At 44.9% G+C, this 117,124-nt stretch overlaps 2 protein-coding genes across 3 annotated transcripts; both read left to right on the top strand.

Annotated features, from left to right (window-relative positions):
• Positions 1-6,967: 6,967 nt before the first annotated feature.
• Positions 6,968-11,281, top strand: OLFML1 (olfactomedin like 1). The gene is made up of 3 exons (XM_075283613.1): positions 6,968-7,391; positions 9,997-10,285; positions 10,476-11,281. Exons 1-3 carry the CDS (start codon positions 7,269-7,271, stop codon positions 11,261-11,263), a joined length of 1,200 nt encoding a protein of 399 aa, XP_075139714.1. The 5' UTR covers positions 6,968-7,268; the 3' UTR covers positions 11,264-11,281.
• Positions 11,282-16,784: 5,503 nt separating this feature from the next.
• Positions 16,785-116,838, top strand: PPFIBP2 (PPFIB scaffold protein 2). Of its 2 annotated transcripts, XM_075280899.1 has the most exons (31): positions 16,785-16,863; positions 34,440-34,515; positions 40,904-40,986; positions 45,880-46,094; positions 64,402-64,485; positions 68,328-68,441; positions 79,818-79,949; positions 82,767-82,949; positions 85,111-85,203; positions 85,952-86,063; positions 86,402-86,434; positions 87,784-87,845; positions 89,329-89,404; positions 90,445-90,551; positions 91,392-91,456; positions 93,195-93,263; positions 93,367-93,427; positions 95,633-95,689; positions 98,231-98,372; positions 98,896-98,928; positions 101,298-101,427; positions 101,835-101,963; positions 106,098-106,248; positions 106,401-106,512; positions 107,081-107,169; positions 109,012-109,134; positions 109,211-109,336; positions 110,058-110,246; positions 110,371-110,526; positions 114,800-114,865; positions 116,603-116,838. In XM_075280899.1, exons 3-31 carry the CDS (start codon positions 40,923-40,925, stop codon positions 116,669-116,671), a joined length of 3,042 nt encoding a protein of 1,013 aa, XP_075137000.1. In that variant the 5' UTR covers positions 16,785-16,863; positions 34,440-34,515; positions 40,904-40,922; the 3' UTR covers positions 116,672-116,838. The 2 variants fall into 2 exon arrangements, with proteins under 2 accessions (XP_075137000.1, XP_075137001.1); XM_075280900.1 differs by lacking the exons at positions 16,785-16,863; positions 95,633-95,689 and having other exon boundaries at positions 34,306-34,515.
• The last annotated feature ends 286 nt before the right edge of the window (positions 116,839-117,124 follow it).

The raw sequence follows: 117,124 nt of genomic DNA, 5'->3' as shown, positions 1-117,124 counted from the left end.
ATAGGAGATAGATAGATAGGAGATAGATAGATAGATAGATAGATAGATAGATAGATAGGAGATAGATAGATAGATAGATAGATAGATAGATAGATAGATAGATAGGAGATAGATAGATAGGAGATAGATAGATAGATAGATAGATAGATAGATAGGAGATAGATAGATAGATAGATAGATAGATAGATAGATAGATAGATAGATAGATAGATATTACACTAGGGTTGACTTCCCATGGACTCGTCCACTTTTGGCGCTCGCTGACTATTCTCCTATCAGACACGCCTCACAGATTCTCACTTACCAAGACATTGGATTTACTTTCCTTCCTTTCACATCATCTTTGCTTACAGATCTTGTTTGCCTGTTATTCTAAGTAGAGCAGAAAGGCCGCCATTTTCCGGGGACGTTATCATTGAGGCTTATTATCATCTTGACAAGTTAACCAGATGGAATAATGAAGTGGAAGTTTCTTTTCCTGCATGACGGCGCTTCCAGACAGCGAAGTTCTCCCAAGTATTTGTATTGTTCTCGGATGTCTCTGACTGATCTCCTTCCTCTATACGGCCGCTATAATGTGCACTGCTATCTGCCCATTCTATTGTAAACGGCGCAACTTATATAACTCATTATTAGACATGTGATGGGGATTATTCTCTATTGTCATTTCAGACTAAAGTAAAGGAGGAGACGGATCCATTAAGGCTGAGACCTCACATTGTGGAAGGGCAGCTGGTTTTGTTGCAAGTACTCAATTTCCCTACAGCACCCCCATAGGAGACATGAAGTATTACAATGTAAGTATTCTCTGGAGCAGGGTTACACAATTACTTTTAGTATAGGTCTACTTACCTGGTCTGCCCTTGGATAAAGCTGAATGTGTCCACTATTTACCTATAGTAAGACATTGCTGTAACCCCACCCAGACCTGTCTGTGCCCCATCTGACTCCATCTAGGTCCTTTGTCCCTCTATACAGTCTTGGAGCCATTCTCTGTGTAACATACAGTGATGAAGGCTCCTTACTGTACCCATAAATTATAATGCCTCCATGGTACAATGCCCAACTGGAGCCCACACAGTATAATGCCCCCTTCTGCCCACACAGTATAATGCCCCATAGTGTCCCAATACAGTATAATGCCCCATAGTGTCCCAATACAGTATAACGCCCCATATTGTCCCAATAAAGTATAATGCCCCATAGTGTCCCAATACAGTATAATGCCCCATAGTGTCCCAATACAGTATAATGTCCCATAGTGTCCCAATACAGTATAATGCCCCATAGTGTCCCAATACAGTATAATGCCCCATAGTGTCCCAATACAGTATAATACCCCATAGTGTCCCAATACAGTATAATGCGCCATAGTGTCCCAATACAGTATAATGCCCCATAGTGTCCCAATACAGTATAATACCCCATAGTGTCCCAATACATTATAATGCGCCATAGTGTCCCAATACAGTATAATGCCCCATAGTGTCCCAATACAGTATAATGCCCCATAGTGTCCCAATACAGTATAATGCCCCATAGTGTCCCAATACAGTATAATGCCGCATAGTGTCCCAATACAGTATAATACCCCATAGTGTCCCAATACAGTATAATACCCCATAGTGTCCCAATACAGTATAATGCGCCATAGTGTCCCAATACAGTATAATGCCCCATAGTGTCCCAATACAGTATAATACCCCATAGTGTCCCAATACATTATAATGCGCCATAGTGTCCCAATACAGTATAATGCCCCATAGTGTCCCAATACAGTATAATACCCCATAGTGTCCCAATACAGTATAATACCCCATAGTGTCCCAATACAGTATAATGCCCCATAGTGTCCCAATACAGTATAATGCCCCATAGTGTCCCAATACAGTATAATGCCCCATAGTGTCCCAATACAGTATAATGCCGCATAGTGTCCCAATACAGTATAATACCCCATAGTGTCCCAATACAGTATAATACCCCATAGTGTCCCAATACAGTATAATGCCCCATAGTGTCCCAATACAGTATAATGCACCATAGTGTCCCAATACATTATAATGCCCCATAGTGTCCCAATACAGTATAATGCCCCATAGTGTCCCAATACAGTATAATGCCCCATAGTGTCCCAATACAGTATAATACCCCATAGTGTCCCAATACAGTATAATACCTCATAGTGTCCCAATACAGTATCATACCCCATAGTGTCCCAATACAGTATAATGCCCCATAGTGTCCCAATACAGTATAATACCCCATAGTGTCCCAATACAGTATAATACCCCATAGTGTCCCAATACAGTATAATGCCCCATAGTGTCCCAATACAGTATAATGCCCCATAGTGTCCCAATACAGAATAATGTAATGCCCCATAGTGTCCCAATACAGTATAATGCCCCATAGTGTCCCAATACAGTATAATGCCCCATAGTGTCCCAATACAGTACAATGCCCCATAGTGTCCCAATAAAGTATAATGCCCCATAGTGTCCCAATACAGTATAATACCCCATAGTGTCCCAATACAGTATAATGCCCCATAGTGTCCCAATACAGTATAATACCCCATAGTGTCCCAATACAGTATAATGCCCCATAGTGTCCCAATACAGTATAATGCCCCATAGTGTCCCAATACAGAATAATGTAATGCCCCATAGTGTCCCAATACAGTATAATGCCCCATAGTGTCCCAATACAGTATAATGCCCCATAGTGTCCCAATACAGTATAATACCCCATAGTGTCCCAATACAGTATAATGCCCCATAGTGTCCCAATACAGTATAATGCCCCATAGTGTCCCAATACAGTATAATGCCCCATAGTGTCCCAATACAGTATAATGCCCCATAGTGTCCCAATACAGTATAATACCCCATAGTGTCCCAATACAGTATAATGCCCCATAGTGTCCCAATACAGTATAATACCCCATAGTGTCCCAATACATTATAATGCCCCATAGTGTCCCAATACAGTATAATACCCCATAGTGTCCCAATACATTATAATGCCCCATAGTGTCCCAATACAGTATAATGCCCCATAGTGTCCCAATACAGTATAATGCCCCATAGTGTCCCAATACAGTATAATGCCCCATAGTGTCCCAATACAGTATAATGCCCCATAGTGTCCCAATACAGTATAATGCCCCATAGTGTCCCAATACAGAATAATGTAATGCCCATAGTGTCCCAATACAGTATAATGCCCCATAGTGTCCCAATACAGTATAATACCCCATAGTGTCCCAATACAGTATAATGCCCCATAGTGTCCCAATACAGTATAATGCCCCATAGTGTCCCAATACAGAATAATGTAATGCCCATAGTGTCCCAATACAGTATAATGCCCCATAGTGTCCCAATACAGTATAATGCCCCATAGTGTCCCAATACAGTATAATACCCCATAGTGTCCCAATACAGTATAATGCCCCATAGTGTCCCAATACAGTATAATGCCCCATAGTGTCCCAATACAGTATAATACCCCATAGTGTCCCAATACAGTATAATACCCCATAGTGTCCCAATACAGTATAATGCCCCATAGTGTCCCAATACAGTATAATGCCCCATAGTGTCCCAATACAGTATAATACCCCATAGTGTCCCAATACAGTATAATACCCCATAGTGTCCCAATACAGTATAATGCCCCATAGTGTCCCAATACAGTATAATACCCCATAGTGTCCCAATACAGTATAATACCTCATAGTGTCCCAATACAGTATCATACCCCATAGTGTCCCAATACAGTATAATGCCCCATAGTGTCCCAATACAGTATAATGCCCCATAGTGTCCCAATACAGTATAATGCCCCATAGTGTCCCAATACAGTATAATGCCCCATAGTGTCCCAATACAGTATAATGCCCCATAGTGTCCCAATACAGTATAATACCCCATAGTGTCCCAATACAGTATAATGCCCCATAGTGTCCCAATACAGTATAATACCCCATAGTGTCCCAATACATTATAATGCCCCATAGTGTCCCAATACAGTATAATACCCCATAGTGTCCCAATACATTATAATGCCCCATAGTGTCCCAATACAGTATAATGCCCCATAGTGTCCCAATACAGTATAATGACCCATAGTGTCCCAATACAGTATAATGCCCCATAGTGTCCCAATACAGTATAATGCCCCATAGTGTCCCAATACAGTATAATACCCCATAGTGTCCCAATACAGTATAATACCTCATAGTGTCCCAATACAGTATCATACCCCATAGTGTCCCAATACAGTATAATGCCCCATAGTGTCCCAATACAGTATAATACCCCATAGTGTCCCAATACAGTATAATACCCCATAGTGTCCCAATACAGTATAATGCCCCATAGTGTCCCAATACAGTATAATGCCCCATAGTGTCCCAATACAGAATAATGTAATGCCCCATAGTGTCCCAATACAGTATAATGCCCCATAGTGTCCCAATACAGTATAATGCCCCATAGTGTCCCAATACAGTACAATGCCCCATAGTGTCCCAATAAAGTATAATGCCCCATAGTGTCCCAATACAGTATAATACCCCATAGTGTCCCAATACAGTATAATGCCCCATAGTGTCCCAATACAGTATAATACCCCATAGTGTCCCAATACAGTATAATGCCCCATAGTGTCCCAATACAGTATAATGCCCCATAGTGTCCCAATACAGAATAATGTAATGCCCCATAGTGTCCCAATACAGTATAATGCCCCATAGTGTCCCAATACAGTATAATGCCCCATAGTGTCCCAATACAGTATAATACCCCATAGTGTCCCAATACAGTATAATGCCCCATAGTGTCCCAATACAGTATAATGCCCCATAGTGTCCCAATACAGTATAATGCCCCATAGTGTCCCAATACAGTATAATGCCCCATAGTGTCCCAATACAGTATAATACCCCATAGTGTCCCAATACAGTATAATGCCCCATAGTGTCCCAATACAGTATAATACCCCATAGTGTCCCAATACATTATAATGCCCCATAGTGTCCCAATACAGTATAATACCCCATAGTGTCCCAATACATTATAATGCCCCATAGTGTCCCAATACAGTATAATGCCCCATAGTGTCCCAATACAGTATAATGCCCCATAGTGTCCCAATACAGTATAATGCCCCATAGTGTCCCAATACAGTATAATGCCCCATAGTGTCCCAATACAGTATAATGCCCCATAGTGTCCCAATACAGTATAATGCCCCATAGTGTCCCAATACAGAATAATGTAATGCCCATAGTGTCCCAATACAGTATAATGCCCCATAGTGTCCCAATACAGTATAATACCCCATAGTGTCCCAATACAGTATAATGCCCCATAGTGTCCCAATACAGTATAATGCCCCATAGTGTCCCAATACAGAATAATGTAATGCCCATAGTGTCCCAATACAGTATAATGCCCCATAGTGTCCCAATACAGTATAATGCCCCATAGTGTCCCAATACAGTATAATACCCCATAGTGTCCCAATACAGTATAATGCCCCATAGTGTCCCAATACAGTATAATACCCCATAGTGTCCCAATACAGTATAATACCCCATAGTGTCCCAATACAGTATAATGCCCCATAGTGTCCCAATACAGTATAATGCCCCATAGTGTCCCAATACAGTATAATACCCCATAGTGTCCCAATACAGTATAATACCCCATAGTGTCCCAATACAGTATAATGCCCCATAGTGTCCCAATACAGTATAATGCCCCATAGTGTCCCAATACAGTATAATACCAAATAGTGTCCCAATACAGTATAATACCCCATAGTGTCCCAATACAGTATAATACCCCATAGTGTCCCAATACAGTATAATACCCCATAGTGTCCCAATACAGTATAATGCCCCATAGTGTCCCAATACAGTATAATGCCCCATAGTGTCCCAATACAGTATAATACCCCATAGTGTCCCAATACAGTATAATACCCCATAGTGTCCCAATACAGTATAATACCCCATAGTGTCCCAATACAGTATAATGCCCCATAGTGTCCCAATACAGAATAATGCCCCATAGTGTCCCAATACAGTATAATACCCCATAGTGTCCCAATACAGTATAATGCCCCATAGTGTCCCAATACAGTATAATACCCCATAGTGTCCCAATACAGTATAATACCCCATAGTGTCCCAATACAGTATAATGCCCCATAGTGTCCCAATACAGAATAATGCCCCATAGTGTCCCAATACAGTATAATGCCCCATAGTGTCCCAAATACAGTATAATACCCCATAGTGTCCCAATACAGTATAATGCCCCATAGTGTCCCAATACAGTATAATACCCCATAGTGTCCCAATACAGTATAATGCCCCATAGTGTCCCAAATACAGTATAATACCCCATAGTGTCCCAATACAGTATAATACCCCATAGTGTCCCAATACAGTATAATACCTCCTTAGTGCCCCCGCGCAGTACTATGCTCCTACTATGAGGTGTAGGGCGCTATCGGACAACTCTCTCCTTGCTCTTGCACAATAGCACTGACAGCAGTCGGGAGGAGATTGCTCTTCCGACCATTGGCTGCTTTGTAATACAGTAGTGTCAGCGGGGACAGCAGTCATCCCTGTAACAGCAGCAAAGCCATATATATGCTACTCTGGAGGAGTCAGGGGTCCGGACAGCCACAGTCCAGGCTCAGACCATTGCCCCCCTACTCACCAGCATGAGATGCCCTTTGTAACCCCTCTCCGTTCTGGCACTATAAAGGTGTTGGTCCTATAGGGGTGCACCCCACCCCTACTAATAAAACTCAGAGAATGTGGGTGCTGAGACCCCTTTAATACTGAACCTCTGACCCTACGATCCAACTCAGCGTGCTAGAGATAAGCCCAGCTAACTCCATGAGCCTATCCCTAGTCTGGGCGCCGTCCAAGCGCTTCCGACTGTGTAATATAACGCCCTTTGTATACTTCTTCCTCTACTACCAATGGAACACAGAACAAATCTCTTGTACGTTGCAGATGTGAGAGATTTGACTCGGAACATATGGATTTGATCACAAGATTTGGCCGCCCCGAGCAGAAAGAATTTCTATCAGGCATTGTTACTATTAGTAAGGAGGCTGCAGGACGCTTTCGTGAATCCCGAAGCCCCTTGTAAAGAGTCCGCACGTGATCGAGCGCTCGCCTTCCTGCACATTATAGGATCCCCTGATTCCCCGACACCAGAGTCTTCAAGGACCCCAATATGGATGATTATTCCTTGCGCGTCGTGTCCCTGTTCCTGCTGATGGCTCTCACAATCCCTCCGTGCGCAGCCCAAGACGAATCAATGATACGATACATTGAGAAACGTATTTTAACTCTTGAGGTACGTGATACAATTATCTTCAGTGGGTCTTGTTTACCAGACCTAGCAGGGGTGTCTTAAGACTTACGTATCCAGATCTTGTATTCTTGTGAAGAATTTGGTGTTAAAGGGAAACTTTTCCTTTAATTAAAGGGGTTTTAGGGGTTGGCCTACTATAAAGAGGACCTGTCGCCAGGTCTGAAAAGCCCAATGACATCTATCATGTGATCGGTGCCGTCACCCTGAGCAATTTGGTGTTTAGTTTATCTAAATCTGTTCAGCTATTCCAAAGATATAAGCCCTGATAGTGGATACAAAGTTGCATATCCAAGTGGTTGGTAACACTGTGGTTTCTCTGGGGGTTTGGTCTGTGTATGTCATGCAGTGTTACCACCCACCTGGCTACTAAGACACTAAAAGGGCTTATAACTTTGAAATAGTGGAACAGATTTGGAGAAATAATACAACAAAATGTTCAGGGTGGGATTTTTCAGTCTTGGTGACAGGTTCCCTTTAAGGATAGGTTCTCAATATCAGATTGGTGCAGGTCTGACACCCAACACCCTCTCCACCATTCACACTATTGGGAGACAGCTGCAGTACCATTCCCGGCCACTATGTGGTGTAAACAGCTCTGGTGCCACCCCAAATAATAGAGGGTACCCGGACGTAGACGTTAGACTTGGTGTGTCTGACATTGCACCACGTCTTCCCTATTGCAAAGAGCACCAACCTGCAATTCCACACACAACCTGAGGACAGGTGTGGCGCAGTTTTTGGAAGAAGCAGCCATGCTTTTCTAATCATGTACAACCTTTTCTACGACTACCCAGGCATGCGAGCAATTGTTGAGACATGTTGTAGAAGATCCCATGACTCAAAGCGCTGAAAATCGTGACCGGGGCACCATCTGCATGTGATTTGCACCGTTTCCTACTACACAGCAGAACATATGGACGCCTATAAATCTGCCTCTAGTATGTGTTACCCTGACAATTGATGGCCATTAGAAGTGACGCCTGGTCGGGGCTGCAAATACGTAACCGCGCCATAAAGAATGGGAAACAAAACAATATTTACTCCGAAAACGTTACAAATCTATGTTGCGATTTTTTTTCCGGATTCATCTAAATGAAGGTTTTTCTCCAGTTCGTGTTGTTTTTCATGCTTAGCTGGTGCTGAGAATCTGCTGAAGACAGCTCGGTGCGGCGCCGAAGCCCCAGAGATTAATTAGACTCGCTTTTAGCGCTTTTTACGCTCTCCTTAAAGTGTTTCCATCAAATATTATGTATTAGCGACTAATAGAGAAGACGCGCGAGCCCGGGATGGGAGGAATTCATCGTAGTCATCAATTGTTACTGTGTTACATTTTATTCTTCTTATGTTTTATCTGATACATTCGGGAGGGGGCCGGGGGGGGGGGGGTATTTTGTCTCATTGTAGAGACCTAAAGAAGCAATCCAGTAAAGAATATTTTCTTACACTAGAAAATTAGTAAATACATAAGTGACATCTTTACTTATATGCTCCCATCTGGAGCACTGACCTCGTCTCTGCCCCTCTGATGCGCACAGTGTCCCAGACTTACTAATAAGGGTACGACTAGACATTGACGTAAACATCTTTGCACATCTAGTTTCGGCTAATATGTTTCGTCTGTGGATTTTCAGTAAGAGGGGGGCACTTAAAGGTTCCAGGCACTGTGATAAATCTGACAAGTTACATTGACTTACTATTAGTAAATCTGGGCCGGAGTTTCCAGTCTGAATAGGAAACAGTCAAACTCACAATGCAAGTCTAACTCTCATAGGCTTGCATCGTGAGTGTGATCTCCTGTTCATGCAGCAGAGCAGGTCAGTGCTCCAGAGGGGAGCATATAACTTCACAATGAAGCTATCGGTAAGTTATTTGGTAAAAATAATGTCAAAACATTGGGGGAAAAGTTATGAAAATTTGTATTTCTTACTGGAATATGGAAAACTGTCAACTATTGGAAGGTGGCAACTCTAAAATAAATGTCCAACTTACAAAGACGCCTTGTAGGATGACTTGGAATATAAAACAATGCCTAGGAATTCTCTTCCAAAAGACAGTGGTTTTAGGGGTTTTGTCATGGCAAAGACAGATAAACATTGTATCTGGTAAGAGGTCTTTGATGTGGGTCAGGAAAGATACTTTGTCTCATTGTTAAGCCCCAGCTCTTGACCCCACTCCATTAGTTTTACATCAACCAAACAATGGAAGAGTTCATTGGGAGATTAAAAGGGTTAATTTTGTGAGTCAAAATGGGCAACTGTTGGCCATTTTGGTCAACAATCGGTTCTAAGAATAATGCAAAAAAGTTAGCCTTGTTGAAACTTTTTGGCCATTGGTCCCCCTGGCTGATCATGACCCAGTTTGCCCAAACTCACTACTTTGGGGTATTGCGTTGGGTTTTTTTTTAACTAAATTGACCCTCACCCCCGAGTGTACGAGCGATCCCACTATGGCTCTAGTGGTCACATCAAGGCTTTATGGCCAGTTTTACTCGGGAAGAAAAAAAATTAAAAAATTTACAAAATGTTACAAATCTTTGGCACCTGCTGATCTGCAAACAATCAATAAACCATTTTCTTCCCCATTTCAGGACAGACTCTACAAATGCGAACAAGATATTCAGCAATACCTTCACGATTTCAAAGAATTGTCCCATAAACTGATGTCACGCCTGGATAACCTCAGCAACCACAAACACGAGGTCAAGAGCGAAATGGAGAGTCTATGGGCCAGACTGGAGAGGGCCGAGTGGGACATCGACTACCTGGAGAACTCCGTTTCCCCAAACACCCAGATAGAGGTGGACGAACGCTTGGTGGAGAAGCTGGTGGTGGAAAAAACCGAGGAGAAGAAAAAATTGCAGCTCAAACCGAGCTCAAGTAAGTGGGAGCTTCAGAGATGGAGATGTTTTTGGATTTTTTTGGTGTTAAAATGGAATTATAAGGAAACAAAGACCTGAGAAGTAGGGGCTTCATTGGTGGTCCTCAAGTATCAGAGGACCTTCCTAGTAGGAATGTTTTTGAGAGCAGACAAATCTTTAAGAACTCTTCTTATGTTTCGTTATTTCAGGCTGTACAACAATGTTGTCTCAAATCAAATCCCAGAAAACGGTGAAGAAGGCTGGAGGTGCGGTTGGCGCTTGGATGAAGAATACTGGAGACAATGTGGACAACATCTACTTCTTTGCCGAATCCACCAACAACGTTCTTCTAGAATTTGCCAACGCAGAAGAATTCACGAGCCGGGACTATCTGCAAAAAGCGAAAAATCTACAGTTACCGTTCTTCTGGCAAGGAACGGGTCTCCATGTCTACAACGACCACGTCTTTTTCCACAGAAACGGTACGGTCAATGAAATTATGAAATACAACGTCCTCACCAACGTGACGCAGTCGGTGACTATAGACGGGGCTGGAGACCTTCCACCTTACGAGCTCTCACCATACACAAAAATCGACCTGGCCATGGACGAACAAGGTCTCTGGGCCATTCACGCAGATTCGACCAATGGGGGGAACATTGGACTCACCAAGATAGACCACAACAAAATGGAGGTCAGAGACATGTGGAATACCACCTGCAGCAGGAACAATGCAGAAGGCGCCTTTGTTATCTGCGGGACCTTGTATGTCATGTATAATAGTCCGAGCGGGGGCCGATCCCACATCGACTGTATTTACGACACTTCGGATCTCATTGACGGTCACGAAATCCCAACGCTATATTTCCCAAAGAGATACAGCAGCCATTCCTCCGTCCATTACAACCCAAGAGACCAGAACCTCTATGCCTGGGACGACGGATACCAAATCGTCTATAAATTTGATTCGAAGAAGAAACTTGAACACATGTTTTGAGACGTTGATGGAAATTGTTGCAAAACGGTATCTCAGCTTTGCTACAAAAATTTGAGTAAGATTTACGTCAATTTTCATGAATATATTCAGCAGGTCAGACGAGTGCGCGGCCTTACGTTATCCAGATAAGATATAGAAGTAGCTCTAGATGGATCATTACAATAGACGACACCTGAGCCGACACAATATGGGGGTCTTCTGGATACCCTATTAGTGAATTGTGAGTCAATACAAGGGGGGTCCCGGAATGTAAACGGACACACCACTGATTCTACAGTGTAATGCTCTATTTGCCCTGTGGGGGCGCTGTAGAGGATTTAACATTGACCAGGGGACGGAGAGAGGAAGAAGGAAGTGATAAGTACAAAGAGATGGAAGATTTCACAGCAGAATCCTCATTGTTGTGCAAAAGTTTTAGGCAGGTGTGGGAAAATGCTGCAAAGTAAGAACGCTAAGAAACAAATGGGCTCCATTCCATGTTTTTGGACAGGACTCTTAGAAGGTGATCATTTGACGTGTTTGATTTCCGAGCTGACAGATGGAAATGCTTGCTTTAGTCAATAATGATAGGATATTACAATTCCCCTCTAATCCTTCCTGGAAATGTATGAATACACTTACACACTGTAGCAGAGTGAGTGTGGTGGGGGGAAATGGAAGTAACAGAGCTGAGTGTAGCAGTGGTGGAAGGTGAATGTAGCAGGGCTGAATGGGGAGGGGGCAATATGGATGTAGCAGGGCTGTGTGTGTTAGTGTTGGAATGTAAATGTAGCAGAGTTGTGTGTGATAATGTTGGAATGTGGATGTAGCAGAGCTGTGTGTGGTAGTGTTGGAAGGTTGATGTGGCAGAGCTGTGTGTGGTAGTGTTGGAATGTGCATGTAGCAGAGCTGTGTGTGGTAGTGTTGGAATGTGCATGTAGCAGAGCTGTGTGTGGTAGTGTTGGAATGTGCATGTAGCAGAGCTGTGTGTGGTAGTGTTGGAATGTGCATGTAGCAGAGCTGTGTGTGGTAGTGTTGGAATGTGCATGTAGCAGAGCTGTGTGTGGTAGTGTTGGAAGGTTGATGTAGTAGAGCGGAGTGTGGTAGTGTTGGAAGGTGGATGTAGCAGAGCTGTGTGTGGTAGTGTTGGAAGGTTGATGTGGCAGAGCTGTGTGTGGTAGTGTTGGAAGGTGGATGTAGCAGAACTGTGTGTGGTAGTGTTGGAATGTGCATGTAGCAGAGCTGTGTGTGGTAGTGTTGGAATGTGCATGTAGCAGAGCTGTGTGTGGTAGTGTTGGAATGTGCATGTAGCAGAGCTGTGTGTGGTAGTGTTGGAAGGTTGATGTAGTAGAGCAGAGTGTGGTAGTGTTGGAATGTGCATGTAGCAGAGCTGTGTGTGGTAGTGTTGGAAGGTTGATGTAGTAGAGCGGAGTGTGGTAGTGTTGGAAGGTGGATGTAGCAGAGCTGTGTGTGGTAGTGCTGGAAGGTTGATGTAGCAGAGCTGTGTGTGGTAGTGTTGGAATGTAAATGTAGCAGAGTTGTGTGTGATAATGTTGGAATGTGGATGTAGCAGAGCTGTGTGTGGTAGTGTTGGAAGGTTGATGTGGCAGAGCTGTGTGTGGTAGTGTTGGAATGTGCATGTAGCAGAGCTGTGTGTGGTAGTGTTGGAATGTGCATGTAGCAGAGCTGTGTGTGGTAGTGTTGGAATGTGCATGTAGCAGAGCTGTGTGTGGTAGTGTTGGAATGTGCATGTAGCAGAGCTGTGTGTGGTAGTGTTGGAATGTGCATGTAGCAGAGCTGTGTGTGGTAGTGTTGGAAGGTTGATGTAGTAGAGCGGAGTGTGGTAGTGTTGGAAGGTGGATGTAGCAGAGCTGTGTGTGGTAGTGTTGGAAGGTTGATGTGGCAGAGCTGTGTGTGGTAGTGTTGGAATGTGCATGTAGCAGAGCTGTGTGTGGTAGTGTTGGAATGTGCATGTAGCAGAGCTGTGTGTGGTAGTGTTGGAATGTGCATGTAGCAGAGCTGTGTGTGGTAGTGTTGGAATGTGCATGTAGCAGAGCTGTGTGTGGTAGTGTTGGAATGTGCATGTAGCAGAGCTGTGTGTGGTAGTGTTGGAATGTGCATGTAGCAGAGCTGTGTGTGGTAGTGTTGGAATGTGCATGTAGCAGAGCTGTGTGTGGTAGTGTTGGAATGTGCATGTAGCAGAGCTGTGTGTGGTAGTGTTGGAATGTGCATGTAGCAGAGCTGTGTGTGGTAGTGTTGGAAGGTTGATGTAGTAGAGCAGAGTGTGGTAGTGTTGGAATGTGCATGTAGCAGAGCTGTGTGTGGTAGTGTTGGAAGGTTGATGTAGTAGAGCGGAGTGTGGTAGTGTTGGAAGGTGGATGTAGCAGAGCTGTGTGTGGTAGTGCTGGAAGGTTGATGTAGCAGAGCTGTGTGTGGTAGTGTTGGAATGTAAATGTAGCAGAGTTGTGTGTGATAATGTTGGAATGTGGATGTAGCAGAGCTGTGTGTGGTAGTGTTGGAAGGTTGATGTAGCAGAGTGGAGTGTGAGAGGAGGTGATTGTAACAGAGTTGAGTGTTTGATGAAAGTTACATGTAGCAGGGCTGAGTGTGTGAGGGACATGAAGGCAGAGGAGCTGAGTGAATGGAGAAAGTAGGCTGTTTGCAGGGAGGAAACATGGAAGCACCAGAGGTTTGGGTGTAGGAGGGGAGGAGGCAGCAGAGCTGTGTGTGCCAGAAGGAACTCATGGAGGAACAATGCATTGGGTGAATTCTGTGACAACCCCACACACACGGTCAATGTGTTATTGTTATTGGAGTGATGTCAGTTCCTTAAAGGGGATGTGCAGAATTAGAAAAAAATGGCTGCATTCTTCTTCTCAGGAAGTGACATCACATCTGTTGGTCACATGGCCATTGAAATGAATGGAGCTGCGCTGCAGTGTGACCATGTGACCAAAGGACATAATGTCACTCCCTGAGAAGATGAACATCCCCTTTAAATACAGACTCTGTAAACTTTATTTGTAATTGTCACAATTCGGATGATTTCCTGTGAAATGATATTCAATACATTGTATCAGACACAGAATATCCACGTCTATAGGGAGTAGTTCAGACTAGGGCTGCAGTGTACGCTTTATTATGTCACTATGTAAAGGATCTGGAGGTCGCCATTCAGACACAATAAAACTGATCTATCAATAAGGTCCTTGGTCATTTGACTTTTTGGGATTTTTTACTGGTGGCCTATCCTTAGAGCAGCCCATCAATATATGACTGATAAGGGGTGTAATATAACTCCCCCTCCCCCCATTGGTTGACCCCTTCAGTTCCTGACACAGTGACATCTATATGCATGTGGCTATGTGCGGTACTGCAAGTCTGACCATACCGGTGAACTGACTAAGCTGCACTACCAGACACGGTCACGTATGTATGGAGGTCGCTGTGTCAGGTAATACAGTGAAGAGGCCAATGCTCCTTCTTTAGAATAATGGTGGGTGTCTTCATTTTACTAATGAGAAGATAACAGGTCTGGGGTCTTCGTTGTTCATATTAGAGGGGTAGACAGTAAGAGTTGCTCCTTATCCTTATGTTCTTCTTGTCCCCTCCTTCATAATGTCTATTATCAACCGAGACAAAGTGAACATTAAGATGTTTAGTTCATTTGTGCAACTTTTTGTCAAATGTAAAGACACTTCTAATAGAGACCACCAGGTGGCGCTAAAGACCAAACTAATCATTGCACCCCGCTGAGCAGTACAGCCAGCATCCAGACCATGAAGTGTATGGAGGAGAATAATGATATTACACTGTATATATACATATATACAGCCAGCATCCAGACCATGAAGTGTATGGAGGAGAATAATGATATTACACTGTATATATACATATATACAGCCAGCATCCAGACCATGAAGTGTATGGAGGAGAATAATGATGTTACAGTGCAAATACATAGTTGCAGAGTTGACTTCAATGGCTGATCTGTGCGGGGTCCAGGTATCAGAACCCATCAAATCTCATACAAACACTCATGGCCACCTCCCTTCACCTCCTTTGGGCCCCCACCTCACAGCGTCCGGTGCTCTCCTGGTGGTCATGCACCCCGAGTCACCGCTGAGGCCTATGATTGGTCCACCAGTGATCACACCTTAATTAGACTCTCTAATGTCAAGTGGGTGGTGTCAGGCAAGGGGGCGTGACTCTTATTGGTGCACTGGCACCACCCACTTGACATGAGAGCGTCTAGACAATCAGGCAACAAAACTACCAGCACCGATTGCTCAGGAACGTTGAGGGGTAGAGAAAAAATTCCACCTGTGCCAGAATTGATGGAGGAGCAAGTATTAAATGATACAAAGAAGTGGGGTTTGTGGAATTAGCATAAAGTCTTCTTTAATAAATCTGCCCCATAGGGCACCTTCTAAAAGAGACCAACCGGTACCTATCAGATAAAGGTGATCATTTCGGCTGGACCCATCCAATCGTCTATTGGTGGATTCTTTTTGAGATTTACTGTATCAGGCAGTAGTTTATTCCTCTTCCATGCAAGCTTGGTGTGCCAGGAGTGCATGTGTATGGGGAGTGCCAGGGCATAGCCGTGCACTGAGCTCTGGTGACTCCTTAAGACAGTCCTTTCCTTGCCTTGCATGCGGCTGCAGGTGACCTTGTAACAAGACCTGGCGCTGCCCGGGGTTACCTAAAACCAGATGACCTACTTAGGTGAGTGCATACCAAGGAGCCCGCACGAATTCTTCATTATTCAATTGCAGATCCCTGCTGTTAAAGTAATCGCCTTATAAAATCAGCAACTTTATGTGTGTGCAAAGCCCTACAGCCCAGCCTTCTGTCTTATACATTCCACAGGGCGACACATAACCTGCCCCCTCTGACACCACAGCAGGTAGGTACTTATCATCACTTATAGGGAGACCAGTATATGGACGGAGGGGTCCGACACCCAGGACCCCTGCTGATCAGCTATGTGAAGAGGCTCATAAGTGACACAATCACATCCTATTCTGATGTCACTTGCATCAGTCACATGGTATAGCAGCAGTTCAGTCCCATTCAAATGACTGGGGCTGAGTTGCAATACCAAGGACAGCCCCAGGTACGGGCAGAGGCAGCTGGATACGAACAAGCACATGTGTGGAGATCCACTGGAACATGTTCAGACATGAAGGATTCAGACCATTATACAATATATCCAAATGCACATGTGCAAAAAGCCATGCAACCTAAGGAGGTCCCTGGGACTTTGGTGCTAAAATCCACATTGTATGAACTGAACCCTAATTCTATAACTCATTTTAGCCCAAATCATGTGGAATTTCCAGGAGACCCCAGGTAATAATTCACTAAGAATAGAATAAAGTCAATTGTTAAAGTCACAGCGCCCCCACCGGCCGAGGAGCAGAGATGCAGCTCAATGTCAAGTGCCAAAATAAGAGTTTGTGCCAGGGAGAGGGGGAGGAGGCACAGGAGGGAGGTGAGGCATAGAGCAGGGGCCGGGCACGGACTGGGGGCTTCAGGGGCAGCTGTGCCTGCAGGGGGCGGCGACTCCGGGTGAGGGGCTCCAGTACCTGGCACCTGTGGAGCTGTGACGTCACGGGGTAAGTTGTCTGAACGTTCTATCCGGATGTCAGGTGATACATTGTAACGGATCTGCTGACTGTGCTGTGTGAGAGCCTCTATCCTATAAGGAGGGATCCCGCAGGAGGTTGTTGGTGACAGTTTAGACATGGCTGTTAGATTGTCGCACTTCTGATATCGCTTAGGTTTAGTCCAATTGTTGCAAAGTAAGTAACGTACCAATGTGAACAGACCCCAGAACACGTGGAAAACATAACAAAGATCTAAGGCTTTCTAAAGTTTGTGCACCCGCGACTGCCCGAGTAAAGAGCTTTGTAAATCCAGCAGGTGTTACTCTTACCAACAGGATTGTAACCCTTTACTATATACGGTACCGGCTACTTGTAATAGATTAGGGGTTTCTGGAGTTTTCTGTTGTTTTTTTTTAATTTAGTTTCTTTGTAAACAAGACTTTATTTGTATATAAAGAGATTCCTACAGAACGGAGCACTGTGCATGTAAAGGGAACCAAGATGGGTATAACTGACCCGACCACTAGGGAGCAGTATTGCTCTACCCTTAGAGGTGTTGCACCAGGGGTCAGCAACCTTTAGCACTCCGACCGCTGGGCAACTACAACTCCAAACTTGCTCCATTCACTTCCCTGGGAGTTCCAAGATCAGCAGAGCAATTATACATGCTGAGAGTTGTAGTGCCGAAGGATTTAGTACCCCCGGTCTACACTGAGTCCACAGCGCCCAGTCTCCTCTATAGAAGTCTACAGCAGCGCCGCTCCCTGGGGGTCCAGGTGGGGAGGGGGTCAGTTATTCCAATCTCCACTGTAATTTGCTGATATAGTAACATCCCATTAGCAAACTGTCATCTTGTGCAATGTACTGGACACCTGTTTATTATACCAACACAGTGATGATGTCACAGTGCAGAGATAATACACACAGTGATGTCACAGTACAGGGATAATACACACAGTGATGTCACAGTACAGGATAATACACACAGTGATGTCACAGTACAGAGATAATACACACAGTGATGTCACAGTACAGAGATAATACACACAGTGATGTCACAGTACAGAGATAATACACACAGTGATGTCACAGTACAGGGATAATACACACAGCGATGTCACAGTACAGAGATAATACACACAGTGATGTCACAGTACAGAGATAATACACACAGTGATGTCACAGTACAGAGATAATACACACAGTGATGTCACAGTACAGGATAATACACACAGTGATGTCACAGTACAGAGATAATACACACAGTGATGTCACAGTACAGGGATAATACACACAGTGATGTCACAGTACAGAGATAATACACACAGTGATGTCACAGTACAGAGATAATACACACAGTGATGTCACAGTACAGGATAATACACACAGTGATGTCACAGTACAGGGATAATACACACAGTGATGTCACAGTACAGGGATAATACACACAGTGATGTCACAGTACAGGGATAATACACACAGTGATGTCACAGTACAGAGATAATACACACAGTGATGTCACAGTACAGAGATAATACACACAGTGATGTCACAGTACAGAGATAATACACACAGTGATGTCACAGTACAGAGATAATACACACAGTGATGTCACAGTACAGGATAATACACACAGTGATGTCACAGTACAGGAATAATACACACAGTGATGTCACAGTACAGGGATAATACACACAGTGATGTCACAGTACAGAGATAATACACACAGTGATGTCACAGTACAGAGATAATACACACAGTGATGTCACAGTACAGAGATAATACACACAGTGATGTCACAGTACAGAGATAATACACACAGTGATGTCACAGTACAGAGATAATACACACAGTGATGTCACAGTACAGGATAATACACGCAGTGATGTCACAGTACAGAGATAATACACACAGTGATGTCACAGTACAGGGATAATACACACAGTGATGTCACAGTACAGAGATAATACACACGGTGATGTCACAGTACAGGATAATACACACAGTGATGTCACAGTACAGAGATAATACACACAGTGATGTCACAGTACAGAGATAATACACACAGTGATGTCACAGTACAGAGATAATACACGCAGTGATGTCACAGTACAGGATAATACACGCAGTGATGTCACAGTACAGAGATAATACACACAGTGATGTCACAGTACAGGATAATACACACAGTGATGTCACAGTACAGGATAATACACACAGTGATGTCACAGTACAGGATAATACACACAGTGATGTCACAGTACAGGGATAATACACACAGTGATGTCACAGTACAGGATAATACACACAGTGATGTCACAGTACAGGATAATACACACAGTGATGTCACAGTACAGGATAATACACACAGTGATGTCACAGTACAGGATAATACACACAGTGATGTCACAGTACAGAGATAATACACACAGTGATGTCACAGTACAGGATAATACACACAGTGATGTCACAGTACAGGGATAATACACACAGTGATGTCACAGTACAGGATAATACACACAGTGATGTCACAGTACAGGATAATACACACAGTGATGTCACAGTACAGAGATAATACACACAGTGATGTCACAGTACAGGATAATACACACAGTGATGTCACAGTACAGGGATAATACACACAGTGATGTCACAGTACAGGATAATACACACAGTGATGTCACAGTACAGGATAATACACACAGTGACATCACAGTATTATTGGGGTTCTGTAGAGTCTCTGGGCACACGTCTGCTGTCCCCCTGTAGTTGGGGTATAAATAATCCCTGGGTGTCACATGAGACTGCAGCGAGCGCTCACGGCCGGACTGAGAGAGACTCTGACAACATGGTGGCGCTGACAGACACTTGCAGGTAATAACAGATCATAGACCTGCAGTGATGGCGGCGAGCGCTCCAGTATCACAGGGACATGCAGGGACAGGGCAGCGCTCGGTGGGACAGGCTGCCATCTAGTTATTGTGATATCTCAGCCCATGTGAAAGAATTCCCTGCCATCTGTTGTAATCCAATGCTGCGGCCTTGTCACAATACTCTGGATGGAGATAAGAGGAGTCTTGTAGTAGCTGACGAGTGACAGGCCGCGCAGACCGTGCCGAGGATACGCTATATCTCCCCCTCCTACTGCGATAGTTATGGAATGTCTCCGAGCGACCAGTTTGAGTCAGTTTATGTGATGAGATTGATGTTTTTGCTTCATGAATAGAATACCAACATCTCAGTAAAGACTGACACAAAGTTAGGCTAGGTGTAAAGTCATCCTGTATCTTTGTGTATAGTCTAGATTTTTATGCCGGAAAGATGGGCACTGTAACGGCACCTTATTCAGAAGTCCTTGGCATTTGGTAATGCCCATAGTGGTGCCCAGACATCAGATAATCGTGTGACCCCGGCCCCGGGTGGGCTGCCAGCATAGTACTGATGAATGACAAGTGAAATGTTAGACACACAGATGGCAAGGGACGTTTCTTTTTCTGTCCGGGCTCCATGGTTGCCAACTATCAAGGATTAGTCGTAGGTAATAATTATCATCAACAGCTATGCTAATGGAGGCAAGAGCGCTGACGCAAATAGAAGGCTAAGGTTCCAGCTCCGAGGCCCGTAAGGGGGGCCGGCTATGTCCATGTACAACATTAAGGCCTCAGGACTCCCATCTATTAGCAAACATCACTGGAGGACTCAAAGTCAATGGGCCACATGAAATACCAGGTCTCTCCAGTAGTGGCCGCTGGTGGAGAAATGTATAGTTGCTTTGTGTCGATCAGCTGCAGATCATTAGTGATCAACTGATTGCTGATGGGCCTCATCTGAGAAGAGGTTGATCTCATGGACAATTGCTTTCAAATACAACGACAAATGTATAATAACGTTCCATAAATGAATACAAGGGGGGCGGGGGTAGACGAAACTCTTTAATATATCATATTAAAGATTATAAAATAATATAGTCTATGGTGGCTGGAAGGGATGGCTACACTCTGCGAGGGAGGGAAACACTGCTGTGTCTCAAGATAAGACACAGAATGGGGTAAGAAATCACATAACAGCCTCCCCCTCCCCTCTCCATAGACTCCTATGTGTAACCTGGACACACTCTATGTAAACACATAGACTGAGTGAGGATAAGGAGGAGGAGAGCAGCCTAAGAAGTGGAGAAGGAAACAGATCTCCTTAATAAGAGATATTACAAAGCTTCTTATATTCACCTGTGACAAGTGGCTTTATAGTTGGAGGTCCACTTTAAAGCATGTCGTCAATTCTAAAACAGGTTTTTATAAATTAATAGTAAGAAACTTAGTAATATATCTTATTCAATAAATTTGTTTTGTTCTCTGTATCCATCTCGGTACCCAATTTGCAGATAAAAGTCTATGGAGAGGGGAGGGGGAGGAGGAGACTGATCATTTCGAGCCTCATTCTGTGCAGTAATAGAGTCTTATCTTGAAGATACAGCAGTGTCACAAGTGTTCTCTCTTCCTCACAATATAGCAGCAGTTATTTGTGTGTCTCTTCCAGCAGCTTCTTCTCTCCGTAGACATCTATGTAAAAGGTAACAGTCTGATAAGTGGTGAAGGAAACAGATTTCTTTATTAAGATATATTACAAAGTTTCTTCTATTCACTTGTACTAGTCATTTCTGGAAAGTTATTTTATATATACTTCAAGTACTGAACTATAGGGGGGATACAATGTCCCATCTTGTGCCTATTCTTGAGGTCAGTTTGGTTCCCAGCTGTCGGACCCCCAACATGGGTCTGATATGTATGCAGAAAAAAATCCTTAAAATGTATATAAAACAAGTCAGTAGAGCAAGGGTTAATCCCGCAGAGGAAACCGGCTCTATCTCGTACTTCCATCTACCTCGTTACGGTGCCAGTTATAGGTCATGCGCGGCCCTAAGGGCAGGGATTATACCAGGGCCAAGTATTGCCAGTTTATAACAATAGAGTCATGAATTAAAGATGTCATTGTGATAAATTAGCGCAACGCGCGGCATTACCGCCGTAATCCTTTAAAGGGCACTGCCTAGTGAAGACTGCGGCCAAGAAACCTGCTGCCATGTACATATGGGGAGTCCTGACAGTCCCAGAGACCTGACCTTCTGCTCCGGTGCCCGGTGTCATGTTTCCAGCCTCTGTCTGTGTCAGCAAATGTCTCAAATCAGTCCCCGCCCCCAGTGCACTTTAAGGCTGATTTGCATATGCATAAAAAGATGATCTGCATTGCTTCATGGGTTTATGACCTAGATGTGCTGAGACAGCACTGCCACTACAAACAGCTGATCTGTTGTGGTCCAACGGGGTTATCAATGGGAGTGAACGGCATCTGATCTCTGATCTGCAGTAAGTTGGTCTGACCACACACACATACAGTATATATATATATATATAGCGCCATCTCCAGGCACATAAATCTGTCCACAAGTAACCGTATCACTAGGGGTGAGGATCTTGTATATGTGACAGCGGACGGAACGTTGTGCGAGACACCTGATGCTCATTAAATACACGGCAGGAGGAATTCACGGAAAGGAAACTCGTTGGGGCTTTGGCAAAACTTCTGCTCAGTCAACAATTCCCGAGAAGCAAATAAAGCAGAGAAAGGAGCGAAAGGAACCTCTAATAATAACCCCGGGGGCAACGGCCGACTGGGGCAGAATCCAGACAGGAATATAAGGGCTTTCCCCAGAAATATAGCCAGAGCGATAGGGTAATACTAAAGGGGGGGGGGGGGTGTCACCAGAGCCAGCCCTGCAGATAGATAGGTTACTGTCACCAGAACCAGCATATCACCCCAGCCCTGCAGATAGATAGGTTAGTGTCACCAGAACCAGCATATCACCCCAGCCCTGCAGATAGATAGGTTACTGTCACCAGAACCAGCATATCACCCCAGCCCTGCAGATAGATAGGTTACTGTCACCAGAACCAGCATATCACCCCAGCCCTGCAGATAGATAGGTTACTGTCACCAGACCCCAGCATATCACCCCAGCCCTGCAGATAGATAGGTTACTGTCACCAGAACCAGCATATCACCCCAGCCCTGCAGATAGATAGGTTACTGTCACCAGAACCAGCGTATCACCCCAGCCCTGCAGATAGATAGGTTACTGTCACCAGTACCAGCATATTACCCCAGCCCTGCAGATAGATAGGTTACTGTCACCAGAACCAGCATATCACCCCAGCCCTGCAGATAGATAGGTTACTGTCACCAGAACCAGCATATCACCCCAGCCCTGCAGATAGATAGGTTACTGTCACCAGAACCAGCATATCACCCCAGCCCTGCAGATAGATAGGTTACTGTCACCAGAACCAGCATATCACCCCAGCCCTGCAGATAGATAGGTTACTGTCACCAGACCCCAGCATATCACCCCAGCCCTGCAGATAGATAGGTTACTGTCACCAGAACCAGCATATCACCACAGCCCTGCAGATAGATAGGTTACTGTCACCAGAACCAGCATATCAGCCCAGCCCTGCAGATAGATAGGTTACTGTCACCAGAACCAGCATATCACCCCCCAGCCCTGCAGATAGATAGGTTACTATTACCAGAGCCAGCATATCACCCCATCCCTGCAGATAGATAGGTTACTGTCACCAGTACCAGCATATCACCCCAGCCTGCAGATAGATAGGTTAGTGTCACCAGAACCAGCATATCACCCCAGCCCTGCAGATAGATAGGTTACTGTCACCAGAACCAGCATATCACCCCAGCCCTGCAGATAGATAGGTTACTGTCACCAGAACCAGCATATCACCCCAGCCTGCAGATAGATAGGTTACTGTCACCAGAACCAGCATATCACCCCAGTCCTGCAGATAGATAGGTTACTGTCACCAGAACCAGCATATCACCCCAGCCTGCAGATAGATAGGTTACTGTCACCAGAACCAGCATATCACCCCAGCCCTGCAAATAGATAGGTTACTGTCACCAGAACCAGCATATCACCCCAGCCCTGCAAATAGATAGGTTACTGTCACCAGAACCAGCATATCACACCAGGCCTGCAGATATAACATATGTAACCTATCCTCGGGGTCTTTGTTGTGAGCTCTGGGAGTCCACTTTAATTATTAATAATGTATTCACATGCCAAAACAGCAGAAAAGTTACAGCTGTATTACAGATCCCTCCATTGTTGTGTTTCACTCCACGGTGACATTTAGTCTCTAAAAATAAACCAGTAACTGTAATCCCGCTCTACTGGTGTGGACAGGGGCCAGAGCCATACCGCACTACTGTTACTAATGAGCTGCGCACACTGTATATGTATACTATGTATATAATGTGCATATACTATGTATATAATGTGCGTATACTATGTATATAATGTGCATATACTATGTATATAATGTGCATATACTATGTATATAATGTGCATATACTATGTATATAATGTGCGTATACTTTGTATATAATGTGCATATACAATGTATTAACCAGACGACCAATCTTGGCCATTTCAGCTGATGATTGTGTAAAGTAACTCCACAAGTGTCAGCAATGTTGGAAATTTTCAGCCATCGTTCAGCCAAACCCTGACCATTTGTATGGATTGACCGTCATACTGTTCTCATGGGGTCACTACAGTCAGTATGAGCAGTTAGTATACAGAGTACAGGCTGTCCGCCAGCAGTATACACGAGTATCTACCGTACATAGTGATCCTCCTCTGGCCGTCTTACAGCCTTACAGCTATCGCTGCGTCTTCCAGGTGTCAATGCTATTAATACGTCCTCTGATCCGGAATGATCCAGGGTGTAAAGTGAAGACGCCGGGAGGAAGTAACACCTTAAGAGTCATACATGAATATACATATGGCGGCTCACAGTGTACTATAGTGTCAGCAGACGTAGCCAGAAGTCCTATCTGGGAATGGGAAGACTATGTCATAGTTGTATATATGAAGACGATATAGGTGATACTGTATGTGGGATGGACATGGGCCTGACCCTCTGATTTGGATGGGACTGGCTGGCTTTGGGGCACTTTAGATATCAATTTTGACAAATTGTATCTAAAACATATAAATATTGCAAAGTCTAATAAAGTTCTGACCCAATGTTATGTCTCATATACCAGTCACCTGGCACCTCTGGGGTGCAGGATTTGGAACTACTACTAATGGAGGGTTCCTGAGAGCCAAATGTGGCTCCAAAGCTACTGATTTGGTTGGATATCCTGCCTAGTTTTTGTTGTGTTTGTATCTGTTTGTGCCAAGCTGTAAAATGTAGAGAAACTTGACAATAGGTGTTCAGTTTCTCTACAGCTCCTCCGCAGGACATATGGAGAATTACACCATTTCCGTTTGATGACACCTTGACACCGGCCAAGAGTGGGGTGCAGCTGATGCTCTCTGATATTAAAATTACCATAGACCATCCCAGTATTCTTTCAAGGTTGACCCCGGCTAGTCTACTGATAACCAGGCCTTGTTCATAGTCACACAGTTCCCCAATTTTCCCACTCAAATGTAGAGTCAATGATTCAAAACTTGATTTTTTGGGGGGTGCTATGTGGTCACATGTCTCATGTCCATACAGTGGAGGACCGATAACGGGTCTCTAATAAAGTGGCCATTCCTTATAAACCCTGCTATACCGTAATGTGACTTCCTTCCAAGCCTGTTTTCAGAAACTGGGTGCCAGCTTAGGTCTTGGCCACTCAATGTAAGGAAACTGGCCCGGCATATTATATCATTAGCCAATGACCAGACTGTAAAACGAACATTCTGCTACTTCAGTGGCTTTTATCTACACATAGGATTGACAATTAGACTTAATGCAGCGGTAAGTGGCTTATTAGATCTAAGAGGAGGCGCAAGGACGAAATATCTAATTATACTGGGAAATATTCCTACTGGTAATGAAATCGTGAAGGCCCCAACCCAGAAACCTCAGGACATCTTAGTAGAACTCAAGGTTATGTTATAGCTACTGAAGACGGCTTCAGGTGAGATGGAAATAACCTATGACAGACCCCAGCATATCAGTCCTGCAGATAGATAGGTTACTGTCACCAGTACCCGCATATCACCCCAGCCCTGCAGATAGATAGGTTAGTATCACCAGAGCCAGCATATCACCCCAGCCCTGCAGATAGATAGGTTACTGTCACCAGATTCAGCATATCACCCCAGCCCTGCAGATAGATAGGTTACTGTCACCAGAACCAGCATATCACCCCAGCCCTGCAGATAGATAGGTTACTGTCACCAGAACCAGCATATCACCCCAGCCCTGCAGATAGATAGGTTACTGTCACCAGTACCCGCATATCACTCCAGCCCTGCAGATAGATAGGTTACTGTCACCAGAACCAGCATATCACCCCAGCCAGCAGATAGATAGGTTACTGTCACCAGACCCAGCATATCACCCCAGCCCTGCAGATAGATAGGTTACTGTCACCAGACCGTAGCATATCACCCCAGCCCTGCAGATAGATAGGTTACTGTCACCAGTCCCAGCATATCACCCCAGCCCTGCAGATAGATAGGTTACTGTCACCAGACCCAGCATATCACCCCAGCCCTGCAGATAGATAGGTTACTGTCACCAGAACCAGCATATCACCCCAGCCCTGCAGATAGATAGGTTACTGTCACCAGAACCAGCATATCACCCCAGCCCTGCAGATAGATAGGTTACTGTCACCAGACCCAGTATATCACCCCAGCCCTGCAGATAGATAGGTTACCTTCACCAGAACCAGCATATCACCCCAGCCCTGCAGATAGATAGGTTAGTGTCACCAGACCCAGCATATCACCCCAGCCCTGCAGATAGATAGGTTACTGTCACCAGACCGTAGCATATCACCCCAGCCCTGCAGATAGATAGGTTACTGTCACCAGTCCCAGCATATCACCCCAGCCCTGCAGATAGATAGGTTACTGTCACCAGACCCAGCATATCACCCCAGCCCTGCAGATAGATAGGTTACTGTCACCAGAACCAGCATATCACCCCAGCCCTGCAGATAGATAGGTTACTGTCACCAGACCCAGTATATCACCCCAGCCCTGCAGATAGATAGATTACTGTCACCAGAACCAGCATATCACCCCAGCCCTGCAGATAGATAGGTTACTATCACCAGAACCAGCATATCACCCCAGCCCTGCAGATAGATAGGTTACTGTCACCAGAACCAGCATATCACCCGAGCCCTGCAGATAGATAGGTTACTGTCACCAGAACCAGCATATCACCCCAGCCCTGCAGATAGATAGGTTACTGTCACCAGAACCAGCATATCACCCCAGCCCTGCAGATAGATAGGTTAGTGTCACCAGAACCAGCATATCACCCCAGCCAGCAGGTAGATAGGTTACTGTCACCAGAACCAGCATATCACCCCAGCCCTGCAGATAGATAGGTTACTGTCACCAGACCGTAGCATATCACCCCAGCCCTGCAGATAGATAGGTTACTGTCACCAGTCCCAGCATATCACCCCAGCCCTGCAGATAGATAGGTTACTGTCACCAGAACCAGCATATCACCCCAGCCCTGCAGATAGATAGGTTACTGTCACCAGACCCAGTATATCACCCCAGCCCTGCAGATAGATAGGTTACCGTCACCAGAACCAGCATATCACCCCAGCCCTGCAGATAGATAGGTTAGTGTCACCAGAACCAGCATATCACCCCAGTCCTGCAGATAGATAGGTTACTGTCACCAGAACCAGCATATCACCCCAGCCCTGCAGATAGATAGGTTACTGTCACCAGAACCAGCATATCACCCCAGCCCTGCAGATAGATAGGTTACTATCACCAGACCCAGCATATCACCCCAGCCCTGCAGATAGATAGGTTACTGTCACCAGAACCAGCATATCACCCCAGCCCTGCAGATAGATAGGTTACTGTCACCAGAACCAGCATATCACCCCAGCCCTGCAGATAGATAGGTTACTGTCACCAGAACCAGCATATCACTCCAGCCATGCAAATAGATAGGTTAGTGTCACCAGAACCAGCATATCACCCCAGCCAGCAGATAGATAGGTTACTGTCACCAGAACCAGCATGTCACCCCAGCCCTGCAGATAGATAGGTTATGAGATATGAGATTGTATTTTTAGAGTCGATGAGCTGAATGGACTGTCCTCTCCCTGCTGTGTGTGAATCACAACCTAAAGACATTGTCAGCAAAGAATAGCAGACATCTGTTCTACAGATACACAAAGCTGCTGAGGTGTATACCTGGACATAATGAGGACTATAATCGCCCATTACAGCACAGACAACAATTACAGGAGAGCATCTTGTAGCATTTTATGGAATACCATTGAATAGACAAGGCATCTTAGAAGTCAGGACAAAGCTACGTCTTGGCCAAGCAGTCAGACTCGAATCCATTATCTGTTAAATTGTACAGGACGTGATCTGCAGCGTCTCCCCAGACAGGAGATTTATAACATGTGACATGGCGGCTGGATCTCGTAAATTATCTACAACCACTATGTCAGCTGCCTCCATTTTCTGCTTATGAAGCCGTAATAGCAGAATAATGGAGACCATGCTCTGAGCTACAATATTTCCAGGGATGTCCTATGGAGTTCCTCTAATCCGCCATTCGATAATCCGGATAATCTGGAGGACTCAAGTCTGTTCTGTATGTTTCTTTCCAGTGTTGTGGGATGATTTCCGCTTCCTTGGAGATGTTATTTCTGGTCTTCTTGGTCCATCCACCACATGTTAGTTATAGGCTGTCCTCCAGCAGACTTCTCCAGTTTCTTTGCACCTCTCATAAATATCTTTTCGCTCCACCTTGTATACAGAGAGCGATATCAGCCATGTGGAAGAATGTGTTTCCGTCCCTCTAAATAAACATATGAAGGAGTCACATTGCTCCTGGAGAACTGATCTCCATCCTGTTGTACGAGGAGACAGATTTCTCCCGGCTGCGGAACCTTCTAACATTTCCGAGCAGAAATCTGGGATTATTTTAAGCTCCTCTTTGGACTCTCGCAACGGTAGCGGCCGTACCCTAAATCCACCCTGCTTAGGTAGCCAAACATCTTCTAAGAAGTCTTAGGTACACATCAGAAAATCACCTTGGTGGCTGGCTATAGGTCTTAGGTTAATGTGGGCGAATCCACCAATATCTAATGTATATAGGGGTCTAGTAGCTCCCCCAAACTGGAGGTGACTGATGGATTTCTACATGGCCAATTCTTTCTTCCCCAAATACCATTGTAGATGTTTTCCTAAATTTGGCCCACGGAATAGTTATAGGTCCCCATAGTGCAAATATAATGCAGACTACATAATACCGCAATATAGTGCCAAGGTAATACGTTCCATTCCTTCCATACAGATCTGAGGAATAAAACCAACATAATACCACCATTCTGTGCCATATATAATACCTCCATAATGCCTAGATAAATAACAGTAATATCACACTATAGTACCAATACCACTATACAGTGCAAGATAATACAGCTAATATACTACGCTACAGAGCTTAAAGAATAAAACCCACATAATAACACCACTGACTGCCAAGATAATACACCCATATATAATAACTCCATAAATATCAAGATAATACAGCTTACATAATACCGCACTATAGTACCAAGGTAATTCGTCCTATATATAATACCACTATACAGTGCAAGATAATACAACTGATATAATACCACCACTGAGTACCAAGATAATACACCCATATATATAGTACCTCCATATAATGCCAAGATAATACAGATTTCATAACATCACACTATAGTACCAAGGTGATTTGCTCTATATATAATACCAGTATACAGTGCAAAATAATACAACTGACATAATACTCCCATACAAAACTGACATAATACCACCAAGATAATACAACCATATATAATACCTTCATATAATGCCAAGATAATACAGCTTGCATAATACTGCACTATAGTACCAAGGTGATACATTCTATATATAATACCACTATATAGTGCAAGATAATACAACTGATATAATACCACCACTGAGTACCAAGATAATACACCCATATATAATACCTCCATATAATGCCAAGATAATACAGATTGCATAACACCACACTATAGTACCAAGGTGATTTGTTCTATATATAATACCAGTATACAGTGCAAAATAATACAACTGACATAATACCACCAAGATAATACACCCATATATAATACCTTCATATAATGCCAAGATAATACAGCTTGCATAATACTGCACTATAGTACCAAGGTGATACATTCTATATATAATACCAGTATATGGTCAGAGATAATACTATATACAAAACTAACATAATACCACCAAGTGCCAGGATGGTACAACCATATAAAGTACATCCATATAGTGCCAAGATACTGCAGCTCACAACATATCAAAATATAGTACCACAGTAATACATCCCATATATAATACCACTATACAGTGGCAAGATAATACAACTAACATACAGAGCTGAAAGTATAAAACCCGCATAATACCACCATTGAGTGCCAAGATAATCCACCTCTATATAACACCTCCATGTAGTGCCAAGATAATACAGCTTGCATAATACTGCACTATAGTACCAAGGTAATACATTCTATATATAATACCACTATATAGTGCAAGATAATACACCCCACATTCTATGTAAATAAGAACGCGCCAAACAGTCTTGTGTGATTCTAGTTTGTCCTTGGGGCCCCTGGTCATTGAGAGCCCGGGGCAGTTGCCCACTTTGCCACCCCATTTGGTTGGTTATTTTTAGTAAAAACTTGTCAATATCACAACACAAACCTCATGGAAAATATTTTTATGCTTTGTAGACATTGAGTCTGTTGAACGTCGACTTCCGAAGTTGAAAGGAAATCATCGGAGCATTCAGAGAAGTGTTTGTAACCGTTTCAGTAGAGAAGTAACAAGGATTAGGGGTGACGGCCGATTCTTGTCGGTTCTGGGCCCCAGATACTGAACGTCAGTCACTATACAAGTTGTAGACTCGCTGTTTGTGTCTCCAGGTTGTGGTCACAAGGAGAGGATTGTCCTTCTTGTATCTCTTCTATGAATGTTACCTTTGTCCACCGATCATCGACCAGGACTCTGGGACTCGACACATTGTATCAACCCATATAGGAGGGAAAGCACCAGTTTGCGATCAGTGCCGATCCAGCCTCTTAAAGGGATATTTCTCAGTATGTCTGCGGTCTTTACTGCAATTTGGGAATTCTCATTATGAACCAGGAGGATCAGGATGAGCACATGACAGGAGAAAAATTTCCCAATCCAGAGAAATGTGTCTGAATCATCAATGGCGCAGATCAGATAAAAAGCCGGATCCTGTATAAACCCACAGACTTTTTATTATGGCTTTAAACATTGCGGAGGAATGTGCTGATATATACACAGAGTAAGGTCAGGTCATGGAGCTGACCACGAGATCAGGATGAAAGTCGTGGCACAAAACCCCATCAATTTGGGGGATTATTTGGGGGGTGATTTATTTTCCTCTTTTACATACAGGACATGATGTTGTTGTTTTGGGGTCTCCTGTTGTCATCGGGGTTCACCTATGATACTTGCCAACTCTTCTGGAACATCGGGGAGACTCAAGAAAAAGGGGCGACATAAAGTAATATTCCGCCCCCTATACCCCCTCACATTGAGTGTTTCCTATATATAGTGCATGTGCAGGGACGTGACTTCATGTACAGTCTGTGATCCCCCCTCCTCACAGCAGAGGACCCCCATTGTGGTGGGATTGTTTACCCCAGTTTATCAGCGGCCTCCTAACAATGTCATTGCCTCTTTGCTAGGGCTGATAAGGGCTTTGTTTGCCTTTTGTGACACTGTCCAGTGCACATTCCAGGACTAACCTCACTGACTTTGATAGTCCTCCAGCTTGGGGGCATCTATGGAATCTTAGGTTTGACAAGAGCGAGAATCTCATTTCTTTCCCTATTTGGATCTTCGACCTCCAGAAACTGCTCCATAGATGCAGATTATTGCACCTAAATTGACGTTCTGCAGGTTTTCACCGCGTAGTGCAAACCAATTAACCATCTCCTGGTTGAACTTGATGGCCGTGTCTTTAGTAACTATGTAACCAAGTAATTAACCAATTATTTCTGCCCCATTCTGATTGGTTTTTACCGACGATTTCAGGATCCGCCAAATTCCTACAATGGCAAATCAATAGCAGACGTATAGACTATAGATCAGGGGTAGGGAAGGGAACCTTGGCTCGTCAGCTGCTGTGAAACTACAACTCCCAGCATGCTCCATTCACTTCCATTGGAGATCCAAGAACAGCAGAGCAAGTAGGCATGCTGGGAGTTGAAGTTTTGCAACAGCTGGAGAGTCGAAGGTTCCCTACTCCTACTGTAGATGGTGGGGATACTGTATACTCTAGATGGTGGGTGGACACTCAGGATCATGTCCAAGGAACCTCAGTGTGAAGGTGCTTAGATACCAGTTTCATGGGTTACAAGAAAATGGAGTCATATTACGTCCTCTATACAAATCCAATAGATATTGGCTGGTTGGTGCAGACCCTTGGGTAAAATAGTAGCAGAGTCTTATGATCCATGACACCCACCTATGCCATGGTGGTGGAGAATACAGGGACCTCTGAATTGTTGGAGATGCATGTCTCTTTGAGAACCAGTGGTGAAAGTATCTAGACAATAGGACTTATGTGGCATGTACTTCCACCACCCTATAATCTAGTCCAGAGGTTCCCAAACTTTTTTTTTCTCGTAGACCACCTTCAAAATTTGACTGGTTTCGGTGGATCCGCTGCTGCTACATTTCTACCATATTCCCAAAACTCATTAAAAAAATGTGAAGATTAGATGTAACGAGTCTCTCGTCAAGTCCCCCTGAGGGTCCTCCATCACCACTTTGGGAATCGCTGGACTAGTCCTACCTGGACCCCCTCCTAAATTCAACATGGACTCACCAAAGAGTCCGTCCTATCTGAAGCATCCATCAAACTAGCTCCACGGTGGTCATAAGGATACCCTTTGGGTGCATAAGGATACATTTGGCATAGGTGGCTCTATAGGTCCAAGGTAAACCTAGAACATCAGAGTCCGAGACAGATTAGGAAACGGAGCGCCCTCTCTGTGGCCACAGTCTGACCTCCAGGGGCATGTGGTGGTCCCAAGCTCTGGTTCCCCCATGACCCTGATATACTGCAGTGAATAAGCCCTTCTTGAGCCCTGTACATTCTGTTTGGATGTCTGCAGCAATTTTCTTGCCTTATTTTGCCTTCTTCATGTCCAATGATGTGTCAGCCTGGCCAAACATCAAATGTGCACGGAGGAAATAATTGTTGGCGCTCACCTAATGAACCTTATTAGAGACAATTACGGATACTTACCGCGGCATTATTATAGCTCAGCTTAGGTGAAGCATCCTTCAGGACGTAACGACCAAGCTTTTATGTAGTTATGTTCTAAATCTGACAAGATGAAGTTTTTTCAAGAGCTACAGGAGAGGAGACAGAATTCGGGGAAACTCGGTATAATAATAGGTAGATATTCTCAATGGCCGCCAAAAACATTGAGCGCTGATGACATTAATCCAAGGTCACAGGTATCCGCACTCTTGGTGATGTCTGTATCTTTCTGGAGGCTGAAGCCCCACGTTGCGGAAACGCAGCTTTTTTTTGTTGCAGATTAGCGGCGTTTACCCTGGCCTTAAAGGAATTATACCATCTCAGATATTTGTGCCGATTACTACAGAGAAGTGGTGCTTTCTCCATTCACCTCTATGGGAATTTCAATCCTTTGTCTGTTATTAGGCTTAGTGGCCAGACAGAAAATTGCAGCGTATAGCATTTTGGGGAGGGAGGGATTTTGTGATGCAGAATATTAAAAATAAAATCATCAACCATTCTGAAAAAAATTATGTTTAACGTAAAAACTTGTTTTAAAAAATAGGTCATTGTTCCCTTTAAGAAACCCAAAAAAGCTGCCTGGGAAATACAATACATCATCTCGCCACGCAGAGAGCAGCAACATGAGGTGACTGCTGCAAAGAAACCCCCGACAGAATTGGCAAGTGTCAAGTCTATGATCAGTGGCCAGTCTGGGATTGGTGGGCAGAGTGAAAATTGCAGGATTTAGTACTTTTTATATGGAGAGATATTGACATGAAATATTAAAAATAAAATCATCAAAAAAAATTGAAAACATGTTTAACCTAAAAAAAAGTGGTTGAAAAAATAGGTAATTTTTTTTTTGTTGATACCTCACCTTTAAGGAACCCAAACAATCATATATCAGAGAAAAACAGCGCGGCCCCTTTAAAATAACTCTTTGAACTTGGGATTGTTGAAGATGGAGCAGAGCACAGTAGTGAAGCGTGCAGGAGATGTCTGGGTGCACTTCCTTGTTAGTCAGCAGGAGAAGAGGCTGAACTTGAAGATTTGTAGTAATCAAATTGTAGATGTTCTTGTTTTTCTTGGGCAGTGTTCGCATTATTGCCAGCATGTGCCTTTGGTGTGCTGTTCCCTCTTGCAAGGCTTGTCATTAGCTTCAAAGTAAGCAGTGTGATGTGATTACAGGGACGACTTTCACAGATTAAAGAGCCGAGGGGAAAGATCTGGAGCTGTCGGGATACAGAAGGAGCGCAGACATAAGGTAGGTCGTCTGGATCACCTAATCTAAGAACGTCGCAGAGATGAATTTGTCGCTTGTTTGTGTAAAGGAATACGCTTTTCTAAGTTCTATCTCTCCGCACTACTCCAAATGACACCTTCAGCTCTGCTACATTGGTGTTATAGTCGGGATTTCTCTTATAGACAATCACATACCATTAGTTCTAGACAGTAGTGTCTGTTTTATATACTGTAATTGCTACAAAGTATCCAACTCGTGTTTGTGATTCATGGACTTGGCAACATTGTAGCCAGAAGTTACTAGTAAAGGTTTTATTGTGCAGAGCAGGGGCAACGCTATAGGGGGTGCAAAGGTCCTGGAACCTGAAGGGGCCCTGGAGGTTCCTCTGCCATGCAAAATATACCGCTTTTCTAAATGGCACATAGTATTTCGGGGCCCCAGATTCTGCTTTAGGGCCCAGAAGCTTTAAGTTCAGAGGTGAAGAGGTATAAGAGTAGGAAGGGGTATAATGAGGGTAGGAAGGGGTATAATGAGGATAGGAAGGGGTATATCAGGGTAGGAAGGGGTATAATGAGGGTAGGAAGGGGTATAATGAGGGTAAGAAGGGGTATATCAGGGTAGGAAGGGGTATATGAGGGCAGGAAGGGGTATATTAGGGTAGGAAGGGGTAAATGAGGGTAGGAGGGAGTATATGAGGGTAGGAAGGGGTATATGAGGGTAGGAAGGGGTAATGAGGATAGGAAGGGGTATATAAGTGTAGGAAGGGGTATAATGAGGGTAAGAAGGGGTATAATGAGGGTAAGAAGGGGTATATCAGGGTAGGAAGGGGTATATGAGGGCAGGAAGGGGTATATTAGAGTAGGAAGGGGTATATGAGGGTAGGAGGGGGTATATGAGGGTAGGAAGGGGTATATGAGGGTAGGAAGGGGTATATGAGGGTAGGAAGGGGTATATGAGGGTAGGAAGGGGTATATGAGGGTAGGAAGGGGTATATGAGGGTAGGAAGGGGTATATGAGGGTAGGAAGGGGTATATCGGCGTAGGAAGGGGTATATGAGGGTAGGAGGGGGTATATGAGGGTAGGAAGGGGTATATGAGGGTAGGAAGGGGTATATGAGGGTAGGAAGGGGTATATCGGCGTAGGAAGGGGTATATGAGGGCAGGAAGGGGTGTATCAGGGTAGGAAGGGGTATATCAGGGTAGGAAGGGGTGTATCAGGGTAGGAAGGCGTATATCAGGGTAGGAAGGGGTATATGAGGGTAGGAAGGGGTATATGAGGGCAGGAAGGGGTATATGAGGGTAGGAAGGGGTGTATCAGGGTAGGAAGGCGTATATCAGGGTAGGAAGGGGTATATGAGGGCAGGAAGGGTATATGAGGGCAGGAAGGGGTGTATCAGGGTAGGAAGGGGTGTATCAGGGTAGGAAGGCGTATATCAGGGTAGGAAGGGGTATATGAGGGCAGGAAGGGGTATATGAGGGTAGGAAGGGGTATATCGGCGTAGGAAGGGGTATATGAGGGCAGGAAGGGGTGTATCAGGGTAGGAAGGGGTATATCAGGGTAGGAAGGGGTGTATCAGGGTAGGAAGGCGTATATCAGGGTAGGAAGGGGTGTATCAGGGTAGGAAGGGGTATATCAGGGTAGGAAGGGGTGTATCAGGGTAGGAAGGCGTATATCAGGGTAGGAAGGGGTATATGAGGGTAGGAAGGGGTATATGAGGGCAGGAAGGGGTATATGAGGGTAGGAAGGGGTGTATCAGGGTAGGAAGGCGTATATCAGGGTAGGAAGGGGTATATGAGGGCAGGAAGGGTATATGAGGGCAGGAAGGGGTGTATCAGGGTAGGAAGGGGTATATCAGGGTAGGAAGGGGTGTATCAGGGTAGGAAGGCGTATATCAGGGTAGGAAGGGGTATATGAGGGCAGGAAGGGGTATATTAGGGCAGGAAGGGGTATATGAGGGTAGGAAGGGGTATATGAGGGTAGGAAGGGGCATATGAGAGTAGTAAGGGGTATATGAGGGTAGGGAGGGGTATATGAGGGTAGGGAGGGTATATCAAGATAGCAAGGGGTATATGAGGACAGGAAGGGGGTCATTGTATTTCTAATGTATTATAGAGACCATGTGAACTGTGTTTTATCCATGTTTAAGAAGTGTTTGCAAAATAGTAAGGTGTGTGTAAGAACTCGGCAAGGTTAAAACCGACCGGACTGGTAGGACAAGGTGAGGAGTCGGGCCGGTACCATGTCTTGTATGAACACAGTCTTATACACCCATTCTGTGCACGGTGAATCACGTCTTCATTACTCCTGTGCAAGGTTGATATGGATTCATTAGCTGGAGGCATTATGTGACGATGAAAGCTCGGCTTATGGTGGCAGAATATTTTCCACTATGGATTAGAGTCATAAGAGCGAGTGGTATTGTCTGCCCAATCTCCATGTGACATTAGTTATGGGAACTAAATCTGTCATTGTGGTTGGGTGTGAAGAAGACTGAAGCGCCCCCTGCAGTAGCAGTCTGACTGTGTAGTCTGGAGCGCCCCCTACAGTAGCAGTCTGACTGTGTAGTCTGGAGCGCCCCCTACAGTAGCAGTCTGACTGTGTAGTCTGGAGCGCCCCCTACAGTAGCAGTCTGACTGAGTGGCCTGGAGCTTTACTAATAGTGGCATTGTGGTCAGTAGTCCAGCATGTTCTCTGTGTAGTCTGGAGTGCCCTCTACGAAAGCAGTCTGACTGTGTGGTCTGGAGTGACCCCCTACAATAGTAGTCTGACTGTGTAGTCTAGAGCGCCCCCTACAATAGCAGTCTGACTGAGTGGCCTGGAGCTTCACTATTAGTGGCATTGTGGTCAATAGTCTAGCATGTTCTCTATGTTGTCTGGAGCGCCCCTTGCAGTAGCAGTTAGTTTTCTGGTTTTGTTGGAGCGCCCCCTACGATAGCAGTCAGACTGTGTAGTCTGGAGCGCCCCCTATAAGAGCAGTTTGAGTGTGTAGTCTGGAGCGCCCCCTGCAGTAGCAGTTAGTTTTCTGGTTTTGTTGGAGCGCCCCCACTTTGTTGTCTTTCGATCCTCGCCGCAATTTGTTGGCATAATTGTCAGTCCAACCGTTTTGCCTGCAGCGCCACCTACAAAAACAATATGAAGAAGTTGATTTAATACATTGTAGTTGGTTTGGAATCCTGCAGCAGTTTGCTCTGGGGATTCTTCATTATGCTGTATACATTGTATCTAATCCCCATGTAGGCTCAAGTTCACATATTGCAAGAAACTAGAAGGCCTGTGATGACATCACCCTTAATAGTGACAGCTTTGGCTGCCCGATGAGTAGTCGCAGATTATTGTGCCACTCTGACAACTTTACATAGCATTGATAATTGTAAGAGGGTGGATCCTGTGAAAATAATGTCCTATGTGTATGTAAAGGAGGTGAATGAAAATAATCCAGCAATGGAAATAACCCTGCAGGCCCCATCCGGCCCGATGACTGCAGACGCTCCTGTAGTTACATGCTCGTCCTCGGTATCATATCTCTAATAACAAGGAGCTAATATTATCCGAGATGTTTCCAGGATCACATTAGTAGCTGGGCTTGTTAACATACTAAAGAAGTTTTCCATCCTGCAGATTCTGTGCCGCTGAATTCTCCTGAAGGTAGATCTAGATCTAGACCACTGGAGTGAGATTGCAACCATTTCTGGAGTAGGCGACTGACACCTACTTCTCACAAGTGTAGGGAGCGGGGCAAAAATTTAAAAAAGTTGAAACATTTTTGCAAAAAAGTTGCAGATCTCTTCATTTGCAACGTTTTTGATGCCAGAATTCTAGAGCACAGCGCAGATGGGACCAGGAGGGTCCTGGTATTCCTTGGAACAGGATTGGTGTGGGATGGTTAGGATGGGATGGTTAAAACTTCTATAAGGTCTAACATTATAGAAGGGGACGTACCCTGATTTATCGAAGTACTGCTGAAAGATCAGCAGCACCACCACAATTCTATGGCATCTCATTCCTTTGAATGGACAACTTGTAATACCACAATCTTCCTATAGTGGTCGCTATGTGAAATGTGAGGCCCCCTTGCAACAGTAACAACTGGTTATGGGGGGTCTCAGATGCTTGTGGCAATCAGTTGATGGCCAGGGAGTCTTCATCAGCTGTCGGCTTTTGTATTGCACATAGGCTTAGTCTTTACCACTGATGTCCTTGGTTCAAATCCAGCCAGGTCTACATGAAGTTTGCATGTCCTCCTTGTGTGGACCCTGATTTGTGTCTGGGATAGATATCTTTCATTTAATTTTGAGCCCCATTATTGACAGACTGATATGGCCGATAATATTCTCTGTATATGTGGGCGCAATATTAGAAATGTAGGCAGGATTTCAGACCAAATGCAGGACGCCTGGTTCCCTTTATGTTGGGGAACTGATAAGATGTCCTCATACACCAGTATTCCATTGCGTTGGATCTAGAACATCTTACTAAAGGGGGCTTCTAATTACTGATGGTAGTCCGTCCCTTATAATGATATACCTTACGTAACACATTGCCACCTGAATCCTCTTCATCGCTAAGAGCTAATTGTGTAAATGAGCCGTGTTTTGTCTCTTTCATGCTTACAATTACAAGTCCATCTGCTTTGTGCTATTTGTAGAGCAGGTTCATGTAAGGATCTAATCATTTGGGGGACAGGACTGCTAAGCTGGCGGCCTAGTCATGATCCGACGGCCTTTCGCTGAACGCGGCCCTGTTACCATCACAGGTTCATTGTTGCAGTATTGTAGCTTTAGTGTCATCGTCTTCGCTCTTAATTAACTTTGACGCCGACCTCGGATGTTCAACCCCGTGCACACGTTGTACAACCAAAAATCTGAGACTTCAGGTGACAGTAACTCCAATAGATGAGGGACTTCTATCTACGAGTGTATACTTTTACACCAGTCGTCCTCACTTTGTGCATTGGTGCAGGATGATCTTGGTGCAGGACAGGGACGTTCCATTGGGACGCCAGTAAATCTGACAGTCTGAAGTGTCCCTGACCTGTCTAGATTCCTACCCCGTTCTGTCCAGTAAAATTGGCAATGTGAGCATAAAGTGGGAAAAGTCAATTTTTTTTGCAAAAACCCAAACACATGCAACAAACATTGCAACTTCTCATGGCTTATAAGCCAGAAAACAAGGCAAGATATATCGGCCACTCCATCTTTTCCTCTGCTGCTCTGTTTGAAGTCTTTGCTACTGGAGGCTTCAGGGAGCTGCAGGTGCAATGTAAGTGATGCCATAACATTGTGCTCACAATTCTCGGGGAGGAATGGTGAAGCAGGGTGAGCAGACGGTTCCTGCTTCACCATTGCATTCAACCCATCTGTGTCCTCTGGACATATGTCCCGCCAACAGGGCAGCGGTACAAGACCCTGAATCTAGGACAGTTGGAGGTTATGTTTAAGTATCACCATATATTTTATGTTATAGCAATGGCGATACAGGTCTCTTACTTTCTTCAGTAAAGGAGGGTTACGGTGGGATTTTGGTTATGTCCCAATTCAAAAGGTTGAGATTGATCTAGGCATGCTCTGTGACCTGTGTAGAGGTCGTTGTGCAGGGAGGTGGTGCTGTGACCATTACCTGCTGTGCATAAACAGGAATTGTCAGCATATTATTATGCTTGGTGGCCAAAGTGAAAACTGCAGAATTTAATGTTTTTTTTTTTTTGCTTGTTTTAAAAATAGATATTACTTGAAAAATTTAAATAAACCACCCAAAATTCTTAAATTAAATTTTCTGGTAACACGATCCCTTTAAGAGCAAACCAATTCCAAGTCATGCCTTCCCCATGTGCTGGTGTGTTTGTAGAGATGATCGTGATGTTTGAGCTGGCGCCCCGCTGTGAGGACCCGGACACGACATCCTGTGATAACATTAGTAAGATGGAAAGGCAGTTAAAAATAACATGTTGCCCGGAGTTTCCCTTTAACAGGAGAACACAGTAATAATAACCTGGAAACACATGTCAGTCCTGCTTATCTTCTACATAGCAGGGAGAGTCCGGGGTGACATAATCAGGTTAGGAAATCATATCTCTTGGCTTATGGGCTTAGGGCTGACAAGTAGATGGATGGGAATCGCTAGTACTCAAGATCCCTTCAATTCTTAGGAGTTCAAGGGTTGTCATCCTGTGTATGAGGCCTCCAAAGACAGTGGTCTCCAACCCTTGGTTCTCCAGTTCTTGCAGTTTTCAACCCTTGTCTTCCTATCATCGTACCCTCCACCACGCCCATGCGCTTGCGCTGAGTCCTGCACCAGGTCATAGCGGTGACATTACTGGATCTCACCACCCATGAACACTGATGTCACTCATTGCAATAGAGGACTAGAAAGATCTAAAAACATTGACCAAGTTTTCTTTTCCATTTTGCAGGTGACCATCTACATCCAAGATGGCGTCGGATGCCAGTCATATGCTTGAGGCGGCCTTGGAGCAGATGGATGACATCATAGCAGGTATACGAGCACTGCAGACTCTACTAGTTGTAGTTCACAGTATTTATTCCAATGTACATGTCCCAAGGTCGGACTGGCCCATCAGATGACCAGAGAATCCACCATGGACATAGACTATGACACAATAATGAGCCCCAAAGGTCCAGCAGAAGACAACCCATTTGCAGGCGAATTTGGAGCCAATTGCTTATTTTGCAAAAAAAAGAGAACCATTTATTAATGAAATTATTAAGACGGAATTGATCATCTGTGACATCATCTATTGTCAATAGTGTAATGATGGGTCAGTGGTGTTATCTATAGAGGTATTACCTTCTATTGTAATACTGTGTGTGGTGTAAATGAAGTGACTGCTGCAAAGAAAAGCCCTACAGAATTGGTCTATTATTATGTTTAGTAGCCAGAGTGAAAATTGGAGGAGTTAGAACTTTTTTTTAAATATAGAGATAGCTCCATCGCATCACAATCCTATTATGTCTATGTGGTCAGTGCAACGTAATAATACAGCGGGGAGCAGAATGATGATTATAAAGGTGATTTTATAGTGTTTTGCTACTATTCCGATACTAGACGCAAAGGTGCAGCCAGAGCAGCTGATCGGTGCAGGGTCCGGTGTTGGATCCCCACTGATCAGATAATGATGGCTAATAGATGGGAGATAATGGGGGATTCTGCTTATCAATATGCCCTAATAGGACTTAGTATCCTAGAGATCAGTAGTGTCACTTCAATCATCAACGTGACAATGTTGGAAAACCCCTCGAAATATTTTGGAGCTACAAGATTTTGCACGACGTAAATGTTAAGACATGTTTGGTTTTCTTGCAATCCCCTACAAGCCGGTGATAACTTGCCGCTTGACATATGAGGTCCTGTTTCTTTTGAGACCTGCAGCTTCACTGACTGTGGAATTTTACAGGGCGCTCGGCGCGGTGCGTTACATGAAGGCAACCACTTGTAACTAGAAGCTCCATAGGTGGCTCCAACACACATTAACCCAAGCTGCAAAATCAGCAGAGTCTGACACAGGTCTGGAAAAGACACTTAAAAATTAACCAGTAATTATTTGTTTCTGTAACCTTCACATACCCCGTGCCCCATGCCTGCTCCCTCTACAAACATTGACTCTGCTGTGTGCAAACAAGGTAGTGAAAGGGTAAAGAAAGTACATTCACTTTTATCTGGTCCCGATCCTGGTGTCATCTGACAATACAAAACCCATTCTAGGAGCAAAAAATAGCTTAATACGGGAAGGGATCGGTTAAAGGGGTTAGTAATGGATGACCTTTAGGTCAGCAGGGGTCTAACATCAAGGAACCCCAGGGATCAGCTGCTAGAAGGGATTTTTCCAGGGATATTAATTGATGGCCTATCTGTAGGATGTCAGCATTTGCAAATTGGCAGGGGTCTGGCATCCAGGACCCCTGAGGATCAGCTGCTGGAAGTGCTCTCTCTAAGGCTTATTAGTTGATGACCTATCTGTAGGATAAATGATCAATTGCAGAATGGCAAAGGTCTGATATCCAGGACCAACGGGGATCAGCTGCTGGAAGAGCTCTTTCCAAGACTGATCGGCAGGGGTCTAACATCCAGGACCCCCAGGGATCATCTGCTAGAAGGGATTTTTCCAGGGATATTAATTGATGTCTTATCTGTAGGATAAGTCAGCATTTGCAAATTGGCAGGGGTCTGACATCCAGGACTCTCCAAGGCTTATTAGTTGATGACCTATCTGTAGGATAAGTTATCAAGTGCAGGTCGGCAGGGGTCTGACATCCAAGATCTCCGAGGAGAAGTTGCTGGAAGGGCTCTTTCCAAGACTGACCGGCAGGGGTCTAACATCCAGGACCCTCAGGGATCAGCTGTTTGAAGCATCACTGAATGCAGCTTCCATTTCATAGACTATGTGGTATCACTTTCAGCAGTCACATGGCCTGTTTGCAGCTCAGTGAACTGAACTGCGATACCAACCAAATCCACTATACAAATATATGGCACTGAGCTTGGTAAGTAGTGAGGATATCACACGGCTCACCTGAATGCTGCAGCCTCTTCTAACAGCTGATCAGCATGGGTCCCTGGGGTTGGACTCCTGACAAATGTCAATTGATCACCTATCTTAAGGGTAGGTCATCACTTAGTAAACCCCTTTAAGGGTTGTGTTAGACCAATACTTATAAATGAATACTGATAAGTGTTTGGTTGTCACCAGTCGTGCACGTGCATTGTCACTTATAGGGATTTTCCAGAACCGTACAGATCAGCTGCAACAGCAGCCTTCGGGTGCCAGGACCTGCTAGTGGATGGGAAGTGTGTGTAGGGTCAGTCTTATACAAGTTCCCAATTCTGCATTTGCATTTTGCATATTGCTATTTTACAAAAATAACCTATTAACCCTTTGTTGTCTGACCGCTTTCTCACTTTGCAATTTTCGGCATCTCCAGGACCAGCCCTCATACAGTGTATTTGATATTTCAGCAGGGATTCCCCATTATTACAAACAGACAACAATCTCCTACATTTCAGGGTCTTCAGATCAGTCGGACAAATCTTTGCCCGTTCGCGTTACTTCTCCACGTTCCGTTTACTTCGGTTCCTTCAAGTCAAGACGTATAATCAAAATAATTTGACTCGTGTGCAGAAGCTGAGTGGATATGACAGGCCTGGCGTGGCCCGCAGCGCCTTCTCTGCTACTGTTCGAGGCTCTTGCATCGCCCATTAGTCAGAGTGGAGGTGCCGGCCCTCGGTCAGACCTCGGCCGTGTTAATTATCACAGGACGGTATTTTAATAAGTTGCTTTTTGGCACATTTACATTTTTCGCTCGCCAGGACCAGCCAAAATATTCCTTTGATCATAAGTATGTGACTTGCTTCTGTTGACGCTGCTTCCAGCCCTTCCTCCAGGACTGGGGTCCATTGCGCCCATCACCATTGACCCTTAAAGGACCACGCTCTGTCCTATGTATATCTGGGGCTATGTCTACATTGTTAGGACCAGTGCAGGTGCTGGGATGTCCTGTCTTATGATTGATGGGAAGTATATAACTGAATCTAATATTAACCCTTATCTGCCCAACATTCAAAGACAGCTACTGCTGCCACAACTATCCTGTGTGTCCTGTACGTGAATCAGTCGAGCGCTGCACATTGGCATTACTATTACTATCAATACTGTCTATAGCGTCAGATGTGTAGGGACTTGCAGGCAATGCAGCCAAGATATGCACACAGCTTTGCTGTGCTGTCTCACAGTCCCTACAAATACGATGCTATGAACAGTAGGGCCAGTACAATGAGTCCTCCATGTCCAGGACACACAGGATAGTTGTAATCCAAGACCTCACATGGCACAAGGAAATGGATAGCAAATCACAAGCAGGGGGGCACCTAATGGCCAGCGCATTGGGTCAATTTTTTAGCAATTGAAGTGACTTTTGTGATCATCATTGGAGACCAAGGTACTGAGACCCACAGGGCCACTTGGGATTGGTTAGGGATTGGTAAAACTTGACTCAGTTTGCTATTGCAAACCATTCTAAGCTTTTTATAAATGCAAGGAGCTCGACATTCCCTTAAGCATTGAAGTCTTAAAAAGCCAACATGACTTCTGCAGTAGTTCTCTGGAGTTTGTGGCTCATGGGTGGAAAATCTGTCTCTTTACACATCCTAAGACTATGTATCACTGTACAGATGGATACATTGTTGTTTGGAAGTGTGTAAATGTTACACACAAACCATATTTGTGTATGAAACATAAGTTATGGTTGGTCGATACACTCTAAGCACTTCTCAGGCACCGCCCCCGAGGATCATGGCCATTCCTCTATTCTGGACACTCAAGGATATAGATTAGGGATTGTGTCCAGATGATACGCTTTGTTTATAGGACACGTAATACACTGTGTATACCACAACAGTGTATGAATACATTAAATACCCTTCACAACACCCCAAACCATGTCAGCAATTTTTTATTAATGACTATAGATCCTATATTCTAGATTTTTTTGTATTCCAAGTATTTTGATATGATATTTTTGTGTTCTTAGTGTCCACAGTGACATCTCATCCTGATCAGATGTAGCAGAGGCGTCGTCGTCATTGTCACTCCGCGCTTTGTACATATTTGTACTTTTTATTTGCCGAATATCTGTCCGATGTTGTGGGGACACCCAGTGGTGGAGAGCGAAACTAGGAATTCCTTGTAAAAAATGTCGGATTATGCAAGGAAATCACGGAACAGGGAAGATCGACGGATACATGTTTCTATGGCTGACCCAGTCCCTTTCATATTGTCATTGAGCTTTTACAAAGCGATTTCGAAAAAGTGATCAACTTTAACCCTTAGACCTCTCTTGCACAGCACGGGACAGGACTCACATAATGTTTCAGTTTAACTATTGCAACAATGTAATCAATGAGATCTAACAAGTTATAGGTGGATCATCCCATGAGAAATAGACCCTATGGACAAGTGGTAGGTTCCAAGGTCACCTCCAAATGGGGTTGTCTTCTGCTGGTGCCTGGGATGTGTTATTGAGTCCATTCATGGTTACAGTGTTGGACTGAGGTTCTTTGGGCCCACCATTCTGGGGGCCTAACCTCCAATGACCCATGGAAATAGACCACAGTCTTCTACTGGACCATTATTGTGTTAGAGCCTTGGCCACTAGAGGATCCTTGGGCACTCTGATGGGTCAGTCTGACCCTCTATTAGTTTTTGTGCACCCTCTACATGATCAGGTATTTACATGGTTAATAGGCTTCCATGTTCATTCTATTGCCTATGAGAATAAAATAATCTGCCCTGAAATATTCTCGTGGTTTTGTTTGCAGCGTATTATAAATGCACAAAAGGTCCAGTGTGTAATTCTGCTTCTCTTTTGGTATTAGGCACAAAGGCCGTCACAGAATTCGCCAATGGAGTCTTTGAAGTGGGATCGCCAGTCCCATCGGAATATTACGGAACTATAACCATTTTGCATCTAATAGAAGAATTAAAAATATCCCTGGAATTGGTGGAAAACCCTGAGGAACGAGAAGCTTTACGGAATCAGATCCCCAACGCGACGGCGACCTACGTCATGACATGGCTAGAGAGTAACCTGGTGAGTGATTCTGTAGAAGTGTCCTATACTGGTGCTCAATATGAGTAGTGGGCTTCTTATTACAGGGGATGATGTTGGGTATTGGTGAACCTAATGGGGTGTTTTGGTTTGGTAGATGTTACCACCTTTCCCAAGGATAAATGGTAACTTGCTGTTCATTGGAGGTTCATTTACTATGACTCCCATTAGTCATGAGAATTGGAGCACTTGCACCCCAGTGTGAATGGAGTGGCAGATTGGAAATGTATGCTCCATTCATTTCACTGGGAACCAACATACAGGGCTTAGGAATCTACAATGGTTTCCAATGGCGTGAATGGAGTGGCGGCGCGCATTTCCAATCTACCGCTCCTTTCAAACTAGGGTCCACAACGCCAGGGTTCTTGCGAATGGTGGAGGCCCCTTTAGGTCCACCAAAGCAAAAACTACTACCACTGGCTCTGCTCACGCTCATAGATAGGGTTCGTGAGTACAGAACACTCTCCATGATGTCCATCTACTGTAACAGAACAAATCTCGTGGGGTATATCAGATAAATAGTGGCACAACCTCCATAGTCAGTGACTTGCCCAACAGTCTAATGTGTATGGGAACAATATGAGAGAGCTCAACACCTGCCGGCAAGAGGAAGGAAGGATCTGGCATGTTGTATTTCAACATTCCCGTGTCTTAGCTCTTCTGGGAGATAAGCCAGAGTTGTCCGACATGATTTATTCCCCTCTGTCTATGGAAATGAACATGCACACTCAGCTGATCACATGGCACACGCTCATTGAGGGGGAGAGATGGATAACTGTCTAATAAATACTCAGATTTTGAGTGTTGGAAGGCTTTAAAGTGAACCTGCCATGTCGAACATGGACCCCGATCTACAGACAGCCTGTTATCGTGCAGGAGCTGAGCAGATTGATATATAGTTTTGTAAGAAAAGATTCAATGTAACTTGTATTTTATTGTATACTCATCCTGGGCTTAGGAGTCCAGTGGGCGGTCTCTGTGTGATTAACTGTATACACAAGTCATTGAATAGCACCACCTACTGGACTCTTAAGCCTGGAGTAAGCAGTGGTTCACTATATATTTATATGTCCAGCTCTATAAGATCCTGCCTGTATATCATATACCATGTTCAACATGTAGCACAGCTTAAAGGGGTTTGGACACAGCACGTTACCCCCAATCCACAGGATAGGGAACAACGTGCTGATCAGTTGGGGTCACACTGACCACAAAAATGGAGGTACTTTGCACCCCAGATTTAATTGGAGCATCTGGTTGGACAGTACATGCCGTTTTGTTCTTACCAATGGCACCATGGGAGATAGCTGAGTGCAGTGTTTCAGCCATCGTCATTGGTCCCATTGAAATGAATGCAGCAGGGAGCGCGCTCCAACCAGTTGCTCATTTAAAGGGGTGCAAAAAAGTCAAGTGAAATGTTGCCACATAGATGTATCCCTGTGTACTAGTAGGAGAGTCCGGTTCCCTTCCTCCCAGCGTCACTCAGGTGTGTTGCTGACAATAGCCTCGGTTTACCTTAGTTCCTCCTTTTGAGATATTTGTGGTCAATGTTCAACAGAACATACAACAGAAAGCGGTGAGGTGATAGGCTGGGAGGAGGCACATGGCTGAGCGTGCCGCTGTTCCTGCATGCTATGGGATAGGACGCTGACTCAGTGCTAGATAGCAGCTACATGCCGAGCTTACCTGGAGGAATGTGTATACAGGGACGCCGCCGCCGTATACAGAGCAGGAAGTCGCTGCACATAGTTCACTGCAGGTAAAGGCGATATAATACCATTAATTCTAATATGTCCGATTATTAGAGTATGGCGTGATACAATGTATGGCTCATGTACAAAGTAACATTCACTTTCATATGATTTCAGTGCAAGCGGTGTCGCAACTCACTTGTACTGTCATACCGGTATTAACTCTTCCACTTCATTGACTGACTATGCTGTATATGGATGACTCATTGATGAGAATACGTCCTGATCATGGAGGATGGGTCCAGGTTTAGGGTCATGAATATGGCTGTTTTACCAATCTGTGCTGTATGGATCTCTAATCTGGCACCCATAGCATTGTGAAGACCGCTGATGTCGCTATTATATGCCGTATTACATAGGTGTAAGAAGAAAATGATGTCTGGTGGGAGCACCATATGGCAGTATACTGAGTGCCTATAGGTTCATGGAGTGGTTGGTGAGGTCCCTGCGCGCCTCCATATGGGATCTCTGCTTACCCTCTCTATGTCCCCTTAAATTGGTCACATGAGATAGTTGTCAGGAGTTCAAGTCCTTGCGGTCTTACGTTACAGCCAAGTGTGCACGTATGCGGACAGGGGGCTTAGCCACTACCAGACAGGCCAGAAGCTCTATGGAGAAGGCTACATTGTCCGTAGTAAGTGGTGTTATCTTGTGTTGGTGTGAACGGTCTATATAGTCTGTATATTAGCATTTATATCCCTTTGTATAAATGGTCTTGAGATGTGTGTCCTGATTTGGACCCAGGTGGATGCAGAGGAGTTGAATACAATGGTCCATCTCACTATTGACAATGACAAGGGACTCAAAGCAGGGGGAGCAGGGGAATTAGTGGCGGCCATACAGATCCCCAATACTCACAAGGGTCAGTTGTGGTTAAAAGAATCCAACTTAACTATATTTCCGACATGTTGGAGGAAACCCACACAACATACCAACAATGACCAAGCGTACGGCCCACTCAGCCTCCTTCTCTGCTCCCGATAGTTGGGAGGGTCTCGGTGGTGACGTCGCTACATCGCTCCTGCTGCTCCTAGAGGTAATGGAGACCAATGTGGACTGTGGAGGAACGGGGCAAAGGGGTATTATAAGGGGGCATTACAGTGTGGGGGCAACAAAACTATTCGCTACCCAATAGCGAGTCAACTAGAAATGGCCCCCTTGGCCGCTACATAGACAACCTACTTGATACATATGGGTCCATCACCTTTGGTCCTCTGACCATCCAAGATCTCCAAAAGTCACTTAAAATCAACATCTCGTCCATCTTGATACCTGTTTACAATCTTAAAGCTTTAGGAATGTGCCCCTAAGTCACCGGATGAGCCGACCACCCGGGCTGTGACCTCCTCCTCACCTTCAATGGTCAAGATTGGAGGCCTTGTACATTGCAGAGTGATAGGACAACAATGGATCCTTATAGATAAGGGACGTTGTCTCTCTGTGTATATATATATACCGCAGCAGTATCAGCTCTTTGTTCTGCAGGTTCCTTAAAGGGGTTGTCAGGCTTATAAAAAGAAAATTAAAACCACTTCAGGTTGGATGTCAATCGCCCCATCTTTATGTACCCCAATATCTGCGATTGGGAGCGAGTTAGAAGATGGTATACAATACATGACCCACCGATCTTGTGGATATTGGAGGCTTCGGCCTATACACCTTTGATGATATACGTCTTTGATGCCCATAGCAGCCAATGAGAGCTCGGCTTATGTTTCCTAAACTGCTGTGGAGAAACCAAAGCGCGGTTCTGTGCTGGTACAACAATATGGCTGACCAGTTCTATTCACTGGGGGAGATTTATTATAGTAGCTACACCGGATTTCCGGCATAAAAAAAGTTGGGCATTTTTGCACCCCCCACGTCGCCATTAACATCATTTGCGCCATATTTGATACCTACCCCTAGTTCTCCTGTTGGACAGCTCGTTCCACATTCCCTCCATTCTACGGACTGCGCCATCTTGGAGTGCAGAGGGTCAGGTGAATACTATGGCCGGTCACCCCTCTAGGTGGTTTTGTGTAAGGAGGGAGTCTCCTTTCTGTCAGTGGCAGTCGGAGCGTTTGGTCCTGCTCCCGCATCGAAATGGACTGGTAGGTCGGGCCTATACTGTGACGTATAGTGACGTACTTGGCAGTCCCATAGAATTGATGGAAATGGCAGCACGCTCAACCAGCCCCTCAATTTATCTTAGGGACCCCCATTCTCATGTTCAGAGGAATGATAAACATTGGCTAGTTGGATTTCTCCTAGCGGATCCTTTTATTGTTGTGGAGATGACCCCCATAGAGGAGTCCGGCCGCAGAGTTCCCCCCTCTCCAGTCCAGTAGACATGCGCACCTCATATACAGTCCATGCCTCTCTGTATAGCGCCTCTCTATGGTGTGCAGCGCTGACGGGTTTATAGCACGGCTACGTGCGGCTGAGCCAATGCAAACACATAGAAGAGCGGGTTTTAGAAAAGTAAACACGAGATATGACATATAGTCAAATGAGTTCCTGGAATATATTGGATTACATAGCTTTACAGCGGAGACAAATGTAATCTGTATATCTGAATAGCACAAGATTGTCCTGTGTATAATAAATGAAATAAAATTCTGCAAATATATAGAACCCAATGGGCACAGTAGGGGGCGCTCTCTTCAAGAATATTCCGGATAACTGTGTGCTCCCTCCTCATAGCCAATGAGGGGATTGATAAAGACTGCCATTTCTTACGCCAGTCTTAATAAAGTCCTCATTAGTCACATGGCCATGCTGCAACTCAGTCCCATTCAAGTGCTGCTATACCATGCACAGCCACTATACAATGCACGGCGCTGTGCTTGGTAAGCAGTGAAGGGGTTGCGGCACTTGTCCAACTGCTGCACCCATCAATATTAACTCTTGGCAAACCCCTTTAAACATCCCTGGAGTGAACACAAGCCGCCATTGTTCAGGTTGCAATGAGCGCAGCTGTCAGATGAAGCCGTTGCATAATATAATCCTGCACATTCAAGTTCTGTGACCTGAATGTTGTCTTTGTAGTCATAACCTTAGGAGTATAAGATGACGCTGTAGTTACTATTACCGACTTGCTACTTTTTGCAGAGCAAACTTCCATTATGATGCATCCACTAGGGGGCGCTAATTGCATATGTATGATAAATCCACGTGCGGTGACTCCCTCTAGTGGAGACTGTGGGCAGCCCGGATTCTGGCCTTTAGTACATTGGTGATGCAGCTGGCTGTGCTCTAATTTTTCTTGGCTTGGATGTTTGGGCCAACACATTAATGGCCACTTGACTAGATTCATTGACTTTAATGGGGCCATAAGTTTCTCTGTTGACGTCACTTTGTGCTTTATCTCTGTCCATTCTAGAAAGACACATGGCGTCCTATAATATTCTTTGTATATTTTATGTCTTCTGGTGTATCTTCAGATGATACACTGGGTCCAGAGTATTGATATCTGAGGAAGTCCTGGAAGTGATTTTTGGTTCACAGTTGAGAACTTCAGGCTGATCCCTCTCACAAATAGCTGTAGGATCCATGTTTGCTAATCTGCGCTGTGTCATGTCTGATATCTGATCAATATTAGCTACAGAATGACTGAAATGATTGTCAGATTGTTACACCATTGAGAGAAGAAGGTGCGGCCTCTGGTAAGGGCACAGTATGGAGGGGCAGCGCGAAAGTAACCACGAGACCGGGTGTTTGCTTTATGATTGTAGGTGATTATTTCTTATATTTGCTACGTGGACTAAAATACAGGCTCATGTTCTATTTACTGGACTTGTGCGGTTATGGCTGCTATTTATTGGTGAAGTGGAGAATGTAAATTATAGGGCAAATCTCACTTTTTTAAGGCGTTTAATAAACGTGTAAATGTGTTTGTGACCGTAACCTATCTATCTGCAGGGCTGGGGTGATGTGCTGGGTCTGGTGACAGTAACCTATCTATCTGCAGGGCTGGGGTGATATGCTGGTTCTGGTGACAGTAACCTATCTATCTGCAGGGCTGGGGTGATATGCTGGTTCTGGTGACAGTAACCTATCTATCTGCAGGGCTGGGGTGATATGCTGGTTCTGGTGACAGTAACCTATCTATCTGCAGGGCTGGGGTGATATGCTGGTTCTGGTGACAGTAACCCATCTATCTGCAGGGCTGGAGTGATATGCTGGGTCTGGTGACAGTAACCTATCTATCTGCAGGGCTGGGGTGATATGCTGGTTCTGGTGACACTAATCTATCTATCTGCAAGGCTGGGGTGATATGCTGGTTCTGGTGACAGTAACCTATCTATCTGCAGGGCTGGGGTGATATGCTGGTTCTGGTGACAGTAACCTATCTATCTGCAGGGCTGGGGTGATATGCTGGTTCTGGTGACACTAACCTATCTATCTGCAGGGCTGGGGTGATATGCTGGGTCTGGTGACAGTAACCTATCTATCTGCAGGGCTGGGGTGATATGCTGGGTCTGTTGACAGTAACCTATCTATCTGCAGGGCTGGAGTGATAGGCTGGTTCTGGTGACAGTAACCTATCTATCTGCAGGGCTGGGGTGATATGCTGGTTCTGCTGACAGTAACCTATCTATCTGCAGGGCTGGGGTGATATACTGGGTCTGGTGACAGTAACCTATCTATCTGCAGGGCTGGGGTGATATACTGGTTCTGGTGACAGTAACCTATCTATCTGCAGGGCTGGGGTGATATGCTGGTTCTGGTGACAGTAACCTATCTATCTGCAGGGCTGGAGTGATAGGCTGGTTCTGGTGACAGTAACCTATCTATCTGCAGGGCTGGGGTGATATGCTGGTTCTGGTGACAGTAACCTATTTATCTGCAGGGTTGGGGTGATATGCTGGTTCTGGTGACAGTAACCTATCTATCTGCAGGGCTGGGGTGATATGCTGGTTCTGGTGACAGTAACCTATCTATCTGCAGGGCTGGGGTGATATGCTGGGTCTGGTGACAGTAACCTATTTATCTGCAGGGCTGGGGTGATATGCTGGGTCTGGTGACAGTAACCTATCTATCTGCAGGGCTGGGGTGATATGCTGGTTCTGGTGACAGTAACCTATCTATCTGCAGGGCTGGGGTGATATACTGGTTCTGGTGACAGTAACCTATCTATCTGCAGGGCTGGGGTGATATGCTGGGTCTGGTGACAGTAACCTATCTATCTGCAGGGCTGGGGTGATATGCTGGTTCTGGTGACAGTAACCTATCTATCTGCAGGGCTGGGGTGATATGCTGGTTCTGGTGACAGTAACCTATCTATCTGCAGGGCTGGGGTGATATGCTGGTTCTGGTGACAGTAACCTATCTATCTGCAGGGCTGGGGTGATATGCTGGGTCTGGTGACAGTAACCTATCTATCTGCAGGGCTGGAGTGATAGGCTGGTTCTGGTGACAGTAACCTATCTATCTGTAGGACTGGGTAGATATTCCGGGTTCTGGTGACAGTAACCTATCTATCTGCAGGGCTGGGGTGATATGCTGGGTCTGGTGACAGTAACCTATCTATCTGCAGGGCTGGAGTGATATGCTGGTTCTGGTGACAGTAACCCATCTATCTGCAGGGTTGGGGTGATATGCTGGTTCTGGTGACAGTAACCTATCTATCTGCAGGGCTGGAGTGATATGCTGGTTCTGGTGACAGTAACCTATCTATCTGCAGGGCTGGGGTGATATGCTGGTTCTGGTGACAGTAACCTATCTATCTGCAGGGCTGGGGTGATAGGCTGGTTCTGGTGACAGTAACCTATCTATCTGTAGGACTGGGTAGATATTCCGGGTTCTGGTGATAGACTCCCTTGTTATAAGTCACTCGAATGTAATCACTCGGTGGTGACTGTAGAGGGGTAAACCCTAATCCGTATTTTATACAATGGATGAGCCTTATTTTTCGGGTCTTGTCTTGTATTATCCCGCCTGTCTGTTTCAGCTTCTATAAGCAGAGATGATGATTATATTTCCCCGTAAGTGACACTTCCCAAAGAAATCCTTATAAATTCCCGTCTGACAGGAGTCCTGTGTGAGGACGAGGACGTGGAGCCTCGCTGGTGGTTTACATTACATGCTGTGCTGAGCTATGAGACAGCCGGAGACTCCTGTATATAAATGGTCATAAGACGCGGCCGCACAGCTGGCCTGGAAATGTCTACAAGCTCTGACTCTTTTTCCATCACAGTATGAGGAAGTATTGTATATAATATATGAATATATTCGGGGTCATTAATGGAAAGGTCACAGTATAGAGTGGAGCATGGGAGCTTCACATGGTCCCATGGACGTGTATCCAAGGCTCTAAACCCCCTTACCAAATGTTGGTAAGTACAAGCCAGAGGGATGTGCCACTAGTGCCATCTTTAGACCCCCCCCAAATCCAAGGCCATTGTAGAGCTGATGCTTCTGCACCCCCTATAACTATAACCCTGATACGGGCCCCATAATAGTCACCTAGGCTTATTCTATAAGACTAACGCCCATGGCCTGGAGTAGGGATACAGGGAGACCTGAAAGTTTGACAAGCTGAAACTTCCCAACAATGGTCGTATTTTGGTGGATTTGTGTCACACCCTTTAAAGAGGATCTGTCATGGCAGGGATCTTCACGGAGAAGTATTCAGCCTATGTACATCATCTGTGCGGCTTATCCTCCTTGTCATTCATGGAAGACGACTGCATCGGAGCATCTGCAACCAATATGGTGCACGTAATATTATCCTTAGTGGTTGTCTTGTGGCTCTGGGATTCTGGGCTTCAAAACCAACCAGGGGTAATATTTTAGGAAAAATGTAGTCATTATTCCGGTTGGATGGACTGAGCCCGTCAGAGTCTCAGCATCTATTCAGTGTGACTACAAGGGACTTGGTCCAACCCCTTGTGATACTATATGCAGCCCTGAATAGGATGGCGCTATATAAGTAAGCAAAATAAATACCAGGTCGTTATGAAAATATTCAAATTTGCAAAATGATTTAACAATTTTGCAAATAATTTACCAATTTTGCAAACTTGGACATTACCATGAAACTTCCTTCAGTAACCATAGATGTTGTCAAGGTCTGCATGGCCTCCGCTCACACACTGCCTAACTGTAGGGTAGAAAAGCCATTTCATGGGGACACACAAGAGCCTTTGCCCGCCCTGTTCATTGTGCTTTCGGCCTGACGGTTGTCAGCGGGCACGCACTGTGCATTAAAATTCTGCCCACAACAAGGCTTGTAAATGAGAACGACAGACTGGACCAGGCCACGTGCAGCAAATGCAAAAACTGGGGCAAAAACATTGTACAGAAATACAGAGCTGAGTTTCTCAGTTGTACAGTAGTAGACTGAAATTTGCCAGATGTAGCAGAGTTGAGTTTGTGAGATGTAGCAAAGCTGAGTTTGTCAGATGTTGTAGTGTTATATTTTTTCCGATTTTTTACGCTTTTGCAGCTAGGTCAAAGGACAAAGACACCCCAACTCTGCCATTCTTGCAAGCTCTGAATTTTTCATATGACAGTTTGACAATTAAGGAATAGACACCTGACAGATCCCATTATAGTTAATTGGGTATGCCGGACTCTGCATGTGACTGCTGTTGTAGCGGTGCACCTGTTCCTTGTTCTGGTCCTCCAATGGACCAAAACAACGGGACAGAAAGGCCCAAACTAATGTGAACCTAGCGTAAGCTAGACAACTCTTTAAAGGTTGCATTAAAGGGGTTTATCCACAAATTCACCGGATAAGGGATAGGTTGCAGATCAGTAGGTGGTCGTCCTCTGGGATCTCCACCAAGCACTAGAATGGGAGCACCTTCCACCTCTGCCTGATTGAAATGGCGCTCCATTCATTTCTAATGGACTACCGACGATAACCGAGTGTTGTACTAGACTATTTCCGTGTGCACCATAGAAATGAGTGAAGGCCCCCAGATAGACCCATGAAAAACACGGCCGTGTGCATGGGACCATAGAAATGAATGGGTCTGTCTACTATCTGTATTTGTGCATGCCATACTGAAAATAAATAGGATAATGGAGCCTTCGTGAGAGCGACCTCAGGGTGCAATGCAGCCTCAAAAACATAAATGTCAAACTAGCTATAAAACAAGGTCACAATGCAAAAATTGCAAAAAGTTGCAACTTTTTAGGTTCTGCGCCCTGCACGGAACACAAGGACCGATCCAATATATTATTTATGCCAGTTTTCTGGTATTAAAGGGTGCAAAGACCAGCTTAAAAAACACAGTCTTGATCAATTAGCCCCAAAGTGTAAATTCAGAAGGAGAGGAGGCAATATACAAGCCAAATTTTTTAGAATCATTTCCCCAATTTCTCCAGTCTGATACTTGAGCCCTGTCTATTCTTTGCAAAGCTACAAATCTTCCTTGTGAAGGTGTCGGATCTGCCTTTCCTCCAGCCTCGGAGAGAGGTGTTTACTTAAAACATCTCTTTGTCCCTTTGCTCGCACACAGTACAACAGGAGGACGGAGGGATCACATTGCAGGGGCTGCTGTAAGGCATTGCAGGATCTGGCAGCAGAGCAAGCCATAAGAAGTGACATTCTAGGCAGACAGGAAATAGGGGGTCTCCGAGTAATGAGTTCCAGTTACCCACCACTCTGAAGCCCGGAGTCGGAGCAGGCATCCTTGGAAAATACTTTCCTCCTGACTACTTGGCAATATTTAGCTTCAGTGCTGGAGGTAACAGGCGGCTCCTCCTTGTTGTCCAACCGGTCGCCTGATATTTGTTAGGATTTAATAGAGGGTATTAGGGAGATTGAATCATGCAGCAGGCTTAAGTTCATTCACTTTGTGAGTCGCGCTCCATAGACAGCCTGGGGGCCGCAACCGAAAGACAACGTAGAATGTGATCAGATTGTTTCCAAGTTTGGAACCCGCAAGACACTGACTGAGCAGAACAAAGGCCATGTCTCCAGCCAAGACACTAAGAAGATTCTCCAAGGGAATTTGATTTGCGAAATGGACGCAGAGAATGGATGTTGAAATCGATATTTACAAACACTTCACCTGGCTCCGAAGGGTAAGTGAATTGGGAATTCTGTATGGCCGGCCCTTTAAGGACTCCTTAAGATGTAACGTCTTAAGGGCATTCATTTATTTTCCTGTTTTGACTGCCAAATCCTCGAGAATTAAGTTAAAAGCGTGTGTCACGCGCTTCGCTTTATGTCTATAGCTGTATTATGTCGGCGTGTTAATCTCAAGAAAGCTTGTTATAGTCATGTGACCTTAATCACTAGGTAGTGCACTGAGGGGTTATCTTAAAGGGGGTCTCCGGATCTCCTTGAGGTAACGGGGTCTTTAATATTGCTTCTAACTATCAGACCGCAACGACTACTAATAGCATGTCCATTGTCAATAAAGCTGATTGACGTGATAATATGATGCACTACTATTCTCCGTACTAATGTCTTCAACTGTGGTGACTTGTACCAGGCTGTTTATTCTAAATAAAGTTTATTGATGTACTGTATAAGAGTATGTGGGCAGATGTAATGGGCTGTTAAGTGTAAATAAAGTTTATTGATATGAGCCTGTGCACCCCAATTTTGTAATTTACTATTTGCGCCAATCTGGTCAATGGACAGGACCATGACTATAGGTGCCACATTGTTTATTGTAAATAAAGTTTATTGACGTGTTAGAGTATGTGGGCAGATGTGGTGGGCTGTTTAGTGCAATTAAAGTTTATTGATAAGAAGTCATAGTGCTTTATTGTACTTTGACTTCTTATCAATAAACTTTATTTACAATAAACAATAGTGCCTTATTGTACTTTCTAATGTCCGAGAGTAAATGGCTACATGTCCGACCTGTTTGTTGTAAATAAAGTTCATTGACATAAAACGTCCATGTGCTGCTACCCCTCGTATAAATTGAGTCGCCATAGACCGTTATTAGGGGGCCGTGGTTGTTATAAATAAAGTTTTAATTTAGTCAATGCACAGATATGGGCCATAAGGGTGTACGGATACGGGTTCAGTTAGAGGTCCATGTATACGGTCTTTATGAAGGTGTTATGTGACGACAAACAGCACGGCCCTGGTAGTCATAGTCCCCGAGATCTGACCCCAGGGGCCATGCTGAATCGGAGAGTACATGTCAATAGATCTCATAACCCCTTTATAACCATCAATTTACCATTTTTACTTTTTAAATAAAGTTTTTTGAACCAAGCGCAATTTTTTTGGTCCAAATTTGAACTTTTGAACACCTGGGAATCTTTCCTCCAGTTTGAGGGTCTATTCCGTATTGTTTTCTGACAATTGGTTCATTTGGGGCCTTTCAAAGCCGTAGAAAGGAAACCGTGCGGTGTTGTGTTTTCTTTTTGGAAATCTTTTTCTTCTGCCCAACCTGTTTTCTATTCACACAACGCCCTGCGAAGGTTAAGCGCTATCTGTAGAGCTGAATGCCTTATCATAAAGGGAAACCTGAGTCTGTAGCTACTGCCGAGCCCATTGTACCGACGGAGGGGAAGGTGAAGTCCTAAAGTCGTCTCTATTCAGCAATTTTTTGTTTTGGTTCTTTTTGTTCTTGGGTTGCTTTTCGCAAGGTTTGAACACCTGGACGGCCAGCGTAGGAGCCGAGGGTGTATTACTGTATATCTGGGTTATTCAGGGCTTGACACAAGCCGGATAACCCCCATGGGCAATATTAGTTATTTTTGTAAATTTTTGAATTTTATTTTTGGGAGTGTTTTTGGGAATGTAATAATCCGCTGCCGCTCTCTTTCAAGCGCCGTCTGTCCTGTCCAAAAGCTAATCACGGAAAGGGAAATGACACGTCTGTCACCTGGGAAAGTTTTCTTTAGCATGACCGGGTGCCAAGATGTAACTCTAGGACTAAGACTCACTGCAGGTGGTGGCGACCCCACGCTGAGGATCACATAAACCAAGTCAGGCAGTATAAGGTTACATGAGGGGGTCGAGAATAGGGCCAGAGTGCTATGATAACTTTTTGGGGGGGCATTTATTTAATTGGGATTCTAATTTTCAAAAAATTGGGTCCAGCGTCCTAAAACTAAACACATGCAAGCGACCACCATTGATCTTTTCTTAATACTGGATGGGCAGTATACTGGAGTGGTCATGTTTTTGGAACAAAAAAAAACTGCTTTGTTTCCAAAAACAGCACCACAGTTTTACATAGGCCATGTCAGGTATTGCAGCTCGTCCCCATTCAATGAGCTGCAATGCTGGACATAGTGCATGAACAAGAGCGGCACTGTTTTTGGATAATATGCACACCCCGGCCTTTTTATTAGAGCCTTTTGAATAAAACGGCACCCATAGGAGTTTTTGAGACCATACTATACCCCTATAGGCCCCCGATTCCATGCAGAGGCTTTTGGAGGGTTTTGTCTAAGGTAGAATACAGGGGGGTAGCATTCAAAAAGTTCTACCCCTAATGTCCATCTCAAATGTCCCTGGTCTACTCATAACTGGACTGGCGCTGTCATGGCCAGAGCACAATATGGCGGCATCATCCCAGGCCATCTCCCATCTTCACCTATCCCGACCACCTAGCCCGAGATACTCACCCGCTCATATGGGGTTGGAACACCTGGAGATAGGACAAGTCGGATGAGTCCAGATATTTCAGATATGCAGCTCGTAACCGGTTATGTCATCGAGGGCAGGGCATTGTAAAACAGGGACAATGTCGTATTGTAGGCAAAGGAATGAAGAGGAGCAGGATGCAGAATAAGGAGGAGGAGCAGGACCCTGCTGTGTAACGTCCTTACACATTCATCTATTAGGGTGCAGCCTTTACAACCTCTTATCTAATTTGAATAGAATGCAAGAATGTCAGTGACTACTGACACTCGAACATGCAAAGTAGTAGATAAAAATAAATATAGCTCTATATAACCATGCATGATTTTTTTACTGTAAAGGGTGTGGGGCGCTGGTTAACAACACCAGTGGGCACTAGAATGGCGGCCAATAATAGTCGGCACCTGGGCCTGTTAGGAGACCAGCAACTAAAAGAGGACTGAATAAGATATTGATAGAAACTGGAGACCTCCTCAATGTCATGGATATTCCCCATCAAAATTTAATTGTAAAAGTTGTCCATATTAAAAAAAAAAATTCAAAAATCCAAACTAAAAATTTAGAATGTGACAGGTGTGGCCACAAGGTGGTGCTGTGCTACCCCTAGACTGTAACGCCATACATAAGCCTGGACTCAGTGTCGCTACTGATTATTTCCTCCATGGGCCATGCTCACATGATGAATTATTTTCCAAAACATGTATTTTGTGGGGCAGAAGTCCTGGACTGACCCCTGGATTCTGCCAGGGCTGTGCCATGGATTTGTATTTGGCAGCGTTGTGGAGCTGGGCGAGGATTAACCCCTTTGTAGGCTGATTCTACACCAGGAGACTCAGGGCGAAACATAGTCCTATGATCTATACAGGGTCAAAGCTGGATTGCAATTCATGCCATGGAACTTGGGTCTGCAGTCTCCATTCAGTACTAAGAGTTAAAGTGGATCTCTGACTATAAAAGAACTCTGCATAAAGTTATCGTAGAGGTGACTAGAAGAAACTTTGTAATATATCTTATTAGAGAAATCAGTTTCTTTCTCCACTTAATAGGCTGCTCTCGCTCAGACACACAGAAGTCTACAGAGAGGGGAGGGGAGGAGGCAGCTGCTGGTTTGGTAATTGACTTGCTGATCATTCTTACTATAGTAGGACTTAACTACAGGGGTCACAATGGTCTCAGTTGCGATGGGACACAAAAGCCAAGGGGGATGGGATTGCAGCTCAACTCCCAGTGAAGTCAATAGAACCTGAGCTGCAGTACCAGCACCCGCCACTATACAGGGACTGGCGCTATCTGCTTCTGGCTCCATGCAGTGTATGGTACAGGCATCACAAGTTAAAACTAAACTGTAAAAATAGACAATAAAGAATTCCATTACCCCTTTAAGTAGCTTTCTAACTTTTTTGGGCAATTTCAGTGCAGGCGCCAGTGGAGGATGCTCCTGCTATATGGCAAGCCACCTCCTCCAGCAGTGCAGGCATGATCAAGACTGGCATACTAAACACTGGTCTTGATAATTTACCCCATGATGAGCCAACAAGGAACACTGGGAGGTTACAGCTCTGAATCTACAGTCTTGTTAATGCAGCTCTGGTCTGTAGTACAGACTGTAACTCAGGATCATGTTATATAATCTGTTACATGGTGTGGATATATTGTAACTTTCAGAACCATCTTTAGTATATTCTCCAAATCCCAAATTAATCTAATCCAGTTACCTTCACCTATCCCAGCGCTGCCCCCTCCTGACGTCCACTTGATGCAGAGTTCTCCTTCTTCCCCATATATGGCAGCACCATCTGCAAACAAGGAGATCTGATGGCGGAGGGGTCTATGATTAGAAGCATATGACCGATAGACTTTCTTCTCATAGTGTTACTACAGTATTTAACATTTGTCAAAAATACACGAAGACCCCTGAGATCTAGAAGAAGTGTACACCGCAGACTCCGCAAACTGCCCCGATGATGAATTGTGTTTACTTGTTGCAGCATCTGTTCTTCCCGCTCGTGTGAAACCTAAAGATGTTGCAGTATAATGTTAGACTGTAATCCTCTGCGTGACTCTGTGGTCTTCACAGTGTGTAAGAAATACAGGGCCGGGGTCCCATTTCATGAACCTACTATATAGTATCAAATAATACCGCCATATACCGCTCAGGAGGGCGACTCTTTCATTGAAAAGACACAGTGTTGTATGCAAATAAGCTGGCATGGTGTTAGTATTCGCTTGGCTGTTATGGGATAATTTGCATATTGTATCCCATGGATAATTTCCTGAAGAATAGGTCACATCGATGACAAACACTGCCCCCCGCCCATCCTGAGCTACTCAGAAGGTATTAAAGAGCACCAGGTCTGAAAATCCCAACGACATCCATCATGTGTTTTGATTATCCAAATCTGTTCAGCTATTCCAAAGCTATAAGCCCTGTTAGTGTTGATGTAAATTAGTGTCTACTAGACAAGTGGGCGGTAACACTGCATGACATGCAACACACAGGAACCCCAGAGAAACCGCCCACTTGGCTTGTAGATCTTAATCTACATCAGTACTAAGCGGGCTTATATCTTTGGAATAGCTGAACAGTTTTGGATAAACAAAACCCCACAATGGTCAGGGTGACAGCGCCAATCTGGTGAGGGATCTATACTGATGGGGGGCAAATACTTTAAACACTATTGTCTACATATGCGTATCTCTGGCTCGGCTGGTGTGCTCATACGTAGCTATGATACTGTTCACACCCCCCACCGCCATGTTTATTGCCCCTTCTATAAATTTTCAGCTATGGAAAGAAGTCATTGTCCTAATCTCTGCCTCTCCATCACATTGGATGTGGCATCTGCAGATAGCATTCATGGCTTTGTAGACCATAGTCAGGACCCGGCCGGGGACGCCGATATCTTCTAGAATGTTTGTTCAGACTATCTCATTGATTCAGGTCCTGAGATTCAGGGGAAACAAATAGAAACTATTCAATCGTGACGTACAAGATGGCAGACGGATTCTCAGGGTGGATATATAATGTGCTGCACCCAATGAGGTAGGTATCACCAAGGTAGACCATGGGGCCCTGGAATAAGGGGGCCAAGACCAGGCTGGATGGAACAGATAATGACCAGCCATTATAGTAATGGTGTCTTCTTAGGTGGCCTCCGGGTCCCCTTGGATAACAGGCCCCGATGTGGCTGCACCCTCTACACCCCCTACATCAGATTGCATTGGGTCAGCCACCGTATTGTATTGATGGATAGACTGCTGATTTCTGGAATGTCTATGTAAACCCCTTCCCCAGTTCTTGGCCTCCACCATCTCGGTATAAATCACCCACTGCTGTGCTTGAAGACACCGCATCATAACTGCCGGGAGGTGCGAAAACAAAAACATGTCGGATTGGCCGCCAACAATGCAATAGATGATAGCCATGCCGTGCAGATATCTCAGTAATGTGGCAGCAGGGCGGTGCACATGTCTATCCATACTGGACTAACCACTCGTGGGGCCGAATCCTACCCCCGTGCACCCTATAAGCAATGCCTGGGGTATTTGCAGAATGTGGAGCCGACTGTCCTCTGTAACGTATGTCATGGGAAAATCTCTCAGCGCTCACTCAGCCTGTACGATGTCCCGACCCTTGGAATGTCTTACAGGAATATGAAAAGAGGCGAGCACATTTTTTGGTTTCTAAAAATAGAATTTTCTCCCATGATATTCTACGTTTTATTTGTCTTGAGATTTTTCCAAAACGTCCAAAGAGCCTTGATCGTTTCATCTGGTTTTCTTATAGTTTGTCTTTGAGGTCAGCGGCCTCCGGAGTCTAAATCTGAGAAGTAAGAAATAGACAGAAAATTATTCCCCAGATCTAGAGACGGCTGGAAGCGGGGACTGTCTTTTGGATGGGCCATGTGGGCAAGGGGTCAAAAAATAGACCATTTTTGGCAATGGATGGGGGCAAGAAAGTCATAGACGACCACAGTGTTTTTTTCGTAATGTAGCTTTAGGGTATGTTTATATGATAAGAGATTGCCACTAATTTTGAGGCAGATTCTGCCTCCTAATCTGTTCCGAATCTGCCCCCCATTGTATTCAAGGGGCAGAAAGTAGAGTGGGCTAATCTCCTATTGATCTGCTCCTTCTTGAGCTGGAAACTGACTGAGGGTACAAGGCTTATCCATAAGGGTGGGGATTGTTGTTCTGCTGCAGACAGGGCACTGGGGGGAGGCTCCTGCTGCACACAGGGCACTGGGGGGAGGCTCCTGCTGCAGACAGGGCACTGGGGGGAGGCTCCTGCTGCAGCCAGTTGTCTTACAGCCAGACACAGGACGAGGAGGCAGTGAAGGGGTCATGGTCGATCTCCTGGGACACATAAAGATGTATTTAGATATGCCATATGGTGCCTCCATCCAGTACATCTGTAACATAGTTTACAATTAGGTTTGAGCGAAAAAGATCAGATCCCGTTCGGTGATTGAGCAAATTTCACGATCAGGATTGGCTGGAAAATGATCGGAAATCGAATTTTAAAATCGATCCTGAAATCTCAAGATCGGCTCAACCCCACTTACAATGCAACATGCTGAATTTTTTGCATGCATGAAATGTGAGTCCCATGTGAGTATAGTATGCGCCCATATAGATCTATAGGTGCTGTATTACAATCTGTACAACGTGGGTCTATTTCTTGTTCTTCTCCTCATTCCTCATATCTTGGGGAATGTCTTGGAAGGATAAGCTTTCCTCCTGCACAATATCTAAGAATGTTCATCATATCCGGGGAAAATCTTTTCATTTATGGCAAAGGTCACCAATTTCCATTTCTGTTTTTTGTACAGGCCGGAAATTTCAAATAAACCCAAAATTTTAAGGGCCAAAAAAACTGATAAAAGTTCTTAAGCCAGTGTTGGGTGGCCTTCTTCAGTGTATAAGGAGCCGATGTGAGTCTTATCTCTGATGTTGACTGATGATGATTTTTCTTCTCCCCAAGGTTAATCATACAGTTGTAAATAATGAGACATATCAAGAACGACTGACACGTCTGGAAGGAGACAAGGAATCTCTTATTCTGCAGGTAAGATTAGGAAATACATTACATGATTCCATAGTGAAGTAGAGAATCCTCCTTCAGGCCAGGGCTACAAGGTGACCAAAGATGTTTCTTTGCGACTCCTAAGTGAACAGAGTCGAATTGCAACCCCCAAAGGTGCTACAACTTCTAGATGCAGAAAGATACATTTTTTGCAACTTGAAGTCACAGTTGCAGCTCTAAGTGAAGGAGTTGCATGGTGATATTGGTTGCAACCGGGCCCATAATCCAGGGGGGCCTGCAGGTCACCCTTACCACACCAAGACTGATTAAACGTCTTTGCTTTCCTTTGATGGTTGCAAGTGTGTACATAGTAATTTTAGTCTTGAGGAGTTGCACAGCTCTGTCCTTGCACTAGGGCCCAAGAACCTTTAGTTACGCCCCCCCCCATTATAGATTTTGTATTGGGGCCCAGGACCTTCAGGTTGAGACTTGAGCTTCAGTTTTGAGGATCCTATCTTTAGATGTAGGAGACCATGAGAAGCAACTCACTCCAGTATTGACCTCAAACTTTTTGAATAGTCCGGTGGGATAAGAATAAAATATTGGGGTAGTTCCTATAATTGCTGACGTAGTCATTCAGATTGTTCATGGTTCCCACTGAATAAAACAAATTTCTATGGCCAGCTGACGGGCGAGTAAAAATAGCCTGAAATAAGGATCTGCCCATATCTCCTCATACAACCAGGAGACGTTACAAGAATGTCTCTGGGCCGGCGCCAAATCTCCAGCTTAGTCACTGGAAGCGTTGTAGCTCCAGGCTCAGCTGTCAAGTAGGCCTGACTAAGAGTTGGCCAACGCTCAGCTCATAAAAAGCAAAATAGTTTAGATTTCAGGAAAAACATCACTAGAATACCTGTCGTGCCACTTCTTGTCATGTTTCTGAAGAGGAATCGTTGTGTAACTATTGTCATCTAGATATTGTTCATACTTTACATTGGTTGAGCTTGAAAATGCAGAAGGTCTTGTAGCCTGCAAGCGAGATGTCACTCAAAGCAATGGGAACCATATAAATGTGACACAAAAAAGTTTTTTGGAGGTCCTCATTCTTATGGAGGTGTGAAATCTTGGTGGGCATGGTTGCAGTAGTCAGGACTTCCAAGAGAGTGGTGGACCTCAACCAGTTCCTAGGCCGATGGCAACTCTATTGTTGAGTATTAGTAGGACCAGGAAGCCCATAGGATTAGAAGATGGTGCCCGGGCCAAGACATAACTATACACTACAAGCCACATGGGAACTACAAGAGTTGGAGACGGGAGTCAGATCCAGACTCGGTTGGTGACTAAGATGGTTGTCAGGACGTAGCTTCTTATTGAGTTAAAAGCTGAGTACACAGCTATACGGGATGTAGAAGTAGCAGTCAACACCGGGCCCTGGTGCATAAGAGGGCCCAAAAACATTTGCCATGTGAGAAGACATCCATATTACAAATGGAACCTACATGGGTGGGAAATTCTGTTACAGATTTTGCCTGGTGGCCCAAAGCAGGAGATATCCCAAATAATATAAAGGTACTAGGTGGTAAATACATGACACCGTCCGATAGGTTTTCTGTTAGTTAGTGAGGTCTTATACTGAAGCATTAGAACAACCCTCGGGTCCACAATAGAAAAAATTCACAATGAATATGAAATGTTTTTTGGATTCCTGGGTGCTTTCCTTTTTTAAACTTTTTGGTGTTTCAGTTTCACAGTCTCCTCTCCATTTCTGTAAAATGGCCACAAGCACTCCAGACTACTATATAGAGACTGTGCTAGGTAGTCTGAGTCACTCCCCCTTACACACGGATGGACCAATCAGGAGCAGGAGGAGTGGCCCAGACTACTATATAGAGACTGTTCTCCGGTAGTCTTGAGTCACTCCCTCTTACACGTGGATGGACCAATCAGGAGCAGGAGGAGTGGCCCAGACTACTGTATAGAGACTGTGCTTCGATAGTCTGAGTCACTCCCCCTTACACGCGGATGGACCAATCAGGAACAGGAGGAGTGGCCCAGACTACTATATAGAGACTGTGCTTCGGTAGTCTGAGTCACTCCCCCTTACACACGGATGGATCAATCAGGAGCAGGAGGAGTGGCCCAGACCACGGTATAGAGACTGTGCTCCGGTAGTCTGAGCCACTCCCCCTTACACGCGGCTGGACCAATCAGGAACAGGAGGAGTGGCCCAGACTACGGTATAGAGACTGTGCTCCGGTAGTCTGAGCCACTCCTCCTTACACGCGGCTGGACCAATCAGGAACAGGAGGACTGGCCCAGACTACTATATAGAGATTGTGCTTCGGTAGTCTGAGCCACTCTCCCTTACACGCGGCTGGACCAATCAGGAGGAGGAGGACTGGCCCAGACTACTATATAGAGACTGTGTTTCAGTAGTCTGAGCCACTCCCCCTGTACTTGCATGGACCAATCAGGAGCAAGAGGAGTGGCCCAGATGGAAATGATGGATTGAAAACTTGGATGCAATTTTGTCTGGCAGATCTATAAATGTTTATAGGTGGGGTTTGATTAGATACTGGAGGGGAGATAAATGTCCTTCCCCACTGTTATGTAACAAGTTTCTCAGAGGCTACTTTTGGGTAGTGTACCTCTTGGGTAGAGATTAATGACAACTAGACATGGCTCTACAATGCACTCCAAGACATTTTGCCAGTTTGAGAGGTTGGCGTATCACTGGGCTGAGAGAAGCAGGATGGTCGTTTCGATCAATTCCCCGCCATCTAGACCATTCTGACCCAGCTGTTAGGAGGTGTGAGGAGATGGACTATCTAGAGCCTCTGCTCAATTGCAACCTTATCCTCTAATCTTGTAGAGATTTCTATAGATTATCCCTCCATTCACAGTGATAAAGTTTCAGTCCAGTCCAACAACGCGCGTTACGTTCTTGCATTATACATTTATTGTGTGGGTCACTTTAAATCCAGGGGAACAACAAGGCTGCGGATCATCAGACACCGTGCACGAGCTTTTCCAGACTTTGGTACCAGTCACTAGAAGGAGCCTTTTACATTTGAGTAACCGGAGATGTGCCAGTGTTTGCTACAGAACAGCTGTGGCACCCGAAACAACCTGCCCCTAAGCATGCAGGGATATCTGTCAAAACAGCATTCCTGCCATGATACAATAGTAGCAGTGTGACCTTGCCAAGTGTAACACGCTGGCCGCACAATAAGTGTGAACCTCCCGGATCCAGAATGATTGCAAGCGATATAAATTCTCCGGCTTATTAGCAGCCTCTTGGCCTTGGCTGTGCAGACTTGTTTCTAAGCCTTTATACACTGAATTGACAATTTAATTCGCGTTGATAAATATTTTACCAGCTCTTGTGTGTTTTTTTTCATTCCCTCGTGTAGTAACTTGCTAAGTTAGGAAACTTCTCCGACCTCGCTCAGTAAGTGCTTAAACATGCCCCGCACACATGACACAAGTTACCACCGGGGCTGTTTCTGGATAGGTAAGGCTCCTCGCTCCGCTTGTCAGGAGTCAAACAATTGCTCGGCCCCCAGAAGAAAGCTTTTATTGTTTTTCCACATAAAGCCGAGTGTTGAAAGAGCCCGAGCCATTCTCTCACCCGAGATTGCTTCACTAAGACAAGAAAACAAGGTTGTGAAACTGAAGGCAGTAGAGGGAAGCTGAGCCGCGTCTTCGTATGTAAGAAGAACTATCCAAATTCAGGAGGTGGGAGACGCTTGTCTTAATACTGAGGCTTAAGAAGTGCAGGCTCACAACGGGAAGTGTCTTCAGCTTTTGTTTTGTACTCTTGACAAAGGATCAAGTCTTGCATTAGTCTTCACCCTGTGACGCTCATGTCCTTGCTCTCGTAGGTCAGTGTCCTCACTGATCAGGTGGAGGCCCAAGGAGACAAGATCCGGGATCTGGAATCCTGCGTAGAGGAACATCACCTGAAACTTAATGCTACCGAGGAAATGCTCCAGCAGGTAAGATCACAATCCGCTGTCTTCTGTCGTTACTTAGTTGTTGTGGACCATGGAGGAGACCATTGTGTTGTGCAGTGGCCTTGTCTTTCTATGCAGAGTATATACACATCTATATGTGTGTACGTATTGATGTGGACTTGGAGGGTGTAAAGGTGTTGACCACTTGTCTCACACTTGGAGGGCAAGGTTGGCTTTGAAGGTTGTCTTCCCACTGCAAAGACCTGATCACCAATTGGGGGTTAAAGGGGCCTTGACTAGTCACATACTCCGTGTTGTATTCGTGCCCATAGATGAGAGGTCCTTGTTATGTCGTGTGCATGTCTGACATCCTGGCACATCTGTTGCACGTTCATACTTTCCCTCCCGACTCCTGGCCATAGTGATTCACTACACACAGTCAGGATGTTAGGTGAGTCAGTGTAAACGTGTGAGCCTTGAGAAGACGGACATCAATCAAACCCATAGGGGGCGTGAGTACAGTAATGTATGCATGATGTCTGACCCCACTGGAACAGCAACTGTGCTACTTTGGGCTTGTGAGCAACCCACCGAAAGGAAGCCACACTGTATCAGATGTACCATAAACCTTTTAGAGCAGGGGTAGGGAACGTACGGCTCTCCAGCTGTTGCAAAACTACAACTCCCAGCATGCTTACTTGCTCTGCTGTTCTTGGAACTCCCATGGAAGTGAATGGAGCATGATGGGAGCTGTAGTTTCACAGCAGCTGGAGAGCCAAAGGTTCCCTATCCCTGTTTTAGAGGAATGACTAGGACAAGGCCCTTACCACCCAAGGCAAAGGTGACAGTCAGCATCCACCTGTCTAGACTTTCACACCCAGACCTACTTGTATCTGGAGTTGGACTTGACCCATATAATTGTTCCTGGAACAGGATATATTAGGTTGAGTTGCTGTCCTAAGCAAGTTACATCTCCAGCAATTATCCTTTGTGCCAAGCCCATGGTCCAGCCCGGCGGTGTCTGACTGTACATATAGACAGACGCCAGTGACAATGCTGCAGATCAGGTGCAGATTGTAAACCCTTTAGGGTAAGTTCACTTGCCAGATTTTGCAGTCGGGACCCATCATGCAAAATCCAGAAAGATTTCCTACGCTCATCCACATCAGTGGGAGGTTCTGATATAATCCACCCAAAGATGGGGTAAGAAACTTCTTTTTTCCACTATGGAAGTAAGAACCATCTCCATTGCATTGAAATAAATGGGAGGCAGAATTTTTGCCCCTATTCCCCTGCAAAAAATTCTGACTTTACCTTTATCGCAATCACATTTGTATTACATGTTATTATTCTGCTATGCAGCCAAGGCACAGGACCTTAGTATCCAGCACCTAGAGCTATACCCAAAATCCCAACATTCCTACCCCTTCATAATGCAGAACCTGTCAGGCCCCATGCAATAGTGAATAGGGACCTGAAAATCCTGTCCCGTACAGGGACTCCTTGCATCTGAAATAGACAAGTTCCTCCTGTCCTATAGGGGAGTCATGGGGAGCCTTGTAGAGTTATAGATCACTATGTTGCAAAGAGTCCCGGAGTCCAGACCACAATTATAGGGCAAAATGCCTACAGTTTGGATTTGCAAAATTTTCTTGAACAAAAAGAACACTGCAAAAAAGTCTGTAGTCCACCAACTCGCTCAACAGGTTACACGTGCTCCATGCCGAGGAGCGTATCCAAACAGATGAGTGCAAGCAGTGTTTACATCCAACCAGGCAGAACCAGACGTCACCTCTGTAGGATTACCCATACTGTACGGATAATGCTCAGTCCCATTCACATATTGTTCCACTTTAACCCTGTGGTCCCTATTGCATATTTCCCATTTTATAGTTAGGAAAACACGTCGCTTTCTCAGTAATTGTTATGGCCGCCTTAAGGCTTGTTGCTTCTTATTGAAAGGATTCCATTGTGCGCCATGTGAGGGATGATTGAACTCGCTGTCATTGTATGTGCCAGAAAATGAGCCTTTTAACGTAATCCCATCTCAAATTATTTATGCGTTTATTGCTGCAGGTCTGCTTGGAGTGTGTAAGCCTTTTAAGCGTGACAATGATGGGCTTTGTTACAAAGTTGTCGGAGGGCGCTGACTGTTTGATAGTTCCATCCAGTCTGATCGTAGTTCTTCTTTCCCTGGATCCAGAAAGCAAGAAATCCTTCATGAATAAGACGGGATTTATGGGTGTAAAAACTGTAAAACGGAGGTGGTTAGTAAAAATCTAAGTGACACTTATGGGCTTGGAACAAGATGGTTAAAGTTGCAGTATTAAAATTTTATGGCTCTGCTAATTCCTCATAGATAGTAATAGATATATAAGATTTGGGCAAACCCACAGGAAGTCGGATCAACTCTGAATCATACCTGCCAACTTTCCCAAATGTCCAGGAGGCTCCCGAAATAAGGGGTGCACTCCTGGACTCCTGGAAGAGGTGGCCGATCTCCTGGACCCGGCGGGATACTCCTACGACTTATGGGCCAAGGACACGTTATATGCCAGTTACACGGAACGTGACCAATATATTTTTGTGCCGTCATTGCAAAAAGGAGCATGGGGTTGCCCAAAAGGGGTGTGGTCTCACTAATGGGGGAGTACCCAACCACAGACCTTGTGTGGCACTTTGGGAACGGTTCTCCCTGAAGTCGTCCTCCCCGGTTGATGCTCTGCCTTGGTCACATGACTGACCCCGCTCTAGTCCATGCACAAGCAGCAAGAGTAGAGTGGGGTCAGTCACATGACCAAGCAGCAGAGGAACAAGACCTTCAGCCAGGCGGGGGTATCATATATATTAGTAAGTATGCCTATCAGGTGCATTGACTGGAGAAGCTTTTTATGTCCCCGCGTAACCCATTTAAAGGGGTTGTCCGTCCACCAAAAAGAATTGTAAAAGTTTTTATGGTTGAGACCAAAGTATCTTACCCCTAGGAGTCTACTTCACATTTGGGCACTAATCTCCGTTCTGTTCCCCTGTCTCATGATAGGGACAAGGTAGAGATTTCTGTATCCCAATGGCCGATTTTTTTGGATTGGCACTTATGTACAGATATATCAGATTACAGCTCACCATAGAAGTCTATGGAGAAGAGAGGGAGAGGAGTGAGCAGGAGCTGAGAGAGATAAAAGAGGCTAAATAGGAAGTTTCTATCTCGCTCCATGTACTTTATTCACATCAATACAGGTCAGTTCTTCTCTATAATATCCTATAGGATCCTGCTGAAGCTTCTGAGTGAGAGAGAGTTAGATAAGCAGATTCTCCTCTATTTTCTGTCTGCAGTGTATGGGAAACATCATGGCAGCCACAGGAAGAAATGAGAATTAGAGCCAACAAAGATCCAGAATAAAAGTCAATATATTGTTACGTCTCATGTATATATATTGTATATATATGAGATGTTTAAGGATGTAAAAATGATCTGGTTATTTCTAGAAATGTGGAGCATTCACCCACGGGAAGTGTGTTTTTTATTGCCTTTCAATTGAATGGGGCTCAGCTGCAATACCAGACACAGCCTGTGAACCAAAGTGGTGCTGTTTCTAGGGAGAGAGGGGAAGCAGCGTCACCTCGGCCAACCCCTTCCAATGATAGATGTTTGCAGCTGTATATACATACATTTTATGATGTGGGGGTTGTGTATATAAAAATATATAACTCAACGGTATTGTCTGAACGTGGTGTGAACGGAGCCCAAGAAATACACGAGCTGAGATAAGGATTTAATTAGGAAAGGACTGAGGTCGTTGAATTGCAGATGGACATGTGCAAACCATATTGGGACGTTCTTTGATCTTAGGGGTATGAAATTCATTAGGTACTTGTCAAGTATCGCCTGTGTTATCAGACTGATCGGAGAGAGAAAGAGCAGCCAAAATCCCCCAAAATCTGCTCATTTATTGTTCTGGTGAAGAACATCCTTCTTAAAGGGAACCTGCCGCTTTAAATGGGCAGTCTAATCTGCCAGCCTCATGTGATGGAGCAGGAAGAGCTGAACGGATTGATATAAGGTTATTGATGGAAACCTCCAGTGGGCGGTCCTACAGTGACGGCCCCTAGGACCCGCCCACTGGACTCCAGACCAAGTAGAGGTTTAAAGGACAACTACATATCAATCTGTTTAGCTTCCTGTTTAATGAATATAATCCCACAACTGCAGTAAAGACTGACACCCCGACTAAAAAGTAGAAAAATTGCAAAAAATCCTTATTTATTATTCATTGGTGGGAGGGAAGGTGATGGCGCCTATGGTCACGGTCATTGCCATTATTAGTACCCAGCATCAGTTACAATCATGGCAGAGAATAGACCAATCATACCTCATACGAACCGTCTATACTTGGCTCCTGCAGATACAACTGTTCGCTCCGGCCTTTGCTGGGGGAATGTTAATCCTACACGGTATTCTTTGATTCCAGCAGTAAAGCCCCCCCCCCCCCCCCCCCTCAATGTACAGGAGATTTAAGGTCCCCTTTTATTATCTCGGTTTCAGATCCTCGGATCCTGTTGCATGAGCTGTATGACTAATGCCAGGCCTGCGTATGTCTCAGAGTATGGGGAGCGCCATTCCACCCCGTACTTTGATGTCGGCATTTGCACACCGTTCCTATTGTGTTTCCCACAGATTTCTGCACGTGCACGTCAGTGTTATTCTGAGGTTAGCGCTGTGTGGTTTGGAGCCTTGTACAATAGACAATACATTGTACCCTATGGCTCACCATATGGTTTTGTTCCTATTGAATTCCATATGATCTGTTGCAGCTACTTGACTACTACTCCCAACATGTCTGCCTATATAGAGGTGTAGGATATATAGATACAATAGAATCAACGATGTTGCTACCTTTAAAGAGGCTGTCCCGTATAACTTTCAATCCTTTAAGAAAAAATAGGCAAAATTGTTGCTCTAGCACCACCTTTTGGACAGGTAGGTCCCTATAGATCAGGAGTAGGGAACCTCCGGCTCTCCAGCTGTTGCAAAACTACAACTCCCAGCATGCATACTTGCTCTGCTGTTCTTGGAACTCCCATGGAAGTGAATGGAGCATGCTGGGAGTTGTAGTTTCACAGCAGCTGGAGAGCCGAAGGTTCCCTACTGCTGCAATAGATCAATGCTTTACTTTCAAGAAGCCTAGTGATCAACCTGGGATTATTTCCTCCAAAAGGAAGATGGACCCATCCACAGACAGGGCTATTGCCAGTCATCAGTATAAAGCAACTTTTGGTAAATGTCAACCAGGAGGTCTGCAGTTTGCACAGTTCAACGTCATGTTTTCGGGGCAGAGAAACATGCCCCCTTGCCAGGCCCCTTTATATGCCATGACACCCCCTGGATGTGCAAGTAAAAAAGTGTACATTGAAAATGAACGGACAGAGCCGTAAGTACGGACAGGTATAGGGATAGGTATAGGACCTGCTCCATATTTTGCAGCTCTCCAATCGGCCCAGGGAGAGAGCTCCAAAAACCAAGGCTGTGTGTATGGGCCTATAGAAGTGTATGGATCCGTACTTTTATCTGCCATAGTTGTGTGCATGAGGCCTTAGTCTAAGGGTAAGTTTACATGGTGGAAAGTGAAGAGGAATCCCTCTCCATTTTCTGCTGACGTATTCGGCTACGGGCTACCCGTATTGGGAGGCGGTGCAGGGTATCAGCCTAAGCGGCAGGGAGTCTCGAGCCGCAGAATCCGCTGCAAGATCCAGGAGGGCACTTATATTTTTTCAGTTTATTGCTGCAATCTCTGCCAGATCAACCCCAAATCCGGGGCAAATTCCTCCCCTTAGTGATATCCTGAAGTTATAACCTTGGGATACTTGAGGAGTGTAGAAAAGCCTTACTCTTGTGGCTAAGCAATTTGTGGGGTGACTCTCACCGTAACAACAAATGCGGTTTGCAGGGTCTAAAATGACGTGGACGGGGACTTTTTTCCTCCTAGGGGAACATTGAGGTCACGTCGCCTGAACCTTCACCTAACAGGTGCCGTAACGTACTTGTCTCTGGTAGTTTCCCAGGTTATCGCTGCACCTGCCGCCTGTGGGATCCTTTCTGAGTCGCCGGCTGCTGCTGCTAAATCCTTTGGAAATATTCTTTCGGCTTTTTTTCTGCAGCCAACATATCAGACATTGAGATCAGCCGCCAGCCAAAGGTTATCAGACCAGCGAAAAGCAAATGGAGCCCGTACACGCTGGACGTCGACAGGTTTATACTGAGCGTTCTCCTGTCGTGACAGCTGCACCGAAACCACAGGGCATCTTCATAGACTCTGCCCCGAGGCCGCAGCAATGCAAATGACTGACAGCGTAATAAAGCCCAAGCGACTGTAACATCGGGAGCAAAACTAACGTATGGCGACGTCTTCACACACCGTAGAGTTGTAGGTAGACATTGCTGCCCTAGTGGTGTGGTAATACCCTGCTCAGGGCACGGTGGCGCCCCCTAGGACACAGGACACTTGCCCCTGCCAGGCTCCTCTCACTCAATACAGCCCATGTCTGGCTTAGGCCACATGTACACAATGAAAGTCTATGGGTCTATTCACACGTCCAATTTATTGAATGGATGGTAATAATGTCCATCTAAAAAATTGGAAATCTCCTATTTTTCACCATTTTCACGGCCTGACGGGACCGATACAAGTCAGTGGGGCAGATTTATTAAGCAGATACTGGTGAATTTTTGGTTTGTTTGCTATAATTTTTTTCATAATGGTAAAACCAGCTTTTGCACAGGGTTGCGGTTTACTATATTACCCATCGCATGTGATAGCACGTGCCACACTTGCATACAGATGAAGCGTTTGAGCCCCTCTGGTGTTCATAAGGCCCGAGTGTCAGTCTTCACTGCAGCTCTGTCATTCTATTCACAAACCAGGTCGCTTATAGCCACACCCACCAGGCAGGGGGAGGTCTTTGAGTGACATTATATACAGCTCAGCCTCGAATGTGAGTCATTTAGTCGTCTTTAGGTGCAGGGTAGCACAATATTTCTCAGTTACTGATGAAATCGTTGCGACATTGACGTGTAAACTGCACTCTAACACACCCAGGGCCAAAGCAATTACTGCAACATAACGAGCAGTCATCTGGATCCACCTGCCAGCCACAACGCCCAGAATACTTTGATGCAGATGAGACACACGCCACTCACTAAAAATACCCTCTTGTCAGTGAATCGCACCCTGAGCTTTGCCTCTGGCAGGCTGAAAAGGGTTACAAGCGAAGGCAGCGCTCCCATTGTTCGTGCACGTTGTGCGAGGCTCCACATTTGTTTTTCATTTGCTGCTGTTCTTCCCTGTGTGCGCCCTCACGGCCGGGGCTGCGGAGGAGAATGGGAGCCTGGGATTAGTCCTGAGAGCCCAGCGTCTAATTATCTGCAGTCTATGGCCAGGGCTTTCCAGATTACTGGCAGCTCTCGGAGCTGAAGAGTTGCTAGAAAAGTTTTCGAAGCTCCACGTGGAAGTCTCCGTCACTGTCGGGAGGGTTTTATAGACACGCTTGCGTCGCTGCAGCATTTCTTTTCGTCCGTAGCGGGCGCTGACCGCGTCTACCTGCGACAGGTAGGCCTGGGGACGGAGCGCGCAGATGGAGCAGACCGTACGAGGAGAATGTGAGTTAACTTTTTGTGGTTTTGTATTTTTGCATGGATGAATGGAGGAGAGCGAGTCCTGCAGCGGATAGGTGGCTGCCGTAGACCTCTGTCGCCGCTTATCTGTCCGATTCCTGAAGCTACGGTCGCATTGACGCCAGATGACCGCCTGAAATCAGTCCTGCGCGCAAGGCGTCTTCATCAGCATCATAGGATGGGCCCCATTATAGTCAAGGGGTTTATGAGGCTTCATGTGTCTAGTGCTGCGCTTATCCGTTGTTCTGATCCTTCAATGGATAGGCCATTATAACGTCAACTTATGGTAAGGCCACAAAACATTGAAAGGAAAAACGGATGTGAAAAACCGGTGAGACGATCCATTTATAACATCCGGCCGCCATCTGTTGCCACAAGTTTCTCATCCAGTTTTAATGTCTTTGTTGTTTTTTGGTGACGCAGCCACCGATCTAATGGCCGCCGCTCGGATACAGAGCCGCTTTGAGGAACATTAAAAAATTATCTCATTGGGACAAATTTCTTGAAATGGTCTAAAAAAAATTGTAGTTGCGCATAGCAACCAATCACAGCCCATAGCAACCAACCACAGGCCATAGCGACCAATCACAGCCCATAGCAACCAATCACAGCCCATAGCAACCAATCACAGCCCATAGCAACCAACCACAGGCCATAGCGACCAATCACAGCCCATAGCGACCAATCACAGCCCATAGCAACCAATCACAGCTCATAGCAACCAATCAGAGTGCAGCTTGTATTTTATATCCTGCTTCTGAATAATGTAAACTGCGCTGTGATTGGTCGCTATGGGCTGTGGTTGGTCACTATGGGCTGTAGTTGGTTGCTATGGGCTGTGATTGGTCGCTATGGGCTGTAGTTGGTCGCTATGGGCTGTAGTTGGTCGCTATGGGCTGTAGTTGGTCGCTATGGGCTGTACTTGGTCGCTATGGGCTGTGGTTGGTCGCTATGGGCTGTGGTTGGTTGCTATGGGCTGTGGTTGGTTGCTATGGGCTGTGGTTGGTTGCTATGGGCTGTGGTTGGTCGCTATGGGCTGTGGTTGGTCGCTATGGGCTGTAGTTGTTCGCTATGGGCTGTACTTGGTCGCTATGGGCTGTGATTGGTCGCTATGGGCTGTGGTTGGTCGCTATGGGCTGTAGTTGGTTGCTATGGGCTGTGGTTGGTCGCTATGGGCTGTAGTTGGTTGCTATGGGCTGTACTTGGTCGCTATGGGCTGTGGTTGGTCGCTATGGGCTGTGGTTGGTTGCTATAGGCTGTGGTTGGTCGCTATGGGCTGTAGTTGGTCGCTATGGGCTGTACTTGGTCGCTATGGGCTGTGGTTGGTCGCTATGGGCTGTGGTTGGTCGCTATGGGCTGTGGTTGGTCGCTATGGGCTGTGATTGGTCGCTATGGACTGTGGTTGGTCGCTATGGGCTGTGATTGGTCGCTATGGGCTGTAGTTGGTCGCTATGGCCTGTGGTTGGTTGCTATGGGCTGTACTTGGTCGCTATGGGCTGTAGTTGGTCGCTATGGGCTGTGGTTGGTCGCTATGGGCTGTAGTTGGTTGCTATGGGCTGTACTTGGTCGCTATGGGCTGTGATTGGTCGCTATGGGCTGTAGTTGGTTGCTATGGGCTGTACTTGGTCGCTATGGGCTGTGATTGGTCGCTATGGGCTGTGGTTGGTCGCTATGGGCTGTAGTTGGTCGCTATGGGCTGTGGTTGGTCGCTATGGGCTGTGGTTGGTCGCTATGGACTGTGGTTGGTCGCTATGGACTGTGGTTGGTCGCTATGGGCTGTGGTTGGTCGCTATGGACTGTGGTTGGTCGCTATGGGCTGTGGTTGGTCGCTATGGGCTGTGGTTGGTCACTATGGGCTGTGGTTGGTCGCTATGGGCTGTGGTTGGTCGCTATGGACTGTGGTTGGTCGCTATGGGCTGTGGTTGGTCGCTATGGGCTGTGGTTGGTCGCTATGGACTGTGGTTGGTCGCTATGGGCTGTGATTGGTTGCTATGGGCAACTACAATTTTTTAGACAATTTCAAGAAATCTTCTCCATAGACTTCTATTGTTCCATCTAACCAAGAAAATGGCCGACTACGGGACGTCTCATGGGTCACAGTCTCTCCTAGGCATTGCTCTCCTCCTCCCTTGTAGCGGGCGCGGCCAAAATGCACTGCGGGGAAAACCGCGGCGGAAACGGAAATGTCCCATCCTAAGGCCTACTCATAAGACTGGATCACTCCGCCTTCAGGTTCAGTAATGGAAGAATCCCTCCAGTTGTTTTCCCCCCGACCCCGACCATTCCTGACACCTGCGCTGACTTTAGTGGGGTTTGTTGGCGTTCTGTTAATTTGGCGCACGTGACACGCGATACACCGGAAAGCCTGACAGATACTGCAATGGAGATGTGAGAGATTGTCACGTGTGTCACAGTTTTTACAACCAGAACCCGTCCCTATGACAGCACTGCCTGGTTGCGTAAGGTTTGGCTCAGCCGCGTCCATTTCCTCTCTCAGACTTCTGGAGAATGTATTACTGTAAGGTTTGTGACTAGATGAGCCCTGATTTATGGACGTCCTCGCTTCATGAAACCCAATCCTCATTCACAACGTACCCCCCCCCCCCCCCCCCCCGCGACTCCCAAACCTCACATCGCTCCTGCACTTGTAGGTCACCAACCGCCAGGACCGGATATAATGACTTTACAGCCATTGCCCCATGATGGGGGTCGGTAACAGGGTCCGTGCTTTATACTATAGGATTTAGATTGCTGTAAGTTATGGGATTGTCGCAGGCTACATGTGCACCTGGTGCGGTAAATCCACTACCTGCATCGGCAACATACGGCATGTTTTAGACCGAGGGCCAAGGACAAAAAACTCTGGGCCTTCTGCAGTCGTGTTCCCAGTGTCCCCCTAAGGCCGGTGTCTTCAGGTCAACATGCATTATTTTACATGTTATTTAGGTCTTTGCATCGTGCTGAGCTGCCAATGGTGCGGGTCACAGGATGGGTGGTAGAGCAGGATGCTGAGAGCTCGCTGCTCCACCATTCTACTCAACTGTATTTGCAACCTGTTCCAGTTGAAATTGGCAACATACGGCATGTTTTAGACAGAGGGCCAAGGACTAAAAACTCTGGGCCTTCTGCAGTCGCGTTCCCAGTGTCCCCCTAAGGCCGGTGTCTTCAGGTCAACATGCATTATTTAACATGTTATTTAGGTCTTTGCATCGTGCTGAGCTGTCAATGGCGCGGGTCACAGGATAGATTATTATTATTATTGTTTATTTATATAGCACCATTAATTCCATGGTGCTTTACATTTGGATGGTAGAGCAGGATGCTGAGAGCTCGCTGCTCCACCATTGTACAGTACTCAACTGTATTTGCATCCTGTTCCAGTTGAAATTGGGCTTATGGGGTCGTCTTGGGACAGAGGGACAACACCTGGAGTCCAGAGCTTTCCTGCTGGATCTGGGAGGATTAGGAGACCTGTATATATCACTGATGGAAGGGTCACCTAAACATTGTTGGAGCATTGCACTGTATAGCATGGGTAGTTATACGTGGTATGGCTGTACACTGTACTGGGAAGCACCAAAAGGATGTTTTGGATGGGCCGTATTGTCCCCCTGTAGGGGATTGTAGGGTTATAGGTTGGACTTGATGGACTGATGTCTTCATCCAACCTCATCTACTATGGCTGTAAGACTAATGTCCTCTTGTTGGGTAACCTATGTATGACTTCCATATGTCTCTTCTCTTTGTAGGAGCTTCTGAGTCGGACCTCACTAGAAACCCAAAAGTTGGATCTAATGGCCGAAATTTCCAACCTAAAGATAAAGCTGGTTGGTTTGGAGAAAGAGAAGAACGACAGTGAAGAGTCTCACAACAAGGCAGAGGTCGGTCGCTCTCTCCCCTTACCCCCTCCCCCGCGCCTCTGTCGTCACGTTGACGTATAGTTTTATATAGACACCACCATGTGTTAGACCTTTCGGAGATTGACATCCGACTCCTGCTGCGCTTCATCCCGACCAGAGCATTGCGCCCTCCATGAGTGTGTGATCAGATCTATTCTCAGAACTTTCCTCCGGCGGCATTAACTACATTCTTCCTTATATCTGACTTTTTCCCCCCTTTAAGTGTTAGATAATTGATTTTGCATCGCATCCAAATCCCTAAAGTGGATGCGAATATAGAATAGGATTGAAATCTTAGAGGCCGCCTGGCAACTCTTCCGCCCGTCCTCAAGGTGGTTTGGCCTTACTGTATCTTCGTGACCATTTTGTTACTGCTTTTATTCATATCCACATCATACTTCTATAGAATATACATTGTATCAGAACCTGGAAACTGTCAGCAAGCAGGCAAGCTGCTGTATACAGCTATGATTATAGCTTGGGAAGAATACACAAGAACGTCAATTACCTTGTAAATAATAATAATAGTAGTAGATCATTATGGATACAACAGTATCTTATTGACAGTTTTCATGTTACAGGTTTTAAAGGGTTTTTTAAAGAGTTTTTTTTACTTTAAATAACTTGTCATAAATGAATAGTGCAGATGAATATAAGAAACTTTGTAATAGATCTTATTAAAGAAATCTGTTTCCTTCTCCACTTATTGAGCTGAATTACGCTCTCCATAGACTTCTATGTCAAAAGAAAGTCAGCCTTATAAGTGGAGAAGGAAACTGATGCCTTTAATAAAATATATTACAAAGTTTCTTCTATTCACCAGTACTATTCATTTATAGAAAGTTGTTTTATTATTGGAGGTCCACTTTAAGTTTGACCTATGCGCCCTGTTTGGCGGTGGAGTGGAAAGTGTTAAAGGGGTCGTACACAATCACATGGCTGCTGTGGGACTAAGTTTCAAGACCAGACACAACCCATAGAAGAGTTTGCTACTGCTTTTGGAACCATGTTTTTCTAATCCTGGACCACCCCTTTAACTACCCATGTGCTATGATTGCACTATGGTCCCCAATTTGGAGTTTTCCAGCATGCCCTGACCCCCTGGTGCTGTGGTCTTGGAGTTCTAGTTTAGGATAGCTGCAGGTTGGAGACCCCTGCCCTAGACTCACTGCCCACTCCCCAATGGTCATTTAGAACCTGGTTCAGATTGCAGCTCCAGATTTTGGCTGCTCGGGCCCCGCAGCTGTTCTACGTCTTCTATGTGCTAGTAACAAACACTCCAGCCTATAAAACCTCTAAGATATTGATTTCACTTCCACTTGTCATGAACTTGTCATCAGTGGAAACAACATCCTCGTAAAAGTGACTGTGCCTCGGATACCTGTATAGCGCGGCACAGGATCAGATTGACCCTCTGTTTAACCGGGCCGAGTGCCAGTACCCTGACCCTAGTGCGAAGCCTGGTGACAGCGCTCCTTAACAGGTGGGCGCTGGAGCTGATGAAAGGCATTGATGTCCATTGGCTGCAGCGGCAGAGCCCTGGCCGCAGGGGGCGTGGCCTTGACAACTAGTGCTGCAGCCTCAGAACTGTGCAGCAGAGCTTGTTCTCCTCTAGAAAGCAAGTGGGATGTGAAGGAGTGATGCATGTTTTTGGCCCCCATGTTGCCTGAGCGTCTCTTCTGCTGTGTTAGGCAGCCACAGACTAGACTCGACTTATTGGGGCACATTTATTAAGCTACTTGCACCTTTTTTTGGTGTAACTTGTGCCTTGTGGGGTCTTATTGACTCCCTGCACTTTATTTATGATGCATTTGCACTTTTTGCAGATGGTTTTTCTGGCGTATGTGCCAGGAAAAAAAAACCTCCTGGCATCAAATGTGTCCACAGGGCCCCTCACCTGGTGAAGACTAAAAGGGTATCCCTTTGGCTTGTATAAGACTATTATGGGTCGACATGTGAACAGAGTCTAACATGCACAATGCTATTTGGAGCGCGGTCTATTTTTCCCTCGATACCTTGAAGTGCACAAGTGTTGCACATTAGCTCATGGTATTTGGCGGCATACTGTGGACTGTATAACTTTTCCAGACAGGAAATAAATCCAATACAGAAACCAGGAAAATAAAAACTACAAACCTGTTGTTAACAACCTAAAAAGTTGGCAGTGCCGTGGTTAACCCTATGGGTGTATTCGCACGTGGCGGAGGTTTCTGCACCTGTCAATCCGTTCTGTTTGCAAGAATTTCAAATGAATGGGATCGGCTCTAGATACTTTGTAACTTTGGCCGTGACTCGTGTCGCGTTGCAAGCCCTTCACTGGTGTGAGTGAGTCCCATTGGCTAATGGGGCATCACTTAATGTGATTGCAACTAAAAGTCTCAGTTGGTGCACCCTGGGTGTCACAAGGCGACCCCATCCCTTAATGAAAGCATCACAATGATCTTTGGTGCTGCAATTTGTTTGCTCAATGTGTTTGCAACTAAAAGCCCCAGATGGTGCACCCCGGGTGTCACAAGGCAACCCCATCCCTTAACGAAAGCGTCACAGTGATCTTTGGTGCTGCAATGTTGCGGTCAAAGTCATCACGGTTGCAAAAAAAAATTCTGCACTTGTGAACTCGCCCTTATACCACAACCTCAGCCATGTCTTATTCACAGAGCTATGGGGAGCTGTTGGAGTGTCTTCAAAATGTAGAGTTGTCTTAACTTGGGAGAATTTTTTTTAACTATAGTTTTTTCTGTGTTTCAGTTTTCTTTAGTTTTATGTCTGTTTTTTTTGTTTCTTTTTGCCTTTTTGCAGTCTGTAGTCAATCTGATCAATGAGCTCCAGGAGCAGATGTGCAAACTACAGCTGGAGATCAATACTAAAATCCAGGAGAGGGAGACCCAGGCTAAGATATGTGACCTAATCGAGCCTGTCCACAACACCCCAAGTGGTGACCCCCCACAACCGGTGAAGTGCTCTGGTTGTGAAGGGAAGGATGTATGAGAAGTATTCTGAACCTTGCATGGGGTATGGTTGGGTTATGTACTAAAGCACTACTGCCATGGAGTCCTGTATAGGGACAGAGGGAACCAGCTTTTACTTACTAGTATATTCAATTCATAGTCCAATAATCCATTGAGGAAATTTCAAAAATTTCCAAAAACTCTACCCTTACCGTACATTCTCTGGATCATTCTGCCACAAAGGAGGGGGAAAGATCTTGCCCTAGATAAGTCAGACCGCTCGATAGGCCTCATCCCATAACCCAATAGGGCTGGATATATACCCATGACTACAGGACTGGTTTATACATGGCCGCCTCTCCCTCCAGGGCTAGGGTTGAGATTCGTTGGGGTACAAGGCTTACGTTTGCAGTGCTGTGTGTGCCATATTCTATGAATCTCCGTTCTTCATTTACAACTTGTTTGTTTTTGCTGTGAATTTACAAAAATGGTTAACCCTTGGTTCACCTCTGCGTTTGGTTATACATTAGGGGTGTCTGTATGAGGATTCTCCGAACGGACCACCGAACGCATTGGCAAGCGGTGTGTAGTGCAAGCACATGGACCCCATAGACTATAATGGGGTCCGTGTGCTTGTCACGAGATCTCCGCACGAGGCATGTGGACAGAAAGTAGATTGTGAAGTACTTTCCTCTCCGCATGTTCTCTGCGGAGATCTCACAACAAGCACACGGACCCCATTATGGTCTATGGGGTCCATGTGCTTGCACTGCACACCGCTTGCCAATGCGTTCGGTAGTCCGTTCGGGGAATCCGTATGGGTGCCAAACGCAGATGTGAACCAAGTGTTATATGACTGTTAATGTGATTAACTGCTTGGTGGTCATAAGGGGGAGATAGTGCTTATGTTTTTAGGTCTCAAGACCATATTCTGGTTGTGGACGGTACTGTACCTCCACCTGATCCTGACTGCAGAGAATATACAGTCTGTGTGTTGGGGTGCTATAAGGAGGTACAATATGGCGGCACATGTAGTGCTTACAACCCTGTAATACACAACTGTAGGGACTGTATACTGCCGACAGGCTCCATGTACACAGCTCAGCCATGTGCGTGAGGCCTTAGGTGGGGTTAAGCAGGTATAATAATACAATTGGATATTACTCAACCCAGACCCAAAATCCATTTGAAGTCTACAACCCACTGTTTTTTGGGGGAAATTCTCATTCCTGTTCATAGGACTACAGATTTGCAGTCCAAGTGAATCAGAGACATGAAGGGACCATGATCTATAGCCTGTCAACCTGCAAATCTGCTGCAGAAATCTGAAGGATAGCCACATTGGAGAAGTATGTCTTAGGATATGTTTAAGGGATTGTCTGCGCTCAAGCAATTTATGGCCTACCCTCGGGATAGGTTAACACTTGGCAGACTTGTTGCAAGAATTTTTGCAACAGGAAATCAGTCCCATACATGTGAGTGGTGTTTTTGCAGCATGTGCTTGTATTTCTGGATACCCCACTCATGGTAAGTTCACAGTGTTTTTTGCAAGCAAATTTTTGAGGCAGAATCCACCAGAAAATCTCCTCTGAGTTTTTTTTTTTAGCACCACCTTGCAAAGCCCATTGAAATGAATGGGAGGCAGAAAAAAAATTGCATGGGAGCATTGGGAGATGTTTTTCAAGCTGGATTCTATCTCAATATCCACCTGCAAGAAATATGTGAACATACCCATAGATGTATGGGACAGTTACCATTAGCTGGTCAGGTCTGATCTCTGCAGGGCGCCCATACTTCCCATTGCACCCTGGCATTGGCTTCATTCTGGACAGGGAACTTTTTAGCACAAATATTCAGGTTTGCCCTTCAAGGTGGATTTTTCTACTTTGGAATCAACAAATAAAAAGTGACTTGCCCGGGGCTGCGCACGGACTTGCTGAGACACTTAGTTTCCAGAAGTCGTTCACCTGTTCGCATGCCTTTGTGACATAGGTGGGAAAGTTCCTAATCGCTGCAGAACATCAGACTCAAGTGTGGACAGGCCGCAGATGACGTCTCCTGCTGACTTGGTGTTTGCTGCATGGGATTGATCTGCCCACTCGTCCATGAGCATTCTGGATGTTTGGCTTGCCTCGTGTTGGATGTTCTCGTCTCGCCCGGTACTCATGGAGTACGTGTCCTTGTCTCGTTCACAGATGCTAATACAAGAACTGAAGACCCTCAAAATCAAAGTGGAGGAACTGGAAAACGAGAGGGCACAATATGAGTGGAAACTCAAGGCAACAAAGGTGAGCGACCATATTGATAGCTTTTCCTATGTGATCTTGATCGGTGATGTGGTGACATATTCATAGTGAGCTGCACAGCCTCCGTGTTCTGCCATAAAGGCCATGTTGTATGTAGTGTGTGCAGACTCTTCATCCCATGATACATGCCAGGCTCCATATCCGCAACCTTAATGATGGAGCTGTTGTATGGATGCGTATCGAGTTGTAGTTTCCCAAAAGTTGGGGTGCCAAAGGTCGCTGATCCCCGTCGTGTGCTTGAGCCCAGAGGAGTGGGCTTATTCTTTCATTATTGGTAAATGGGACCTTGTAGCTGGAGTGTAAATAAGGGGCACAATGGAAGATGTGAATGAGAACCTCCAATGGCAGACATTGGGGGTGAATCCTCAAAACAGCACTAGGGAACAGCGCAGACGTTGCCTATCCCGTCATGTTCCAGATCTAACTTCCCATAGGATCTCTAAAAATTACAGCTCGATTTCATCTCAAGTAACAATTCTGGAGCCTTTTCTTAGATCTCTGTGTTGTGCTGTTCCCCTGTTATTCTTCCTGGAAATGTATGGAAATTGAATTGACAACTGGTCACACTTCCTTGTCCGTAGGGTTGGTCCCTGACCACATACGACTTGGGCTTCCCTCCAAAAATTGTTGCATGTTCCTATGTCGTGGTTGTGCTCCTACGCTGTACACAAGTGACCTCATACTCCGCACCGCACGCTTTATCCTTTGTCTTATATTTGTATTATCTTAGGCTGAAATTGCACAACTCCAGGAGCAGCTGGCATTGAAGGATGCCGAGATCGAGCGCTTACAGAGCCAGATTTCTTCAAGAACAATCGCACAAAACGAATCTTCCGAACGAGGTAATAAGCGACATTCTGCGTCTCGCCCTGCAAAGCAACAAAGAGGCCGAAACCAAGAAATACAAAGTAACAATTAGCCTTAATTAAAAGAATCTCCTTCTGTTTTGTGTATACAGCTCCTGTAGCCATTGGGAGCTGTAGACACATCACAAGACTATCTGGACAACTTTAAAAGCTGCTTTGTATTCTACTTTAGATGCATTTGAGCGATACAAATGTGGGTTGCAAAAGTCCACACACCCTTTAATAGAATGCAATCTCAACCGTAAGAACTGCCTATATGATATAAAATGTAACTTTGCATTATTTTGCTTTCTTTACTTCTTCCCGTCCCATAGAAGAAGTATTTAGGAGGAGGATAAAGGAGAAACGTAAGCCATTGTCCTTATTCGTTCTTGTCCACCACTGTTGTCTATAATGCTACATCGTTGCAATAACCTTCGTTCCATGTCACTGATTGCAAATAGCAGCAAACAGACAGCTAATAACCTCGCGTCACCCATGGCTTCCTCCACCGCGGCTTCTCCATCAATCCACCAAATCACTTTCATTGTTGGCCAAAGTAATATGGGTTCCAATTTTTGGGAATGAGCAGGCTGTCTGGTTGCTCTGTGTGTCGCCTGCAGTGTTGGTGAAATTTGGATTAATCTTCTGCTGTTCTCATTATATCCGAATTGTCTTGCTAATTTTTTAATTTTTTGGGGGGGGAGTGGGAAGGTATCTGTATAGGATAATTGGTCATTTTGTGGAGTGGATCAGAAAGTCGGAAAATTGCACACGTGGTCCAACAGAGGGCTTCAAAAATATATCTGGGACTGTGGGGGTCCGCCACCTAGCACCCACACCGATCTGCTGTTTCAAACCAGTGCTGTAGCCTCTTCACCTCATACCAAGCACAGCGCCATATATGATATAGTGGCTGTGATTGGTACTGCAGCTCGGTCTCATTATCATGTTCATGTGACATCACTCGAGCGCAGGGGTGCGGTGTTTGATATTGATGACCGAAATGATCATTGTACTGGTAAACCCCTTTAGGGCTCATCATCCATCTGTATAAAACCTATACACGTCCATATCGATAGAGTCCGATAGGGTATTTGTGAATCCAACCATAGTCAGAACTACTTGGCTCCCAAATCCAGTCCAGATGGGGATGTCTTCTTTTGTACCTTGGCAGCCATTACTATGTCAGAGCCTGGGTCATCGGAGTCCCCATTGTGGGCCAGTCCGAACCCAATTATTGCTTATATGACTAGTATAATCTGCACATCTGACCCTATAGCCCACTGGTGAGTTTCCCAATTGGATGAACAATTTCTGTTTCGGCCCGAAAAGTAGGAATTAAGGCAGTCATGTGGCCCTGATGGGGTTAAACAAGGGGAGCCCTGGCCCCAGGATCCGCAGCTGAATCACCCCGCGCTGAAAAAAGAAACCCCCCCCCCCCCTTAACACCCAAGTTATGACGTGCTCGTATACTGGGCAATGAATTTTTTTGTATGTGACAATCTGAATTGTTGAGTATTATGTCAGTGACCCCGCTCGAGGAAATTGGTTAATTCACGGCTTTATTTCTTAACCCCACATGTGCTTTGCGTTACGAATCTGTGCTTACGGCAAACCTAATCTTTGGATCACGTGACTTGTTTTCATACAATAATTCGTTACCATTTCTTTATGTAACAATGTCTAATAACTAATGGGATTTTCTGACCTGCAGATCAAGAAGTTCAGAGGTTAAAGTTGGGGATGGAGACGTTACTGGCGGCGAATGAAGAAAAAGTAAGTCCGTGCTGGATGGACTATTGGTATAATTTTTGCGTAGGCTTTCTTAAAGGGGATGTCTCATGAGAACAACCCCTGACTGTATGTCTTACGAGGGCACATGGGCACCCTAGAATGGGACTTGCCTTTATAAGCCAGTATGGAGAGTTCCCCTCTATAGGTAATACCTGGTTGGTCGCGACTTTCTCCAGCAAAATCCGCTATTTGTAAGGGATTCCGGGAGCAGGACCAGAATGATCAACTGACTGACAACCTGATGGGACAACCCCTTAAATATTGGTCTTTAATGTGAATCTCTGATGCCGGGTGTCCAAATGGCATACTATTCTGAATTTGCTGGAATTGTCCCAAATATTTAAAGCTTGGCTTGTCTCGGTCCCAAAAGATGTGAGAAATTTGCAAACCCAACGCATAAGTGGGTATTGCCACCCAATTTGGAGGCGGAGCTTTCAGATTGAAAGTAAATTAGTAAGTTAACTTCAGTTGTAAAACCTCTAGGCCCCGCACATCGACTGGATTCTCCAGCCCAAACCTAGTCAATAGACTGTGACTTCTTCTATCATAGTGCTATGTCGTACGAGGAGTCCCTGCACTGCTGAACTGTACAGCTGCAGGGACTCCTTGTGTTAAGGATAGAAGGGTTATTCGTTAATTTGTGTCAATTAACAAAATGAAGCGAATGGAGAAAATAGAAATGTAAATCCCATCAATATTTGGTGTGACCTTTGCCCTTTGGAGGAGGCGTCCTGGAAGGGATAATCCGGCCCCCACAGATATAGCCCTGATCTCAATCTCGTCCAGTCTGCCTGGTATGACATGGAGCAAGAAGATCTGGGCTTGGTTCTCCAAGATGGCGGCGGGTACAACCTCCCTGCCCAGTCCTGCCAAAACCTGTCTGCAAGTACTGAGAAGAACTGATGGAAGGCAAAGGGCAAAGGTCACGCTAAATATTGGTGGGATTTACATTTCTAATTCCCTTCATTTTGATCATTGACAAAAATAATCTATTAACCCTTCTATTTCTGGAAGCATTCTAACTGCAGCATTTTTCCCCACACCTGCTTAAAACTTTTGCACAGCACTGTACCTCCTGCCTCAGCAGCTCCTTCCTTGTTTCTTCTGCTCGGCTATGACAGGGTCACTTTAAACCGTGCATGACTTTATGGACTTGGCAGCCGTAAAGCAAGGAAAGACGTGGCGTCTACTCTGGCACAAGTCGGCCCATGGAAACATTTGAGCAATAAGCCGTCAGGTCCTTGTTCTGGAGTCAGTTTTCTGCACATAGTTCTCTGCACGTCTTCCGCCGATGTTATTCGGCCTGGTATATTCCATTATACACTGTATGGAAGGGATAGAATACGATATATGACGTACATACCCAGCCATGGGCAAAATGGTGACGGTTTTGGAGCGGTCGTTGCGAGACCTCTGGATCGTATTTGTAGGACTGTCTCTTATGTGTTATGTTGTTACCTTTTAGGACCTCCGAATTGAAGAACTCACAATGCTCCTAAACCAATACAGACGGGTAAAGAACTTTGTGATGGCGACGCATGGTGAGTGGTATAGACGAGCGCTACCCAACTGGCGCCATAGGGGGCAGCACACGCAACGCTCATGCCATACAGCTAATAAGATATATGGAGACAAACATTTGCACAAAAAATTGTGAATAAACCTGCCCCATAGTGACCCTTTAGCGTGACACAAATGGGTCTCCATAGACTTCTCCGGTGATACAATAGCAGATCCAGCTCTTGTGGCCACAATGACGATGTAACCAGATTGCGGATACATTTATTATTTGCTACATTTTAGAAGATCTTGTGTTCTGCTCCTAATACAGAGCCGAGGTGGTGCATTGTATATAGCATTGTATATAGCATTGTATATAGCGCCCCCTTATGTGCTCAGGCACTAACCCTCGCTCCGCCGCGCCGTGTTTGCGCTCACTTTGCTACTTCATCCTGCTACTATTTCCGAGCCGTACAATAAACATCCTCCTAACTTCTAGAATAGTTTCCAGATTGTCTTCCAGAAGGTTTAATATTTACTTCATGTTCCTATTTAGAAGTTGAGACCCGGCAGCGTTTTTCGCGATTTGTTCCTATTAGAAAGGAATGTGAACGTTAAAGGAAAAGTAACCAAATAACAAATCCCTCCTATTGCCTTTAACTACCTTTATCAATGTGGAGAGAGATCATTCACTGAGTTTAAAGAGGGTTATTGTTTGCAGCTGCTTTGCCCCGGTGTCCCTAGGATAACACTTCCTGTCATAGGCTTCAGCCCTATAGGTGCATGGTGTGGATCCAGAGCCCAAACCAAATAGATGCTGCAGAATATCTAATACTATTATAGCTCTTCTGCATACCTCTGTCAGGATGGTGATTTGGATCCATACAACTTCTATATCACAGGCCAGGAGGTGTTATCATAGGAACATTGTATTTAGAAACGTTCATGGTCATCTGATACTGCAAAGGAAATATCCACTGGTTGTCCATTGCTCGTATCCAGCCAATAAAGTGCGCCCTAGACTATTTCTTCTCTAAAATCTCTGTATATGACGTAAGTTTTATATGTTATTTTATTTTAGGTTCTTCGGAAAGAATACTGTCTACGACCAACGAAGAGGAAGTGGAGTCTACCATAAAGAAACTGATTCCAAAGAACAACCAGACCCTGGACTTACTGAAGTCGGAGGTAATGTGACCGTGCGGGGTTTGACTATCTATGAATATTGCTTTTCCCCGGACACTTATGCCTGGTTCATATCTGGGTTTGGTAATCCGTTTGGGGAGTCTACATGGGGACCCCCCTCCTGTACAGACTACCGAATGCACTTGCAAGCGGTGTGCAGTAAAAGCACACGGACCCCATAGACTATAATGGGGTCCGTGTGCTTTCCACGTGCTGCCCGCATGAATCATGCGGATGTGAAAGTAGATCACAATCTACTTTCCTGTCCGCATGTTCTGTGCAGAGACCGTGTGGGATGCACACGGACCCCATTATAGTCTCTGGGGTCCATGTGCTTTTACTGCACACCGCTTGCAAATGCATTTGGTAGTCTGTACGGCGGGGTCCCCATGTGAACTAGGCCTTAGAATGATCCAGAAGCTTGTAGAGGGGAGAACTGTAAATATCTGCATGAAGGTGGTAGGTTTACAATAGATTTGAAATACATGGCTTATATGTCCGAGTGTGCAGGTCGATGCTCCTCTGAGGGGGGTATCTGATGGTCCATCCATTCCAATGTACAAAGAACAAGTCCTTTCCTCCTCCCTGTCATCAAAAGCCTCCATAGATCATGGAACACTCAGACATCACTCCAAGTGCATTCAGCTGCACACTCGGACCCACATCGGGTGCACACTCGGTCGTATGTATAGGTCCTTAGGGTGTCTCCAGTCACAAAATTAGAAACTGCTCCACTGTTTTCACTGATCTATTTGCAGGAGGTAATGCTGAGACTTGTCCGAGCTGGCGCTCTATTCTTCACCCCCGTGGCTCCAGCCTAAATGTCTACCTTGTCTCCTCTAGGTGTGCTCCACCGCGTCCTCCCCAACTGCGCCAACGTCACCCCCTCAAAACATCCTGGAAAATGGGTAAGAACGGAAAACTAATGAAGAAAATGATATGTCATGTGAATGAACCTGGCGAGGGATAAATTACCGTCATTGTGTGGCACTATAACTATGTGAGGCTGAGACGTGATCTGATACTATTATGTGTCCTGTACTAGAAGATTCTAGAATATCGTCTAAGGTTAAGACTTTCTGCAATATATAGCTACACCTTGTGATTCTGGATTCCATCCCGTCCATGGCTCGGTTATATGGTCCATGTGACGGCTGCAATGCCTTGACCGTCCAAGGCTTGGCTGAACGGAACTCGTAGCATCATAACATTGAGGGTTCCAGTCTGGTCCAATGTCCATGATGCAAAAAAACAAAAACTGGCGCAATTCTTGGTGTCCTAGAGCTCTATAATGCTCTATAATCCCTTTAAGTGGCCATATTAGAGGCTGTGAATGGTCACCAGTAGGCCAGATTATACCACTTGCAGGGTATCCCGTATACTGGCTGTGCCCTCCCCAGATAGCTGTATGTTTGTGTTACTGATCTGCTAAGTATCTTGACAGTAAGCCATGTTTTCTTACTCTGGAGTTAATTAAAATCAGAATGATGTGGTTTGGTGTCGCACAATGCATCTACTGAATGCGAAATGTGAACCGCGATGGGTGTGAAACATGTGCCAAGTTCTGTATAGCGCTCCGAGCTGTCTCTTATGGTTTACATAGTATAAAATCCAGTAGAAAATATACAAAGCAGAAAATACAAAGTATCTTCAATCTTACCACCAAGATCCTTGCACTTAGTTGGCATAGATTCCATGTCCTGGGACACAAATATCCCAAGATGCACCAAACCGCTTTTATTATTGGTGGCCTTTCTGACGCCAGTGAGGTTTAGATGAAAAAAATGGTTTTAAAGGGTTTTCCAAGAATTATTTTTATTTATGGCCTAGCCTTAGGATAGGTCCTAAATATGTAATTTGTGGGAGAATGATGGATCAGCTGTTCGGGGGTACGTCTGTGCTATATAACGGACGGAGCTGGAAGCCTATGGCTCCACGCCCTGTATAGTGGCCACGTGTTGGTACTGCAGCCCTGCCTTCATTGACTTCATGGGCGCCCGGCCACTATACAAAAAATCCTGGCCAACCCCTTTAAACTCCTCAAGTATCTGACACCACTGTTCACAATGTGTCCTCCCTATACAACAGAGCTACAAGTATTGCCGAACATTGGGGCAGATTCATTAGGAATCTAGTCAACTTTTTTGGTGTAAAAAAATTGCAAACCACTTTTTAACACCCCTTGTGACTTCTGTGGCGTAAGCAATAGCAGCAATCTACCCCAGCAAGGAGGAGGTGCCTAATTCATGAAGAGAGCACCCTGTACCGCCATGGGGACATCATGACCCATGTATACTACGCTGATATTGATGAATTCCCCCCCCCCCCCCAATTGTGTTATGCTAGACAATTCAGTTGCAGAATTTTTGAATTTTATCTGGCCGTATATAGTGACTCTTGTTTATTTCTAGAGATGAGCGAGTACTATTCGAAACTCCCAAATAGCACGCACCCATAGGAATGAATAGATGCAACCAGAACGCAGGGGATTAAGCAGCCGGCCGCCATCAAAGTCTGCGTTCCGGCCGCTTCCATTCATTCCTATGGGTACGTGCTATTCGAAACTCCCGTTTCAAATAGTACTCGCTCATCTCTAGTTATTTCCCATCTAAACAACCAAACTTTGTTTATGATATTTTTGACCAGGATCAGCACGCCTAGTTCTCCGGAAAATCTGAACTCTCCACAGGAAGAAACTATAGAGCAGCGGAATAGGTGAGTCAAACCTTTTGTTAACCAATTCATCAGTATAAAATGATACCTGATATTACTGCTCATAGAGAATCTCTACAAAAAGGTGAATGTTTTCTTTTATTAGAATCCAGCCCCGACAACTGTCCACCAGCTTGGAAGATTTGCAAAGTGGTACAACGGAGAAGGTACAACAGTATTGACATTGTAGGGCCATTAGGAAAGTCAGATATGATGATACGTGTTGCAGTAAATATTCCAGAACCCATGTTAGGCTTATGTAGAATGTATCAAAATCCACAAATGTAATCTATACATCACTAAATCGTGATCTTTTCCACTACCAACTAGAAGAGGTGACACTATGAAAGGCTTGCGTGGCTGCAGACCCCATGGCGGTCCCTGATTGTTGGATGTGATAAATGCAGATTCAGCAGCAATATCGGGCACAAGAGATGGGTCCAATGTTATAAGGCCAGATATAGTTTGGTTACTTGTTAACTCTAAAAGCTTATAATACAACAGGATACAAATTGGGTCAGGCCTAGGACTTGGCGTACAACCTGAGTCACTAAGACAATAGAATTCAGTTTTCTGGCACCAGAGTCATTTCATGTAATTATTCCTAAATATTAATTCACTGTGTGTGTCCTGGGAGAAGTGTAAGAATATGAGGAAATGCTATAGGAGGTTCCACGACCCAGAAAATGACCCCTTACCCCTACAGATTCTAATCTATTAAGGAGAACCTGTCACATAGAACATACAGTCTGATATAGGGGCAGTATGTTATAGAGCAGGTGGGAAAAAATATTTTAGAACGTTGAACTTTTTTCTTTCAATTCCTACTCATTCCGGGCTTAGGAGTCCAGTGGGCGGTCCTACTCTGTGTCCGGGAAGATCCGCCCACTGGACTCTGAGCCCAAAATGAGAAGGAATCAAAACGAATAAAGTAAATACTATACTGAACCTTCAGCTCCTCCTGCTCTATAACATGCCGCCTGCAGATCATACCTCCTATTCCATATGACGGGTTCCCTTTAAGTTGACTGTTTGCATGTCTAATATATGGATTGCTGGTGGAGGCACAGATTTTCTTGCATGTCCACTGTATGTAATATTCATCATTTACTAGGCTTGGATTTTCACTTTTAAAAATGTAACAAAAATGTGTTTGTTTTTTTTTTTTTTTACAAAACCCTCTATTTCTGACCGGTTATTTTTAATGAACCTCTAACCAAGGCATTTTTTTCCAGAATCGGGCACATGTACCTTACACAGAAGGCTCAAGCCCTGTGTGCACAGAGCCCAAATACTATCAAAAAGTAACATTTATAATTTTTATAGCCGGGGGTTCTAAGGCCCCCCATGCACATGACCATCCAATTGTACCATCAGGGGGAGGGGGATGCACTTGGATGACACTTGGAATGACATCAGAGTCCCTTCCATGATGTCTTTCCTTCTATGGGGTCTTCCAGTTTGTTCTGATGAAATGGAGGAGGATTGGAACTGCTCTGTATCCATCTGAACGGACTGGACTATCGGCCGTCCCCATGGCGGAGCCTCGACCTGCACACTGTGTGCATTAGGAAGTAGGAAAACTCTCCATAGACACGGGTTCGCTCTTCTGTGTCCAGTCAATAGCAACTAGTTTGTCACACGAATTATCTATTGTCCCCCTCCCCCCCATCACCCAGGTCATTCCTGTACTCTGCTGAGGTTTAATACATGGGGAAATGTGGTGACATTAAATAGTTAACTGAAGCGTGTGCTGTGTGACTAGCAGCATGTCATATACATTACAGTCACTGTATATATATATTTATATATTTATATGGCGTAACTCTAACCCATTGACTCCTGGCTACCTGTGGCTCTGTAATGGTTCTTAAAGGGAACCTGCCACATTATAAATGGTGTCTGATCTGCCAACAGATATATTGTTTCAATAGTAGGTTCCCGCCATACAGACGCCATGTTCAATGGGATTGGTCCCCTTTAAGTCCAGTAATCCAGAATACAAAGAGCCAAAGTTCTTGGCTAGCCAACATTGGAAAAAAGTTACCAAAATGCCAGGAAATCGCTGATGGTCGGCCAAGGATCCAAGACATTATTCTTCTTTAGTCCCACATTTGAGGTCCAGTATTCTTCATAGATCCAACCAAAGTCTCCTCCACATCTGGTAACTTTTATATTCTGCTTTAGATTTCCACGAATTCCATATTTTTAATATCTTAAAATTCGGACCTGGGCCTAAGGAGTGAATGGGTTAAATGCCAATAAAGTTGTTGCCGTCCTTATCCTAACCGTTCACTGTGTTGTGTTTGCACCCGATACTAACCGTGTGGTCTCGTTGTCACTTTTCTCTTCACGTCTTGACCCTTGTGTAGCATGCTGACGGGGAAACCTCCGAGCCTGTAGTAACAGAGCCTGTAGTAACACCCGAGGTATTAACTTTATTAAAACTTTTTGTCTTATTAATGAAACTTTTTGTGTTCTGTTTTTGGAGTTTGCAGAATAACCCTTCACAATCACAATCGCCTGTTGTGTCACCTTCATCGTACTAATAACTCAACCCAAAAAAAATAACAGGGGTCATGTTAATACAGTAAGTCAAGTATAGGCATTTTTACGGCACAACCCCCCACCCGTCTCCATTGCTGGGGCACCGACTTCAACCCTGCCGGTCATGAGACAAGGGCATGAGATGGGGCTTGTAAAGTCGCTACAATAGCGGACTCCCGGGGCGCAGAGATCCAACACCGAGCTCGAAGGATCCCCCAGTGGTGGCGTTACCTGCACCAGTGACCATTACAGACCTGCAAGACACTACGTGGTGCACAATTTAATATGTAGCAACAATTTTGTAAATATTTGTTACCTTTTTATAGCTTTTATGAGTTCAAAACCATCTTAAAGGCACATGACCAGGAAATATTATACTTTATTGTGTCCACAGTCCCAAATTTTCCAGCATTGTTTAGTTTTTCATATATAATCCCAAGCAAACGCACCTTGTGCTGACACGAAAAGGGGGTTGGTGTCAACCCCTCCCAAAAGTGAGCAATACTGGGCCGATTATGGGCGATTCTGAAGGTGTGGCTTAAATGGCCCGATTTACCAACAGATGTCTAAGGAAGCCGGTATAACACCAAGGAGTTGTTTGGATCCTTGTCCTGCCTCACCCTCTTATATCATGTACTAGTCATCACATACTAGGGTTACTGTCACCAGAACCAGTATATCACCCCAGCCTGCAGATAGATAGGTTACTGTCACCAGAACCAGCATATCACCCCAGCCTGCAGATAGATAGGTTACTGTCACCAGAACCAGCATATCACCCCAGCCCTGCAGATAGATAGGTTACTGTCACCAGACCCAGCGTATCACCCCAGCCCTGCAGATAGATAGGTTACTGTCACCAGAACCAGCATATCACCCCAGCCCTGCAGATAGATAGGTTACTATCACCAGACCCAGCATATCACCCCAGCCCTGCAGATAGATAGGTTACTGTCACCAGAAGCAGCATATCACCCCAGCCCTGCAGATAGATAGGTTACTGTCACCAGAACCAGCATATCACCCCAGCCCTGCAGATAGATAGGTTACTGTCACCAGAACCAGCATATCACCCCAGTCCTGCAGATAGATAGGTTACTGTCACCAGAACCAGCATATCACCCCAGACCCAGCATATCACCCCAGCCCTGCAGATAGATAAGTTACTGTCACCAGAACCAGCATATCTCCCCAGCCCTGCAGATAGATAGGTTACTGTCACCAGACCCAGCATATCACCCCAGCCCTGCAGATAGATAGGTTACTGTCACCAGAAGCAGCATATCACCCCAGCCCTGCAGATAGATAGGTTACTGTCACCAGAAGCAGCATATCACCCCAGCCCTGCAGATAGATAGGTTACTGTCACCAGAACCAGCATATCACCCCAGCCCTGCAGATAGATAGGTTACTGTCACCAGAACCAGCATATCACCCCAGTCCTGCAGATAGATAGGTTACTGTCACCAGAACCAGCATATCACCCCAGACCCAGCATATCACCCCAGCCCTGCAGATAGATAAGTTACTGTCACCAGAACCAGCATATCTCCCCAGCCCTGCAGATAGATAGGTTACTGTCACCAGACCCAGCATATCACCCCAGCCCTGCAGATAGATAGGTTACTGTCACCAGAACCAGCATATCTCCCCAGCCCTGCAGATAGATAGGTTACTGTCACCAGACCCAGCATATCACCCCAGCCCTGCAGATAGATAGGTTAGTGTCACCAGAACCAGCATATCACCCCAGCCCTGCAGATAGATAGGTTACTGTCACCAGAACCAGCATATCACCCCATCCCTGCAGATAGATAGGTTACTGTCACCAGAACCAGCATATCACTCCAGCCCTGCAGATAGATAGGTTACTGTCACCAGAACCAGCATATCACCCCAGCCCTGCAGATAGATAGGTTACTGTCACCAGAACCAGCATATCACCCCAGCCCTGCAGATAGATAGGTTACTGTCACCAGAACCAGCATATCACCCCAGCCCTGCAGATAGATAGGTTACTGTCACCAGAACCAGCATATCACCCCAGTCCTGCAGATAGATAGGTTACTGTCACCAGAACCAGCATATCACCCCAGCCCTGCAGATAGATAGGTTACTGTCACCAGAACCAGCATATCACCCCAGCCCTGCAGATAGATAGGTTACTGTCACCAGAACCAGCATATCACCCCAGTCCTGCAGATAGATAGGTTACTGTCACCAGAACCAGCATATCACCCCAGCCCTGCAGATAGATAGGTTACTGTCACCAGAACCAGCATATCACCCCAGCCCTGCAGATAGATAGGTTAGTGTCCTTTAAGTGTCGTTATTATGAAGTGTAAGTAATTGCTATTAGGTGTAATTATTTATACTGTCATGTATTATTATATAACCTGTTCCCACTGATTTGTCCACGTCAGAGTAACGCAGATCCCAGGTACCAGACCTTACCGGGTAAACTTTCTCGAACGACTCCAAATGGGTCACATGACGGCTTCAGAAAACCGGCGTCCCAGAATGCACTGCACATAAACAGTGAAAGTAATGGAATGCAGAGCTTGTGTAAGTCTTTAGTCTTCATTACGTAACTTCTGTTGCTCGGTCACACTTGGTCTCATTAACCCCTTCTTTATTTACTATGATGCTGTGGATTACAAGGTAGGGTCACCCCTGGATCTAATCTGTCTTTACCTTGCCTCATCATACCCTTTAACTTAAAGGGAAGCTGTCACATTGAAAATACAATCCAGTCTGCAGGCTGCAGGTTATAGAGCAGGGGGAGCTGAGCAGATTGATATATATGTTCTGTGGGAAAACCTATACATAGACTGTATATGTATCTAAATTTCTGCATAGGACCGCCCACTGGACACTTGAGCCCAGAATCGGAAGATATTCAGATCAATAAATGACAAGTTCGGCTCCTCCTGCTCTATAACATGCAATGTAAAGCCCCTCGCTCTTGGTGTTGGGGTCTTATCGTTCAGATATACTTTCCTGGATCTGAATCTTCCTTTAGTCAATGAAATTTGACTTTTTCCTTCTTTTCTTTTTGTTAATTCTCTCTTGTGGGATTGATGTGAAGATATCATCAGAAGTGCCAGTGCCCCAGTAATAGGTATCGTACCTGTAATGGTTACCACCGCATGCGTGTGACATATTTGCTACCTAAGGGGCATTGTTGGTTTTTTGATACATGAGCTTTTAGAGCAAACCCTTGTGGCAGCCGGGAAGTTGTGAGCACTACAAGGCTGGAGGTTCTGCACCACTGGACTGCAGAGACATTTACAATGCTAGAGATCCTGCACCACCGGACTGCGGAGACACTTACAATGCTAGAGATCCTGCACCACTGGGATCCTGCACTACCGGACTGTGGAGACACTTGCAATGCTGGAGATCCTGCACCACCGGACTGTGGAGACACTTGCAATGCTGGAGATCCTGTACCACCAGACTGCGGAGACACTTACAATGCTGGAGATCCTCCACCACCGGACTGTGGAGACACTTGCAATACTGGAGATCCTGCACCACTGGGATCCTGCACCACCGGACTGCGGAGACACTTACAATGCTGGAGATCCTGCACCACCGGACTGTGGAGACACTTACAATGCTGGAGATCCTCCACCACCGGACTGTGGAGACACTTGCAATACTGGAGATCCTGCACCACTGGGATCCTGCACCACCGGACTGCGGAGACACTTACAATGCTAGAGATCCTGCACCACTGGGATCCTGCACTACCGGACTGTGGAGACACTTGCAATGCTGGAGATCCTGCACCACCGGACTGTGGAGACACTTGCAATGCTGGAGATCCTGCACCACCAGACTGCGGAGACACTTACAATGCTGGAGATCCTGCACCACCGGACTGCAGAGACACTTGGTGGCCCCAGTGACATCACTGACATAGGTCCCCAGTCCCTCTCCAGCAACCACTGGGGTCACCGACTGTCTTAGCAATCACGCAGGGTGCAGGACTCTTTGCAAGGAGTCAATGACCCTACTCAAGTCATAATCCCATACTCTCCTAGCCATGTGACTAATATAAGATGGCAGCTTTGTAGACCCAACTTTTAATTTTGGAGAAGTGTCAATAGGATGGAGGGCTGGACCTTCTATGATATATAAGCATGCTTGGTTTTAACCAACTTCTGAATTTATTGTGGATTTTAATAGGAGAATGTGCATGGAGATCTGCTTGGTGTGTATTCCTGGGGGTGGAGTCCTTGTCCAAATCCAAATCTGCATTCATTATTCTTCATGTTGCTATTGGGAACAGTCAACAGATTTGATGTCAGATCCCCCCTCCCCCCAGCAGCCGAGCTCCTATAGATAGTGGCATAGCCGTCCGACTCCCACTCCTCCATTAATGGCCGACATCCATGGTCAGACTAACGCAGTAAAGATGGAATTCATTAAAATCCAATCATTGACTTCCTATGAAAGTAACAAACTATGTATCTACTTATTATAAAATATTAAGAATTTTAGAATTATTTTATTTTGGAATTGGTCATTTTCTCTCTGACTCCAACTCCACCCAAAACCGGTCCCGACTCTGACACCGCGACTCCGACTCCATCAGAATGCAAATCCCTAAAGCCGTGTCTGTACAGGAGTTTACCCAGCGAGTGGAGTTGTGTGATTTCAGCTCTGAAGCCTGCAGAATTCTCACTATAATACAGGATTGGTTCCATAGGTGATACAATATATGTGCAAGTTACTCAACTTTCCAACCTATGTCACTTGACCATGAATCTGTCAGCATTTCTTCAATACACCCATGTGAACAAGGCCTTACCTTCATTTTCATATTGTGCCCCGTGTTGCCCCCCTGGTGACCTCATTGACTGCTCTTTGGTGCCAACAACACCTCCTAGATGTTCTCGTTCTCCAGATTTTAGTAAGACCCATCTGGATGTGCCAGGTGTTGGCTTTCACTTAACAAGCAGTCATTGGCAGTCTCTGCCGACCCCCGAGCCAAATATTCCTCAGCGAGGAATCCAATATGTGTCTATGGCCTTATTTCTGAGCAACCTTTAGTTTTGTTGTCCTACATTCACACATTTACACTGTCCGAACCAGAAGAAGGAAAGAACGCAAACCAGTGGATCAGTGAAATGAGGGACCGTAATGGGTCCTGAGGGACCGTAATGGGTCCCAATGACTATAATGGGGTCTGTCCATTTGAAATCACCAGATGAAAAAGTTGTGTTTCAGGAATGGCAGATGTGAATGTCGCCTTAGTGTACACATCAGATGCTGATCAATACGTAATGTGTGGATTGTGCCCCAACGTTCACCCTATGTATGTAATATCCATAGCTATATACCCCCCATTCTCTTCTCTGTGTGTCTAAGCCCCCACCACTTACACAATACAATTTGTTGCAGATTTTCATTGTGGGATGTTGTGTACAATAAATCTGCTGCCTATAAAGTTTCTAGAATTCACACTTTGTATTTCATCAGGTGAAACAGAGAACAACCTGGACATCACCTTTAATGACCTCTCATCGGCTGGGTCTGAATCTGGGCCAAACTCGCCGCTCTCTCCCGAGGGCAAGAAGAGCCCAAAAGGCATCAAGAAGTTTTGGGGAAAGTAAGGATCCCTTTCCTTCGAGTTACCTTCTGTGCAGTGTGGTGCAAAAGTTTTAGGCAGCTGCAGAGGGAAAATCCTGCAGGTTAAGAAAGCTTTCAGTAATAGAAGGGTTAATACGTTATTTTTGTCAATACACAAAATCCCATCAATATTTGGGGTGATCTTTGCCCTTTGGAGGAGGAGTCTGGAAGTGATGATCCAGCCCCCACTGATAGAGCCCTGATCTCATCAACATCCACAGAAGATCAATACTGTCTGCAAGTACTGAGAAGAAAGCAAAGAGCAAAGGTCACCCCAAATATTGATGAAATTTACATTTCTCTTTTCAGTTTACAAGATAATCATGTAATATAAATATAATACATATATACAGTATACAGCTAATGTAAAATCCATCTTGGTTCCAGAATAAGGAGAACCCCGTCTGGAAATTTCAATACAGATGAATTAGGATTGTCTGAATTTAAAAGAGGAGGAATGAGAGCGACGGCGGGACCGAGACTCTCCAGAACCAAGGACCCTCGGAACAAAAACAGGTAACATCATCACATGGTATATAGCAGGGTCAGTATATACAGTATATCCCATTATATATGGCACTCAGGCATTGTATAGCCCTACTGCCCCTCTACAGCTCCATAGGATATCGCAACATTCTAACCTTAGCATATCGCAACATTCTAACCTTAGGATATCGCAACATTCTAACCTTAGGATATCGCAACATTCTAACCTTAGGATATCGCAACATTCTAACCTTAGGATATCGCAACATTCTAACCTTAGGATATCGCAACATTCTAACCTTAGGATATTGCAACATTCTAACCTTAGGATATCGCAAAATTCTAACCTTTAGGATATCGCAACATTCTAACCTTAGGATATTGCAACATTCTAACCATAGGATATCGCAACATTCTAACCTTAGGATATCGCAACATTCTAAGCATAGGATATCGCAACATTCTAACCTTAGGATATCGCAACATTCTAACCTTAGGATATCGCAACATTCTAACCATAGGATATCGCAACATTCTAAGCATAGGATATCGCAACATTCTAACCTTAGGATATCGCAACATTCTAACCTTAGGATATCGCAACATTCTAACCTTAGCATATCGCAACATTCTAACCATAGGATATCGCAACATTCTAACCATAGGATATCGCAACATTCTAAGCATAGGATATCGCAACATTCTAACCTTAGGATATTGCAACATTCTAACCTTAGGATATCGCAACATTCTAACCTTAGCATATCGCAACATTCTAACCTTAGGATATCGCAACATTCTAACCATAGGATATCGCAACATTCTAACCTTAGGATATCGCAACATTCTAACCATAGGATATTGCAACATTCTAAGCATAGGATATCGCAACATTCTAACCTTAAGATATCGCAACATTCTAACCTTAGGATATCGCAACATTCTAACCTTAGGATATCGCAACATTCTAACCTTAGGATATCTCAATATTCTAACCTTAGGATCTCGCAACATTCTAACCTTAGGATATTGCAACATTCTAACCTTAGGATATCGCAAAATTCTAACCTTTAGGATATCGCAACATTCTAACCTTAGGATATTGCAACATTCTAACCTTAGGATATCGCAAAATTCTAACCTTTAGGATATCGCAACATTCTAACCTTAGGATATTGCAACATTCTAACCATAGGATATCGCAACATTCTAACCTTAGGATATTGCAACATTCTAACCTTAGGATATCGCAACATTCTAACCTTAGGATATCGCAACATTCTAACCTTAGGATATCGCAACATTCTAAGCATAGGATATCGCAACATTCTAACCTTAGGATATCGCAACATTCTAACCTTAGGATATCGCAACATTCTAACCTTAGGATATCGCAACATTCTAACCTTAGGATATCGCAACATTCTAACCTTAGGATATCGCAACATTCTAACCTTAGGATATCGCAACATTCTAACCTTAGGATATCGCAACATTCTAACCTTAGGATATCGCAACATTCTAACCATAGGATATCGCAACATTCTAAGCATAGGATATCGCAACATTCTAACCTTAGGATATTGCAACATTCTAACCTTAGGATATCGCAACATTCTAACCTTAGCATATCGCAACATTCTAACCTTAGGATATCGCAACATTCTAACCTTAGCATATCGCAACATTCTAACCATAGGATATCGCAACATTCTAACCATAGGATATCGCAACATTCTAAGCATAGGATATCGCAACATTCTAACCTTAGGATATTGCAACATTCTAACCTTAGGATATCGCAACATTCTAACCTTAGCATATCGCAACATTCTAACCTTAGGATATCGCAACATTCTAACCTTAGGATATCGCAACATTCTAACCTTAGGATATCGCAACATTCTAACCTTAGGATATCGCAACATTCTAACCATAGGATATCGCAACATTCTAACCATAGGATATCGCAACATTCTAAGCATAGGATATCGCAACATTCTAACCTTAGGATATCGCAACATTCTAACCTTAGGATATCGCAACATTCTAACCTTAGGATATCGCAACATTCTAATCTTAGGATATCGCAACATTCTAACCTTAGGATATCGCAACATTCTAACCATAGGATATCGCAACATTCTAACCTTAGCATATCGCAACATTCTAACCTTAGGATCTCGCAACATTCTAACCTTAGGATATTGCAACATTCTAACCTTAGGATATCGCAAAATTCTAACCTTTAGGATATTGCAACATTCTAACCATAGGATATCGCAACATTCTAAGCATAGGATATCGCAACATTCTAACCTTAGGATATCGCAACATTCTAACCTTAGGATATCGCAACATTCTAACCATAGGATATCGCAACATTCTAAGCATAGGATATCGCAACATTCTAACCTTAGGATATCGCAACATTCTAACCTTAGGATATCGCAACATTCTAACCTTAGCATATCGCAACATTCTAACCATAGGATATCGCAACATTCTAACCATAGGATATCGCAACATTCTAAGCATAGGATATCGCAACATTCTAACCTTAGGATATTGCAACATTCTAACCTTAGGATATCGCAACATTCTAACCTTAGCATATCGCAACATTCTAACCTTAGGATATCGCAACATTCTAACCTTAGGATATCGCAACATTCTAACCTTAGGATATCGCAACATTCTAACCATAGGATATCGCAACATTCTAACCATAGGATATTGCAACATTCTAAGCATAGGATATCGCAACATTCTAACCTTAAGATATCGCAACATTCTAACCTTAGGATATCGCAACATTCTAACCTTAGGATATCGCAACATTCTAACCTTAGGATATCTCAATATTCTAACCTTAGGATCTCGCAACATTCTAACCTTAGGATATTGCAACATTCTAACCTTAGGATATCGCAAAATTCTAACCTTTAGGATATCGCAACATTCTAACCTTAGGATATTGCAACATTCTAACCTTAGGATATCGCAAAATTCTAACCTTTAGGATATCGCAACATTCTAACCTTAGGATATTGCAACATTCTAACCATAGGATATCGCAACATTCTAACCTTAGGATATTGCAACATTCTAACCTTAGGATATCGCAACATTCTAACCTTAGGATATCGCAACATTCTAAGCATAGGATATCGCAACATTCTAACCTTAGGATATCGCAACATTCTAACCTTAGGATATCGCAACATTCTAACCTTAGGATATCGCAACATTCTAACCTTAGGATATCGCAACATTCTAACCTTAGGATATCGCAACATTCTAACCTTAGGATATCGCAACATTCTAACCTTAGGATATCGCAACATTCTAACCTTAGGATATCGCAACATTCTAACCATAGGATATCGCAACATTCTAAGCATAGGATATCGCAACATTCTAACCTTAGGATATTGCAACATTCTAACCTTAGGATATCGCAACATTCTAACCTTAGCATATCGCAACATTCTAACCTTAGGATATCGCAACATTCTAACCTTAGCATATCGCAACATTCTAACCATAGGATATCGCAACATTCTAAGCATAGGATATCGCAACATTCTAACCTTAGGATATCGCAACATTCTAACCATAGGATATCGCAACATTCTAACCATAGGATATCGCAACATTCTAAGCATAGGATATCGCAACATTCTAACCTTAGGATATCGCAACATTCTAACCTTAGGATATCGCAACATTCTAACCATAGGATATCGCAACATTCTAACCATAGGATATCGCAACATTCTAACCATAGGATATCGCAACATTCTAACCATAGGATATCGCAACATTCTAACCATAGGATATCGCAACATTCTAAGCATAGGATATCGCAACATTCTAACCTTAGGATATCGCAACATTCTAACCTTAGGATATCGCAACATTCTAATCTTAGGATATCGCAACATTCTAACCTTAGGATATCGCAACATTCTAACCATAGGATATCGCAACATTCTAACCTTAGCATATCGCAACATTCTAACCTTAGGATATCGCAACATTCTAACCTTAGGATATCGCAACATTCTAACCATAGGATATCGCAACATTCTAACCTTAGGATATCGCAACATTCTAACCTTAGGATATCCCACTAACCATAGGATTCGGCTTCTCTTGCAGCGATTATAACGCCCCTTTTGCACAGTGGAGCAACGAGCAGGTCTGTAACTGGCTGGAAGATTTTGGCCTGGGACAATACGTCATTTTCGCCCGTCAGTGGGTGAGTTCGGGGCACACGTTACTGACGGCCACACCTCAGAGCCTGGAAAAGGTGAGAAAACTGGCACAGGATAGGCCTGGTCTAAAAGCGTAGGTCCAGTGGGGGCGTTGGGGTGCACTGGCCACGGCAGCCAAGGGTTAACTTGAGAGACCCTAGACTCAAAAACTGGATGATGACTGTTGTTTTCTTGTCCTAAAATAAAGGAACTCGGCATAAAAAATCCTCTGCACAGAAAGAAGCTTCAGCTCGCCATCAATGCCATCAGCACCAAGAAAGACGAAAAATCAGGGCAACTCGATCACACGTGGGTGACCCGTAAGTGGATTCTTCTCTCTAGATTTAAAGGGGTTTTGTATGGATGACCATTAGTATATGATTAGTTGTGGCCTGACAGCCAGGACCTTCACCGATCAGCTGATTGAAGAGGCTACAGCTTCAGATATCGAGCACAGCGCCACACATATTGTAGGGGTAGTGCTTGGTATTGCAGCTCAGCCTCATTCACTTGAATGGGACTGATCTGCTGCTGTACTATGTGACCAAAGAACCTGATACCATTGGCCACAGCATTCTGGGACAACACAGTCTCTTCAAACAGCTGATCGGCAGGGGTCCCCGGTGTCTTTCTGACACATAGAGGGGTCCTGAACATGGTCCCATCTCTGTGATGTCCTAATAAGGCACATGGCTAGGGGTTGTTATTGGGAGGACTCAGATCTGTGTGTAGTGAGTAGATGCCGGACTACAGACCTAGTCATCTGACTACACACACTACAGCCCTGATTACTAGAGCGCCACCTACAGGCTGCTGTAAGATCCTTATGGATGATGGAGTTGTACATCATGGCTATTGCTTGGTCTCACCCGATCCCTTTATTATCAGGATGGCTCGATGACATCGGCCTCCCACAGTACAAGGACCAGTTCTACGAGGCCCGAGTGGACGGGAGAATGTTACAATACTTGACTGTGGTAAGTAGCCCGGGGTCAGAGGTCGGTTTCCTTGCATGGGGTCAGTAGATTTGACCTTCTCCCAGTATATACATTTGCTTTTCTGTCTGAAGCCTCCTATAGTGCACTGGGATACACTGGTCAGTCTATAGTAGGTTTTTAAATGGAGCACAGTGACCCCTGCTGGCCATATTGATAATTGCAGCACAACTCTTCCATGTCCAGTATTTAGTCTTTGTCTTTGCAGAGAAGGTAATAGATCTGTATAATGTGTCCTATGTCCTAAACCAGTGATCTCCAACCATCAGCGCTCCGGCTGTTACAGTACTACAACTCCCAGCATGCCCGGACATCTGACTTCCCTAGTATGTTTGCACCCTGTGACGTCTCGCTTTACCAGTGTAAATATTTTGCATGGAAACATGAACAGTAACTAAGATACGAAGCCATCGGCAAAATGTGATCCCGTCCCCACAAGATTGAGAGACAGGTGCTTCGGCGAGGCCCATAAGGAGCCGTTCCGGGAGTAGAGGAAGCAAAGGCTTAGAGTCTGTGCTAAAAAAGGGATGTGGTAATCCAATGAGGGAAAATGTGCAACAGGAAGAGAGCGCTCCGAAAACAAACATGGACACCTGCCAGGAGGAGTTAAAGGGGAATCCTATCATTTGTGTTTGTATAATGAGAAGTTATAGAATTTTACGATAAAACTCCTGGGTTCAGTTTGTGCAATAGTTAAAATGTCATTTGCAGCTGCCGGACTTGATCCCCGGTAATCCTGCAGATCCAATGGATAGAACAAATCTTACTATTATTGGCCATATCAACCCCATATCGCAGGGGCCCACTGACCTGGATCTGCCATCTGCCCGCTCATTAATCCCCCCATATTGCCCCCACACAGTACAATCCTCTCTTTGGAAGTGCAGGGGCCCACAGAAAACTCCCTTCTTATATAATGACATGGTCAGGGGATCGGTGTTTCTCCCGACCTCGATCGTTATGTAGCAGCAAGGAGTCCGGGGTCTGGCGGTCATGGTGCGGGTGCAGACTGCGCTTCACCAGTTGAATACTCCGGCCATATTGGATCTTCGTCAGGTCTTCATATTGAGGGTTTGATAAATTGTATCCAGTCTGTACAATCTTCTAGCAGATGAATCAATCTGATACATTTTACCTGCACTGATACATTGTAGCAATCTGGGAAGGCAACAAATTTGTCAACAACTCTCAGTATTGGCTGTTCTCAGATTTTCCAGCCTGTGGTTATGGATAGAGATAACATTATTTTCCATTTTCTGATCTTGTTCTATCTTTAGCCAAATTAATATCTTTGGGTAAAATCCTCCGGAGCTTCAGGTTCGGGCTCTGGAGCAAAGTGGACGCGATAAGGTTTTCATACAGTACTATGGGATCTGATGCGTTTTATACAATGTGCGGGATCCCATCTACCTGCAGATAGTCCTGACACGTAACTGCCCTTTAAGTCAGACACGCAGCGAGGTCGGTGTAAATTACCCCGGAAATATCATGTTAGAGGAAACGGCAGACACGCTGCGTACAATTGGGTTACTATAAGGAGCGGCGACAGCTGTTGTGTGTGATATATACAAAGCCGGCATGAAATATCTCCTGCAGTATCAGATGTGGACGCTGGATGGACGGTCGTCACCCCCTTAACCCCTCAGTGTCCTTCTATTACAAGGGGGCGCTCCCTGCATACATAGTCAGGCTTTTCCTATTGAAGCCACATGTTAGTACAATTGCTCCACCTAGTGGCGGCTATGGGTAAGCTTTGCAGAATCCCTCCATGTTTTGGGGCAATTTTAGTAAAAAAAATTTCACTTGTACCTCTGTCTCTTTCAGAATGACCTCCTGTTCCTGAAGGTCACGAGTCAGCTCCACCATCTCAGTATTAAATGTGCCATCCATGTGCTACACGCAAACAAGTTCAACCCCAACTGCCTGCGCAGGCGCCCGGCGGATGAGGTACGTGACCCCTGATATGTGACGTGTGCACTGACCATGAATGATAGTGACCTCTCTCCTCTCATCTTCCTGACAGAATAACATCTCCCCCTCCGAAGTGGTGCAATGGTCCAACCATAGAGTCATGGAGTGGCTGAGATCCGTAGACCTGGCCGAGTACGCACCAAATCTCCGGGGCAGCGGCGTTCACGGCGGCCTCATTGTAAGATATGCTTGTAGTATTTGTACTTGTCACATGTACTTGGGGCTGGCGACTGCTTGACATGACATTGGTTATCTTCAGTCGCCACTAGGTGGAGCTTTCTGCATACAGATATATACAATTTCTGTTAAAGGGGTTCTCTGGTAAGTACATGGACAGAATAGGGGACAGCTGTCTCATTGGTTAGGATCTGACTGCTGGGACACCCAATGATGAAGGGAATGGGGGAGGGGGTCCTGATTAACCCTATGAATGGAGCATATATAGTGCACTACTACTCCATTAACCCCTAAGGGCTGGGTGACTAGGAGCCTCCAGGAGCATCATAGGAGTGAATGGAGCAGCAACGTGCATGTATAATATGCCGTTCCATTCATTCAGGGCACACAGGACCCCTTTTTCCTGATCTGTAGGTGTCTTAGCAGTCAAATCTCCACCGACCAGCCAGTTATTCCCTATATTGAGAATAGGAAGAACCTTCTACTTACTGAGATACCCCTTTAAGTCCAAGGCTGCCTATTAAAATCCATAAGCAATGGCTCCCCCTAGTGGTGGCTGTTAGCAGTCAGAATTATATCATTTATCACAACCCCAGTGTAATTGCCTTGCACCAGGATGTAACGCGCGGCACGCCCAGTATAAATGGGGACCTATAGGATATCTATACGAGCACGGCTGTTATTTTGGGAGCCTCTTTAAGGATTTGACTTTGTCTCAACAGATCCTCGAACCTCGGTTTAACTCTGACACCCTCGCCATGCTCTTAAACATTCCCCCCCAGAAGACCCTCCTGCGGAGACATCTGGCTACAAACTACAGCTTACTGATCGGTCCCGAAGCTCAGCAAGAGAAGCGGGAGATCATGGACTCCACCACGTACACCCCGCTCTCCACCACTGCCAAAGTCCGGGTATGTATGTCGGCTTAGAGAACCCCATATTATATTGTGGGACCCCCCGAGACTAAACGTAACGAGAATGTCCTAATGTCCCCATTCCGATAACTGATACATTTGTTTCCCATTATCGTTGCAGCCAAAGAAACTCGGCCTCTCTCACTTCGGTAACCTGCGCAAGAAGAAGTTTGACGACTCCACAGACTACGTGTGCCCGGTAGACGCCAGCCCCCAGAAAAGCGACTTCAAGACCCCCAATAACAGCTCCATCAAAGACGTAGACAAAGTGGAGCAGGTGGGCAGACTAATCTGAGGGCATCTGCACCCCCTCCCCCTCCATTGTCGCCTGTGTGTCTCTAACCATCGTCACATAACCCATCATTGCCAGCATGGCGGCTCCCAGGACACAGACTCTAATCTATACATAGACAGATATATATATATTGCCAAGCATGGCCTGGACCTGGCGTCGGCTGCGCTCACTGACACTTTACAGATTTTATACCGAATCTTAATTTATCCAGAATATTTATCTGCAGCCAGGATTATACATGGTGTATATACGGCCAGGGTGTATATATATATGGCCTGGGTTATACATGGTGTATATACGGCCAGGGTGTATATATATGGCCTGGGTTATACATGGTGTATATATGGCCAGGGGTTATACATGGTGTATATATACGGCCTGGGTGTATATATACGGCCACAGTTATACATGGTGTATATATACGGCCACGGTTATACATGGTGTATATATACGGCCAGGGTTATACATGGTGTATATATACGGCCTGGGTGTATATATACGGCCACAGTTATACATGGTGTATATATACGGCCACAGTTATACATGGTGTATATATACGGCCAGGGTTATACATGGTGTATATACGGCCTGGGTATATATATACGGCCACAGTTATACATGGTGTATATATACGGCCACGGTTATACATGGTGTATATACGGCCTGGGTTATACACGGTGTATATACGGCCTGGGTTATACACGGTGTATATACGGCCTGGGTTATACACGGTGTATATACGGCCACGGTTATACATGGTGTATATACGGCCTGGGTTATACACGGTGTATATACGGCCACGGTTATACATGGTGTATATACGGCCTGGGTTATACACGGTGTATATACGGCCTGGGTTATACACGGTGTATATACGGCCTGGGTTATACACGGTGTATATACGGCCTGGGTTATACACGGTGTATATACGGCCTGGGTTATACACGGTGTATATACGGCCTGGGTTATACACGGTGTATATACGGCCTGGGTTATACACGGTGTATATATGGCCTGGGTTATACATGGTGTATATACGGCCTGGGTATATATATACGGCCACAGTTATACATGGTGTATATATACGGCCACGGTTATACATGGTGTATATACGGCCTGGGTTATACACGGTGTATATACGGCCACGGTTATACATGGTGTATATACGGCCTGGGTTATACACGGTGTATATACGGCCTGGGTTATACACGGTGTATATATATGGCCTGGGTTATACACGGTGTATATACGGCCAGGGTTATACACGGTGTATATATACGGCCAGGGTTATACACGGTGTATATACGGCCAGGGTTATACACGGTGTATATACGGCCAGGGTTATACACGGTGTATATATATGGCCTGGGTTATACACGGTGTATATACGGCCAGGGTTATACACGGTGTATATATACGGCCTGGGTTATACACGGTGTATATACGGCCAGGGTTATACACGGTGTATATACGGCCTGGGTTATACACGGTGTATATACGGCCTGGGTTATACACGGTGTATATACGGCCAGGGTTATACACGGTGTATATACGGCCAGGGTTATACACGGTGTATATACGGCCTGGGTTATACACGGTGTATATACGGCCAGGGTTATACACGGTGTATATACGGCCTGGGTTATACACGGTGTATATACGGCCTGGGTTATACACGGTGTATATACGGCCAGGGTTATACACGGTGTATATATGGCCTGGGTTATACATGGTGTATATACGGCCTGGGTTATACACGGTGTATATATACGGCCAGGGTTATAGATGGTGTATATATACGGCCTGGGTGTATATACGGCCAGGGTTATACATGGTGTATATACGCGCTGCATATAAGAGGTTATATTTTTGTGCTGTATAATATAAGGAAATGTTGTATTGTGAAGAGGAACAAAACTGAGAAAAATCGGAGAAAATAAATGAACCTGACGATTATTTTATTCGGACGTTCCGTCTTCTAAGTGTCTATGTGACCTGTGAGTCTGTATCGTACGTCTTCTTTAAAAGTCAAGATTCCGTTTAGAGACCGTATGTACTGCCACACCTATGTACAGGTTGTGCGTGGTATTGCAACTCATATCATCTGTTCTCTATATGATACCCGGAGTGTCACGCCGCATGTCTCCGGATTGTGGGATGTCTGACCATTAACATCGTACCTGCTTTCCGGTGCATTCCCTGCCTGTCCATGTACATCGTCTGTCCCATAACGTACAAGGTGGATTTGTCAAGGTGAAGCTAACAACACTGACAATATGGAGGCCTAACATATATCTCCAGTATACGGCAACTTTATATACCTGCAGTCCCAGCTTGTGCCACAAGATGTCACTGCAGAGTAATAGAACTTACAGGGACATTGTATGCTATGAATGTACAGTGCAGTGTGTGTATATACAGTCCTATGAAAAAGTTTGGGCACCCCTATTAATCTTAATCATTTTTAGTTCTAAATATTTTGGTATTTGCAACAGCCATTTCAGTTTGATATATCTAATAACTGATGGACACAGTAATATTTCAGGATTGAAATGAGGTTTATTGTACTAACAGAAAATGCGCAATATGCATTAAACCAAAATTTGACCGGTGCAAAAGTATGGGCACCTCAACAGAAAAGTGACATTAATATTTAGTAGATCCTCCTTTTGCAAAGATAACAGCCTCTAGTCGCTTCCTGTAGCTTTTAATCAGTTCCTGGATCCTGGATAAAGGGATTTTGGACAAACAATTCAAGTTCAGTTAAGTTAGATGGTGGCCGAGCATGGACAGCCCGCTTCAAATCATCCCACAGATGTTCAATGATATTCAGGTCTGGGGACTGGGATGGCCATTCCAGAACATTGTAATTGTTCCTCTGCATGAATGCCTGAGGATTTGGAGCGGTGTTTTGGATCATTGTCTTGCTGAAATATCCATCCCCGGCGTAACTTCAACTTCGTCACTGATTCTTGAACATTATTCTCAAGAATCTGCTGATACTGAGTGGAATCCATGCGACCCTCAACTTTAACAAGATTCCCGATGCCGGCATTGGCCACACAGCCCCAAAGCATGATGGAACCTCCACCAAATTTTACAGTGGGTAGCAAGTGTTTTTCTTGGAATGCTGTTTCTTTTTGGACGCCATGCATAACGCCTTTTTTTATAACCAAACAACTCAATTTTTGTTTCCAAAATGAAGCTGCCTTGTCCAAATGTGCTTTTTCATACCTCAGGCAACTCTATTTGTGGCGTACGTGCAGAAACGGCTTCTTTCTCATCACTCTCCCATACAGCTTCTATTTGTGCAAAGTGCGCTGTATAGTTGACCGATGCACAGTGACACCATCTGCAGCAAGATGATGCTGCAGCTCTTTGGAGGTGGTCTGTGGATTGTCCTTGACTGTTCTCACCATTCTTCTTCTCTGCCTTTCTGATATTTTTCTTGGCCTGCCACTTCTGGGCTTAACAAGAACTGTCCCTGTGGTCTTCCATTTCCTTACTATGTTCCTCACAGTGGAAACTGACAGGTTAAATCTCTGAGACAGCTTTTTGTATCCTTCCGCTGAACAACTATGTTGAACAATCTTTGTTTTCAGATCATTTGAGAGTTGTTTTGAGTAGCCCATGATGCCACTCTTCAGAGGAGATTCAAATAGGAGATCAACTTGCAATTGGCCACCTTAAATACCTTTTCTCATGATTGGATACATCTGGCTATGAAGGTCAAAGCTCACTGAGGTTACAAAACCAATTTTGTGCTTCAGTAAGTCAGTAAAAAGTAGTTAGGGGAATTCAAATCAATAAAATGATAAGGGTGCCCATACTTTTGCACCGGTCAAATTTTGGTTTAATGCATATTGCACATTTTCTGTTAGTACAATAAACCTCATTTCAATCCTGAAATATTACTGTGTCCATCAGTTATTAGATATATCAAACTGAAATGGCTGTTGCAAACACCAAAATATTTAGAACAAAAAATGATTAAGATTAATAGGGGTGCCCAAACTTTTTCATAGGACTGTATATACTCTGTGTGTGTGTGTGTGTGTGTGTGTGTGTGTGTGTGTATATATACTGTATATATATGCTTTATTGTGATATATATGTGCGGCCTCCTATAACAGAGACGGTAAGTGCGACGTGATGTGAACACTACCATACTGCGTGGTGCATGCCTTGCTGTTGCGGTGTGATTGTGACCTTTCACCTTCCTCCATATTGATTCGGTCGCTGACTGATTTTGCAGATGGTGCATTCAGAGGGGATGGTAAAGCAGATAGGGGCTTTCTCTGAAGGCATTAATAACCTTACAGTAAGTATTGAAGTCTTTCCCCTTCCCTCTCGGGGGGTTCAGTATTCTCATTTCAGGGCCTTGAGAGTTACCTTGGACTAATCTACGCATCCGGTGATGTGCAAAAGTTTTAGACAGGCGTGGTAAATGCTGCACAGTAAGAATGATTTCAGGAATCGAAGGGTTAATAGATTATTTCTGTGAACGAAGAAAAGTGAAATGTAAATTGCAGCAATATTCGGTGTGACCTTTGCCCTTTGCCTTCCATTAGTTCTTCTCGGTACTTACAGACAGTTTTGGGCAGAACTGGGTAGGGAGGTTGCTCCCGCCGCCATCTTGGAGAACTAAGCCCAGATCTTCTTGCTCCAATCCGTCTGTCTCTTCATGTCATCCTAGACAGACTGAATGATAATGAGATCAAGGCTCTGCAGGGGCCGGATCATCACTTCCAGGACTCCTCCTCCTCCAAAGGGCAAAGGTCACACTAAATATTCCATTCCACTTGAAAAATGCGGAGAGATAAGCACAGCCCTTTTCAGGCGGAAACCTGGTGGGCCCCGTCATAGTCTATGGGGTCTGCTAGTAACCACTTTTTAAAGCATATTAGGTTTCCTTTCAGGGTTGGTCCCCAAGCGGACCCTCCGAATAGAAACCCGAATGCAGGGTCAACCTAGTGTTACGTTGCAATATTTTCTGCCTAAAACTTTTGCACGGCACTGTATATTCCATATAGCCATTCTATAATGTAGAATCCTTCCTATACCAGATACATAGTTTCAGTTTTGCCACAATATTATGTTTTTATTTTTCATCGCGTTGACACTTTGTGGCCTTGTGTTATTTGGGGGATTGTTGCATTTTCTGCTGTTCGTGATACATAGAAGTTACTCTACAGTTTGGGTTATTTTCTGATGGTGCAAAAATGGAATTTCTTCCTTGGGCGTCCTCAGTCACGGTCTTGTCTCGGGTGAACCTGATGGAGGACGTCCAATGCAGAGTAATAGATGGGGCAGCCCGGGACAGCGCAGGGCTCCATAATAAGGCACCTTGTCATATGGGCCGTCCATGCTGAGTATTGTCGCCCCTGTACACTAAGGCTCCGGTCACACCAGCGCTCGGTCTCCCTTTTTGCTTAAAATATGCAGAGACAAGTCCTGCAAGCAGAACTCCCCCTCTGCGGGAATTGGGTGGACCCTATTATATATGGCGACCGCGGGTGACCACTTTCTAAGCAGATAAGGTTTCCCCAAGCCGAAGAATGGAAACCTAAACGCAGGCGTGAACCCGAACCTTTTCCTTAAAGGGGATGCACCACCATGGACATTTATCCTCTGGCCACCTCCAACCTTGAGTGATCTGATCTCTTCAGACCCCAGAGGTGGAGGCCGAGGGGAGGTGTAAAAAAATCAAAAACATTTCTACTCACTTCTTCTGGGCCCCATGATGTCATGACACTTCGTGTACCCCATGTGACTGCTGAGGCCCAATCACAGGCCATAGGTGACCCCAAGTCAGATGACATCACCTAAGAGGCCGGAAGAGGTGAGGAAAGGAGTGTGTGAATATTTGGGGGGGTTTTTAGCACCCCCCCGGGCCTCCACCCATGAAGCGACCCCACACTATAATCATTTACTTTCTAGTTTAAGGTCTCACATTGGGGTCAAAGCAGAAAATTTTGGTCAAATCTGGTTCTCTCATCTCCAAACTTGTCCATAGACTCCTCGTCCTCTATCACCATATTGACTGTTTCCATTTCAGAACATGCTCAGTCAGGACGAGCTCCTCAACAACTACAGGTTCTTATCCTCCTACGACGCGTGGAGATAGCGCCCGCCCGCCGCGCCACAAGCCATAAGGAACAATAATCGGAAGCCAAAGAGCGGATCAGACTAATAGTCATAAATCCTGATGAGATATTTATTTATTCCCTGTGTATTATGGATCCCGCACGACTATACGGCTATAACTTTTTTGAGGGGGGGAGGGAAGGGATATTGCTAAAGGGTGTATATTTTTTTTCTTAAGTTTGATATAAAAAAATTAATATAAAAAGTCAAAACCAACTTGTATATAATGTAATTGTAATAGTGTACGGTATTTACTTTATCTATTAAAGGGGAAGTTCGCTCGTAACAACCCATGTGTTAAAGGGGTGGTATGAGATGAGAACAATCTGCTTTCTTCCTAAAAACAACCCCCGTCTTTGGAGCAATGGCAACGCCCTCAGTGCTCCAAAGAGTGGCCTATAGACAAAAACAGCGATATCTTAGCAGTCTGGAG

The sequence above is a fragment of the Leptodactylus fuscus genome, chromosome 7, assembly GCF_031893055.1.
Source record: "Leptodactylus fuscus isolate aLepFus1 chromosome 7, aLepFus1.hap2, whole genome shotgun sequence".
Classification (NCBI taxonomy): Eukaryota; Metazoa; Chordata; class Amphibia; order Anura; family Leptodactylidae; genus Leptodactylus; species Leptodactylus fuscus.
Note: the sequence above shows the minus strand (reverse complement) of the source record. Positions and strands in the feature narration are given on the sequence as shown.

Coding starts and splice junctions, on each gene's coding strand:
- OLFML1 (XM_075283613.1), top strand. CDS start 7,269: ATGGATGATTATTCCTTGCGCGTCGTGTCCCTGTTCCTGCTGATGGCT. Junction 7,392..9,996: donor AACGTATTTTAACTCTTGAG/GTACGTGATACA, acceptor TCCCCATTTCAG/GACAGACTCTACAAATGCGA. Junction 10,286..10,475: donor GCAGCTCAAACCGAGCTCAA/GTAAGTGGGAGC, acceptor TCGTTATTTCAG/GCTGTACAACAATGTTGTCT.
- PPFIBP2 (XM_075280899.1), top strand. CDS start 40,923: ATGGCGTCGGATGCCAGTCATATGCTTGAGGCGGCCTTGGAGCAGATG. Junction 85,204..85,951: donor GGAAACTCAAGGCAACAAAG/GTGAGCGACCAT, acceptor GTATTATCTTAG/GCTGAAATTGCACAACTCCA. Junction 89,405..90,444: donor CTTTGTGATGGCGACGCATG/GTGAGTGGTATA, acceptor ATTTTATTTTAG/GTTCTTCGGAAAGAATACTG.